At 43.2% G+C, this 144,179-nt stretch overlaps 1 protein-coding gene across 1 annotated transcript; it reads left to right on the forward strand.

Moving 5' to 3' along the window:
* The first annotated feature begins 14,838 nt into the window (after positions 1–14,838).
* On the forward strand, positions 14,839–114,162 carry SH3D21 (SH3 domain containing 21). The gene is made up of 20 exons (XM_044287701.1): positions 14,839–15,166; positions 31,956–32,116; positions 40,126–40,192; positions 41,428–41,540; positions 48,811–48,901; positions 50,736–50,818; positions 51,761–51,800; positions 63,274–63,392; positions 66,800–66,898; positions 70,375–70,420; positions 74,097–74,195; positions 81,116–81,214; positions 82,908–82,994; positions 85,871–85,988; positions 88,162–88,223; positions 89,050–89,165; positions 90,055–90,120; positions 93,179–93,354; positions 104,333–104,396; positions 112,690–114,162. Exons 1-20 carry the CDS (start codon positions 15,154–15,156, stop codon positions 112,726–112,728), a joined length of 1,758 nt encoding a protein of 585 aa, XP_044143636.1. The 5' UTR covers positions 14,839–15,153; the 3' UTR covers positions 112,729–114,162.
* The last annotated feature ends 30,017 nt before the right edge of the window (positions 114,163–144,179 follow it).

The following is a 144,179-nucleotide window of genomic DNA, read 5'->3' on the forward strand; positions in this document are numbered from 1 at the left end:
TGGATCCCGCCTTCCCACACCCTAGCATGCAATCACACCCTCCACCACAACACACACACACACAAAAAAAATCCACCCAGCTCGTAGAGTAGTAAACTTTAACGATGAGTGGCCACTACAGATGTTCCTTGGCAATAATGTAAATACTGCCTTTTTTTCCTGAAAAGGCAGTGTTTACATTAAAAAGCTTGCACAGACATGCTATAGACACCAGGACTGCTACGCTTAGCTGTTGTGGTTCTGGTGACTATAGTGTCCCTTAATATAGAGGGGGGGGAAAGAATCCACAAAAGTATCAAATAAAATAGCTGTATCATTCTTCTAAAAATTAAAAAAGCACAACTTCTGACACAAATATATAGTATTTTGCAGATTTCTTTATTTTTTTTTAAATGTGCAGATAGTACTGTACTACTAACCCTTCCATCCACCCCTACATACAAGGTAATACAGCGCCACATACCTCTAACATCCAGCGATGTCTCTTTGATGTAGATGTTCTCTTTCCTCTTCTCCTTTAAGACCAGACTGCCATTTCTCATCTCTGCAGTTTGACAAACAAAATCTTAGTTTACTACTTTTTCATCATCCTCCCATCTTCTGGACAAAACATCCTACCACCCCTAATACTGTGCCTCTGTGCTCCCCAATACTATACCGCAGAAACAGATAAACCCCCTGATAATAGCAGTACCATGATATAGTGCCCTTCAATAATTATTGGCACACAGTGCCCTAAAATAGCTGTGCCCAACAAATGGTGCCCCTGACACTAATAGTGTAAACATAACGTCCCCCAAAAATAATTGTGGTAAGCTGATACTGCGCCAAGGTTCCCCCACAGTAAGAGTGCTCCCAAAAGTCCCACCAATTGGAATAATTCTCTACTAGAGCACAAATGGTAGTAATAGTGCTTCTACAGCTCCAACATGTCCCCACTGTGCCCCAGAAGTAATGATGCTCCTATAGTGCCCATACTAGTAATCATGTTCCCCATAGTCCCCCAGTAGTAATAAAGCCCATCATAATGCCCCCCCAGTAGTCATAATTCTCCTTATAATGTGCCAGTGCAAAAAATACCCCCTTTTAATGCCCCCAGTTGAGCTAATGTCCCCATAGTGCCCCCATAATGTGCCAATATAAAATACCCCTATATTGTGCCCCCAGTAAATGCCCCATAGTGCTCCTCTCCCCCTTCTTCCTAGTGCCCCCATAAAGTACCAGTATAAAATGCCCCATATATAGTGCCCAGTAGATGCCCTCACTGTCCCCCAAAAGTATTCTTGGTGCAACCCATAGATAAGCCCATAGTACTCCTCTCTCCCCTTCCCCATAGTACCCACCATAATGTGCCCCAGTATAAAATACCCCTATACAGAGCTCCTCCATATAAAATACCCCTTTGTTGCCTCAGTAGAATCCCCCAGAGTGTTCCTCTCTGCCTTTCCCCCATATAAAATACCCCTTCTTTGTGGCCTCAGTAGATGCCCCCAGTAGAATCCCTATTGCAATGGGAAAAAGCATGTAATATGTTTTCCAAAACTTTCTTGGAGATAATCAAGCGCTTCCTTTTCCGGCCTGGCGGTTATGTGACCGCCGAAGCCGGGTGAGTGCAGGAGCTGTCGGGTCTTTCACAGACCTCGATCAGCCCTGCACTGAGGCTGTACAGCGCAGTATACCGCTGTACAGCCTCTCTGGGGGGTGTATTTCCCCTGTAACTGGGGCTACTATGTCAGCCCTAGTTACAGGAGATCTCAATAGTGGGGAAAAAATAAGTAAAGTTAAATGTCCCCCACAGGTCTTTTATGACCTTATGGGGGATGAAAAGTGTAAAATAAAAAAAAAGTGTTAAAAAAATAAAAAATTCCCCGAGTAAGGAATAAAAAAAAAAAAGTTAAAAATAGAAAAAATTAAATAGACATATTTGGTATTGCCGAGTCTTTGACGGTCGGCTCTATAAATATATCACATGATCCACCCAGTCCGATAAACACCATAAAAAAAAAAAAGTGTGTAAAAAGAAAAGCTATTTTTGTCACCTTACATTACAAAAAGTGCAACACCAAGTGATCAAAAAGGCGTATGTCCCACAAAACAGTACCAATAAAACCGTTACCTCATCCCGCAAAAAATGAGCCCCTACATTAGAAAATCAATTAAAGAATTAAAAAAAACTATAGCTCTCAGAACATGGACACATTAAAACATAATTTTTGGTTTAAAAATGATTGTGTAAAACTTAAATAAATAACAAAAAGTATTAGGTATCACCACGTCGGTAAAGATCTGCTCTATAAAAATGTCACATGGCCTAACCTCCCAGGTGAACGCTGTTAAAATAAATAAAAACTGTGCTAAAACAACCAATTTTTTTGCACCATAAATTTTTTGTCACCTTGCCCCATAAAGTGTTATAATGAATGATCAAAAAATCATATGTACCCAAAAATAGTACCAATAAACTGGCACCTTAGTCCCTAGTTTCCAAAATGGGGTCACTTTTTGGGAGTTTCTACTGTAAGGGTGCATCAGGGTGGCTTCAAATGGGACATGGCCTCTAAAAACCAGTTCAGCAAAATCTGCCTTCCAAAAACCATGCGGTGCTCCTTTTCTTCTGCTCCCTGCCGTGCGCCCTTACATCAGTTTACGACCACATGTGGGGTGTTTCTGTAAACCACAGGATCAGGGTAATAAATATTAAGTTTGGCTGTTAACCCTCGATGTGTTAAAGAAAAAAAACTGATTAAAATGGAAAATCTGCCAAAAAAGTGAAATTTTTAAATTTGATCTGCATTTTCCTTTAGTTCTTGTGGAACGCCTAAAGGGTTGACAAAGTTTGTAAAATCTGTTTTAAGTAACTTGAGGGGTGTAGTTTCTACAATGGGGTCATTTATGGAGGTATCCACTATGTAAGCCTCACAAAGTGACTTCAGACCTGAACTGGTCCTTTAAAAAGTGGGTTTTAGCAATTTTCTTAAAATTTTTAATAATCGCTTCTAAAATTCTAAGCCTTCTAACGTCCTAAAAAAATGACATTTCCAAAATGATGCCAACATAAAGTAGACATATGGGGAATGTTAAGTAATAAATATTTTATGAGGTATCACTTTCTGTTTTAAAAGCAGAGAAATTGAAATTTAGAAAATTGATAATATTTCAAAATTTTGGGTAAATTAGTATTTTTTCATAAATAAAGGTGAAATATATTGACTCAAATTTATGACTATCATGAAGTACAATGTGTCACGAGAAAACAATCTCTGAATGGCTTGGATAAGTAAAAGCTTTCCAAAGTTATTACTACATAAAGTGAGATCTGTCAGATTTGCTAAATTAGGCCTGGTCAGGAAGGGGGCAAATGGCCCGGATGTGAAGTGGTTAATAAAAATGAAGAAAGAGATACTTTGGATTCCACACAAGAACAAATAGCAGTGGAAACATTACAAGCACTCCTTGAGGAACAATATACAACATCAAACAGTGAGTATCCATGTTTGCCTCTTCCCAGATACAAAAAGTTCCCACAACTGTCGCAACATCCAAAAATTGATCTTTTCCTTAGACTGGTGTCTGAGGAAGTGGCCAAAATGCCAAAGGGTAAACAGAGGGATAACCTTAGCCATGAACAGAGGATGGCACTTCAGCAATTACAAAGGATGAAGCATTTTTAAACCATCAGATAAAGGTGACAACATGGTAATATGGTCGGTTAAAATGTATGAAAGGGAGGCCTTCTGCCAATTGAGGGACTCTAAATGTTACAAGAGTCTTGCATTCAATCCTCTCTCCAGATTTTAAAGCAGAACTTATGGAGATTCTCATACAGGCAAAGGAAGATGGTGTCCTGAATGAACAACAGGTCTCAGGACTGGTGGTAGAAGAACCCACAATATCTACCCTGTACTTTCTCCAGAAAATACATATACTAGATTGAACAACCCGCCAGGTAAGCCAATTGTATCTGGGGTGGGAAACATATTGGAACCCTTATGTAAACTAATAGATTTTTATCTGAAGCCCCTTGTAGAAACTCTTCCATCTTATACAAGGGATAGCCTTCATCTTCTGGGAAAGATTGATGGAATTCATATCCAATCATATACCTTATTAGTGACATGCGATGTGGAGTCCTTATATACATCTATCAGGCATGAAGTTTTTAGTGACGAGCGACTTGGAGATAGACTTGGAGATGAAACTGAGCTTTTGGTAAGAACTATAAGATTTGTTTTGACTCATAATTTCTTTATATTCAAGGAGACTTTTTATCTCTAATTACAAGGGAACGTGATGTGGGCGGCCTTTGCGCCGTCCTATGCAAATCTGTTTTGGGGGCAGTGGGAGAGAGAAATCTTCATGACTAACCCTGTCAAAGGAATTGAGAAAGTCCATTTTTGGACTAGATACATTGATGATGTTCTGTTTTTTTTTGGCAGGGCTCAGTCCAGGAACTTGAGGGTTTCATCTCTGAACTCAATGCAAACCCGTACACTATAAGACTGACTTACAAATGGTGTAACAAGAAGATTGACTTCTTGGACATTGAATTGGAGAGAGATGAGGACGATCATATTCAGACAGACTTGTTTAGAAAATCCACTGCCACCAGTAGACTACTGCACGAAACTTCATCACATCAGCTACATCTCATCAACAAAATCCCAGTAGGACAATTTTTACGTACAAGACGTATTTGTTCGGAAGAACACACCTTTAAGAAGCGAATAATAGATCTAACATAACAATAGCTGATCTTAGGTAGACCAGCTACAGAAAACACTGTAGAGCCTCATTTAAGTCTCGCCACAGCAATCCAAAATGCAAAGCTCTCTGGGAAACAGTGATATGCAAAATAACCGTGGAGCCCCAGTTATGGTTCTTCAACACAGTGAAAGCTAGATATCCCTCAAAGAAAGGAAAACCAAGCAAAGGGGTGTCCCCAATACAGAGATCACCAAATCCACCTTATTAAGTGGCCCCTATGTCAAGATCCCACTCTTTTACAAGCTTTAAGGATGTGACGGGGAAGACCTAAGCCAGTTATCCATCCACAGACAGCTGTTTTGGGGTGTTGCCCCCTCATCAGTGTGGAGTAGGATTCTGGATAACCGGGAGCAATGCCTTGGAGACTACTCAAACAAAACAATAGCTGATCTTAGGGAGACCAGCTACAGAAAACACTGTGGAGCCTTATTTAAGAGTCTCGACACAGCAATCCAAAGTGCAAAGCTCCCTGGGAAACAATGATATGCAAAATAACCATGGAGCCCCAGTTATGGGTCTTCAACACAGTGAAAGCCAGATATCCCTTAAAGGAAGGAAAACCAAGTACCCCTTTGCTCGGTTTTCCTTCCTTTGAGGGATATCTGGCTTTCAGATCTAGCCACGCGTTTCCGGGAGAGGAGCTATAGTAACAGAACAATAAAAAGTGCCCAGAATCGTGCCATACATACCAATCTTAATGAAATATACGTAAAAACAAACAAACACAACAGGCGGAATTAGTGAGGCTCATCACGAGTTTTAATTATAGATCACAGGAAGTTCGGGAGATCTTGCAGAAATACTGGCCGATTTTACTATCAGATAAGGTTTTGTGAAAATACTTACCCCCACAACTATCTATAGCATAAAGAAGATCTCGGAGCCTGAGGACACATTGGTCCAAAGTTACCATAGGGGTGAGCAACCCAGAAAGGCATTTGGATCAAAGGGTCCGAAATGGGGTTGCTCCCCTTGTGGAAAGTGCGTTGCATGCCCTAGTGTGTTGAAAGGTTATTCTTTCCATGATTCCACAGGACAAAGAACATACAAGATCACTCACACGATAGACTGTACATCTGTGGGAGTAATATATCATGCTACATATCCATGTGGGAAAATTTATATTGGAATGACCACAAGGGAATTCAGAAGGAGAGTACGGGAACATGTCTTGGACATCATATCCGCGAAAGAGGAGGGATTCTGTTTGCATTTAAAACCGATACCAGAACACTTTAAACTCAAACATCAGAGTGATCCAAGTTTATTGAAAGTGATGGCCATTGATCGTGTATATGCAACAATTGCATGGGGGAGACTGGAAGAGGAAACTAGCACAGAAGAAATCCAAGTGGATCTATAAACTAGGTACACTATCCCCTCGGGGTTTAAATGAATTCAATAGCTTTGTATCTTTTTTGTAGAATAGCCTTTTTGTATGGGAATACTGGATTAGCAGGGACTCCTACCTGGTGCAGTTGCTATTATTGAGTTGCAATTTTATGTCTTTTAAGTGTTCTTAACAGTTTCTTTCATTTTTTTTTTCCTGTTTTAGTCTTTTGCGATACGGACATCATGAATTAATTTACAACATCAAAGTTGAGACACCATGGACTGCACATTTATATATCATCATGGACCTTTTGGTTGTTTTCTAGTCCAAAGATGGGTACTTTGGACATTTTATATGCACATGTAGCTGTAGGTCTTAAATATACGGTCAGGTCCATAACTATTTGGACATCAACACATTTCTAACATTTTTGGCTCTATACACCACCATAATGGATTTGAATTGAAACGAACAAGATGTGCTTTAACTGCAGACTGTCAGCTTTAAATTGAGGGTATTTACATCCAATGGTTTGCATATGTGCCTCCCACTTGTTAAGGAACCAAAAGTAATAGGACAATTGGCTTCTCAGCTGCTCCATGGCCAGGTGTGTGTTATTCCCTCATTATCCCAATTACAATGAGCAGATAAAAGGTCCAGAGTTCATTCCAAGTGTGCTATTTGCATTTGGAATCTGTTGCTGTCAACTCTCAAGATGAGATCCAAAGAGCTGTCACTATCAGTGAAGTAAGCCATCATTAGGCTGAAAAAACACAACAATCCATCAGAGAGATAGCAAAAACATTAGGCGTGGCCAAAACAACTGTTTGGAACATTCTTAAAAAGAAGGAACGCACCGGTGAGCTCAGCAACACCAAAAGACCCGGAAGACCACAGAAAACAAATGTGGTGGATGACCGAAGAATTCTTTCCCTGGTGAAGAATACACCCTTCACAACAGTTGGCCAGAGGAAGAAGACTCTCCAGGAGGTAGGTGTATGTGTGTCAAAGTCAACAATCAAGATAATACTTCACCAGAGGGAATACAGAAAGTTCACCACAAGATGTAAAACATTGGTGAAACTCAAAAACAGGAAGGCCAGATTAGAGTTTGCCAAACGACACCTAAAAAAGCTTTCACAATTCTGAAACAACATACTATGGACAGATGAGACCAAGATCAACTTGTAACAGAGTGATGGGAAGAGAAGAGTATGGAGAAGGAAAGGAACTGCTCATGATCCTAAGCATACCACCTCATCAGTGAAGCATGGTGGTGGTAGTGTCATGGCGTGGGCATGTATGGCTGCCAATGGAACTGGTTCTCTTGTATTTATTGATGATGTGACTGCTGACAAAAGCAGCAGGATGAATTCTGAAGTGTTTCGGGCAATATTATCTGCTCATATTCAGCCAAATTCTTCAGAACTCATTGGATGGCGCTTCACAGTGCAGATGGACAATGACCCAAAGCATACTGCAAAAGCAACTAAAGAGTTTTTTAAGGGAAAGAATTGGAATGTTATGCAATTGCCAATTCAATCACCTGACCTGAATCCGATTTGAGCATGCATTTCACTTGCTGAAGACAAAACTGAAGGGAAAATGCCCCAAGAACAAGCATGGACTGAAGACAGTTGCAGTAGAGGCCTGGCAGAGCATCACCAGGGATGAAACCCAGCGTCTGGCGATGTCTATACGTTCCAGACTTCAGGCTGTAATTGACTGCAAAGGATTTGCAACCAAGTATTAAAAAGTGAAAGTTTGATTTATGATTATTATTCTGTCCCATTACTTTTGGTTCCTTAACAAGTGGGAGGCACATATGCAAACTGTTGTAATTCCTACACAGTTCACCTGATTTGGATGTAAATACCCTCAAATTAAAGCTGACAGTCTGCAGTTAAAGCACATCTTGTTTGTTTCATTTCAAGTCCATTGTGATAGTGTATAGAGCCAAAACTTTTAGAATTGTGTTGATGTCCCATTATTTATGGACCTGACTGTATATAGAGTTCTACATTTCTATATATATATAGATATAAGTTAAATTTTTATCCAGCACGCACGCAAAAAGACAATGCAACAGCACCCTGCAAACCAGATAAAGTACAATAATGCCATAGTCACAAAACATATTATAGTGCTAATGCTATGCTTATTTATAAAATGAGATGCTTGGCAAATGAATTTTGCACAAATAAGTGTAGCATTAGCACTATAATATTTTTTGTGACTATTACATTATTGTACTTTATCTGGTATGCAGAGTGCTGTTGCATTATCTTTTTTTTCTCTATGTTTTTAGCCATGGCAGCATGAACCTGCGCATTGGGATGTGCTGACTAACCCCCCTTTCTTTGTATGTATATGTGTATATATATATATATAAACTTCAGTTAGTGTGAGTTTAGGTTTTTGCATGAACGCACCATCTGCGTACGTGCATTTTGCAACCACTGAGCACCGATCAGTAATGTCCGTTACTGATCTCGTCTGCTCAGTTTGCACTGCAAGTTTTTTTTGTTGCAATTACAAGCCCCTTCACGTGTAAAAACACTACATACACACCCCTCACACTAAATAAAGTTTTACACATTAAAATAAAAATGGCCTGTCCATCCCAATGAGTATACTCAGCTGAAGAAGCATATGCCATTTTTGCCTCCGATACTGAGACTGCTAGCGAGGGAGAAGCGGATGCCACTTTCCTCTACCCCCTCATCGTCATCATCATCCGCTGATGAGGGACCCTCTAGAAGGCGCCACAGGGTAGAAGCGGAGGCAGCATCCCCAGAGTGACCCAATATGGACCCCACCCCCTGATGACTATCAGCCTCAATTTCCAGAGTTTGTGGGAAACTCTGGAATCCAAATTGACTGCATGGGCTTCACAGAAATAGATTTTTTCAAAATCTTTTTCAGTGAAGATTTAGTAAATCTGCATATTTTTTAGATTTGTTTATTTTTAAACTTTTTTTGGTGTGAAAAAAGAACTGCAGTTAGTGGTAGTTAGTTAGATATACAGTGCCTTGCAAAAGTATTAACCCCCTTGACTTTTTTCGTATTTTGGTGCCTTACAACCTGGAATTAACATGGATCGTTTGAGGATTTGCATAATTTAATTTACAGAACATGCCCACAACTTTGAAGATTATTTATTTATTTTTTTTATTGTGAAGCAAACAACAAATAGGACAAAATAACAGAAAAAGTCAATGTGCATAACTATTCACCCCCCTAAAGTCAATACTTTGTAGAGCCACCTTTTGCAGCAATCACAGCTCCAAGTCACTTTGGATAAGTCTCTATGAGCTTGCCACATCTTACCACTGGGATTTTCGCCCATTCCTCCTTGCAAAACTGCTCCAGCATCTTCAAGTTGGATGGTTTGTGCTTGTGAACAGCAACACATGCCTTTTCGCAAACTTAAAACATGCCTTTTTGTTTTTAGCTGAAAGTAATGGCTTTCTTCTGGCCACTCTGCCATAAAGCCCAACTCTATGGAGCGTACGGCTTATTGTCTTCCTATGTACAGATGCTCCAGTCTCTGCTGTGGAACTCTGCAACTCCTCCAGGGTTACCTTAGGTCTCTGTGCTGCCTCTCTGATTAATGCCCTCCTTGCCTGGTCCATCAGTTTTGGTGGGTGGCCGTCTCTTGGCAGGTTTGCTGTGCCCTTTTCTTTCCATTTGGTTATGATAGATTTGATGGTGCTCCTGGGGATAATCAAAGATTTGGATATTTTTTTATAACCTAACCCTGACTTGTACTTCTCAACAACATTGTCCCTTACTTGTTTGGAGAGTTCCTTGGTCTTCATGGCAGTGTTTGGTTAGTGATGCCTCTTGCATAGGTGTTGCAGCCTTTGGGGCCTTTCAAAAAAGGTGTGTATATGTAATGACAGATCTTGTGACATTTAGATTGCACACAGGTTGACATAATTTCACTAATTATGTGACTTCTGAAGGTAATTGGTTGCACCAGAGCTTTTTATGGGCTTCCTAACAAAGGGTGTGAATACATACGCACAGGCCAATTTTCTGTTTTCTATTTCTAACCAATAGTTTTATTTATATATTTTCTTATTTCACTTCACAAACTTAGACTATTGTGTTCTGATTCATCACATAACATTCAGATTAACAAAACATTGAATTTAAGGCTGTAATGTAACAAAATACGAAAAAAGGGTGAATACTTTTGCAAGGCACTGTATATATAAATTTCAGTTAGTATTAGTTTAGGTTGGTGGTGCGGATGGTGCGTTTGTGCATTTTGCAACCACTGAGCACCAATCAGTAGTGTTCGTTACTGATTGCATCTGCTCAGTTTGCACTGTTTTTTGTTGTTTAGGAAAATACTTTTTTTTGTGCAGCTAATACTTTTTTTGTGCCCAGCTGTTTATTAACCAGAACCCCACATCACCATTTGCAAGACCCCTTGGTTGGACCCCAGTTACAGCAGCAGAAATAAAAATCTTTTAGGGGCTTCTGCTGCATATGGTGCTTGTTAAAAAAGCTGAAATTAGACAGTATTGGAGTGTGGATGTCTTGTACCACACTCCAATATTCAGTAATTCCATGGCCCCGAATAGATTAGAGTCGATTCTGACGTTTTTGCATTACAACGAATAATGCACAGTGTCCGCCCCAAACTGACCCAACATTTGATCGGCTTTTTATAATTAGGCCCGTCCTTGACTACTTCAGCACCAAGTTTGCTGAAGTGTACACCCTAGAACAAAAATATCTGTATAGATGAGTCCCTGGTACATTTCAAGGGGAGGGTAAGATTCCGCTAGTACCTGCCCAGCAAGCGAGCAAGGTATGGCATAAAAATGTACAAACTCTGTGAGAGTAGCTCCGAGTACACATATAGGTTTCAGGTTTATGAAGGGAAAGACTCCCGGATTGAACCCCCAGAATGCCCCCTCATCCTAGGAGTTAGTGGGAAGATTGTGTGGGACTTACTGCACCCACTGCTGGATAAGGGTTACCACCTCTATGTGGATAACTATTATACCAGCATACCCCTATTCATGTCCCTAACTGCCAGAGGTACTGTGACTTGCGGCACAGTACGTAAAATTCTGAGAGGCCTCCCTAGATCCCTGGTAGGGCAAGGGCTTTCCTCCATGAGTGGTTAAGTACAAGGACAAGAGAGACGTCCTTGTACTGACCACCATTCACAGTAACGCCAGCTCCCTGGCCTCTGTAGGTGGTACCACTACCACTGTCCCCAAACCAGACTGCATTCTGGACTACAACAGGCACATGGGAGGGGTTGATATTTCAGATCAAGTTCTGAAGCCCTACAGTGCCACACGAAAAACTAAAGTGTGGTCCAAAAAGCTGGCCGGACACCTTGTACAGACGGCAATGTACAATGCTTACATGCTATATTAGTCTAGCAGACACACAGGAACATTTCCTCAATTTCAAGAAGTAGTGATCAAGGCCCTAATTCTTCCAAACCAAGTAGAAGAGGGCCCCAGTACTTCTGTAAATCACAGTGGCCGTGTTGTGCCAGGACATTTCCCAGCTGAAGTCCCCCAGACAGCAAGAAAGGGAAGGACCCAAAAAAGATGCAGAGTGTGTTCAAAAAGGGGTTTTAGGAAGGACACCATTTACCACTGCGAAACCTGCCTGAAAAACCTGACCTGTGCATGAAGTAGTGTTTTAAAATATACCACAAATCCATAGAGTATTAATTATATTTAATCCTTTATGGTCCCTGTAATATTTCCACTTTATATCTCTGATTTAGTCCACCTTGCTTGCATATCCACTTTCCAACAATCACTGCGTATTTTTTTCTGTAAGACAACCGTGCCCTTTTGACCCCATAAAATGTTCATACGGGGGTGCACTTTCCAAAAAGGGGTCACTTCTTGTTTTTTTATTTTTATTTCTGGGGACATCAGGAATATTTTAAATGCGACATATCACCTAAAATCCATTTATTCAGGCCTGCAAAAAAAACATTTTTTTTACTTTGCCTCTAGAGCCCTCCTGTGCGCCCATACAGCAGGCTACAAGCACATATGGGGTGTTTGCAAAAAGCAGAGACAATGGGGAACTTATACTGGGGTGCATTTTCTCCTTTAACCCCTTTTGAAAGTTGAAAATTGTGGTCTGCTAGTAATTTATCATTTTTAGAAATGTACAGTATGCTTTGAAATCCTTTCTCTAGTATTTCTATCTTAGGTGAGACACCTGTTTGCTGAAAAGTACCCTTTCTACCACTTAAAATGTTCATACGGGGGTGCTTTTTCTGAAATGGGGTCACTTGTTGGGGTTTTTCATTTCTGGGGCCTCAGTAATTAATTTAAGGTGACATGGCACCTAAAATACATGTCTGCCAATTCAGTCAGCAAAATCCATAATTAGCTGTTTGACTCTAGAGCAATTTGGGGTGCATTTTGCCCTGTTACCTCTTGTGAAAGTGAAAAATGTGGGTGTAAAGCAATTTTTTCCTGAAAAAAATTTAATTTTTCATTTTCACAGCCAAGCGTTCCTAATTCTGTGAAACGCCCGATGGGTTAAAGTGCTCACTACACACCTTGAAATGTTCCTTGAGGAGTGCAGTTTCCGGAATGGGGCCACTTATTGGGGGTTTCCACTGTAGGGCCACCTCAGGGTGTCTTCACATGCGACATAGCTCCCAGTTACCATTCCAACTAAATCCGCTCTCCTAACGCCATATGGTGCTCTTTCCACTCTGAAGCCTGCTGTGCACACATGCATCATTTTTAGAGCACATATGGGGTGTTGGCTTATTCGGGGGGAAATGGGGAACAACATTTGGGGTGCATTTTGTCCTGTCACCCCTCATGAAAGTGAAAAATGTGGGTGTAAAGCAACTTTATTTTCACAGCCAAGCGTTTCCTAATTCTGTGAAACGCCCGATGGGTCAAAGTGCTCACTACACACCTTGAAATATTCCTTGAGGAGTGTAGTTTCTGGAATGGGTTCACTTTTTGAGGGCTTCCACTCTAGGGGGTACCTAAGCGTGTGTTCAATTGCAAGATGGCGCCTGCCAATTATTCCAGTGAAATCTGCCTTCCAGATGCCAGTTGGTGCTCCTTTCCTTCTGACCCCTGTGGTACGCCCATATAGCAGTATACAAGCACATATGGGGTGTTGCTGTAATCAGGAGAAAATGGGCAATAAATTAGAGGGTACATTTTCTCCAGTTCCCCCTTGTTAAAAAGTGAAAAATATGGGCCTAATTTTTCATTTTCACAGCAAATACCATGAATCACTTTTGAGGACAACGTTCTCACTACACATCTTGAAATATTCCTTGAGGGGTGGTTTCCAGAATGGGGTCACTTTTTGGGGGTTTCCTCAGGGTGTCTTCATATGCAACATAACTCCAAAAAGCCAATCCTGCAAAATCTGTCCTCCAAAAGCCCTATGCCGCTACATCCCTATTGAACCCTGCCATGCACCCATACATCATTTTTGAGCACATATTGGGTGTTGGCGTATTCGGGGGGAAATGGCTAACACAATGTGGGGTGAATTTTGTCCTGTTACCACTTGTAAAAGTGAAAAATGTGGGTGTAAAGCAACTTTTTCTGGAAAAAAAATTAATTTTTCATTTTCACAGCCAAGCGTTTCCTAATTCTGTGAATCGCCCGATGGGTCAAAGTGCTCACTACACACCTTGAAATATTCCTTGAGGGGGTGTAGTTTCCAGAATGGGGTCACTTTTTGGGGGTTTCCACTGTAGGGCCACCTCAGGGTGTCTTTATATACATCACAGTTTCCAATTACCATTCCAGCTAAATCCGCCCTCCAAAAGCCATATGGTGCTCCTTCCACGCTGAAGCATGCTGTGCGCCCATACATCAGTTTCTGTAAACTCCAGATTCAGGGTAATAGATTTTGAGTTTTGTTTGGCTGTTAACCCTTGATGTGTTGCAGAAAAAATTTATAAAAATGTAAAAATCTGCAAAAAAAAGTGAAATTTAGAAATATAATTAACATTTTCCTTTAATTCTCGTGGGGCACCTAAAGGGTTAAAACAAAGTTTGTAAAAATCAGTTTTGAATAGCTTGAGGGGTGTAGTTTCTAATATGTAAGCCCCAGAAAGTGACTTCATAACTGAACTGGTCCTGAAAAAATTGGGTTTTGGAAATGTTAAGATTTGCTTCTAAACTTCTAAGCCTTCTAACGTCTCCAAAAAAGAAAATGCCATTTTCAAAATGATCCAAACATGAAGTAGACATATGGGGATTGTAAAGTAATTGCTTGTTTTGGAGTTAATACTATCTATTATAAAAGTAGAGAAATTGAAACTTTGCTAATTTTTCCACATTTTTGGTAAATTAGTTTTTTTTAAATAAATAAAAATGAAAATTTTTGACTCCTTCTTTTTACCACTGTCAGCTCAGCTTAGCTCACATTCACTTTATTAGTATTCTTAAATATAGACATTATAAGTTACGTTCTATTATCTGGGACAAGTGAGGTTATTGGCCGAGCTAGGCTTTAGTTTTTGATGACATCTGAATGACCCTTACAGGGCTGCAATGACTACACCTTACTCACCATACATCCAGGAAGATGTGAGTTGTGACATTTGGATTCCCTGCAGGTCTCGTGGCCTGATACCGGATGTCTCGTGGTAATGCAATGTTACGGAGAGTAGTACTTTACTATTACTGTTTTTTTTCCTCAGCCCTACACATGTTCACCTTAAACACATTCCTGAATTGTTGCAGACACATACCTCCAGCCTGTGCTGTGCTCCTGTAAAACCTGTTCACTCCTCTCCTGCTGTGCTAAACATGTGGCAGGCTCAGTATCTGTCTGCCCTCGCATTCATACCTTCAACTCGCCTTTCCTGTTTTCTATCAACCAATCCTTGTGCTCAAGTTATGGCATGCTTTTTTTTTTCTCGTGAGCTTCAGGATTAAGGAACTGTTTCTTTTAGAAAGTTGTTCTTGATTGTGAAAAGCAGGAAGCTGGGGCCACCGCAAGGCCTTATCGCATATATCTGGATGTAATTGTCCGTAGGCTGCCCCGCCTTGAGAAAGAGACACAACATGAGTGCACTGGGTAAGTGTTGCCGACTTTAGCTTCTAGATATTGTATTCAATTCTAACAATCTATAGGCAACAGGTAAATGAAAATGCAGCCTGGGATACGGTCTAGAGCCACAGATAGCGCTTGCTAAGTGAGATTCTTTGCTGACAGGCGACATGGAAAGGTATCCTAGCAGAATGAATGAATGAATATACTTTCTTGAGCCACAGTTTGCCACATTTCTTTTACATAGTTACCTCTAGGTGTATTATTTTAATATCTATGTTCTGCCTTGTGGGAACGAAGTGCAGAATATAGTAGTGTAATATATTTTCTCTGATGAATTGCTATGGGCAGGGTCCTATTTATTCTCTCTGTATCGCTGTGCAAATACCAGGTAACCTTTATCCCTGTTTTGACAGAGGAAGTCACCTGTGGAAGGTGTTTGGTATTCTGGTGATTTTGTTCAGTGGAATAATCAAAAGCAACATGTACTGTAGAGACAATATCTGCTTCTCTGAAACCTACCATTGGTTGGCATAGTAGGGTGCATTCACTCGACCGTATGTATTTTGTGGATCCGCAAAAAATATGGGTGACGTCCGCCTTGGATTTTATTTTTTTTGCGGATCCATTGTAACAGTGCCTATCCCTATTCGCAAAAGGCCTCTTTCACATGACCGTAGGGCTTTTTCAGTGTTTTGCGGTCCGTTTTTCACGGATCCGTTGTTCAGTTTTTTTTTTTTTTCGTTGTGTTTCTGTTTGTGTTCCGTTTTTCCATATGGCATATACAGTAATTACATAAAAAATTGGGCTGGACATAACATTTTCAATAGATGGTTCCGCAAAAACAGATCGGATACGGAAGACATACGGATGCATTTCCATATATGTTCCTTTTTTTTGCGGACCCATTGGCTTAAATGTAGCCATGGAACGTGATTTGCGGGCAATAATAGGACATGTTCTATCTTTGAACGGAACGGAAAAACGGAAATGGAATGCATACGGAGTACGGAAGCCCGCAAAAAAAACAGCCTGTAAACGGAAAAATAAAGGTTGTGTGAAAGAGGCCAAACAGACAAGAATAGGACATGTTCTATCTATTTTGCGGGGCAACGGAACAGACATACAAATGCAGACAGCACACGATGTGCTATCTGCATTTTTTGAGACCCATTGAGATGAATGGTTCTGCATTCTATCCACAAAAAATGCAGATCGTAACAAAAATACGGTAGTGTAAATGGAGCCTTACCTTAAGGCCTCATGCACATGACTGTTGTTGTGTTCCGTTCCGCAAAATGGGGTTCCGTTGTTCCGTGTCCGTTTTTGTTTCCGTGTGACTTCCTTTTATTTTTGGAGGATCACCAGACATGAAGGTAAGTAAAAAAAAGTCTAAGTCAAGTTTGCCATGCAAATGATAGGAAAAAAAACAGACGCGCGGACACTGATGACAATCTTGTGTGCCTCAGCGTTTTTTCATGGTCCCATTGACTTGAATGGGTCCGCGAACCGTTTTCCGTGAAAAAAATAGGACAGGTTATTTTTTTGGACGGCCTGGAACCACGGATCACGGACGCGGATGACAAACAGTGCATTAGCCGAGTTTTCAACAGACCCATTGAAAGTCAATGGGTCCGCAGAAAATCACGAAAAACTGAACAACGGACACGGAATGAAACAATAGTCGTGTGCATGAGGCCTAAGACAGAATGTTACACCAAAATTGTGGTACGTTTCTGTTGCAAAATAGTACATCTTCAGCCATGCCATGTTTACTGTAAATATCTGTACATATTTTACTTAACTTTTTTTTTTTTTTATCTTGCCCTGTTAATGTGTAATATGATTTATGTATAGATGATCTTCTTTGCCTTACCGGAACTGTAATGCGCTCCCAGGTCTAAAAAGTGGGCAGCATTTCGGGATCCTAGTGCGGTTACCAGGGGCGTAGCTAAAGGCTCATGGACCCTGGTGCAAGAGTTAGGCTTGGGCCCCCCTTCCCTCAGTGCTTTGTGTGTCTTCTTATGCAGCACAAGGGTCTTTGGGCCCCCTCAGGCTCCTGGGCCCGGTAGCGACTGCTACCTCTGCACCCCCTATAGTTACGCCCCTGGCGGTTACTACCTGCAATGTACGCTGCGCATGTGCAACCCCCGTACATTGCAGGTAGTAACCGGGCTAGGATTGCAAGGCGAATGTGCAGCACATAATATCGTAACTGCCGGACACTTATTTAGACAAGGTCCAGGTAAGGCAATGATCATCATCATCTCTACAAACATCATATTACACATCCAAGGGAGCAAATTAAAAAGAAAAATCGGGATAACCCCCTTAGATTTTGCATGGGTCTCTGCTGCAGGCAATCAACGAGTCTGTATGGGGACGAGCGATGGCATTATTGATCATTCCTCTCCATACTGTGGAGGAGATTGCAGCAGTCTCCACCACCTACAAGCAGACAATTGCTGGGAAGGAACGCTTCTTTCCCAACAATCGTCTGTTGTATTGTCTCGTCTAAAGGGACCTTTAGGGTCATGCACATGACCGTGTGCCGGTCGGGCCCGTGCTGCGGACTGCAAATTGCGGTCCACAATGCACAGACACTGACTGTAGGGCAGCCGCATGCGGATCGCGGACCTGTTCACTTGAATGGGGTCCGCGATCCACATCCCATGGTCCGCACCGCAAAAAAGTAGTACATGCACTACTTTTTTGTGGTGCGGAGGCACAGCCAGAAACACCACGGAAGCACTCCGTAGTGCTTCCATGAGGTTCCGATCCGTGCTTCCACACCGCATCTCCGGTTTGCGGACCCATTCAAGTGAATTGGTCTGCATCCGTAATGCGGGGTGCACACAGCCGGTGCCCCGTGTTTTGCGGACCCGCCGTATGCGGGCTTCAATACGGCCTTGGCGGGGCAACGGCCGTGTGCATGAGTCTTTAGGCTGCACTCTGACTATCACTGATGGAAATCACTGACTAAAACACTGCGTGAATGCAGCATAAGGGTCCATTCACACGTCCATAGTGTATTGCGGATCCGCAATACACCCGGCCAGCACCCCCATAGAATGTCTATTCTTGTGTGCTGTCCGCATCCATTCCTGCCCCATAGAGAATGAATGGGTCCGCACCTGTTCTGCAATTTGCGGAACGGATGCGGACCCATTCTGCGGATGTGTGAATGGACCCTAGAGGTCCCTTTAGATAGGACTATACAGCAGGTGATTGTCAGCAATGAAGCATTCTTTCCCGACGAGCGCCTGCTCATCAGTGAAGGAGACATCTTCGCAGTACGGGGAGGAGTGATCACTAATGCCATCACTTGTTCATCGAGTGATCCTGTCGTTCATGCAGGCACCAGCGATCATGGCTTCTGGGCAGCAGATTGTGCTGCCTAAACAGCGATTTGCTGCTCAGAATCCATGATTCTGTATGAGGACGAGGGATCGATTCCTTGTCCTCATATCATTGAATGAGCAGCTGACTGTTGGGAAGAAACACTTCCTTCATGACAATCGGCCACTTAGTCAGCCTGTGTAAATCCAGCTTAACAGGGACAAAATCCACACATGGCATTTAGTACAATGATATGTCTCAAAACAATGATTGTAGTGTGAAGTGGTATTTTACATGAGACAGAGATATTCATGACTCATTTCCTGCAAAAATATATGTAACCTATATATTTAAAGACTCAGAAGGTAATTTACTCGAGATAAATATAGAATAATAACAGTGAATTATAGTTATAATCACAATGATGACAACATACCTGTTCATGTTCAGATAATCCCAGAATCGATTCAGGAGAATTTATTTGGGATGTGAGCATTTGTAGTGCTTCAGTATTTCTTTCTTGTGAAAAAGATATTTGTTAAAGGTATTTCTATAACTTCTGATGCATTCCATGGGATCATTATCCAACTCCTATCTGGCAAGGAGAATATAAGAGACAATATCTATTTAGTACTGGATCTGAAATAAATGTTAAAAGGAAGCGATCATTCCAACAAGTTCAGAAGGATCATGGATATACCAGGCGGATCCCTCACAATTTACTGCCACCGATACTCAATAACACAAGCAGATCCAGAGCCTGATCAGAAGAACCACAATATTGTCCAACATTTTGCTTTTTTCAGATTAGCATCCCCTTGAGCCGCATACTCAATTACGATCTCTTTGAAGACACACATACTGTATGCAGTCATGAGAAAAAAAGATACACCCCCATTGAATTGTATGGTTTTACATCCCAGGACATAATAAAAGTATCTGGTTCTTAGAAGGTCTTAAAATGATACAACTTCAGGTGAACAACACATGACAAATTATAGCGTGTAATTTATTTTGCAAAAACTAGGCCAAAATGAAGACAATGTGTGTAAAAAAATAAGTACACCCTTACTGCTTCCATAGAAATTAAGAGTTCAAGTAGCAGACAGGTGCTGCTAATCAAACACCCCTAATTGATCAACAGGAAGTGTGACCATGACCACCTCTATAAAAGCAGAAGTTTTGGCAGTTTGCTGGTTTGGAGCATTCAAGCATGTGTTAATATAATGCTAAGGAGGAAAATCTTTAGCAATGAACTTACAGAAGCAATTGTTGCTGCCCATCAATCTGGGAAGGGTTATAAGGCCATTCAGAAATTGTAATGGGCAGTGGGTGTGACCCTACTAAATTAACTAAACATTTTGACTGTGGGCTAATCCTAACAGTGTTATCTGGGCAATTGCCTGGTTTCCACCCTTTAACCCCTATACAGGCATCTGGCCTTCGCTAAAGGTGACCCATCAGGCCACTACCCCTTGGAATGGTCCGAGTGTAGTTGGCAGCTCACTTACAGTGATCAGAGACACCAGTGCAAAGCACCAAGTGGTCAGCACCAAGTCAGTAAAAAAAAAAGAAGTCAGGGCAGGCAGGTAGCAAAGGGTAGGATGGTAGGCAGGCAGCAGAGTAACAGAATCTAACCAGAAGTTCAGTACACTGGAAGACAATAGCACACTTTCACTGGTTAACTAGACAGCTAGAAACCTAAAGCTCAGTCACCTTCTTCCAGGAGAAGGTGCCTCATAAACCCACAGGTGTCCAGCCATTGGCTGGCAGAGATTTGAAGCAATTGAACACTGGCCTTGTAAGACTGGATAGATGTGCGTGCATGCACTAAGGCAGACAGGAAGAGGCCTTGCAGCCTCAAATGTGGGACACAGGAGTATTGTGATCATCTCCGCTACAAGAAGGAAGAGAAGAGCTAGCGAGTATCACCCAACAAGCTAGATGAGCGATGCAGTATCTGTACCCACACCAGTTATAGGATGGCATCAAGTATGGAGCGCTGCTGTGACAGTACCCCCTCCTTATAACCTCTCTTCTTTGAACTAAAACCTTTCAAAAACTTCTTCAGGAAGATCTGAGCATGAATGTTCTTCAAAACTTCTCAGAATCTCTCCTGAGGGATAAAACATTTCTAGTCAACTGGTTTAGCCGCTAACCTTCTTCATTTTCAGAATATTCTTCACTTCTTACAAATCTTCAGAACTTGCCAAATAAACAGCTGGAACTGTCTGGAGTACCACAGGTTTGAGAAGTGACTCCAGTAAGGAATTGGGAATCTGAATAAACAACCAGATTCAACGTCTTTAATGCCACGAAAAGTCCAATAAACCAAGGTTCCAGCTTGTAAGCGGGAACATTAAAGGGGTATTCTTCTATCCACAGAACAGGGAAAAACTAGGGTCCCCACCAATCATGAGAACAGGTGTCCTGTGCCCCATTGAGTCCCCCGAAATGAGCAGAGTGGTTAGTCAGACGTGCAAGTGGCCACCCCATTCATTTCTATGGAGATCTGGAGATAAAACAGAAAACGTTGAATAGCCCACAGGCTGATGGGTCGTAGCCAGTTCAGTACTGATGATAATTTCTCAGAATCAATCTGTATGCCACGATCAGATATTATATAAACCATGAATTGGAGGCAGTTTTTTCCCCCTGAAGATACACTTCTCAAACTTTGCATAAAGCCTGTTCTCCTTCAATTTCTGGAGAACTGTATGGACATGTTTGTGATGGGAAAGTGGTCAGATGAGTATATCAAGATGCAGTACAGGTAGAAAACAACACAGGTATCCTGGAAAAATTACTAATTTACATTTACAAATTCTTGGAAGACCACTGGGGCATTGGTGATTCCAAATGACATACCAGGTATTTGTAATGGCCATCATCATGGGGATTGAATGGTCTTCCATTCATCTCCCTCACAGATCCATATCAGGTTGTAAGCACCACGCAAATCCAGTTCAGAGAAAATATTATCACCATATAGCAAAATGGTAAGGAATATCTATTTTTTACAGTAATTTTATTCAAAACATGATAACCCTTGCAGGGTCTGAAGGACCAAAGAAAGAAAAAGCTCCTGTCGCCGATAAGGACTGGCGGATGAAATCCCTCTCCAAGTTTTCTTAAATATACTCAGCTATGGCTTGGGTCTCAGGCTCGGATAGTGGGTAAACTCAACCTCGTGGAAAAGTGGTACCAAGAACCTAGGTCTATAGGTCAATCATAGGGACAATGGGGGGAGAACGTACAAGGTTATTTTGTCTGAGTGGAGTTCGCCCAGATGAAGCTCCAAGGGCAATGTGACATATTTTATGGTCTCAGTAAGAGACCTCTCATTAATTGATATCACCAGTAAGGACTTTTTTGGCTCCCTCATTGTCAAACCGCGGCACTCCCACAGTGATGAGACCGGCTGCGATGCGCATGTCCTGTACATACAACGATGTTGATGACTTTAGCAGAGAGGTGACACCACAGGCAGAGGGACAGGGTTGTGGTGATGTTGCAGGGAGTTTGGAGTGCACAGGTAGGCACTAGGCTCTCTAAATAGGCCGGCTTGGACTCATTGAATAGGCAGATTTGGGCTCTTTGGAAGCTTGGAAACACCCTATGGGGCATTTTGTTCCTTATTTGCATATAGAACAAACATCCTTTTCTGGTGATTGCAAATGCACAATAGAATACCAAAGGAATGTTTTAAACCATGTTCGAGTGCACAATAGCACCGTAGCATTACTTATAAAGGCCAAATATTGGTGACAGATTCTCTTTAATGAACTAAAACAAGGTTGTAAAGAAGGGCGGGCCAAAATTCCTCCAGAAGAGACTAATAAAGTCACACTGAAAATGAGTACTTCAAGTTATTGCTGGTCAAGGTGGTTCTACGAGCTACTGATTCATACAGTGTAGTGTATTTTTCACACATGGCTTCTGCATTCTGGCGTATTAAATAAATAGTGACACTGTATAATTTTACGTGGTGTTGTTCATCTGAGGTTGTATTTACTTAATTTAAGATCTTCTAATGACCAGATTTATTATTATGTTCTGAGATGTAAATGGTATTCAAAGAGGAACATATAAGGGTCTATGGGGGCCCATAGTTGATACCTTCCGTTATAAAAAGCCAACAGAGGCTACTTCCACCTTCACGTTATTGCGCTGAGTTTGGCCGGATCGGTTGGACTACCTCCATGGCAACTTAAACGAGGGTTTGCTCCCCACTACTCTGGAGCCCCCGCGATTGACACTGCTCGCTGATGTCAGTCAGGGGCCCTAGTTTGTGACCCTTATCCACTACTACTGACTACTACTGACTTTGTCTGTACCACCGATTTAAATGGGTGCTTTGCTTTATGCTTGACATCCGCTATTATAGCTTGACACTGTTCAAGTTTTTGACATTTTATTGAATTTTTTATGCTATGTAAACAAGCGTTGCTCCATTATATATGTGTATGTCCATATAGTCATACCCGTCCCCTAGACGGGTCGGTATAAATCAACGTCAGGTTTGCATATAAATTTCATTTCGCTACTATCGATGCGGTTACAAAGCCAGATGCTGAAATAGTGCTGGGATATTTTCGCCATTGGGCGGCGCTGTGACAGCATCTGGTTTTGGAACTGCATATGGTGTACCCTTGCTTGAAAGATTTTGAAAATATGCCCGCTAAATATAACAGGAGATCCGGGGGTACGGGATCCCCTAGGGCGGGTGGCGGTAGTAGTCCACAGGCGAGAATGGATAAATACCTGAAATCGCCCCCACCGAGACAGAGGGGGGGGAAGAAAATACCTGAACTGGTGGAAACACAGATAGATCCATCTACTCAGACTGAGCAACACACGAGATTTGATATTATTGAGAACAAATTAACGGATATATTATCGGTAGTGCAGACCACCAACCAATCAGTCCTAGACGTTTCCATCACCGCACAGACACTGCAGACTGAACTTACTCTTATTAGAGAAGATATGAACCAAATTAGGGTCGGCATCGCACTCGTAGAAACTGGGTTATCTAAGGTTCAAACAGAACAGTTACAGATGGAAAAAAAAATAGAAGAATTGGATAAAGAGAATAAACGTATTAATGCAAGACTAACTGATATGGAGGATAGGGCACGACGTAACAATCTTAGAATAGTGGGCCTCCCTGAGGAGGTAGAGGGGGGTAACCCCGTGGCGTTTATGCAAAAATGGCTGATTGAAACGCTAGGATCCTGTGGAGATACTCCTGCACTATGTGTGGAGAGAGCCCATAGAATCCCCGCAAAAAAGACCCCGCCGGGTGGCCCCCCCCGAGCCATCCTAATTAGGATACTCTCCTCCAGTGATAGAGACTGGGTGCTTCGACGTAAGAGAGATCTAGCTGACACTACACTTGACGGACACTCGATACAGATATACCCTGACTTCTCTAGGGATACCCAAAGCAAGCGCAGGGAATATTTTGATATTAAGAAAAGACTACGCGAGGGGAATATTAAATATTCAATGTTATACCCCGCCAAGTTAAGAGTGGTGTATAGAGACACCGTAATGTTTTTCCATTCTCCTAGAGAAACCTTAGAATGGCTAGATTCTGTCAGGGTTTAGACGCCGGGCCTTGGTTGATGTGGCAGCAATGCCACTCAATCTTGGGTTGGGGTAATAGCAGTGGGTGGCCCATGGATGGATGGGCGAAATGTAAGAGGTTGACAACGATGCTTTGCATCAGTGAACCAGTAAGGGGGTTGCTGGGGGGTGGGGGTCAAAGGGTGTGGGCGGATAATGGGTGGGGGGGGTCCCTGGCTTGGTTGCGGTTGCCTTTGGGGGGTGACGGACGCCTCCTTTACAATTCATGATATGACTAATAATAGAGTCATGATATGGAATGTGCGTGGACTGGCTGATAGAACGAAAAGGGTAGTGGTTTTTGATTTGATCACTCGACATCTCCCTGCAATAGTTGCTTTACTAGAAACGCACGCTACACCTAATATCCCTGAATATTTAATAAAGAGATGGGCAGGACATCAATTTCACTCTGGTTTCTCGGCATATTCCCGAGGGATCAGTGTGTATATACATCATAGCATTGACTTTATCCTGCTAGACCAGTCGATCGATAGAGATGGGAGATATATCTTCCTCTTTGCCCAATGGAATGGCAGTAGGTGCGTCCTTGCTTTCTTGCATATTCCGCCACCGTTTACAATGACAGTTCTAAAGCAGCTGGCGCTGTTTATGCATAATAAAGAGCGATCTCCGATATTAATATGCGGTGATTTTAACTGCGTGCTTGACCCGGCGCTGGATAGATTTTCAATCGCCCGGAAAAGTGCGCAGGGTAAACACGCTCTACTTCGCGGGTTTTGTGAGGAGATAGGTTTAACAGATGTTTGGCGATGGCTCTACGGCAACAAACAGGTGTTTTCTTGCTTTAGTAAAGCGTATAGCGCTATGTCTAGGATTGATATGGCCTTGGCCAATGAGCAGATGCTTGAATCTATCTTAAAAATGACATATGAGATCCACGGCATATCCGACCACTCACCGATTTTACTGGTGATGAAGACCGGACAACAAACCGGGATTAGCAGATCGTTCAGATTGAATGAACACTGGCTAACCATACTAAATGACTCCGCTGGGATAGATAAAGAACTTTCACAATTTTGGCAAGAGAATATCGGTACAGCTCACATCCATTTTGTTTGGGATGCCATGAAGGCATTCATGCGTGGGCTTTATTTTTCCAGAATAAAAAAGAAAAAAAATGAATTTTTTGCTGAACAAAAAAAGCTGGAGGCAAATATTGCATACCTGGAGGGCTGTATCAGAGTACGGAATGATGTGAATACGCGCACCAAGCTAAAATCTATCAAAGATCACTATACTACCTTTATGAAGGAAAAAGCACAGAATCAATTATTTTTTATGGGCTATAAAGACTTCTGCGAGGCTGGTACCCCGAGTAAGCTATTGGTTTCTATCATAGCGAATCAAAAACCCCCTCAAAGAATTAGACAAATACTGACGGGTGATGGGCGTAGATTGGAAAGAGGAATGGAGATGGTAGCAGAGTTTTTTAATCATTTTGATAATTTATATCGATCCGGCGTGGTAGATACAGTGACTAGAATAGACGACTTTCTAGAACAAGTCAAGATCCCGGTGCTGTCGGACTCCGACTCCGCCTCCCTGTGCGCCCCCATCTCTCTGGAGGAACTACAAGTGGCCCTGCATGGGACCCGGGGCTCCTCGGTGCCCGGATCGGATGGACTCCCATTTGGCATTTATAAGCGCCATGCGGAGGTGCTCTTGCCTGGACTGTTGCAGGTCCTAAATGAGTCTAGCAAATGTGGAAAGCTGCCCCCGTCTTTGACCGAAGCAACGGTTACACTGATTCTCAAAAAGGGGAAAAAGGGCAATAAAGTTGAGGATTATCGCCCAATATCACTGCTTAACGCAGATTATAAAATAATCGCAAAAGTTCTTTCCAACCGGCTAAAAAAAGTAATAGCCCGCCTGATCCATGTAGACCAGACAGGGTTCATTCCTGGGCGACAGATACAGACCAATATACGTCGGACCATCCTTAACATTCAGATTGGCGGGGGGGAGGACCGCTCGATCCTATCACTGGACGCCGCTAAGGCGTTCGATCGGGTCGAGTGGCCCTTCCTCTGGCGCGTCATGTATAGGATGAATCTGGGCCAGGAATTTATTGGATGGGTTAAATTGCTATATAGTGAAGCAACTGCTAGAATTAAGGTTAACGGGGTGCTTACCCCTGCCGTCTCCCTAAAGCGGGGAACACGTCAGGGATGCCCCCTTTCTCCACTTCTCTTTTCAATCTTTATGGAACCCCTTGCCTGCAGGATACGGACTGAACCCGGTATAGCCGGTTTCGGGGGGAGAGGGACGGACGATAAGATTTGTTTATACGCAGATGACGTTTTACTCTACCTGAATGATGGTTGGAGAAGCGTCTCCGATGTTATGCGGATAACAGAGGAATTCGGCAGAATTGCCGGGTATGAGATAAATTGGGTAAAGTCTGTACTCTTCCCCCTGAACCGGATGCCCCCCCCTAACGATCTTAGGATCAGAATTATTCTCCCAACAGACCATTTAGATTATCTCGGGATAAAAATTAGCAATAACATTAGGGAATATAATCAGCTAAATATTTCCCCTTTAGTGGGGAGAATAAAAGACAAAATAAGAGTGTGGCAGAAACTCCCGCTTTCGCAGATCAATAGGATTGCGCTGATTAAAATGGTTTTGCTACCTTGGATATTGTACACGGTTAGCTCCTGCCCTGCTTGGATTGAGGATAGTGTCTTCAATCTGATTGATCGCTTGATAAATGATCTGATATGGGGCAGAAAAAGGGTCCGCATTAAATTACAATACTTGCGAATGGCCGTAAGTAATGGGGGCCTAGGCCTGCCCCATTTTCAAATCTATTATCTGTGTGCACAATTACAATGGTGTGTCAATACCGGGGACGGAGTATTACTATCACATATCCTAGGTCAACGCCAACTGCACGCAAATAACATTTTTAGTATATTGGAATCCGGGCTGCTTCAGCGTGCAGATTACTCCTGTCCCATCGGAGCCGCGCTACAGAAAGCTTGGAATAAAATCAAGGTACTGATTCATGCCCCTCAAATTTTGGACTTCTCCCCGCTATGGGATAATCCCGCGCTAACAGAATTCTTGACACTTAACGAAAACGAATACTGGACTCGAAAAGGTATTACATTAGTTTCACATATATACACAAAAGGGAAAAGCAAATCAATAAGGGAACTGATACAACAGGCACCAATAACTGCACTAGAGCACTATAGATATTGTCAACTACAACACGCATTAGCATACACGCTCAAAAAAACACCTCTGACAAGAGTTACTCCGGGGTTTTTATTATTTTGTTATAACATAGTAGGGAACAAAGTTAAGATTTCACTAATATATAGGAGATTTATCGAGGAAATAAGCACTATCACTAAATTCAAAAGTGTTGATAAATGGAAGATAGACATTGGGGAATGTAACCCCTCACAATGGCGGGAAATATACCAAAACATTAAGAAGGCTTCTCTCTCACGACAACACCGATTGATACAATTCAAAATAATACATCGTTTATATGTTACCCCGAGTCTGTTATCTAAAATGTATATCAATAAGGGTCAAGAATTTAGTTGTCTGAAATGCTCTTGTGTAGCCGCAGGGCTTGTACACATGCTGTGGGACTGCCCTGCCATTAGGACCTTTTGGGGCTGCATATTTCAGACAATGGTGGCAAACAGCAGGAATAGTCCCCCCTTGACTATCCAAGTAGTTGTACTTGGACTTTTCCCTCCTGAGTACAAAAACAAAACTACCAAAAATGAACAGGCATACTGGCTAAAGGGGTTTCTATTGGCCAAGGTGATAATCCTGAGACAGTGGGTGAAAGATAGACCCCCAACAATAAATGATTGGCAAAGTTTAATGACGAGAATAACACACTTTGAGGGCATGAAACGACGTGGGTTAAGCGATGCCATAGGAATGGGCGTACAGAGAAGGGAAATAGCTAGCAGCAATATCCCGATTAGAATTGATGATCACTAATCGGTGGAGACTACTGCATAAATATACCCCAACAAACCATTATACATTCTTAAAAGATAAACTCTATCAACACAGCCCACGTTAAGCATGCGTGAAACTGCAAAGGACTGAAGAAAATATCTATGAGGGGGGCAAGAATACTCCGCCGCCCCTCGCGGCGGCCGCACCAAGCCAGGTGGGAATGGGCGGGGGGTGAGGAGTGGGGGGGGGGGATGGGTTTTTGTTTTGGGTTCTGGAATCTATGCCTGAGAATTGTTATTAGAGCTGGACTGTCCTGACTATAGATGTTTTGTTGTATGTGCCTGCTCTATGGCATAGACGTGATATATTGTTTTATATGTGGTTGTTATATGTGATTAGAAATTTGTCTTTGTACTGTTTGTATTGTAAGGGTAAAAAAAAAAAAAAAAGACAATAAAGATATTTAAATTGAAAAGAGGGTTTTTCTCATGACTGGATATAGAAACTGTTTCCTAGAATCTCAGACATCACTTTCTCTCAGAAGGAAATACAAAGTCATAATCTAAATCTAGAGCAAGAGGGCCACACTGTAGGCCTATATATAGGAGGTAACCTTGTCAAAGAAGTGTGATGCATCAAAATAAGCATAAAAATCTGATACATTGATACAAAATGGGAACAAAATACATGAAAGACGTATAAAAAGTTATAATGAGAATAACCAGAACTAACATTCAGATCATATAAACTTAGTGGTGTTGGTTATTCAGTCTATAGAAACCGTAACTTTTCTTGCCGAAGACATAGTCATCTTTTTTTCTGCTGCTTTAAGACTTGTTCAAGGCCTGCAAATATTTACATACTTTATGATTATGAGAAAGTAGTTATGATAAAGTGACCTTACATGTTAGATTTTATGCAATTCATTTTTTATGCTCTATGATACAAAGCAACCATCTGACAACTAAACTGTTAAAGGTGTTCTCTGGTCCTGTACCTAAAAAGCCTTTTTCAGCTAACTGTGGAAAGAGGACACTATGAGCAGTACTTACCCTTCCATCACACCACCAATTCCAGCAATTCTGGCTGGATCACTTGACCGCTTGACTGGCTGCAGGCTCTTCCTTTGCTGTGCTCCTCTTTCTTACTAGTAAGCTACATCTACATTATGTAGTAGAGACTGAGGAACTGGTGCAGCCAAGAAAGGGTAAGTACTGCTCAAAGTGTATGTACTCCACAGATTAGTTGAAAGGAGCCTTTTAAGTACAGGCCCAGAGAGCCCCTTTAACTTTATATAAAAATTACAGGAACACAACAAAACATAACTTGATATCTAGAAGGAAAAAAATTCATAGGGTGCTCCATATTGCAGGATCATCAAGGCAATGAGAGAGGTTATGTGCTTAATATGCCCTTCTTTGTTGGTTGTGCTGAGCAGGCACAACGCTGTGTGCAATTATTTGGTAAGGTCTTTGTAACTACAACCATCTTCCACTAGCAGGAAAGATTTAATAATAACTGGAGTAATAATAAATTAGATCCAGGCAGAGGTATATATTAGGTAAATATATATTTGGATATGTGTTTCAGCGCTGGAATGATGACTTTGTCAGGCCATATCTGATGGAGTCACTATGGCCTGATACATTCCGGTGATGAAACGGGTCGCCAAATAAAAGTGGATGCAGTTCTTTTCCCTTTGGATATACAGACATTGGAGAACATATGTATTAGCACAGTGATAATCGTCATGAGTCCTATAGGAATCTAAAAAAACTGAAGAATTTACAATAGCTTGTTGCATCCTGATTTACTAAAAGCCTTTGGGGGAGATTTATCAAGACAGGCACTGGTCTTGATATCCGTTGTATTGCTGGAGGACGCACCTAGTTTTTGACGAGTCTCAGGCCTGATCATAAATACCATTATCATTACCATTATTTTTATCATTACCATTATACTTATATATTGTGAACTTGGATTTTTATGCAATAAAGTGGATATATTTTTGATTATATTGGGTCTGTCTTTGTTGTTTGTGAGTGAGAAACATTATAGGTATATGTTCTGGTCAATATACATACCCTGATTTGTTGTTGTATTGAGGCATGTTTAGGTTTTATGCTGATCATAAATTAGGCGCATCCTCCAGCTGTCCGTGCGCCTAAACAGAAAACTGGCATAAATGAAGATACATTTTTCAGGGCAGCTGGCAACGTCCCCTTTAGGGAAAATGGCCAAAGGGTTTTAAATCTGAGATGAGACAATTTTTTTTAAAGGTAGGTGTTTAAAACACATATAGGGGAATTTATCATGAGGGGAATATATGAAGTCAGTTTTGCTTGAGTCTGCGTTGGAGTACTTTTTGCCACATTTATCAAATGTCACAGGTTGATAAATTTGGCTTGTACTTAAACCTAACACTTCTGTCTAGAGAAGCTACTGCAGTTTTCCTAATCCACCCTCCTCCTGGAGTGAGATTGTGACTCAATTGCGACTTTTTTAAAAATTCGCAATGATAAATCTGGAGTGAAACTCATTAACATATCTAACTACACCATCTTTCCACCCATATTACAAAACTGGAGTGAGTGGTGTAAAAATCCAAACGTCGCAAAACTTTGCGCAAGTGAGTGTAAAAAGTTGCAAATTTTTGCGCATTCTGGAGTAAAGATATGATAAATTAGGGCCATAATTTGCAACTTTTTAACATTACTTTTCAGGCACAAGGTAGATGATAAATCTTTCCCTATGTATTTACCCTAATAAAGCATAGAATTCTCTATAGCCTTTCCCTCCATTGTATACAGAAATAAGGCAGAATTTTATATTAAATGACATGCCATATCTAAATGAATAACTTATTTATTTGTAACTGTATTGCAAGTAAAATTCACCACTAACCAGAGGTACTTGACATGTCCTTAATGGTTCTTGTAGTAGTAAAATTACCACCAAGCGTTCCTGTTGGCCCACCAAAAATAGCCAAGTGGCGCACTCGGCTATTGTCAGAATCCCCATAGAAATGAATGGGAGAGCGGCTGCTGCTTCCATTCACTTCTATGGGGCTGTCAGAAATAGCAGAGCCAGCACTCGATTATTTTCGAAATGCTAGCTGTGTTTACTAAATAGGTGCAGGTCCCAGAGGTGGGACCCACATCTATCAGACAATGGGGGCATATCCTAGCGATATGCCCCCATTGTCTGAGATGGGAAAACCCCTTTAAGTTTTATCACAGCCTATACCAAAATTCTAACTGTTCATACAACCTTCTTACTCAGAGGCAAAGTTTGTATTCACTCTCATGCTAGTTCTTCACTGCATTGTTTGTTGACACGACAGTGCTTGAGGAGTTGTGAACCGTTGCCCAGGTTAAAGTAGGTTGGGAGCAGTCTGAGATAGGGCCCGATCTCCACAGCATCTTAGGAGTGAAAAAGTCTAAGGCTACTTTCACACTCGCAGCAGGACGAATCCGACAGGCTGTTCACCATGTCGGATCCGTCCTGCCGCTATTTCACTGTGCCGCCGGACCGCCGCTCCGTCCCCATTGACTATAATGGGTACGGGGGCGGAGCTCCGGCGCAGCACAGCGGTGCACGGCGAAAGCCGCCGGACTAAAAAGTCCTCCATGTCCGACTTTTTAGTCCGGCAGCTTTCGCCGTGCACCGCCGTGCTGCGCCGGAGCTTCCCCCGTCCCCATTATAGTCAATTCAATGTGCAAATGACACAAACATAAGCCTGATGGTTCAAAATTTTAAGGACATACTTGTACATTTTTAGGATTGGAAGTTTTAAAATTTGCATTGAGATGTCTGTAGGACTTTGAGTGCATGTGACCTAATATACCACTAATTTGCTTTACTCATGTCTTATTCCTTGCAGGAGAAATGTTGGCCCTTGTGGACTTTCATGGGCAGCTTGAGGATGAGTTAACCATCAAAGCTGGTGAAGTAGTAAGAAATGTTAAACAGACCGGTGAAGCAGGATGGCTAGAAGGAGAAATCAATGGAAAGAGAGGGTTCTTTCCTCAAATGTTTGTCAAGGTTAGTTTCCTCAAATGTTTGTCAAGGTATCATTAGTTCTCATTGACTTCTCTAATCTGGGTCTTTCTGTAGCGCAGAACACCCATGCACAGAAGCCCATTGAGTTGAGAGGAGATATGGCCATCTTTGTACTGGCTTCAGTATGTGCTAACATGATCTTCAGCACACCAAGTTGAAACTTAGTAGATCTGATAATTTTATTGAAGTTTATTCAAGGCAACAAAAATGTGTGATGTTTCGGTCTAAATTACCTTTATCAAACACTACAGATGAAACAGAACATTTGGGGTGTTATACTACCACGTCTCTCAGTTGTTTTACCATTGGTGAACTTTATGTTGGGTGATTAGATCATCTTTATACAAGTATAGATGCGGTGGTTCCCCCTGCTGCCTCCATGGAACCAGGGCTGCTGGGAGGATTCTGCTAATGTCGCAGCCCCAGGCCAATGAGGAGGTGCGCCCGGGCTCCCGGGCATCAGAGTGCCAGCTCCACCCAGCGTGCAGGCATGTCAGCATGAGCTGCCTTTCTTCAGTATAAAATGCCTGCACGTGCAGGTGTTGGTGAATTTCTTGTCCTCTGGCTCCTCCTACTGGTCCCTTGTGTTTATTGAAGACTCCTTTGGCTTGGAATTCTGCATTTGGCTTCTTGGGTTTTGGTATTGTATTCATCTCCTGGTTCTGACTGTTTGGTGTGTTTGATTTTCTTGTTTGCCTCTGGTGTATGTTGTACTGTATTGGCTGACTGGCCTTTTACTTTTTTTTCCGTAAGATGACTCTTAGTGTTTCTCTGTTTGTTTGTCCCTGTTTGTGTGTCACCCCTTCATGTATTGTAGTATAGTGACTGTCATTTAATGTGGGTCACAGAAGTAGATGGCAGAACCTCCAATCCAACAAGATTTTTATTTACACATGGTGCATGAGACAGTACATACAATCTTGGTACAGCAAAGTTTCGGCTACATCTTAGCCCAGTGACGACGATGAAGCTCCTGCCCTCAGTCTCCTGCAGATCGCACTGGCGCAGCCCTCAGTGGGTACTGGGCCTGCGCGAGAGTTCGTTCAGCCGTGAGGGAGGGGGAGGAGAGGGATGAGAGGCTGTGGGCGGTTAGACAGTCGGAAGGAAGGCATTTTGGGCACTGTAAGAGGGGCGTTACTGGGCACACTAAGGGGAACAAAACGCCCCTCTGAGCACCTTCAGGGCTAATTTGCATAATCATAAAGTCGTTTTTCTCATAAACTACTGTACGGATTACAAGATAGAAGAGCACAGCCGATTCAAGGTAAGCTGTGCTGCATGACAGCTTTAAAATCCGATTTTGGGTTAGGGGAGGTGACAGAATCCCTTTAATCACATACCTTTTCCACCTGCACTGTGAATGTTTACATGGTGTGTTCAATAAATACATGGTAACATTTAACCCCTTAATGACTCGGGTCATAAAAAGTGTAATAGCAAGCGATCAAAAAGTCATATGCACCCCATAATAGTGCCAATCAAACCGTCATCTCATCCCGCCCGCAAAAAATGAGACCCTACCTAAGACAATCTCCCAAAAACTGAACAAACTATGGCTCTCAGACTATGGAGACACTAAAACATGATTTTTTTTGTTTCAAAAATGAAATCATTGTGTAAAACTTACATAAATAAAAAAAGTATATATATTAGGTATCGCCGCGTCCGTGACTACCTGCTCTATAAAAATACCACATGATCTAACCTGTCAGATGAATGTTGTAAATAACAAAAAACAGTGCCAAAACAGCTATTTCTTGTTACTTTGCCACACAAAAAGTGTAATATAGAGCAACCAAAAATCATATGTACCCTAAACTAGTACCAACTAGTTTCTAAAATGGGGTCACTTTTTTGAAATTTCTACTCTAGGGGAGCATCAGGGGGGCTTCAAATGGGACATGGTGTCAAAAAAACCAGTCCAGCAAAATCTGCCTTCCAAAAATCGTATGGCATTCCTTTCCTTCTGCGCCCTGCCGTGTGCCTGTACAGCAGTTTACGACCACATATGGGGTGTTTCTGTAAACTACAGAATCAGGGCCATAATTATTGTTTTGTTTGTCTGTTAACCCTTGCTTTGTAACTGGAAAAAAATATATAAAAATTGAAAATCTGTCAAAAAGTGAAATTTTGACATTGTATCTCTATTTTCCATTAATTCTTGTGGAACACCTAAAGGGTTAACGACGTTTGTAAAATCAGTTTTAAATACCTTGAGGTGTGTAGTTTCTTAGATGGGGTGAGATGGAGTTCCTACTCTAGGGGTGCATCAGGGGGGCTTCAAATGGGACATGGTGTAAAAAAAAACCTGTCTAGCAAAATCTGCCTTCCAAAAACCGTATGGCCTTCCTTTCCTTCTGAACCCTGACATGTGCCCGTTCAGCAGTTTACGACCACATATGGGGTGTTTCTGTAAACTGCAGAATCAGGGCCATAAATATTGAGTTTTGTTTGGCTGTTAACCCTTGCTTTGTAACTGGAAAAAAAATATTAAAATGGAAAATCTGCCCAAAAAGTGAAATTTTGAAATTGTATCTCAATTTCCATTAATTCTTGTGGAACACCTAAAGGGTTAACAACGTTTGTAAAAGCAGTTTTGAATACCTTGAGGGGTGTAGTTTTTAGAATGGGGTAATTTTTGGGTGGTTTCTATTATGTAAGCTTCAGAACTGAACTGGTCCTTAAAAAGTTGGTTTTTGAGAATTTCTGAGAAATTTCAAGATTTACTTCTAAACTTCTAAGCCTTGTAACGTCCCCCAAAAATAAAATGTCATTCCCAAAATGTTCCTAACATGAAGTAGACATATGGGAAATGTAAAGTAATAACTGTTTTTGTAGGTATTAATATGTATTATAGAAGTAGAGAAATTGAAACTTGGAAATTTGCTAATTTTTCAAAAATTTTGGCAAATTTGGTATTTTTTATACATAAAAATTCATTTTTTTACTCTATTTTACTAGTGTCATGAAGTACAATATGTGACGAAAAAACAATCTCAGAATGTCCTTGATAAGTCAAAGCGTTTTAAAGTTATCACCACATAAAGTGACACTGGTCAGATTTGCAAAAAATGGCCTGGTCCTGAAGGTGAAAATGAGCCCGGTCCTTAAGGGGTTAAATCTTTGTGTGTTATTAGTTTAAGCAGACTGTGCTTGTCTATTGTTGTGACTTAGATGAAGATCAGATCACATTTTATGACCAATTTGTGCAGAAATCCATATCATTCCAAAGAGTTCACATACTTTTTCTTGCAACTATATATTGAATTCTAAGTTCATTCCATATGGTTGCAACGCTTTTAGGGTAAAAATAAATTTAAATTCTTTTTTCCTGAGTATTGTTTCCCTGTCACCCTGTTAGTGTCAATCGCTTTGAATCTAAGTTGATTGACATTATGCCCACATTCCACAAAATGTTTAGACACTGATTTATCCATGTTCTTTTTTCGAATGGTGCTCTTGTGTTTATTTATTCTTTCCCTGATCGCCATTGTGGTCTCTCTAATGTAGATCAGGCTACATGGACACTGGATGATATATATAACGTATCTCGACCTACAGGTATGATACCCATATATCTTAAATATCTGCCCGGTATAGGGATGTGCAAAGGTATTGCCTTTGATCATGTTGCCACAATGGCAACCTCCCAAACATGGGAAATTGCCTGCCTTCCGTGGGGCTAAGCTTAGTTGTCTGTCTGTTCTCATACTTCCTACGTCTGTTTTAACCAAACCATCACGTAAATTCCATTGCCTTTTATATGCCATCACAGGTTGATTCTGAAGCTCCCATTATTACCTAACCAGATCAGAATATACCTTTCGTTGTAGAGGTCGATGCTTCTGAGATGGAAGTGGGAGCAGTTCTGTCTCAATTTTCATCTACCTTCACCTGATTGAAGCCGTGTGCATATTTCTCTAGAAAATATTCTGCTGCTGAAGCAAACTATGACATAGTTTAGATAGACATTGCAAGCTTTTGGCTATTAAGTGGGCTTTTAAAGGAATGGCCTTATTTTCTAGAGGGAGCTAGACACCAGATAGTAGTCCTTAGTGACTACAAAAATCTGACGTTTCAGGAGTCTGCCAAAAGACTCAACCCTAGGTAGGCATGTTGGGATTTTTACACACTTTGACTTTGTTGTTAGCTATAGGTCGAGTTCAAAAAAAGTCAAGGCTGATGCCTTGTCCAGAAGCTTTTGTGTCTTTAAAGCCCCGAAGTCTGAGCTGTTTCCTATTTGACCTGCAGGGATTGTGGTTTCTGCATTCTTCTGATCTGGCCTCCGAGATCTCTGCTAATCAGATTCAGGTACCTGAAGGTACTCCTGTGAGTAAATTCTTTGTCCCGGAAGAGTTTCAGACCCCTTTATTGTCTTAGTTACATGACTCTGTTTTGAGTAGATATCTAGGTATTGAGGGCACTAGTAGGTTGGTTAGACATTATTGGTGGCCTACTATGTGTAAAGATATTAAGATATATGTTTTGGCGTGTGAAACCTATGCCAGGTCCAAAATCCCCAGATCTTGTCCTGCTGGAGAGCTGTGTCCATTGTCTATTTCCAAGAGGTCTTGGTCACACATCTCCATGGATTTTATCACAGATCTTCCAAGGGAAGACCGTGATCTGGTTGGTGGTGGACAGGTTTTCTAAAATGTCCCATTTCGTTCCTTTAAGCAAATTTCCTTCGGTTAAGGCCTCTTGCACACAAATGTTTTTTTTTCGGTTTCCGTTCCGTTTTTTTGTGTTCCTTATAGGTCCGTATACGGAACCATTAATTTCAATGGGTCTGCAAAATAAACGGAATGTACACTGTCTGACTGGCATTTGACCCTTTTTCCGTACAGTGACTCTATTAGACTACATGCACACAACAGTAGAAAACCGACCTGTGATGGTTGTTTTTTTACATTCCGTTTCCGTTCCGTTCAAAGATAGTACATGTCCTATTATTGTCCGCATAACGGACAAGGATAGTACTGTTCTATCAGGGGCCAGCTGTTCCGTAAAAAACGGAATGCACAGGAACGTTATCCGTATTTTTTGCGGACCGCAAAATACTGAAAAAGCCATACGGTTGTGTGCAATAGGCCTAAGTAATTACCTTAGGTATTTTTAGATCATATTGTTAAGATCCATGGTTTTCCTGACAATGTTGTGTCTGACAGAGGAGTTCAATTTGTTTCTAGGTTCTGGATACTTTTTGTAATCATTCGGGTGTCACTCTCTCATTTTTGTTAGCCTTTCACCCGAAAACTAAAGGGCAGACTGAAAGGCTGAATCAGAGTCTAAAACAATTTCTGAGATGTTGTGTTGTTGACAATCAAAGTGATTGGGTATTGTATCTGTCATTGGCCAAATTGGCCATTAGTCGTCTTAACAGCTCTACAAGAAATTTTTCTGTAATTATGGCTTCCACCTTTGTGTGTGCTTGTTTAGGTCTTTGATTTCTGATAATCTTGAGGTGGAGGTTGTATGTGACAAACTCGACACAATCAGGGCCCATAAGTACCTGAGGAATTCCCAGGAGGTTCAAAAGAGAACCGCTAACAGAAAGAGAGCTCAAGGGGCTAATTTTGCGCTGGATGACAAGGTGTGGGTATCCACCAAACATATTCGTCTTAAGGTTCCAGCTATAAAATTTGTACCGAATTTCATTGGTCTATACAAAATTCTAGAGGTTATCAATCCTGTGTCTTTTTATCTTAAAGGGGTTATACCGTGACTAATGTAAAAAATTAAAATCAGAGATCATATAGTACATGACAACTTCATTCTAACAAAGCTAAAACCAATCCTGTACCTCACATGGATCCAGGAATCTCCTCATTAATTGATCTGGTAGATTTATATCAAGCTGACAGCTCAAGGGGAGTGTTTTTTCTGCTGCAGCTGGGGGGGAAAGGGGGGGGGGGGGTGGCATGCCTTCCCGATCACGGTTTAGGCGGCAGTTGAGGATGAAACTGAGCATGTGCGGCCCTTTCAATGAGCAGGGCAAACAAACAAGATACATTTTATTGAATAACTCAGTGGTTTCACAGAAATCTCCTGGTCCGGTGGAGGTAGAAGGTGAAACAGAATTTGAAGCAGGAAGAATTCTGGATTCCAGAAGGGTCTGTAATAATAATATCTGATCCACTGGAAAGTTTATGGTCCTGAGGAGAGTTCATGGGTGTTAGCTGAAGAGGTCCATGTTGATCAGTTGATTAAGAAATTTCATACCCTAATAAACCTGCTCCTATTGATGGTCCAGTGGCTGCCTCTGGCATGTCTTGTACTGCACTGTCTGACTGGCATTTGACCCTTTTTCCGTACAGTGACTCTATTAGACTACATGCACACAACAGTAAAAAACCGACCTGTGATGGTTGTTTTTTTAACAGCCATTACACGTCCATTTTAGGACCAATGGTAGTCTATGGGGTAATTCACACTGCAGTTTTTTTGAAGGCCAGTGAATAACAGACGTCAAAAAGTAAGACATGTTCTATCTTGTCCATTTTTCACTGATTGACTGCCCACATACAATTGAATAGGTCAGTTTTTAACATCCATTTCTCAGAAAGGCACCAGTGAAAAAAAGTCCATTAAAAATGGACAGTTTATCCGTTTTTTAACTGACTTTTTTTTTCACTGTCATGTGCATGTAGTCTTAGTGTTTCCCTGTTTGTTTGTTCCTGTTTGTGTGTTGCCCCCTTCAAGTATTGCAATATAGGGATTGTCATCCAGTTGTGGGGTCACTGCCTAGGGTGACCGTGCAAGTATGTAGGGATAGTGGGTCCGGGCAGTTTTAGGGCTGCACAATCCCTGTTTCTGTGACTGTAGTCGTTATCCTGACAATCAGCTTCATCAATATTTGTTCAAACCTTTAGTATCCTCCAGACATTTTGCCCTGTGAATTAACACATGATGTTTTTGTTTTTTGTTTCATTTGTAGTGTTTGATAAAGGTAATTTAGACCGAAACGTAAACAATTTTTGTTACCTTGAATTAACTTCAATAAAATTATTGGATCTACTAAGCTCTAACATGGTGTGCTGAAGTTCATGTTACCACATAGTCATATGGGTTGAGACCCTAACCAAAGCACCTGAGTACAGTATTTAATTTGAGTGCCACAAAACCTACTATTAACATATTTGTTTTACAGGTCATTTGCATTTTTACAAGTTTCTCGCTTAACAGGTTGTTAGATTAGGCATGATTTTGAAATTAGTGTTTTCCTAGTTATTAATTTAATGAGGGTTTCTGGCATAGGCAACCCCATTACATATGCTATTTTAGTGCATGTTGAGCTTCTAGACAGAACCAAAAGCCGTGCGAAGTCCTAAGCAATGCTGTTAGATGTTAAACACAGCAGCTCATGGTTGGGCGCCCCGCTTTCAAAGCTGATGATAAAGAATTGAATTATCTGTAGATGGGGATGGGATTTACGGTACTTGATTTGCTACAGATTTGTCTATTGACAAAAATCTATCAATTTTCTTTGTTCCCAGTATGGAAGGGATGTAGACAAATCTTGTGTGACCATGCTGCACAGAAGGTCCGGTGCACACAGTGAATCATCCAATATTCGACTTATTTCCTAACATTCCCTAATAGGATTAAGAGAATCCAGATAAAGTATGGGTATTAATGTCCATGACTAGACAGGTCACACTCATTTGAAGCTTCAAATTATCATAATGTATATGCCAAACTTTGGTTATTTCCCCTAGCTCTACAAAATGCTTATATATGAATATGTTTCTCCTGTTTTATTAGAAACAACTTACTGCTCAGAATCTTGATTTTGGAAATGGCTCTGCCAAAGATCTCTTGAGAGATGCCATTAGCTTTATGAAACAGGAAGAACACATTGTTTTACTACATATAGTTTCTGAAGGAGAAATGAGTCTTATAATAACATTGTAGAATACTCATTGTTATACTGATTGTACATATATAAAATGCTTGCACTCATTCAAAATCTTTTTGTATTTCTGCCACAGGAAATTCCTTCACTTTTTCTTAACGATAATGGTCAGAGGTTTCCAAGATCCATCAGGAAAGTCAATGGTAAGAGCAACATTTGTTTAAATAGAATTTTTTTTTATATATGGTGACCCTTCTCTTCTTGAGTTAGAATCAAATCATTTTAATTCTCCTTAAAAGGAATGGGTCTTTAGAAAGTGAACTATTTTTATATCAAGTTTTTATGTTAAAGATATTTTTTTTAGAATTGTTTTGATTGTGAATTTTTGAATTTTCTATGTTGCTAGCTATATTTTTTAAAGATCCTAAAATGTTGCAGGCCACTAAGCCTGATAAACAAACTTCTGTTCTGTACAGATCACATTTCAATAGTCAGCTCAGGGAGTAGCTATAGTGAAAACGAGGGAAATGGCTGCCACTCTGCCCAAACTCACAAGAGGCCCCCTGGGAGGACTGAAAGATTTTATTGTCTGGTCCCCCTTAACAATGCAATGACATTACATACAGTGACAGTATATACAGTGACATGACATACAGTATATACGTGTAGGAAATGGATGTAGCGGCTATCTGGCCTGGACTGAGAGAACTATCTTGACTAGCTGCAGTGAGGGTAGCATGGCAGGAGTGGGTTGCTGGGGAGGGAGTGCATACATTTTTTTAATGTGGGGCCCAGTCAGTTCAAGTTACATCACTGAGTCAGCTCATTATAATTACATTCAGGATTACAATGACAAGTAACACTTCTGTATAGATAGCAAAGGATCCACCTTTCTCAATAGGCGATGTCACAGCTTATCTCCCCCAACCTCCCTGGGAAGAATCTAGCAGAGCAAAAGGAAGAGTAAATTGGGGGGTGGGGTCTCTAGATGTATGTGAGGCACAGGGCTGGTCATGTACTATATGATGAGTTTATTATGTACGGTCCGCAATGCACGGGCACTGAACATGGGCCAGCCGCATGCGGATTGCGATCCTATTCACTTGAATGGGGTCCGCGATCCGTCTATTTCCCAAAAAGATAGGACAAGTTCTCTCTTTTTGCGGCACGGAAGCACGGAAGAACCCCACGAAAACACTCCGTAGTGCTTCTGTTCTGTGGTTCCGTTCCGCACCACATCTCCCGATTTGCAAACCCATTCAAGTGAATAGGTCCAAATCTGTGATGCGGAATGCACACGGCCGGTTTCCCGTGTATCGCGGACCCGCGGTCGTGTGCAAAAGGCCTAAGTGTGTACACACAGATAGCTGTCATTCCCTGGTAACATATATATGTAATATCATTCTGCCATTTAACAGTAATCATCTTTATTATTTAGTTTGTCCTCAGAAGAAGAAACAGCGTTGGTGTCGGGCAGAGTACTCATACAGCCCCAGTAAGCCAGATGAATTGGAGCTCATATGTGGAGAAGTTCTGGAAGTTCTAGAGGAGGTGACATCATGAAAATGTCTTTTATTTCATTTCATGCTGCTGCATTTAGATTTTAGGGATAAAGTGCTCAGGCTTTGCTGTTTACACAAATTACAGAGGAAACTTGTACAAAATCACAATATCAATCTGTAAAGGTGTGCAGCATGGAAAATATGAAAGATATGTATATGAACTTCCTGACTATGCCACAAGCAATGTATCAGTATCAGGCAAACCGATGACAGACAGATGACTGAGATCATTACAAACAGATATCTAAAATGTACTCACCACAAAATTCAGGAAATGATAGACTTTGAGATATTTGAAATGTCAAACGCAAATAATAATTTGTTAAGGAAGATCTTACAAATTCCCACACACATAATGGGTAGGCTTTGCTACTTTTCACAAACTTTTTATGTCTTGGTAGGATGTCAGCTTTTTCAAAAGGAGAAATGAATGGGCCTTATTGGGTCATTTCCACTCATTTATTTTCCCTTCATTTGCGCTCATCGTCGTACATAGACATTATCATGTTATAGTATACAGTATATACATTAAATAGGTTATTTTGCATTAGATATTGGCCAATATGTAAGATGTCTGACTGTACGTATGGCCCTCTGCTATACAGTTGGTTAGAATGAGTAGATCTTCTGGCCAGAACAGGCCACACACAGTAGCTGTTACTCCTGACACCACTATAAACATGTACCTTAACTTGGTGGAGCATGCATGTTTTTTTAACTGGTGAAGTAGAATAATTTGCTCGCAGAGGGGTATTATCTCTTGCATTAAGAAAGAATCAGTTATATTGAATTCTGACATACCCGACTCTTCCTTCACTCATCATCTGCCCTCAGGGCAAAGTCAAAAATCTCCCATACATATTAGATTTTTATATGGTCCACCAAAATTGGCAGGTTATAATGTCCTTTAATGTGTATGGCCAGATTTGTCACATACGTGTATACATATAGATAGAGCAAGAAACTCTTAGGCTTAAAGAAACACTCCCATAGTCTTTTTTTCTTCTCAAAACCTAAAGTATGTCAAAACAGTTCTGTTGCTTCATCTCGTCTACAAGTCTCCTTTCAGGTTTTCCTGTGCTGGTCCGCCATCTTTATCTGCCTTTTCACTTTACTATAGTCATTATAAATGGCGGCTGCTCTTTCAATTTTCTTTCCCATGTTGCTGCAGTCTTGCCTACAAGTCCCAGAATACTGCTTTCCTCAGGAGGAGAGCGTAAATGTGGGTGGATGTTTCCTCCATCATGTTCTTTCCACCCCTGACAGTCTGTATTCTCATTTTTATTTGATTAAATTATTATGTTTAATTTCCTAATATAAAGGGGCGTATAGAATATCTAACATAGATATATGTATTTGCTAGTTGTTTCATTTATCTGCTAAGTGTAACCTATGTTTGTGTGCGGTGGCACGTTTTTCGTCCACAAAGTGTCGTTGTTCGACAGGTGCCAGGCAGTTAAACATGGCATGGCTCCAGGGGCGTAACTAGACTGTTATGGGCCCCAGTGCAAAACTTGAACCCCCCCCCCCCCCCCCCAATTTTTACAAAGAGGCTGCAATTTTTTTAAACTAAGCCCAATGCAAGGCTACACTCACCCAGTCCTAATAAAATTTGGTCCTACCTCATCCAGGGTGTCACTGGCGTCGGCGTGATGTCCACTGGATCCAAAACAAGGTCCCTGCGGTGATAGAGAAAAAAAAGAATAATCACATAGGAAGGGATGGTGACTGCCCCAGTGAAATCACCAGCAGGGGGCGCTGTGCTGGTCCTGTAAGACTGAGCCATGCCAATGTATAGCAGGGTAATCTAGGACATTTCCCCTAAATGCTGCTACATAGTACTAATGCCCACATTGTGACCACTCAGTACTAATGCCCATCTTGTGGCCCCTTCACAAAAGATATGTCCTTCTTGTGGCCCCTCACAGCAGTTATGCCCACCTTTGTTCCTGTCACAGTAGTTATGCCCACTTTTGAGTCCCCTCACAGTAGTTATGCCCAGATATGTGCCCCCTCACAGTAGTTATGCCCAGATATGTGCCCCTCATAGTAGTTATGCCCAGATATGTGCCCCTCACAGTAGTTATGCCCAGATATGTGTCCCTTCATAGTAGCAATGCCCAGATATGTGCCCCTCACAGTAGTTATGCCCAGATATGTGCCCCTCATAGTAGTTATGCCCAGATATGTGCCCCTCACAGTAGTTATGCCCATATATGTGCCCCCTCACAGTAGTTATGCCCAGATATGTGCCCCCTCACAGTAGTTATGCCCAGATGTGCCCCCTCACAGTAGTTATGCCCAGATGTGTGCCCCCTCACAGTAGTTATGCCCAGATATGTGCCCCCTCACAGTAGTTATGCCCAGATATGTGCCCCCTCACAGTAGTTATGCCCAGATATGTGCTGTGCCCCCTCACAGTAGTTATGCCCAGATATGTGCCCTTCACAGTAGTTATACCAGATATGTGTCCCTTTATAGTAGCGATGCCCAGATATGTGCCCCCTCACAGTAGTTGTAGCCAGATATGTGCCCCCTCACAGTAGTTGTAGCCAGATATGTGCCCCCTCACAGTAGTTGTAGCCAGATATGTGCCCCTCACAGTAGTTATACCAGATATGTGTCCCTTCATAGTAGCGATGCCCAGATATGTGCCCCCTCACAGTAGTTGTAGCCAGATATGTGCCCCCTCACAGTAGTTGTAGCCAGATATGTGCCCCCTCACAGTAGTTGTAGCCAGATATGTGCCCTTCACAGTAGTTATACCAGATATGTGTCCCTTTATAGTAGCGATGCCCAGATATGTGCCCCCTCACAGTAGTTGTAGCCAGATATGTGCCCCCTCACAGTAGTTGTAGCCAGATATGTGCCCCCTCACAGTAGTTATGCCCAGATATGTGCCCCTCACAGTAGTTATGCCAGATTAGAGATGCCCACCATCATCAGTGCCAGAAAGGGAGTCACACACTGCACAGGGGGCACCATCATCATCATCAGTACTAGGGAGGGAACCACACACTGCACAGGGGGCATCATCATCAGTGCCTTCCTTCCCCCCTCCCCCAGTCTGCAGCTTTAGGGGGGAAAAAACAAAAACAAAAAACACATGCTTACCTGAGTCCTTGATGATGTGCTCCCACACTCATTCCCTGTCTTTCAGCGCTCCTCCCACAGCCAGCAGCGCGATGTGTGGCCATCAGGGGGAGCGCTGGAGTCCTGCTTCACTCTGGATACAGCCCGGCTGGCAGTGACAAGAACTGCCGGGTGTCTGTGTGAGTGTGCGCCCCCCCCCCCCCCCTTTGCCTCTGCGCCAACCACCCCTTCCCCCCGCTCATATTATACTGTACTTCATGCCGGGCCCCGTCAGAGCACTCCATGAGTCAGGGCTTTACTCCCTGTGGGCCCCCCTGACTTAGGGGCCCGGTCGCAAGTGCGACCGCTGCGACCCCTATAGCTACGCCACTGCATGGCTCTAACAGCTATCTCTCTTTTCTTCATACAGGTATATGCATATTTTAGTAACCCTGATTGCAGGGGCGGATTAAGTGCATGATAGGCCCGGGGCTGTCTACCCAACTTGGGCCCCCCCCCCTCCATTTTAGTTTAGTTTTTTTTTTTGTATGAAGAGGCTGCGGTGCTTCATAGGCGCCACAGTCTCTTCTTAGGCCATATGACATCTTCAGACTAAAAAAAACTACCCCAAATTGGGTCCTAAACTGAAAAATATGGTCGCCAAATTTAAAATACATATCATTGTAATAAAAAAGACATGGAGGAGAATACAGCACCACATACATCTTACATCCAGTGACATCTCCTGTCATGTAGACCATCTCTTTCCTCTTCTCCTCCATTTGACCCAGACCACCATGGCAAATTCTTTCAGCCGCATCTCGTCTCTACAGTTTGTAACACAGACACGTTAGATTTCTAAATTTCTCCATCAACCTCCTCATCCTGGTGTCCCCACAGTGTCATCCTGCCACCCCCCCCCCCCCCCAATGCTGTGCCCGTTGTGCTCCCCAATGCCCCAGGAACTATACTGCTGAAAAAATAGTGACCCTGATAGATATCATTGGGGTAATTTATCAAACTGGTGTAAAGTAGAACTGGATTTCCAAAAGAGCTGTCAAATATGAAAGGTGGAATCTGATTGGCTGCTATGGGCAACTAAGCCAGTTCTGCATTACACCAGTTTGATAAATTACCCCAAATGTTCCTATAGTGTCCACAGCAGCTATAATGTCCCCTAGAGTGCCCCCAGTAATAATAACACCCTCTATTGTGCTCCAGGTAATAATCCCTGTATAGTGTCCCCAGAAATAATAGAATTGCCCCTACAGTGCCTCCCCAATAGCAACACCCCCATATAGTAATTTCCACCACACTGCCCCCACATAGTTAATCCCCCATAGTAATTTGCCCCCACACAGTAATTTCCCCTAAACTGCCCCATATAGTAGTTTGCCCCACACAGTAATTTGCCCCACACTGCCCCCACATAGTAATTTCCACCACACTGACCCCACATAGTAATTTGCCCCCACACTGCCCCCACATAGCAATTTCCCCACACTGCCCCCACACAATAGTTTTCCCCCACATAGTAATTTGCCCCCACATAGCATTTTTCCCACATAGCAATTACCCCACACTGTCCCCATATAGAAATTACCCCACACTGTCCCCACATAGAAATTTCCCCACACTGTCCCCACATAGAAATTACCCCACACTGTCCCCACATGGCAATTTCCCCCACACTGCCCCCACACAATAGTTTCCCCCACACTGCCCCCATATAGTAATTTGCCACCACACTGCCCCATATAGTAATTTGTCCCCACATAGCAATTTCCCCCACACAATAGTTTCCCCCACACTGCCCCCATATAGAAATTTGCCCCCACATAGTAGTCCCTCACATAATAATTTGCCCCCCTACTGCCCCCACATAGCAATTTGCCCCCACACTGCCCCATCTAGTAATTTGCCCCCACATAGTAGTCCCTCTCATAATAATTTTCCCCCACATAGTAATTTGCCCCCACATAGTATTCCCTCTCATAATAATTTCCCCCCAAACTGCCCCCACATAGCAATTTGCCCCCACACTGCCCCATCTAGTAATTTGCCCCCACATAGTATTCCCTCCCATAATAATTTGGCCCCATACAGCCCCCACATTCCCCCCCCCCATGTACTCAATTTATCTTCCCTAATATGTCCCCCCCCCCCAAGTAGGCACATAAAATAAAAAAATAAAAAATGAACAAAAAATGAAAAGATAAATACTCACCTATGTCTCAGGCGCTTGCTCGCAGAGGAAGGAGGGATGAGTCAGGCGCATCACAGTGCTGCATCCCGGCACAGGCTCGCGATGACGTCATCACGCACGCCTGCGCCGGGATTTCACTACCGCATAGGCCTCAGGCCTACAAGGCCTGAAGCCTATGGCAGTGATCGGCGACGGGACAGGGAGCTATGCGCTCCCATGCCCTGTTGCAGTATGTGGGCGTTCGGGTCAGTGTTGGGCCCCCAGCGGTGCTGGGCCCGGGGCTGCTGACCCGAACGTCCCTATTGTAATCCGCCACTGCCTGATTGCTATACATCTCATCCTGCATAATAACTCTGCTTTCTGTAAATATTATCCTGCATAATTATCACATATGGTATATGCATCTTTTAGCAACTCTGATTGCTGCACATCTCATCCTGCATAATTATGATTTATTGTATATATGACTATAGTATGTGACTTGATTTGGTCATATGACCTTACAGCTTAGTCATTTTAAGCATTCTGTGTTGGGATAGAGGAGGGGGTGGGGGCTGGAGTGGGAGGAATGAAGAGAGGGTGGAACTACAGCAGATGACGATCTTCGTTCAGTATCTGCTTGTAGTTTCTATCTGCACAGGAAGGGCAGAAACTGGAAGACATAAGTATAAGGACAGAATGGTTAGTCCTAAGTCACATGATGCAGTAAATAAAAATGAAGATGTAAATTTCTGTATAACTAAGCATCTAAAAATATAACTTTATTAGTAAAGAAGGTTTAATGTCTATTTAAAATGCATGTCTGAAAATAACCATCGGAGTGGTTCTTTAAATAGGCAATAACAATAGTTTAGGGTCATTCATTTGCCTCAGACTGATGACTGCATACTGCATACAAATCCTAATGCTGAAATGTGTGTTCATTGTTTTCTTTCAATATCCATGAATGATGGATGCGCACTTGTAATACTAAGGCCCCTTTCACACGGGCGAGTTTTCCGTGCGGGTGCGATGCGTGCGGTGAACGCATTGCACCCGCACTGAATCCTGACCCATTCATTTCTATGAGACTGTGCACACGAGCGGTGATTTTCACGCATCACTTGTGCGTTGCGTGAAAATCGCAGCATGCTCCTCTTTGTGCGTTTTTCACGTAACGCAGGCCCTATAGAAATGAATGGGGTTGCGTGAAAATCGCATGCATCCGCAAGCAAGTGCGGATGCGGTGCGATTTTCACGCATGGGTTCTAGGTGACAGTCTATTCACTGTATTATTTTCCCTTATAACATGGTTATAAGGGAAAATAATAGCATTCTGAATACAGAATGCTTTGTATAATAGTGCTGGAGGGGTTAAAAATAATAAAAAAGTTAACTCACCTTCTCCTCTTGTTAGCGCAGATGCCGGTCTGTTCTTTATCTGTGGGCTAAAGGACCTTTGATGACGTCAGATCACATGCTCCATCACCATGGTGATGGACCATGTGATTGGAGCATGTGATTGGAGCATGTGATCTGACGTCACCTCAGGTCATTCAGTCCACAGCTAAAGAACAGAGTGGCATCTGCGCGAACAAGAGGAGAAGGTGAGTTAACTTTTTTATTATTTTTAACCCTTCCAGCACTATTATACAAAGCATTCTGTAGTCAGAATGCTATTATTTTCCCTTATAACCATGTTATAAGGGAAAATAATACAATCTTCAGAACATCAATCCCAAGCCCGAACTTCTGTGAAGAAGTTCGGGTCTGGGTACCAAACATGCGCGATTTTTCTCACGCAAGTGCAAAACGCATGACAATGTTTTGCACTCGCGCAGAAAAATCGCGCATTTTCCCGCAACGCACCCGCCTCTTATCCGGGCAAAAAACATGACGCCCGTGTGAAAGAGGCCTAACTCTAGCTTCTATGGTGCTCACGTATTGAACTGTAAATCACCCTTGAGATAAGCATTATGCAGTTTCTTCTGGATATTTTCAGATTGAAGATGGTTGGTGGCTGGGCAAGAAGGGAGATTTGGTTGGAGCTTTTCCATCCAACTTTGTGCAAGAAACTTTTGAGCCTCCTCCAGGTATGTCTGACGTGGAAAATTTGAAACCGAACAATCTAAAATGTCTTTGGCTCATTGAATACACACTGATCCATAGTTACTAATACTTTCTAAAAGTAAGGCTGTGTAAACTTAAACTGAATTTCAGGTGCCTATTTCACTATGAGAAGAACAAAAATTAAAGTACATTAGTAAAATTAATCACATTTGCAGTACATTTTGATAAAGTTTAGTTATAAATTTTGGTGCACTTTAATAAATGTGTTGCAAGGCATGTGCACCATTTTTAGTGGCAAATTGTACCAGAATTCTGGAGTATTTTGAAGAGTAAATCTGAATTATATAGCTTTAGGCAAAACTTCCTTACTGAATTTTACAATCATATAATTGTCCATTTTGCACAATACCTTTTGTTAGAAGGATCCCTTGAAAATAGGATAATTAGAGGTTGTGCCACAAGCGGGATCACCAGAGGTCGAATATAATCTAAGCGGAACCTATTTAACACTTTACCGACACTCACTGTAGATATATACGGTGGGTGTCGGGTCTTTAACCCCTTCCCGACCTCCGCTTTTCATGTATGGTGGAGGTTGGGTCTTTAAACATGGTGCCCACTCAGAAGCTGAGCGGGCATCATAGATGCTTGGTGCCTGCCATCTTACATAGCAGACACCCAAATGCAATGTCTGTGATTGGCGATAACGCTGATCATGGACATTTAATCCCTCAGATACTGTGATCAATTGTGCTCACAGCATCTGAGAGGGCTTTCACTGAAAATGGCGGAGCTGTTCAGCTGCTGTAGCAGCCTTGGACCCTCTGAATGCTCAGAGGCCTGCCACAGTTATGTTCCTATGAATCTCACATAGGATGCAATGGTAATTTATTTAAGTCTATGAAACAGGCAATCTGACGACTGCATCTGAATGTCCCCTAGGCAAAGTAAAAAAAAAAAAAAAGTTAAAATATATATATTTTTTTAATGATATATGTCCCACAATGGACAAAGTATTAAGAAATAATACTTGCATGGTGAACGCAGTTATAGAAAAAAATCTATATGGAAAAAATATTTGAAATAAAAGTGATCAATTGATCACTAACAACTACAGATTCCCCCCACATAAATGAACCCTCATGCAGCTTCATACATGTAAATATAAAAAAAAAGTATGGGGGTCAGAATATGATGATGCAAAGAAAAAATACATTGTTTCCAAAATTTTTTGTTTTGTTAAGTATTAAAACACAAGAAAAACTATAAAAACATGGTATTGCTGTAATCGTACTGAAGTAGAGAATGAAGGTAGTATGTCAGTTTTACCGTATAGGGAACGTCGTAAAAACAAAACCCATAAAACTGTGGTGGAATTGCATGTTTTTTCCAATTCCACCCAATTGAATTTTTTTTCCAACTTCTCAGTACAAATTATGCAATATTAAATGGTGACATTAGAAAATACTAATTGTTCTGCAAAAAATCAAGCTCCCATACTTGTGAATGGAAAAATACAAAAATTATGGCCTTGGGAAGGCAGGAAGTAAAAAAATTGAAAATCAGGAAGGGTTAATTCTAATCCCACCAAAGGCAAATGAAACATTACATGTTGCCCACTAAAATCCATGTAATGTTCGGGTGTGCTGGGTTCTCCATCGAAAAATAATCCTTTTTTTGGCTGCTTTGTGCTCTGTCAAACTGATGTGGAGGTATCAGGTACTCCGCTCTATTAATTCAGAGTTCTGCAGTAGGGTATTTTAAAGCAGCTTTATTAAACCCAGCAACCCCTTTAATGCTCTCAAACATTTTTTTTCATACCTCACAATTTATTAGGTTCGCTTTCTTCTTGTGCAGATAATGCAGTCATTTTGAAGAAAAATAATAAGCAAAGACCAAAAGTGTTGGACATAAGCTTTGCCCCTACTGAAGACAGCACGGTAAGACGCTGATGATTGTTACTGAAGTTTACTATACTGAAGAGTAGACAGAACAGAATACATTATACACAGATCAGCCATAATATTAAAACCACTGAAGGGAATAACATAATTGATTGTCATGTGACAATATCACCTGTCATAAGAGGGATATATTAGGCAGCAAGTGAACAGTCAGTTCTTGATGTTGATGTTTTGGAAGCTGCAAAAACAGTGACCTGCTCATGGGTGACTGAGGCCCCTTGATGCACTATGGTAATCCCCCAGTGACTTTTTAGCAGGAAAAGGCATTCAGTCAGACCGCACAAATTGTTCACAAATGGTTTGAAAAGCATAACACAGCATTCAAGGTAATGATTTGACCCAAAAATTTCCTAGATCTCAATCTGATCATGTGTGGAGTGTTCTAAAAAAGCAATTCCGACCTACGGAGGCACCAACTCTCAATTTATAGGACTTAAATGAGTTTGCCAAGTCTAAGTTATTCCCTAAGCACAAAATAGGGGTTAACTAGCTGATCGCAGGGGTCCAAACGTTGGGAACCCCGCTAATCCCAAGAATGGGGGTCCTGTTCCCCCATTCTTATTGAACAACAGCCCGAGCATGCGCCCTGCTGCTCCATTTATTCTCTAAGGAACGCTTGGAGATAGCCGACTGCTGCTGGCACAACCCCTTTAAGGACTTAAAGGATCTGCTGCTAACACCTTGCTGCTAGATGCCACAGAGCTCCTAAAGAGGTCTTGTGGAGCCCATACCTTGATGGGTCATTGCTGTTTGAGGACACAGGAGTATCTAGACATTATTAGATAGGTGGTTTTAATGTTACAGCTTATCAGTGTAAGGTGGTGTCATCTTTTTTTCCTTATGTGTACCATAAATGGTATGAGCCATCTCTGTCCATCCATCCATCCATCCATTTTGTATATGTTTTCTTTATTTCAGATGAAGCAGAATGATAAGGCTGCAGTGAAAAATATAAAAGGTAAAACATTAAAATAAAGGAAATATTTGGTGAACAGTGCACCTAATTAGAATATTTACGGTATATTTTTGTTTAAAACGCTGTTCATGAGGGCTCCTGGAGCTCATAAGCTCTCCATGCCCCTATGGCATTTATTTTGACAATCTCAGCATTATAACTGAGCAACTAAGGCTACTTTCACACTAGCGTTTCTATTTTCCGGTATTGAGATCCGTCATAGGGTCTCAATACTGGAAAAAAACGCTTCCGTTTTGTCCCCATTCATTGTCAATGGGGACAAAACTGAACTGAACAGAACGGCATGCTCAAAAATGCATTACGTTCCGTTCTCATACCGGAGAGCAAACCGCAGCATGCCGCAGTTTGCTTTCCGTCCTGGGATGCAGAGCAAAACAGATCCATCATGACCCACAATGCAAGTCAATGGGGACGAATCCGTTTTCTCTGACACAATGTGACACAATAGAAAACGGATCCATTGACTGTCAATGCAGTTCATGACGGATCCGTCTTGGTTATGTTAAAGATAATACAACCGGATTGTTCATAAAGGACGCAGATGGTTGTATTATCAGTAACGGAAGTGTTTTTGCTGAGCCCTGCCGCATCCAACAAAAACGCTAGTGTGAAAGTAGCCTAAAGAATGTATTGTGCCTGCCAAAGCCCATGTATCTTAGTGTTCACAAGGCCCTAGCTCTGAAACTGACTTTTCTCACATTAACCCATTAAGCACATAGCCAATTATGGTGTAAAGGTTTCTTTTATTTTCACTTCACCACGTTCCGACAGCAACTAAAAACTTTAAAAAGTTAGATTTTTTCATGTTACTATTTTAAAGTGATTTAAATGCAACAATTTTAAGGCTGAATAAAATATCAATTCTGTCATTTTTTTGATTATTTATTAAATTTATTTAATAAATTTCGCTTTTATGGACTTTTTATCTACACATCTATTTTTTTTTCCTAACAAGATTCTTTTTCTGCTTATTTGCACTTTCATTCAAAAATGCATTGTATGCTTTGGGTGTTATAAATAGGGTGATGAAGGTAGTCTGCCTTCCTTTTTTTACACTAGTAGGTGCCATGGTCATATTGACCATTGTTGGCCTTCAGAGTTGAGATGTCAGTTGTCAAAACGTAGTTATTAAAGGGAACGTGTCACATTGACAATGATGTCTGAGCTGCAGGCAGCATGTTTTAGAGCAGTAGGAGCTGATCAGATTGAATAGTTTTATGGAAAAATATTCAGTAAAACTTGTATTTCATTCATTTAAATATCTGCGATTGACAGCTATGTGTATGCACAGTCATAAAGGAAGGCTGCCAATCATTCATAGGGCCGCCTCCCTGACTTCAAAGTCCAGAATGAGCAGTAGTTTAAATGAATAAAATACAAGTTATACTGAATCTTTTCCCATAAAACTATATATCAATCTGCTCAGCTCCTCCTGCTCATGGTGCTTGTAGCTTTGCATTTGAACATTGCATTTTCACGATGACAGGTTGCCTTTAAATTCTTCAGAATATTGTAATATCACTCAGGCTGTGGTGAGCTTTTGGCTTAGTAATCTGTTCTGCAATTTGGTATAATAGCTGAGAATACCTCTTTCTATAATACTCTGCTTTTAACCCGTAGGATACTAGTGCTGTGATCAGGCCCGATCAGCTGCAGGGGTCTGGCAGTCACTGATATCTGGACCGCTGCTGTATGCGCCGGCTTAGGTGAAAACACTGATGCTGGCGAATTAACTCTTGCACTCCCGAGCTGACCGCGGTATCGTGCGTGGTGTCCATCGGGTCCCTGCGCTGCTGTGATGGGGACCCGATGGCAGGGAAGGCAGCCCAATGCTTTCCTTAGGCATCGTGGCTGCCTTCCGTAAGAGCCTGTGAGATCCAGCCCCCTGGATCTCACAGGCAGGAAGCTGTAAGTGTATTACAGTGATCCAATGCATTAGAATACAGAAGTATTGTAATGCATTGTAAAGGGGATCAGATACCCAAAAGTTGAAGTCCCAGAGTAGGACAATTTTTATTTTTTTAAAAAGAAGTAAAAACAAATAACGTTTTACAAAAAATCTAAACTTTTCAAGTAAAAAGAAAAAAAGCGTATTTTCCCCAAAATAAAGTAAATTTTATCAGGTATCGCCGCGTCTGTATCGACCGGCTCTATAAAAATATCACATGATCCACCCCGTCAGATGAATACTGTAATAAAATAAAATTAAACAGCGTCAAAAAAGCTATTTTCTGGTCACCTTGCCTCACAAAAAGTGTAATACCAAGTCTTATGTACCCCAAAATGATACAAATCAAACAGTCATCTCATACCACAAAAAATGAGCCTCTACCTAAGACAATCACCAAAAAAATTAAATAAAATAGGGCTCTCAGAAAATGGCAACACAAAAACAAGATTTTATTTCTGTTAAAAAATGATATTACTGTGTAAAACTTAACAAAATAAAAATGATAGACATATTAGGTATCGCCGCGTCCGTTACAACCTGATCTAAAAAAATATCACATTATATGCCCCCTCAGGTGAATTCTGTAAAAATAATTTTTTTAAAACTATGCCAAAACATTTTTTCCCCTTGCCTCACAAAAGTTTGATTCCAAGCGATCAAAAAGTCTTATGTACCCCAAAATGGTACTAATCAGTCATCTCATCCTGAAAAAAAATGAAACCCTACCTAAGACAATCGCCCAAAAAATAAATAAAAAAAGGCTCTCAGAAAATGGCAACACAAAAACAAGATTTTTTTCTGTTCAAAAATGATTTCACTGTGTAAAACTTAACAATTGTTTTTTTTAAACTATGCCAAAACAGCCATTTTTTTTCACCTTGCCTCACAAAAAGTTTAATAAGACAAAAAGTCTTATGTACCCCAACATGGTACCAATTAAACCAGCACCTCATCCTGCAAAAAATGAGCCCCCACATAAGACAATCACTTAAAAAATAAAAGCTAATGGCAGCCATAAACCTATCCATCAAAATCTGCACTGCAAAAGTCATATGGCGCTCCTTCCGTTCTGAGTCCTGTCATGTGCACCCACAGCAGTTTTCCACCACACATTGCCGTATTTAGGAGAAAATGGGTAACAAATTATGGGGTGCTTTTTCTTCTGTTACCCCTTGTGAAAATGAAAGATTTGGGGCTAAAGCAACATTTTATTGCAAGAAACGAAACTTTTCATTTTTACAGCCAAGTTTTTCCAAATTCTGTAAAACGCTTAGGGGGTCAAAGTAGTCAGTACCCCACTTAATATATTCTTTAAGGGGTGCAGTTTCCAAAATGGTGTACAGTTTTTTAGGGTTTCCACTGTAGGGGTACGTCAGGGTCTCTTCAAATACAAAATGGTGCCTAAAAATCTTTCTAGGGAAATCTGCCTCCAAAATTCATATGGTGCTCCTTTCCTTCTGACCACTGCAACGTGCCCATAGAGCGGTTTACTGCCACATATGGGGTATTTGTGTAAACTGCAGAATAAGAGTAATATATATTGATGTTTATTTTGCTGTTAACCCTTGCTGTGTTGCAAGAAAAAATTGACTAACATAAAAAAATCTACCAAAAAAGTGACATTTTGAAATTTCACCTTCATTTTCCTTTAATTTATGTGGAACACCTCAAGGGTTAACAAAGTTTGTAACATCAGTTTTGAATAATTTGAGGGGTGTAGTTTCTAAAATGGGGTCATTTATGGGTGGTTTCCATTACGTAACCCCCTCAAAATCACTTTATAACTGAATTGGTGCTTAAAAAAAGATTTTGGAATTTTTGTTGAAAATTTGAAAAATATCTTCTAAACTTCTAAGTCTTCTTACGCCCTAAATAAAATGACATTTACAAAATTATGCCAACATAAAGAAGACATATGGAGAATGTTGATTGATAACCATTTTATGAGGTATTACTATCTGTCTTAAAAGTAGAGAAATTCAAATTTAGAAAATTGTGAATTTTTCTAAATTTTTGATTATTTTAAAAATAAAGGTGAAATATATCGACTCAAATTTTCCACTGTCATGAAGTACAATGTGTCACGAGAAACAGTCGCTGAATGGCTTGGATAAGTAAGAGTGTTCCAAAGTTATTACCACATAAAGTGACACATGCCAGATTTTCAAAAATCGGCCTGGGATTTAAGGTGAAAAGTGGCCTGATACTGAAAGGGTTTAATAGAATTCACACATAAACTGTAAAACACAGACTTATGATTGTAACATAGTAACATAGTACATAAGGCCGAAAAAAGACATTTGTCCATCCAGTTCGGCCTGTCATCCTGCAAGTTAATCCAGAGGAAGGCAAAAAAAAAACAACCCTGTGAGGTAGAAGCCAATTTTCCCCACTTTAGGGGAATAAAAAATTCCTCCCCGACTCCAATCAGGCAATCAGAATAACTCCCTGGATCAATGACCCCTCTCTAGTAGCTATAGCCTGTAATATTATTACGCTCCAGAAATATATCCAGGCCCCTCTTGAATTCCTTTATTGTACTCACCAACACCACCTCCTCAGGCAGAAAGTTCCATAGTCTCACTGCTCTCACTGTAAAGAATCCTCTTCTATGTTTGTGTACAAACCTTCTTTCCTCCAGACGCAGAGGATGTCCCCTCGTCACAGTCACAGTCCTGGGGATAAATAGCTGATGGGATAGATCTCTGTACTGACCCCTGATATATTTATACATAGTATTAGAGTATTAGATCTCCCCTCAGTCGTCTTTTTTCTAAAGTGAATAACCCTAATTTTGATAATCTTTCAGGGTACTGTAGTTGCCCCATTCCAGTTATTACTTTAGTTGCCCTCCTCTGAAATCTCTCCAGCTCTGCTATGTCTGCCTTGTTCACAGGCGCCCAGGACTGTACACAGTACTCCATGTGTGGTCTGACTAGCGATTTGTAAAGTGTTCTCATCACGGGCATCTATGCCCCTTTTGATGCAACCCATTATCTTATTGGCCTTGGCAGCAGCTTCCTGACACTGGGTTTTGCAGCTTAGTTTGCTGTTTATTAAAATCCCTAGATCCTTTTCCATGTCAGTGTTGTAAAAAAACATTCCTAGGACCACTCGCTGCTGATAATTGATAAAGTGCTACCAATCACACTATGAATGCACAAATGATCCTTCAGCGAGTGAAAGCAGTTAATGCAGTCAGCTAAATCATTGTTTCTGGGCACCAGATCATGCTGTTAAAATAGGGATCTACTCCCCAAAGGCAATGCTTCTCTATTGGGACCAGCAATCACCGTAGCCATCGCTGCTCTCCTTACAGAGGAGATGATTGCTGCACCTTTCACCTCCAAAGATAAGAAGGAAATATGGTTCTTTCCCAATATTTGTCTTCTGAATCAGCCCATGTAAAAGTGCCTTTAGTCCTTATTATGTGTTTGCTTCTGCCAGGTTTTCATAGGGAAGTGCTTGGCTTGTAGTAGGGCCTGGCTTGGGAAGGACTGCTGTAATTTTACAATCACGCTTCTTAGCAAGATCAGACCTGTTCAGACGTGGTCGCTGAAGCTACTCAATGATAAGGAGGCATCACCCATGTCATTTAACAAGCACAATGTTTTGTAGAGCTCAGCCTGCAAGGATGCATACATTTGGGCGTATTTCCTGATCTTTATGTGTCATTTTAATACATGGAGTAGTTACATTACATTCATTAGGTAGTAGAAACAAAAAGAAAAGGAGCTCATAATGCCAAAGGAATAATACATTTTATTAAAGCATGATTAAAATGACATAAATAGAGAAAATCAATAAGTGTGATGCCGTAAACATGATAAAACAAGAGCGGAGGACAGAAAAAGAAAAGCGCCACCCTGGGAGGGAAGCTCACGGATCAAAGAGTGTATACAATATATATATATACAGCATGGGAATAAATGCTGGATAAATAATCTAACCCATGCAGAAATGGTAAAACAAATGAATACCAGGTGAGACTCCCGTCAACACATATCACTCCTATAGGCAGTAAAAGGTATGCAAACAAAAAAGATGGAAATATACTGCAAACCAATCAATTGGAGACCAAGTATAAATGAATAACAAGGTCAAGTAGCCTACAGAGGGCAGCAGGAGGCAGGAGCTCACCTGAGATGAACCGTGTGTGAAGAGACCCAGGGTGGCGCAACCCCAACGCGCGTTTCGGCGTACCGTAGGAAACTTACCATCCCCTCGCCAGGCTCCTTATAATCACACATGCTGCTACTGCGATAATTATGGTGCTGTACTGCTGTGATGACTTAGAACCAGGCCAAGCTAGCCGAAATTTTCAGTTACCCAGAAATATTATATAATTATCTAAAAAAAATGGATCAGTGTATAATACAGACCATCACTGTGTACCTTCTCTTCCCCTGCACAATATTTGTATGGTTTGCTGTGTACTGAACAGGAACTTAAGACACAATTTAAAGACTTTGCACAATTTAAAGTGTTCTGCTTCGTGTTATTGAACTGTTGTATAACACTAGTCAGACAGTCTAACAATAATTCAGAAGTCAAGAAAAGTGAGACATCAGATCTGTATGTATTCTTTTTTCTAAATAACTGTGTAAAACTACAACATAAGCACAAACAAAACATGTGTTAGTACATTAAACATTATACAACAGCTTCATTCCGTCAGTGAGAGTACTCATGGACACTGCCATCATAAGTCCAGGAATAGCTCAGAGCTACACTGAATGCTGCTTGCTAGATCCAGAAGCAGTCATGAAATGGAATATAGAAAGTTCAAGGTTAAAGGTTACTGTCTCTCTCTCTGTGAAAATGATCACTTCCTATCAAGTCCTGGCATAATAATAACTAACTCTGACCACTAGATGGCAGCAACATCAAAATAACATTGCAGTATAATCCATTACAGTACATTGCATACATTTACTTTCAACAATATGGGCAGAACATAAAGTAATAACTACATGTATGTAAACATTTCAGTGTTTATTTTTTATTGATAACCACACCAAATGTGTGCTTATGTCAGACATACTCTCATTTCTGTTTTGTATATACAGTGGATATAACAAGTATACACACCCCTGTTAAAATGTCAGGTTTCTGTGATGTAAAAAAATGAGACAAAGATAAATCATTTCAGAACTTTTTCCACCTTTAATGCGACCTATTAACTCTACAACTCAATTGAAAAACAAACTGAAATCTTTTAGGTAGAGGGAAGAAAAAATATAAACATAAAATAATATATATAACCCCTTGAGGACCGGGCTCATTTTCACCTTAAGGACCAGGCCATTTTTTGCAAATCTGACATGCCACTTTATGTGGTGATAACTTTAAACGCTTTTACTTATCTAGGCCATTCTGAGATTGTTTTCTCGTCACGTATTGTACTTCATGACAGTGGTAAAATTGAGAAAAATAAATACATTTTAATGTATAAAAAAATTCCAAATTTAACAAAAATGTGGAAAAATTTGTTAATTTCCAAATTTTAATTTCTCTACTTTTATAATAGATAATAATACCTCCAAAATTTTTTATTATATGTCTACTTCATGATTGGATCATTTTGTGAATGCCATTTTATTTTTTGGGGATGTTAGAAGGCTTATAAGTTTAGAAGCAAATCAGAAAATTTTTGAAAACCACTTTTTCAGGACCAGTTCAGGTCTGAAGTCACTTTGTGAGGCTAACATAATAGAAACCACTCAAAATTTCACTTTTTTAGCAGATTTTCCATTTGAATCCATTTTTTCCAGTTACAAAGCAAGGGTTAACAGCCAAACAAAACTCTATATTTATGGCTCTGATTCTGTAGTTTACAGAAACACCCCATAAGTGGTTGTAAACTGCTGTACGGGCACACGGCAGGGCGCAGAAGGAAAGGAATGCCATACGGTTTTAAGAAGGCAAATTTTGCTGGACTGGTTTTTTGACACCATGTCCCATTTGAAGCCCCCCTGATGCACCCCTTGAATACTACGGGATAGGGTGACAGTTTTGTTGGTACTATTTTAGGGTACATATGATTTTTGGTTGCTCTATATTACACTTTTTGTGAGGCAAGGTAACAAGAAATAGCTGTTTTGGCACCGTTTTTATTTTTTGTTATTTACAAAATTCAGATCATGTGTTATTTTTTTAGAGCAAGTTGTCACAGACACGACAATACCATGGTTGTTTCAGTTTTACATAGCAAAGCATATTTTTTTACGATTCTTTAGTGTCTCCACATTCTAAAAGCCATAGTTTTATTTATTTTTTTGGGCAACTGTCTTGTGTAGGGGCTCATTTTTTTCGGGATGAGATGACGGTTTGATTGGTGCTATTTTGGGGTGCGTATGACTTTTTGATCGCTTGCTATTACACTTTTTGTGATGTAAGGGGACAAAAGATAGCTTTTTTTTACACATTTTTTTTTTAAATGGTATTCACCTGAGGGGTTAGGTCATGTGATATATTTATAGAGCAGGTTAATACGGACGCGGCGATACCTAATATGTCAGCTTTTCTTTTAAATGTAAGTTTTACACAATTATTTCATTTTTGAAACAAAAAAAAAATCATGTTTTAGTGTCTCCATAGTCTGAGAGCCATAGTTTTTTCAGTTTTTGGCCGATTATCTTGGGTAGGGTATGATTTTTGCTGGATGAGATGACGGTTTGATTGGCTCTATTTTGGGGTGCGTATGACTTTTTGATCGCTTGCTATTACACTTTCTGTAATGTTAGGTGACAAAAAATATTTTTTTAACACAGTTTTTACTTAATTTTGTTTACGGTGTTCATCTGAGGGGTAGGTCATGTGATATTTTTATAGGGCAGGTTCTTACGGACGTGGCAATAGCTAATATGTATTTTTTTTGTTTACTTAAGTATTACACAATAACAGCTTTTTTTAAAACATGGCTCCATATTCTGAGCCATAGATTTTTTTATTTTTTTAACGATTGTCTGAGGTAGGGGCTCATTTTTTGCGGGATGAGGTGACCGTTAGATTGATACTATTTTGGTGGGCATACGCCTTTTTGATCGCTTGCTGTTGTACTTTTAGTGATGTAAGGTGACAAAAAAATTATTTATTTAGCACAGTTTGTTTAGTTTTTTTTCCGGTGTTCATCTGAGGGGGACTTCAATTTTTGAGAGTCCGATCCCCTTTACAATGCATTCCAGTACTTCTGTATTGGAATGCATTGGCTGTATGAGTAATACTACTGCCTGTGAGATCCAGGGGGCTGGATCTCACAGGCTCTTCACTGGAAGGCAGCCCCGATGCCTAAGGAAGGCATCACGCTGCCTTCCATGCCATCGGGTCCCCATTACAGCAGCATGGGGACCCGATGGCAGCGCCGTTCCCCGCCGGAATGACCCGTAAACGCTGCAAACCGCAGGTCTCAATTGACCTGCGGTTTGCAGCTATTGCTGATACGGGAGGGGGGTCACAGGACCCCCCTCGGCATTGTCACAGAGTGCCTGCTCAATGATTTCAGCAGGCACTCTGTTCCGATCACTGCCTGCCGCGCAGCGGTGATTGGAAATACACAGGGCGTACCTGTATGCCCTGTGTCCTTAAGTACCGGGACATCAGGACATACCTGCTCACCATGTGTCCCCAAGAGGTTAAACTAATACTTGGTTGAAGCACCTTTTGATTTTATTACAGCACTCAGTCTTTTTGGGTATCAGTCTATCAGCATGGCACATTTTGACTTGGGTGATTTGCCCACTCTTCTTTGCAAAAACACTCCAAATCTGTCAGATTGCGAGGGCATCTCCTGTGCACAGCCCTCTTCAGATCACCCCACAGCTCTTCAATCGGATTCAGGTCTGGGCTCTGGCTGGGCCATTCCAAAACATTAATCTTCTTCTGGTGAAGCCATTCCTTTGTTGATTTGGATGTATGCCTTGGGTTGTTGTCATGGTGAAAGATGAGGTTCCTCTTCATGTTCAGCTTTCTAGCAGAAGCCTGAAGGTTTTGTGCCAATATTGACTGGTATTTGGAACTGTTCATAATTCCCTCTAGCTTAACTGAGGCCCCAGTTCCAGCTGAAGAAAAACAGCCCCAAAGCACATTATTTTAGTTTTTTTTGTTTTCTTCCGTCCGCCTAAAATATTTCAGTTTGTTTTTCAATTAAATGGTAGAGTTTATAGGTCACATGAAAGGTGGAAAAAGTTTTTAAATGATTTATCTTTGTCTCATTTTTTACATCACAGAAACCTGACATTTTAACAGGGGTGTGTAGACTTTTTATATCCACTGTATATACATCAATAAAAAAACATGTATATGTATACTATCTGTATACTTTTTATATTATCAATATGAAGGATCTATCAAAAAGGGTATGCCGTTGTATACAGCTGGCATCTGATTAAGAGATTAGTTTTTGGTCAAAAAGGATAACATATACAAATGTGTGCCAATATGCTTAGATCTGTCTGCAATTCCATTACAAAAAAAAGTTTAACTTATACTTTATTTGTGGTTTCCTTGTTTCCTGGTTTTTGTGATAAGCATAGCAGCTGAGCCTACACTTTTAAGTACTGTCAAAAAATTATCTGGGCATAAATCTGCCAGCATAGCATTTAAAAATAGTCTACCCTACATTGCAGCACTTACGGTACTATGCAGGTCAAACTGCCTGTTCGCTTCACCTCCTGGAGGCCAAATGGACAAATCTTGTATTGATGGTCCCTAGTTTTGTTGATAAGAGAATACAAATCACTAAATATAGCAATAGGGATAGCTTTGGTGTTCTTCTAGAGAAAGTTCAGAAACATCAAAATAAATTATTTTAGGACCCTTAAAACTTAACTTTTAATAAAGATAACATTAAAATTGCCCAATGTACCTAGGCGAATGATAATAAATATACATGGTCAAAGATGTGGCCCAACTGCCACTGAGCGTGTGTCATTCACTGGATAATCCCAGTGATGGAATGTGTAAATAGCTTAGAAAAAGGCAAAACCTAAGGCGGTAATAGTGGCAGAACTAGGAGGCCTGGGGCAATTATGTAAGTGCCAGGGAGAAGAAAGAAAAAACTTTTCCTGTACATGCCCTAACTAGGCCTCAGCCCAGGGGCAATCCCTAATGGTGGGATTTCCCCATCCTCGTAACTACCCTATTTGACCCTAGGAAGCCCTGAATGATAGAAAATACCCTGGATGGAGGGTAGATAGAAAAGATAATTACAGAGTATCCCTTGAGAGTAATTAGTATTACCAACTCAGTGAGTAATAGGCACACAAACCCCGTTGTACTATCTATACAGACAAAACAGGAAGAATGTGGGTGTCTATAATATGGCTGCTCTAGCAAAGTTTTTATAAACAAAATATAGCAGAAACAAAAAACCTGCAAGTTGTAAGTACAGACTTACAACTAATTAATCAATCCAATATAAAACACAAGAGACATTCCCTGTGAAATGCAACATACCTATTTGGGAATTGATAGAATCATGGTTGTAATTTGCTTCTTCTACAGATTCATCCTCTGGGCCAGTTCCTATCAGTGAATTTGCCAGGGTTATGTTTGACTATGTCTCCACTCTGCCTGATGAGCTAGCCCTGAAAAAGGGGGATGTGGTGGCAGTTATCAGTAAGGTATGTCACCCTTATATGGTTTTTAAATTAGGATTATTTTTTTGAATGCTAGTGAATTTATTGTAACTTCTTGACACTGATCAACACAAAAGAGCTCATAAAGAAACCTTCCTACTGATTGGCCACATTTATCCTCAGCACCTTCCACTGTACCCTAAGTATAAAGCCAGAACTATGCTGAAATAGACATTCATGATAATGTTATGGAATGGCCAAATCAGGTCTGGCTATTTACAATTTACTCCACAATGACCACATGTACAAAGCTGAAAGAAACATGACCGCTCAGTAATTGCTCTAAAAGTACCTTTCCTATCCTAATTACTTACTAAAAGGGGTCTATGATATCACACCAAGAAGAGGCTCCCATTTCAGTGTTCACTGGGTCCCTGTTGGTCTCTTGTTCCTGGTACCAGCTCGACACACAAGAAATGCCTAGAGATGTCTGCTCAGCTAATCACAGGCCGTTGTCATGACCTACCTTAGCCAGTGATTGGATGAATAGACATTTCATGACATTTCCTGTGTATTGAGTTGGAACCAAGAAACAGAGACCAACAGGGATCCGAATGATTTTTTTTATAGCAATCTAAATTTCTGAAGATTTCTTTTCCACCTGGACAACCCCTTTAAAGATAGAAAATGAAGATTTATAGAAGTGATGCAAAAAGGGAAAAAAGGCCCAAATTATTCTGGTTAGCCACCACATTTGTGTCTGCAGTCATCTACAGTGAAAGTATGGATTGTTGTTTACAACAGCTGGAGGGCCGGTTGAGCATCCCTAAGTTATAGGATACCTTCACATTTATGGGTCCACTTTTACAATATAAACATAAGCAGAGAGTCCTGTTTGCAATCTACAAAGAACAAGGGGTTAAATAGGAACAATGTTTTTGTTGTATTACTGCATTTGCACATATCAAAATGTAAGATTAAAGTAAAATGTGTAAAGAAGTGCATAGATATTGTAAAGCAAGGTGTAAGTTATATACAGGATAGCCTTAAGACAGGAAGTGGGGAACAAGTGATGTACTTCATTAGCTAGGTACTGGGGCATGCTCCCTTGAAGAGGTGGCATTTTAGAGACGGGTTAAGTAACCACAATGTACATGGTTTACTTATTTTGCAGCATGTTGATCACGACAGATGAGTATTCATTTCCATGGGGATCACACAAATGCCTAAGTGTATCAGTCTTTATCAGTTCTGTCTTGATCATTTTTTTTATGAGATCTTTCATACCCAGTTGTATATGTCATTGAATTATTGGGTGACGGGCTGAAAAAAACACTGATTGAAACTGAAATCAGCTTATCATTAACGTGGCATTTCTATTATGTGAAGTTATCCCCTATCTACAGGATAGAGGATAATAATTAGATCGGTGGGACATCCTACCACTAGGACTTCAATGATCATGAGAACAGGGACTTAGTAAACCTTGGAGACCTACAAAATTAACTGAGTGGTCGGACAGGCATGTACGCAGCAAATCAATTTTTTTCTATGGGAATTCTGGAGATAGCCATCTCAGCTATCCTGCACATAGGGGATAACTTCACATAACTGGAGTACCCCTTTGACCTTTCATTAAGTTGCTGAGAGAAAAAAAGTACTGTAAAAAATATTCTTCTATTAAAATAAAAATGTAAGAAATGCAGAACTCAATTCCTCACATACGTCCCCTAAAAAGGATTTTATTTCAATATCTGTGAACTGATTTTCTGGAAATAGAGTTTTTAGACCACAGGCCAATTTAGCTTCTTTAGCCACAGTGTGGTCTATGCAAAAGATATCACTCAGTGCATGAATTTTATTTAGGTGTTCTAAGTCCAGTCACAAACCACCACCTTAGGCCCTGCACTAAGTATTACAGGGTGTATCGGTGTTCCTTTAGAACTAGTTCTAGAAAATGTTACTAAACTGGTTCCACATGTATAAACCATAACCATGGTTTAATTTGTTGATTTAAATGACAGGACTTTCTCACTGTAGTTAATAAAGAAAAAAACTTAAATCTCCAATAAAGCTGTGTCGCATAGGTCACGATGTAGTTTAAAAATAAGTGCAGCTAAACCCCAAAGTAATCACATCAGTGCTTAAAGGGGTTCCTCTGGATAGATCATCAGCATCTGATTGGTGGGGGTCCGACACCCGGGACCCCCGCCGATCAGCTGTTTGAGAAGACAGCGGCGCTCCAGGAGTGCTGCGGCCTTCTCACTGTTTACCGCTGGCCGAGTGAAGTCATGACTAGTATCAACTGGCCTGGGCGGGGCTAAGCTAGCTCCAATCAAGTGAACAGAGCTTAGCCCCACCCAGGCCAGTGATACTAGTCACTGGGCCTGCAGTAAACAGTGAGAAGGCCCCTGGAGCGCCGCTGTCTTCTCAAACAGCTGATCGGCGGGGGTCCCGGGTATCGGACTCCCGCCGATCAGATGCTGATGATCCAGAGGATAAATCATCAGCTTATACTAACTGCAGAACCCCTTTAATTTCAGCAACCACAATGATTCCCTACTTGTTCAGTAGAGGCAGCAGTGACCCCCGCTCTTCCCTAGTATTCACAGCAGTGCCGGCCCAAATACTTACAGCAGGGTCTTACTCTTCCACGGTAGTCGTAGCAGAACCTCTTCCATTTCTTCAGTAGTCACATTAGTGTCCACCCTTCTCCCAGTGGTAACAGCAGTCCCATTCCCTAGTAGTCACAACAGTGCTTCATTCTTTTCTATACAGTCACACTTTCTTTAAGGATCACAGCTTGATGTTACTGTGGCAGTGCCTCTCTCCCCTAGTAAAACCAGTGTCTCTCTTCTACCTCCAATATTTCTCCAATTTACTCCACTAATTACAGCAGTATTCCCCATTTAGTTACATGATGTGATTACTTTGGGGTTTAGCTGCACATATTGTTTCAGAATTTTTTAAACTACAATGTGACCTATTCAAATTGTATCTAGTAATCACAGAATCACCCCCTTACCTTACAGCACAGTTGATTTCCTCTAACCCAGTAATTACAGCAGTGCCTGTCTCCCATAGTAATCACAACAGTGCCTCTCTTCTCCAGTAGTCATAGCAGTGTATTCACCTTCTTCCTCCAGTGGCCACAGCAGTGACAAATTCTAACCCCCAGTACCGTGTTGTTTCTCAAACGGGTTGTCCATTTTGGACAATCCCTTTTTGTTCGATGTGTTACCCAGATAACAGAGTGTTTCGCAGCCCGGACCCCCAGTGATTCACTGAAATCTGCATGGGAACTTGGCAGATATGTCTGGTTCTTCAGAGTGCAAAATGCTCTTTCTAGTCAATAACCACTCAGGCTAATAGATGGGAGTCCTCTATTAACCCAGAATGTTCTATTCCAAACCCGATATACGTTTTGTAATATTGTTTGCCTCTCTACACAGGAGACAGAAGATGAAGGCTGGTGGCGAGGGGAACTTAATGGAAAAACTGGGGTGTTTCCAGATAACTTTGTGATACTTATACCTCCAAACTCACAAATTGTAAGTGTAAGCAGCTTTGTTGGCTGTTAAATGTACATCTGATGACAGGTAGCCATGTGCATTGATTTTATTTACCTTGTGGTCATGAATGTTTCACTGACCATGAATGGGGTTGGAAATCTCACTAGTGTATACCACTTTATAGTCTAGTAATTTAGTGATCTTTGTACGATCAGGGATTTTTGGCAATAGCACATTGTTCATCCCCATAAATCAATGACTTTGACACATTTGCTGTAGCATGAGATGTGACACTCACCCTTCTATTGCTGAACTCTGTAGTGCACAACCACTTCCTGTTCTATAATACATTGTGGCAACAATCTATTACACCACAAGACGACTGTTTAGCAGTTTACAGAGATACCATAGTGTGTATTTCTTTCCGCATCATAGTATCAGTATTTCTATACTTCTTTATATCATCAGTATTGCTACTGTGGACTAATATAAAGCTCACACAGGCTGATATTGTAAGGTTGTGCACAGGTGCACACATGCAAACTGTGCTGCAAAAACGAACTTCACTTGATTTTGGCTGTAACATTGTATATGTGTAAAATGATGATCTAGCTGTTGGGAAGTCTCTACGACAATGCTCCTATGATTAAATAAAATTTGCTAAATATCTCTTCTAAAGAGATAAGGAAGTTATCTTTCTAGTGCCTCCTAAGATGGCTTTCCTCTAAATCAGGCCTCATGCACACGACCGTTGTGTGCATCCATGGCCGTTGTGCCGTTTTCAGTTTTTTTTTCGCTGACCCATTGACTTTTAATGGGTCCGTGGAAAAATCGGAAAATGCACCGTTTTGCAGCCAAGACCGTGATCCGTGTATCCTGTCCGTCAAAAAAATAGGACCTGTCCTATTTTTTTGACGGACAACGGTTCACGGATCCATTCAAGTCAATGGGTCAGTGAAAGAACACGGATGCACACAAGATTGGCATCCGTGTCCGTGATCCGTGGCCGTAGGTTACTTTCATACAGACGGATCCGAAGGTCCGTCTGCATAAAAGCTTTTTCAGAGCTGAGTTTTCACTTCATGAAAACTCAGATCCGACAGTATATTCTAACACAGAGGCGTTCCCATAGTGATGGTGACGCTTCTAGTTAGAATATACAACGAACTGTGTACATGACTTCCCCCTGCTGCCTGGCACCAATGTTAATAATGCAATAGAGGGAGGGAGGGGGGGGGGCCAGGGGAGGCCGCACACTGCCACCAATGTTAATAATGCAATAGAGGGAGAGAGGGGGGCCGGGGGAGTCCGCACACTGCCACCAATGTTAATAATGCAATAGAGGGAGGGAGGGGGGGCCGGGGGAGGCCGCACACTGCCACCAATGTTAATAATGCAATAGAGGGAGGGAGGGGGGCCGGGGGAGGCCACACACTGTCACCAATGTTATTAATGCAATAGAGGGAGGGAGGGGGGGCCGGGGGAGGCTGCACACTGGCCACCAATGATATTCAAAACTGGGGAGGGGGGGGGGGTCTGCCCCCTGCTGCCTGGCAGCCCCCTGATCTCTTACAGGGGGCTATGATACGCACAATTAACCCCTTCAGGTGTGGCACCTGAGGGGTTAATTGTGCTGATCACGGCCCCCTGTAAGAGATCAGGTGCTGCCAGGCAGCAGGGGGCAGTCATGTACACAGTTTGTAGTATATTCTAACTAGAAGCGTCCCCATCACCATGGGAACACCTCTGTGTTAGAATATACTGTCGGATATGAGTTTTCACGATGTAACTCATATCTGACAGTATATTCTAACATAGAGGCGTTACCATGGTGATGGGGACGCTTCAAGTTAAAATATACCATCGGATTGGAGAAAACTCTGATCCGATGGTATAAAAGAGACTCCAGACTTTACATTGAAAGTCAATGGGGACGGATCCGTTTGCAATTGCACCATATTATGTCAATGTCAAACGAATCCATCCCCATTGACTTGCATTGTAATTCAGGACGGATCCGTTTGGCTCCGCACGGCTAGGCAGACACCAAAACTACTTTTTTTTCATGTCCGTGGATCCTCCAAAAATCAAGGAAGACCCACGGATGAAAAAACAGTCACGGATCACGGACCTACGGACCCCGTTTTTGCGGACCGTGAAAAAAAACTGTTGTGTGCATGAGGCCTCACTGTCAGAAAACATAGGAACTTTGTTATCAAGACTGGAATGTGCTATGCCAGTCTTGATAGGGCCTGCGCTGCCGGAGGAGGCATGTCATTTATGTTAATCTTATTATCTTTGGTGCTTTTTAAAAAAAATTCTACTAAGCCTAATAATATGCTTATATTTCCTGTTCTGTAGAAATCGCTTTTCAGTAGTCATCCTATTATCATCACAGACAGGATTACAGTGAAAGTTAACCCCTTTATATAGATAACTCAAGATCCTCCATTCACAATAGGTGATTTTACAGCTTATACACCCCCCGCACAATGATCTCTGCACAGTTGATAGAGCATGTCTCGAATACTCAGTGGACATCTGTCTATTTTGCTTATGGTCCATGTGGCTATTGGGAAGCACAGCTCTGAACCCATCCTAATCATGCACTGAAAATAAAATAAAATCATGTACAATCAGAAAATGAAGACAGATTAGAAAAAAGAAAAAAAATTATTTGCAAATCAACCCTTAAAGGGGTATTATCATCTTAATGATCACTGTTAAATTTGTTAATGATTTAACAGTGATCATTTTTCTAAATATATTAATTAACAAATCCCCACCCCTTAGAAAAAAATAAACCTATACTTACCTGACTGTTGTCTTCCGTCTCCCCTGGTTACGGCCACCGCTCTTCTCAGGAATCGCGGTGGCCGCGCGTGCGCAGACGTCTTCTTTTCTTCTCCCGGCCGGCCGCGCGCTGTACTGAACGCGCACGCCGAGTCCGCGCATGCGCCCCGGTGACTTCTTCCTGGCAAGTATACTATACTGGCCAGGAAGAAGTCACCAGGGGGCATGCGCGGACTCGGCGTGCGCGTTCAGTACAGCGCGCGGCCCGGCCGGGAGAAGACATCAATGAATATGGAGCCCGCCCCCTGCCGAAACCAGGAAGTGGAACAGGTAAGTATAAACCTGCGTCTTGAGAAAACCCCTTTAAAGGGAATCAGTCACCATGATCTTGGTCTATCTGCAGTACTACATGGGTAATACTACAAATAAGCAGTCCAGATCAAAAAAATTTACTGTCCCACTGCACTTCAATCCCCCACAATCGGAGCTCTAAGTTGTGCTGACTGAAATTGTCACTGCAGTGCGCATGTACTGGAGTCCTCTCCATTATGTTAGTGCAGCACAGCAGTCCAGGCTGTGAAATCCAGCGTCGGATTAGGCACTGACAGTGGTTGTCTGTTGGTGGGTCTTTGAAGACTGTTACACAGTCAGAGTCTAGTGTCCAAAAGTTGGACAGCAGCACTATTTAGTCATGTCATTTTTTTTATTATTAACATTTGCAGAAATCCAGCAAACCTCCTACACGAACTGCCACACTGAAAGGACCAGGTAAGCTATAAACTTCAATAAAATTTCTCAAGTATGCACTATATGAATAAGAGTATTGGGTCTCCTACTATGACATCCCATTGTAAGTCCCTAGGCATTAATGTAGATTTGGTCTCCCTTCTGCAGCTAAAACAGCTACTCTACTGGGAAACAAGATTTTGGAATGTGTCTGTGAATTTTTGCCTATTCATCTAAAAGAGCATTTGTGAAGTCAGACACTGATTTTGGACAAGTACCTGGCTCACAATCCCCACTCTAGTTCATCTCCAAGGTGTTCGATGAGGTTGAGGACAGGGTTCTGTGCTGGCCAGTCAAGTTCTTCCACACCAAACCATGCCTTTATGGACCTTGCAGGCGGGCCTTCCCCAAACTATTCATACAAAGTTGGAAGCATGCAATTGTGCAAAAATGTCTTGGTATGCTGAAGTGTTAGGATTTCCCTTTATTATTATTATTTATTTAAAATCGCCATTAATTCCATGGCGCTGTACATAAAGTGAGGGTTACACATACATAATATAAAAAACACAAGTACAATAAGCATCAAACTATTAACTAACTGGCACAGAAGGGGAGAGGACCCTGCCCGCGAGAGCTTACAATCTACAAGGGAAGGGGAAGGACACAGTAGGTGAGGGCAGAACCTGCTCATCTTGTTGTATGGTGACAGCATGCTCATTGTAGATGGTAGGCTTTTCTGAGGAGGTGGGTTATCAGGTTGATTTTAAAGGTTTGAATGTTAAGAGAGAATCTGATGTGCTGGGGGAGTGAGTTCCAGAGTATGGGGGATGCACATGAGACATCTTATATAAAATTGTGTGAAGAACAGATGAGAGGAGAACAAAGAAGGTCCTATGAGGATCAAAGATTACTTGTGGGGATCTATCTGGAAAGCAGGTCAGAGATGTAAGGAGGAGACAGGTTGTGGATGGCCTTATATGTAGTTCGCTGGGCAATGAGGAGCCAATGAAGGGATTTGCAGAGGTGAGCAGCAGAGGAGAAATAAGCGGAGAGGTAGATTAACCAGGCAGCAGAGTTGAGGATAGATTGGAGGCCACAGAGGAGGATGTTGCAGTAGTGGGAGGAGAAGGGGTCTAGGGGAACCTCTGAAAAACAATCCCATAGCATTATCCCTCTTCCACTAAACTTCACAGTTGGCACAATGCAGTCAGGCAGGTACCATTCTCCTGGCATCCGTTACACCCAGACTCGTCCATCAGACTGCCAGATTGGGGGGAAGTATAATTTGTCACTCCATAGAACATTTCCACTGCTCCATTGGTGGTGTGCTTTACATCACCCATCTGACATTTGGTATTGCACTTGGTGATATAAGACTCGCATGCAGCTGCTCAGCCACGGAAACTCATGCCATGAAGCTCATAGTGTTTGTGCTGATGTTCATGCAAGCAGAGGATTGGAACTCTGCAGTCAGCAAAGAGTAGTGGTGACTTTTACGCACTCAGTGACCCTGTAACTTTATGTGGTCTCCACTTCATGGCTGAGTTGCTGTGGTTCCTAAACTCTCCCATTTTGCAATAACACCACTCACAATTGGAATATCTAGGAGGGAAGAAATTTCACAAGCTAATTTGTAACATTGGTGACATCCTATTCCAGTACCACGCTGGATTTCAGGGAGCTCTTTAGAACGAGCCATTCTTTCACTAGTGTGTGTAAAGGCAGACTGCATGTCTAGGTGCTGATTTCTATACACCTGTGTCAATGGGACTGAATGAAACAATTATTTATTAAGAAGGCCTGGACTGGACTTGGATTTCAACATGTTTGAGCTTTTGTTTTCAGAGGCGCAGATAAGCCACCGCCAAACGGGTCTGGAAGTAGCTTATTCTCTACTGCCCACTGAAAAAACATGCATGCTTGGCCCAGCGCTTTTTTAGAGTGGCCACTTTTAAAATACAGTTTCAAATATTATTATATGTAAAACTATATTGGGGAATTGCCTAAAACGCAGAATCACCTACTTTAGTTACCTAAGTGACCCATTAATTAATGTTAAATGGATTGTCTGTTACTGACAACCACTGTTCATCTTCCTGAGGCCTCATGCACATGACCGTATCCGTTTTGCAGTCCAGATATCTTGGATCCACAAAATACAAATACCGCCGGTGTTGCATCTGCATTTTTTGTTGACCCATTAAGATTTTCTTTTACTAAAACTAAGGGCCCTAGCCCAACCCCTGAAAAACAATCCCATAGTATTATCCCTCCACCACCAAACTTCACAGTTGGCACAATGCGAATGCTACACAGACGGTATCAGTATTTTGAGGATCCGAGATTTGCAGGCTGACAAACAGATACAATCGTGTGCATGAGATCTCAGGCACATGGACAGTGGTTGTCCGTAAGAGACCATCCATTAAATATTATTGAATGGGTCACTTAAACTAAAGTATGTGATTTTCATTTTTAGCAAATGCACCCAGGCTTTGGTGCCAGAGGGAGCCCAAAGGCTTCTTTGCCACATAAGAAGACATCAGTAATGGTACAGTACTTGGTAGATGTGGAACCCTGTTAGAGATTTTGAGTCCTAGGGCTATGAGTTACGTCTCTGAATACCTTGTTTTAGACTAATTCAGTGACTTGGTTCCTGTATGATCAATGAAGTGGTTAGTGTACAATAATAGGATTATCAGATGGCTCAGTGCTAAGACTTAGATTGATATCTGGTGTTGGTCACCACAGAAATACATAGCAGTAGCAGCATCTTTCAACTCATGCAGAAAAAATAAAAAAATAAAAACCTTATTACATCAAATACACTCGAGCTCCCACATTTCTGAAGTGGAAGTCATACCACCAGGTTGTCTAATTTCACAGTATCTCTACTACAGTGTCCAGTATATACTAAGATTTGATAGATTATACAACTCTGCTTTTATTTCTTTAGTTATGTGTTTTAGTGGTTTTATTCTTATCTATATTTTTTTTTACTCTTTATTTTTGTTACTCTTTTGTTGCTTTTCCCTTTGGTATATTTTGCCAACTGTACTTAACAATTCTCATAGCTCCTAGTGTTGTCACTGTGTCTTGATGGTACAGATAAACAATTGTACAGTATCGGGACAATCAGGGTGCCTGGTATGTAGCCCTTTGCCTAGGTCTAGTGACCACAACCCTGTCTAATTTCTACAGATTAATACATTCTTTGAAAAGGACATAAAAATTTACCAAATATCACTGAAAAGACCACACTCACTGATATCAGGTTCACTGCAGGACACAGCCAGGCCCCAATGGTGTATGATGGAGGTAGCGCATGAGCAAAATACTGATGGACATCCACTTACACACCTATCATCCATAAGGGGGTAGATGTTTAGGATTCTAAAAGCGCATGAATAGAATTTCCATAAAGTGCCAGTTACGTGGTTACATGTGGGTCACCATCCTAGCTAAAAGCTTATTGGTAGCACCCATGCAATTACATCAGGTGGGCTTATCCATCGTCACTGCTACAGCTACTACAAGTACATGCTACAACTACTACACCCCAAACATCACAAGGACTGGCTGTATGCTGCAAAAATTATTAACATGAGGTGTTAGTTGAAATTTGTTCAAAATACATTTTTTTAGGGGTGTGTAAATGCAGTTTTATACTTATCTACCATTTAACATTTTTTTAATTTTTTAAAAATCATTTTAGTAGTGAAAAAGGACACAACTGCCGTGGAGCTCAAGAAACCCGTGAACAGTCCACAGTCACCCAATGCCAATTCCAGTGCCAGTTCCCCAGGGCAGAAAGGTAGTACAGACAAGAGTGGATGTTTTAAAGTTTTTTTTTTCATGCATGGTATAATATACAGGATGACTAGGATGGATTGCCATTGTAGAGCTGCTTAGGGGAGTTGGGGGTCTCACTACACTGCACTCTGTCTTCATTTTATATTGCTGAGATTTACTATCTGGCTGTTTAGTCTGACATATCAGATGCACAACACTCCATTATTATGTATTGTAGAGTAGGCAGTGTGAAGTGAATGTAGCACACTATAGTGAGGTCTTGCTCCCTCACCCACATTCTAGGATGGGTTGCTGGAGGCCTTTAACCACCTCAGCCCCCCTAGCTTAAACCCCCTTAATGACCAGACCACTTTTTACACCTCTGCACTACACTACTTTCACCGTTTATTGCTCGGTCATGCAACTTACCACCCAAATGAATTTTACCTCCTTTTCTTCTCACTAACAGAGCTTTCATTTGGTGGTATTACATTGCTGCTGACATTTTTACTTTTTTTGTTATTAATCGAAATTGACTGAAATTTTTGCAAAAAAATGACATTTTTTATTTTTTGTTGTTAAATTTTTCAAATAAAACTACATTTCTATATAAATTTTTCTCTAAATTTATTGTTCTACATGTCTGATAAAAAAATGCAATAAGTATATATTTATTGGTTTGTGCAAAAGTTATAACGTTTACAAACTATGGTACAAAAATGTGAATTTCCGCATTTTGAAGCAGCTCTGACTTTCTGAGCATCTGTCATGTTTTCTGAGGATCTACAATACCCAGAAAGTAGAAACACCCCACAAATGACCCCATTTCGGAAAGTAGACACCCTAAGGTATTAGCTGATGGGCATAGTGAGTTCATGGAAGCTTTTATTTTTTGTCATAAGTTAGCGGAAAATGATAATTTTTTTTTTTTTTTTTTTTTCTTACAAAGTCTCATATTCCACATGTGTGACACTTTTTTGCAGCCTAGGTGCGCAAAGGGGCCCAAATTCCAATGAGCACTTTTTAGGAGGGCATTTTTAGGCATTTGGATTCCAGACTTCTTCTCACGCTTTAGGGCCACTAAAATGCCAGGGCAGTATAAATATCCCACAAGTGACCCCATTTTGGAAAGAAGACACCCCAAGGTATTCCGTGAGGGGCATGGCGAGTTCCTAGAATTTTTTTTTTTGGGGCTCAAGTTAGCGGAAAATGATTTTGTAAGAGAAAAAAAATAAAATAATATCCGCTAACATGTGCCAAAAAAAAAAATATTCTAGGAACTCGCCATGCCCTCACGGAATACCTTGGGGTGTCTTCTTTCCAAAATGGGTCACTTATGGGGTATTTATACTGCACTGGCATTTTAGGGGCCCTAAAGCGTGAGAAGAAGTCTGGAATATAAATGTCAAAAATTGTTTACGCATTTGGATTCCGTGAGGGGTATGGTGAGTTCATGTGAGATTTTATTTTTTGTCACAAGTTAGTGGAATATGAGACTTTGTAAGAAAAAACAAAAAAAACTATTTCCGCTAACTTGTGCAAAAAAAATAAAAATCTTCTATGAACTCGCCATGCCCCTCAAAAGTGATCTTTATAGCGCCTCAGCGATTACAGTGTTTTTGCAGTGATCAGAAAAAAAAACATTCTGTCACTGCGGTGGGGCGGACTGAGCGCAAGTGTGCGCACAAGATCAGGCTTGATCGGGCGAACACTGCGTTTTTTGTAGAGCCTATAGAACATGTCCTATTCTTGTCCGCAATTGCGGACAAGAAAAGGCATTTTCATTATAGTTCTGGCAATGTGCGGATCCGCAAAATGCGGAAAGCACATTGCCGGTGTCCGTGTTTTGCAGATCCGCGATGTCCGTGTTTTGCACGGACGTCTGAATGGAGCCTTACAGGGGGGTGATCAATGACAGGGGGGTGATCAGGGAGTCTATATGGGGTAATCAGGGGTTAATAAGGGGTTAAAAGAGAGACAGGGGGGGTGTAGTGTAGTGTGGTGCTTGGTGCTACTTACAAAGCTGCCTGTGTCCTCTGGTGGTCGACCCAAGCAAAAGGAACCACCAGAGGACCTGGTAGCAGGTACAGTACAGGCCAAAAGTTTGGACACACCTTCTCATTCAAAGAGTTTTCTTTATATTCATAACTATGAAAATTGTAGATTCATACTGAAGGCATGAAAACTATGAATTAACACATGTGGAATTATATACATAACAAAAAAGTGTGAAACAACTGAAAATATGTAATATTCTAGGTTCTTCAAAGTAGCCACCTTTTACTTTGATTACTGCTTTGCACACTCTTGGCATTCTCTTGATGAGCTTCAAGAGGTAGTCACCTGAAATGGTCTTCCAACAGTCTTGAAGGAGTTCCCAGAGATGCTTAGCACTTGTTGGCCCTTTTGCCTTCACTCTGCGGTCCAGCTCACCCCAAACCATCTCGATTGGGTTCAGGTCCGGTGACTGTGGAGACCAGGTCATTTGGCGCAGCACCCCATCACTCTCCTTCATGGTCAAATAGCCCTTACACAGCCTGGAGGTGTGTTTGGGGGTCATTGTCCTGTTGAAAAATAAATGATGGTCCAACTAAAAGAAAACCGGATGGAACAGCATGCTGCTGCAAGATGCTGTGGTAGCCATGCTGGTTCAGTATGCCTTCAATTTTGAATAAATCCCCAATAGTGTCACCAGCAAAGCACCCCCACACCATCACACCTCCTCCACAATGCTTCACGGTGGGAACCAGGCATGTAGAGTCCATCCGTTCACCTTTTCTGGTCCGCACAAAGACACGGTGGTTGGAACCAAAGATCTCAAATTTGGACTCATCAGGCCAAAGCACAGATTTCCACTGGTCTAATGTCCATTCCTTGTGTTCTTTAGCCCAAACAAGTCTCTTCTGCTTGTTGCCTGTCCTTAGCAGTGGTTTCCCAGCAGATATTCTACCATGAAGGCCTGATTCACACAGTCTCCTCTTAACAGTTGTTCTAGGGATGTGTCTGCTGCTAGTACTCTGTGTGGCATTGACCTGGTCTCTAATCTGAGCTGCTGTTAACCTGCGATTTCTGAGGCTGGTGACTCGGATGAACTTATCCTCCACAGCAGAGGTGACTCTTGGTCTTCCTTTCCTGGGGCGGTCCGCATGTGAGCCAGTTTCTTTGTAGCGCTTAATGGTTTTTGTGACTGCACTTGGGGACACTTTCAAAGTTTTCCCAATTTTTCAGACTGACTGACCTTCATTTCTTAAAGTAATGATGGCCACTCGTTTTTCTTTACTTAGCTGCTTTTTTCTTGCCATAATACAAATTCTAACAGTCTATTCAGTAGGACTATCAGCTGTGTATCCACCTGACTTTTCCACAACGCAACTGATGGTCCCAACCCCATTTATAAGGCAAGAAATTCCACTTATTAAACCTGACAGGGCACACCTGTGAAGTGAAAACCATTTCAGGTGACTACCTCTTGAAGCTCATCAAGAGAATGACAAGAGTGTGCAAAGCAGTAATCAAAGCAAAAGGTGGCTACTTTGAAGAACCTAGAATATGACATATTTTCAGTTGTTTCACACTTTTTTGTTATGTATATAATTCCACATGTGTTAATTCATGGTTTTGATGCCTTCAGTGTAAATCTACAATTCTCATAGTCATGAAAATAAAGAAAACTCTTTGAATAAGAATGTGTGCCCAAACTTTTGGTCTGTACTGTATATCAGAAGCTGTTAACAAAACAGTGTCTGATATACCTTTCAAGGGTTTAAAAAATCGCATCTACAGCCTGCCAGCGAATGATTGCCGCTGGCAGGCTGTAGATCAACTCGTTTACCTTCCGATCCTGTGAACGCGCGCTACTGTGAGCGCGCGTTCACAGGAAATCTCGCATCTCGCGAGATGACGCGCCAGCGCGTCAACAAGGAATAGCCCGGGCGCCCAGGACGCATGCCTGCGTTAGGCGGTCGGGAGCTGGTTAAAGAGTAAGACATTTTGATGTTTTCACTGTTGGTGTAACAACTGTCCCTAATTGTCATAACTACTAGTATTGCCACCAAGTATGTATTGCTACATTTCTTGATGATACAGAATTACGGTAAAGTGTACAGTGTGGCAGTGGAGCTGCCAGAGGGCCACATGACGACCATTGAAAGGGTGTATCTCACCCAGAGGAGCCTGGGTGAGAACAGAAAAGTCCTGGTAAAGCGTGGAAAGGGGGTGTTGTTTGCACCAAGAGTGTGTCACCAAGGGGCCCGGCCTTGGTGGAGTAAAGGCCCTAGATATAGGTGGCCACTAAGCTAGTTTGTGGACACCAAGCTACTTAGCTTAGCTGGCTCCATCTAGTCCAGGGCGGGCTTTTACTGGGAACAGGCAATGTGTTGGGTGGGTGCCTGTTCCCCATGCTCCACTCCGGGATTTAAAAATATGCCCATGTCCAGGGATGCTGTTTAATCCTGTTGCTGGACTTGGGTAGGGCTCTCAGTCTGAGGAAGGAGCAGACTGTGCTAAAGCCTGTGGGAGCTGGGACCCTCTGACCCTGTGTGGGGTAAGCACTGCAGTGTTTTGGGGAGCTGGGTGGTAGACTCGGATCCTGCTAGAGAGGGACTATACTGTTTAGTCAGTGGCCAGATGGCTGAGGATTTGTTTTGATTTATGTTTTAGTTGCTGTTTGTGCATGAAGACTGCCAAATAAATGCACTGTTTGGACACTAAAGCCTTGTCTGGAAGAAGTCTGTGAGAATGACCCCCAAATAAAAAGACGATCCCTTACAACAGTTATGGGACAACCAGGCTGCTCAATGTTGAGCTCCATATCTATAGTGTGCCTAGTGACCAAGAACACATCTGCTTTCTACATATTATATCAGTAGTAACCAGAACTCTCAACCCACACAGGAAAAGATCTTTTGAAATGTGCATCCCAAAATTAAAGGGGTTTCCCAGTCTTCTATAAACCATATAGGGTTTATTCACCTTTTAGATAGTGATGACCTATCCTCCAGATGGGACACTAATATCAGATGACTGGGGTTCCAACACCCTGCACCTCCACCAGTCAGCTTTTTGCAGCAGCCAGCACAAACAACAGCTTGGTAGGGATGCCGGGTGTCAGACCACCATGATCTAGTACTGTCGAACTATTTGAAGGATAGGTCATCAATATCTGAAAGGTGGAAAAACCCTTTAATTACTATATAAAGGCTTGTTATGACTCATCATTCTACTGTACATAGGATATGTCAGTTCTTCTCTGTTTTAGAGATCTTTGCTTGCAGTGAATTAAATTAATACACGTCTTTTACATTTAGAAGCTGAAAAGCTGTCCTAAATATGCAATACTTGTTCCGGGATTTTGTGCATAGAGCTGAGGACATGGGTTGCTAGATGGCCGCTAGCACATCTGCAATACCCAGTCCCCATAGCTTTGTGTGCTTTTATTAGGTAAAAAAAAACGATGACATATGCTGTCCTTGACTCATCTCACATACAGGACTCATGTCAGGTTAATTTACATTTGTATCAAATCGGTTTTTTTTACAAAATAAAAGCACACAGAGCTATGGGGACTAGTTATTGCGGATGTGCTAGCGGCCATCTAGCAACCCATGTCCTCAGCTCAATACACACATCCCGATGACAGGTTCCCTTTAAGCAGTTGCCATTTTGTACAATTTATTAGTGTAGGGACTTGGCCATATTAAGGTAGTATCCTTTTAGTGTAGTGTCATTATAGAGCACCAAAAAGGAGTGCATAAGGCCGTACCGTACCTTCATATGCCTTTGATTTCATTTGGTAGAACACTAAGGTTTTTCTGTCACTCTGTATTAATTCAACATAAAAAGCATTAGATGCAGCATGTACTGAGTTATTATCTCCTAGAAGAAAATAGCTCAGTACATATGGTACATGACACAGCATTGTATGGTGGCACATGGAGTCCTTGCGGCTCCATCGTAAGGAACTGTGCATATCAATGAATGTATATCATTGTCTGGTGTAAATACAATGAAAAATAGGGGATTTGGACTCAGCACCATATGTATGAAGTCACGAGGGCGAGACTTTTCTACTTAGAAATATGTTGGAAAAAGTCTGATCTGGGATTTTTAGCCTAAGCTATATCCATCAACACAGCATGAACAGTGTTGATAAATGTTTTACCCCCGCCACAGGGTAGAGATACAGGCAGTGGGTAAGGGGGGTATGCTAAGTTCTGCTGTCAGTAAATAGAAACATTCTTAGGCCACTTTCACACAGTCTGTGTTTGATCAGTGATTTCCATCGATGATTGTAAACCAAAACCAGGAGTGGAGCCTTCACAGGGATAAGGTATAAGGCAGGCATCCTCAAACTGCGGCCTCCAGCTGTTGTAAAACTACAACTCCCACAATGCCCTGCTGTAGGCTGATACCTGTAGGCTGTTTGGGCATGCTGGGAGTTGTAGTTTTGCAACAGCCGGAGGGCCGCAGTTTGAGGATGCCTGGTATAAGGGAAAGATTTCCTCCAGACCTGGGTTTTTGACCGCACAAGGTTTAGGCTCCCAATCACTGATGGAAACTACTGATCGACCGACTGTGTAAAAGCAGCCTTGCTTAACTGTAAAAATCCAAACAGTGAGAAATTAAAACCTAAAGTGTAATACAAAGCTAAACCACAATTATTTATACAGTGATGAAGCATTATTTATATAGGGTTGAACTACTCCTTTAGAATAAGCATGCCATACCTTACAGATCTCCACTGGTTGGTACTCCCACATGTCCAAACAAGGAGCTGAAGACATACCAGGTTTTGCATCATGGAATAATACATTACTTCTAATTGTATTCTTCAGTCCAGAACAATAAGCTCCGTCAGTTATATCCTGCACCTTGATTATGTTGTTGATTATGTATGTGTATAAACAGGTCTTTACACCATTGCATTTTTACTCTTCAATTTAGTATCAAAAATTAACAATACAACCATGGACCTCAAGCCTCCAATAAACAGCTCCCAGTCTCCCAGTGGCAATCTCTGTGCCGGTTCCACAGTACAAAAAGGTAGAAAATTCTTGTTTTTACTGCTGGTGCATTTTTAGCAACTGTGCAGGTACTCCGACAGTACTCCCTTATGGTACGGCCACATGTTCAGATTTCTGGATGCAGTTTTGGAAGCCAAAATTAATCATAAAATGATATAAAATATAATGGTCAGATATGACTTCTCCTCTTTTCTGAATTCGCAGCTGGTTTTGGCTTCCGAACCTGCATCAAGAAACCTGAGCATGTGGTCGTACCTTTAGATACTGATTCAAAAAGGACCTTTATCGGTTCCTGTGAACATGTAGCACTGTATAGTTCAGTAAAGACTGTATTAATATTCATCTAAAAGTTGTGATCTCTGGAACCAGGGTTGCAGTTATCTATTGAGGCCTTTAGTAATGCAGGTAAAGCTGAAATTTGGAGGTAGGAATTTTTAAAGGTTATATTTCGGGTATGGGACTGAAATGCTACAGAAGATCTATACCATTTCTGCTGGAAACCTACAGAAGAAAAAGAAATGCAGAATGGTGTGTGTTTTTTGTTGCGGATTTTGTTGCCATAGATGTCAATCTTTTGCATTGCATAGCACATGCTCGACTACAAGTCCATTCAAACTACTCCTAGCTGCTGTCTGTTGGTGATTGATGGAGAATCAAGATCCCAGCAGCCAGATCCCGCCAACTTAGTATTTATCACCTATCCATTGGCTTTTAATTAGAGCATAGGGTAGCCATAGCCAAATCCTACATGGTTATGAATTCACTTTGTAGGCCTAGAACCAGGAGAGGCAAGGTCCCCATCTAAAGAGGGCACCTTGTCATTGGCGGATGAGCCCACACAATTTTGAAAAAAAAAAAAGTGCCCATGGAGCATATTTGCTTTTATATGTCAGCCATGGTAGCATGCACCTGTATGTTCATTTTGATCCAGTGGATGCATGACACCATAAATGCTTCAGGCTGGAAACCCCCTTTAAATGGTTCCATTTACTTGAAAGATCTCTTTAAACTTCATTTAGAAAACTGCATATCCTTGAAGGTATAATGTTGACTGTACATTTCTGATTATGGATCCATAATAGAACTATATTCATGTTTCAAATGATCCCTGCTCTCGATTGTGACTTCATATAACCCTATGTTATCACATACATAATTGATAATTTGCACTTTAAACAACCAATCACAATAAAAAAAATTACAGCAAATTACCGGTATTAGCTTTTTTTTTTTTTTTTTTTTTTAAGCTTTTAATATGTTGTCTCAATGAGTTATTTGTAAACTATGCCCTAATATTCTACTGGCACGTGTTTTCTATGTTCTGTGTGATACGGTAAAAATGAGTAATAAGACAGTTTGGTTATTCAGTGCCTAAACCTTGTCATAAGAGTGCATTAGAACAATACATGATGGTGCAGTGATCATAACCACAGACGTACCTCTTATTTCAGTAGTAGCAGCTTTCAGCCCACACAGGAAAAGACGTGTAATATTTTAAACAGCAGGTTAAACTCCTTCAGGTAGCAGCAAGAAGATGAGCTCTTTTCACCAACATTTCTATGTTTAGTGCTATCAGGTATTTCTAATGACCTGAGTGGAAAAATAACTTCTGAAAAACTATCATGTGGCCTCCTTATATTGATTAAAGACATGGTGTTCTATGTACAGTGGGCTCTTCAATATACTCTCTCATTCTCTGCTCTTCATTTTAGTTACCAAAATGGACACACCTACCATGGACCAAAAGTCCCCTGCGAACAGGGCACAGTCACCCGCTTCCAATTCTACAGGTCAAAAAGGTAGGACAAAATCTAAAATTCCTATCAGTGTATACAATGGGTAGTGACTTTTTCTGTTTTCCAAGGCCATTAGTGATGCCACTGAACCAGCATTTGCTTGGTTGCCTGGCCAGAATAGGTGAGGACAATGTTGGTTTGAGGAATCATTCCATTTCAGATGTATTAGAGGCTTGAGGCCCATATGAGGATTTATAGTAATATACAGGATCACGAACCTCAACACTAACCTCTAGGTATAAAATTTGTAAAATTGTGTTCCCATTTTATTAAGGTATTGTTTTAAGTTATGGTTTTGGTAGGTTGATATCAATGGTTCTCGGTGGTCCTTCTGCTTCTTTTTCCTCTTTATTTGCCTCTGTCTCAGTACTTTACATTTACACGTGTGGAAGTTGCAACGTGTTGCTTTATATTGGCTATCAACCCCAAATAGAATGTGTATTTTATAAAATAAATGACTTCAAATAACGTGAACTACTGAATGCTTGAGTGGCATATCTTACATAAAATACAAAAATTGTATTCTTCAAAATGGTGGTTTGTTCCTCAGTGCAGCCAAAGTTTTATATGTGCTAATTAGAGATGAGCAAATTGATTCTAATGAATTGATTCGTCTCTTCAGAAAAAGTTCTTCACTGACGAGGGGCTGTCCCCACAGGTGAAGTGTCCAGCTGCTTCTTGATTTACAAGCCCATGCATCTTGGCCAACCCTGACAATCTTGCTCCTGTGTCGAACCTCTGAGTAGCAGCGCAAGGGCAGAGGCTCAGCTTCTGGTACTGGAGCAGCAACTGTTCATGCGCCGCTGCCTGATGAGACAAATTGTTTTATAATTTCCTATTGACCAGCATGTAATATCTGGTAGAGGCATTTAAAAAACAAGAAAAATCCTGCGTTTTTTAAAACAAAACCCAGATCTAGTGTGAAATCGGCATTAGGGTGCTCACACGCATCAATTATCAGTAAAAAAAAATGAATTACCATAAATAAAAAAAGCCAGAATAACTGCTGACATTTTTTATGCTTTTTGTGATGGTATTTCAGTTTTCTTTTGCAATCAGTGTATCTTACCACTAGTGTTTCCTTTGTGGCATTTTTCACGTATAAAGAAGATGTTGTGAAAAGGGCTCAAAAAACGTAGAGAGCTAAAGCATTCTGCGTTTTTTAAAAGACAACAAGAAAGACAAAAACCACCACTTAATGAACAAAAATGCCTGTTGAGACAACACTTGTGTGTACTGAGTTTCATATCTCCCATATACCTTCAGTTAACATATGTAACTGCCGCCAAAACACTGGAGCAACACCACTAAAAATGATTCCTGAAAGCATTCGAATGCTGTTTCCAGAATAGAAGTAGACCATATTCTAAAATCATATAAACATTTTTACGCTGAATGCCATTTAAAAGGTCTATAGTCCTATAGACAAAGCATAGGCAATGGGGGGAGTGCCCGCTGTGCAACCCATTTTACAGGAAACAGCTTACAGAAAAGGGGTAGCTTTGGTATAAATAATGTGAAAAGCCACTGCTAAGCCATTATGAATTCAAAATCATTACTGTATTTAGCATTTCATAAATAGCAAAAGGAAATGTTTCTTCAGAGGGTGTAGGTCATAAGCAATAGTCATGAAATGATTCATGCAGTCTGCACAGTGTGGAAAAGCTTTTTTGAAGTCTACATAATTATTCTATAAGTGCTGTCACATAGACTAACAGAAATCATATTCAATACTGACTGATGATCAAATTAAATCCAGATATTATGGTTTGCCCGAACTTTCAGATAACTTTTCAGAACCAGATACCACTATATCTGACCATTGCATGATTTGTATCTGGCATTTTTTTTACAATTTTCTCCTTTGCGTTCTCAGTTGTCTCTGAGCTGGTGGGTGGAGCTGCTAATCAGCTACCTATAGAATACACATGGAGATAAAAGATTTGGCTTGCTAACTGGGTCTGACTCACTCAGAATCTTTCATAAGTAGCATATACGACATTATAGAGGAGTACTAAGCAGTATAGATGTGAATAAAACACTTGGGTGACATTAAAGAGTGGTACAGGCATGATATATTGATGACATAACCTCAGGATAGGTCATCAATATCTGATAGGCGTGGGATTGACACCTTGCACCAATCAGTTGTTTGAAGAGGAGGCGGAGCACCATGTGAACGATGCTTCCTCTTCATGATATTGTGCGTCATCTCCCTTGCAGCAGCTATGTAGTGTAATTACAAGTACTCAAGTGAATGGAGCGAGTACTTGTAATTACACTGTGCCGCTGAGACTTCAGAGACAGCAGGCAGTGTAATGAGGAATAAGGAGGAAGTAGTGCTTGCATGGAGCGCCACTTCCTCTTCAAACAGCTGATTGTGGGGGTGCCGGGTGTCGGACCCCGACCAATCAGATATTCATGACCCCTCCTGAGGATAGATCATCAATATATACTGCCTGCACAAATCCTTTAACACTTACTAGTGGCTGATGAATCTGCTGAATCAAGTCGGGTCTTTCTGCACTTTCTCCCTCCTCCTTCCCTCTCACCTCTCCATAAACTTCTATGGGAGGTCTCTGGTCTTAGAGATGAATTTCTTACAATTTCAGAGAGGAAGTTAGTTTACAAAAGGGTAGGGTGAGAAACAACATTTATTTCTCTGCTAACATATATTGCTAACTTTCTTGTAGTCACCTGTACTACTAACAAAGCTGTCTGAAAGTGCAGTGTGGTTTAGTAACAGTTGTCAAATGGCATGTATAGATCTTGGACTAGTATTTGTAGGGTCTGTAAGAAGAAAATGAATGGGTATTTTGTCAACTGATAATAAATTAGAACATGACAAATTACACATAATATTACACTACTTTTTTCAGAGCAAAAAGAAAATAAGTCAGAGTCTGCTCCCAAGGTGGCACATCAACCAGGAAAGAAACCTGCCCCACCTCCACCAATACCAGCCAAGACCAAACCCAGCACTAGCCAAGCCAACAAGTGAGATTTTAAAATCATCAACACATTTTTCCAAGTCCTTTTTTTTAATTTTTTTTTACAAACTCTGAACAGTTGCTATCAAGAAATAGGACATATCTTATTTTATCTGTTTTCATGGCCCGACAGCCCCCATACAAGTCAGGGGGGACATTTTACATAGCCATTTTCAAGAAAGGTATCCATGAAAAAATGGCCACAAAAAATTGACCATTTAACTGTTTTTAATGTTAATGTTTCTTATGTCATGTGACTATAGCCTAACTCCATGGTTATACCGGGAATATGAGAATAACAGAGCTTTGGCCAATGTGAAGATTTATAGTGAGAAACGTACAAAAAGTACACAATGTTGTCCCCAGAAATGTTTAAAGGGGTTGTGTCACTTCAGCAAATGGCATTTATTATGTAGAGAAAGTGAATACAAGCCACTTACTAATGTATTGTGATTGTCCATATTGCTTCCTTTGCTGGCTGGATCACATTATACACTACTCGTTTCCATGGTTACGACCACCCTGCAATACATCAGTGGTGGTCGTGCTGCCATACGCATGGTATGTGTGTTTTGGCATTCTGGTTTTGGGATCCGGCAGAGGATCTCAAAACCGGGCCAAAATGGTTTAGTTTTATCCCCATGCTTTCCCAATGGAAAGAGATCCATTCAGGATGCATCAGGATGCCTCCCATTCCGTCAGCATTCCGTTTTGTGACCGGACAAAAAAACCATTGCAAGCTGCGTTTTTGTGCCTGGTCATCGAAACTGAATAAACCGCTAAAAACAATGTAAGTCAATTGGTGACGGTTCTGGGTTTTTAGGATTCTAAAAAAAATGATCCATCACCCATTGACTTTCATTGTATTTAGTGACAGATCCGGTTTGTTCCATTTCGATTTCACACAACCGCATCCTAACGGAACAGATGCATACTGATGTGTAATCAAAACAGAACTGTTTTGGTCCTCTTTCGGATCTCAAAACCTGAAACCAAAATGCATATGGGAAAGTAGAAACTTTTTTGGGTCCAGCATAAAAATATCCATTTGCAGAGCAGATGGTTTACGCTTAATCATAATCAGGTGTTAAGCTGAAGCATGTAAATCATATCATATATGCTCTCTTTTTATGCTGGACCCAATAAAAGTTATTTATTTTAATTGGATGTGGTGCTGAAATCGCTTTATTATGTTTACTGGTGGACCCTGCTCTAGAACTGGAAAGCGATGAGCTTGACTGTTTGTGGTGAGACCAGGTCCACACAAATTTATTACAGATACGTTATGCATCCATATTGTGGATATAAGGACCGGCCCAACTGCGGGTTTAACTGACCCAAATTCACATTTAGCCTGGTTGCACATCTGAAATATGGAGGCATAATGTGCCTATAATGCACTCATGTAGACCTGGTCTAACACCCCATTCAGATATACTCTAAGGCTACTTTCACATCTGCGTTTTTGCTGTCCGGTTTTGAGATCTGGCATGGGATCTCCAAACCACAGCACAACGTATCTGTTTCAATAATACAACCAGCTGCATGCGTTCAGAACGGATCCAGTTGTATTACATCGAAAATGAACATGATGGCTCCGGCACTAAAACCATTTTAAGTCAATGAGCACCGGATATGTTTTTTGGTGCAGTGATTTTGTGTCCGGTACGGGAACGCAACAAAATGGAACGGAATGTATTCTGGTGCACTCCATTCTGGTTTGTTCAGTTTTTTGTCCAAATTGACAAAACGGAAGTATTTTCCTCCAGTTTTGAGATTCTCAGTAGTCAAATATAGCTTCATAAATATTTGCGAAGAGCATGGCCCAGAGGCAGACATATGATATGTGCAGAGTCTCAGTAGGCAAGGGGACCTCTTCCTCATTCATTACATAACCATTCTTTGATGCAAGAGACTGCCCCAATGATTCCAGTTGCTTACAATTACTGGTGGGTTGGCACACCAGTGTTTTAAAATATCCATGAATGCTGTGTTCTATGACATGCACCTTACTCATATTACATAGGTGGAGAACAAGGGCAGGACAAAACAGGGAAACCTTTAAAAAACAAAGGGTTGTCTGCCTTGAGATTCTGAAATACAAGCTGGCTGAATGTCTTCTCAGTGCATTGTTACAAAATATATAATGGGTATAGACAAAAGTTTGTTTTATTTCCTAGACCCACAATTGAATCACAGACAAAACCAGCAGAAGAGAAAAAGGACAAGAATAAAGAGACAAGTAAGTTTATCCTGCACCATTTACTTCTGAACAAATTTTAGATAAGTGTCTGTCCTATTACATTGGTCAATGCCCGGACAATAACGAACACTGATTGACAATACAATTGTGGCCAAAAGTAAAAGGTGACATGGCAGGGATAGGCACACTCTAGTTTACTTCAGTAACACTTAAATCTTCATGTTTGCAGTGAAACTAGTGATTTTCCCCTTGATTAAATGTTCCACCTATCAACATAAAAGGGGATAAATTGGCGAGGTTCCCTTGGGAGTAAATGTGCTCATCTGTTTCCCATTCTCATGGTCTCATTCTCATGGTCCAGCAATTCTCCCACCAATCAAACATCCGTCACCTATCCTGTAGAAAGGTGATCAGTGTTATTAGTGGGAAACCCTCTAGTTCTAACAGTCATTTTTATCCATTAAAAGTTTCCATACAGGAAAGTTACTAACATCATAAGGGTCCATTCACACATGCGTATGTGTTTTGCAGATTCACGTATCCGCAAAACACGGACACCGGCAATGTGCGTTCCGCATTTTGCGGACTGCACATCGCCGGCACTATAATAGAATATGCCTAATCTTGTCCGCAATTGCGGACAAGAATAGGACATGTTCTATTTTTTTCGGGAACGGAAATGCTGACCCGGAAGTGCGGATCCGCATTTCTGGAACCGGGCCGCACATTGTGCGGCCCTATAGAAATGAAAGGGTCAGCAATTGCGTTTTTTTCCGTGGACGTGTGAATGGATCCTAATACACATTATTTCTCTTTATCTCTGCCTCAAAACTTGTTTCATATTTGTTTTTCCTGTATAATTCAGATAATCCAACTCTGGATGGACTCAAAGCTTCATCAGTAAAGTTGGCGCATCCCACAGCAGACAGACCAAAGATGCAGGGGAAACGTCCACCAAAGAATAAGATTGCCTCCTCAGGAGTGAGCCTTTCATGTTCTTTTACATAGGAAATAACAGTAGTAAACATTTTCCTATCTTGTAGTGGTCCTAAATTACAACATGTTTTATAATCTGCAGCTGCATTCACAATTCTGCCCAATTACTATTGGAAACGGTCAACAAAGTTGTTGGACTGTGCAGTCATGGACTGTATTACAAACTGTAAACAATAAGCACTAAGACTAATTTCTTATGTTGAGTAATTATTTAAACCTAAAAACTATTTACAAAAACTCATATCTGTTTTGTGCTGACCCTTTCCCATGCACATGGAAGATTGACTTAACCCACTGAGAATAAAAAGGTTGGGGATGTTGAAATCCAACTACCTACTCGTTCTTTTCTCTGACCTGAGAGTACATGGAAAGGACAGCTTTTGACATCTGTTCACATGGTGCAGTACTGCGTGGTTGCCATTTTTGCTGTGATGCTGTGCCTGTGGGTTGGTGGGCACAGTGCCAAGGGGGGCCTTGTCTAATACTAGATGTGCTGTTGGACTACTGGGTCACACTATCTGCTGGTGCACTGCTGTAATGTCAGTGGTTGCCAAGTGGTGCCGTGCCAAGTTAGAGTAGGGACCCATTCGTAGAGGCAACCTTGACGTGGTGAGTGGGCTAATGCATTTTGATCAAAACATATACAAATACCTTGTGTACAGTTCGTAGATTATGGCGTTGTATACTAGTACACTGAGAAGGAATGATAGATCAGTGTGTAGCATGTGGACGTCAGAGAGAGTCAATAGGCCCTTATAGAAATTTTAGATGGTCAGCCAGTCACTCTGAAATCAGTGGGTTTGCTTACATTAATCTAAAGTGTATGGCCAGCTTCAGTCAACTTTAGTGATCTTGCTTTTCTTTTTAATCACAGAATGAATCTGTTAGCAATAAAGATGAAGATCATGTGAATTCCCACATAAAAAGTCCAACAACTAAGGTATGCACTTTTATCTTCTGTATCAGTATCTTATGAAGCAAATACAAACAGGTAATGTGTCTCTAAGGTATGTAAGATTACACCTGTCAGGTTCAATTTCTGAAAGGAAACTTTTGTTTTGTTCCCACAATAATAGCAAACATATTGTTAGCATCTTTACAAGGTTTTCTTACATTTTGTTTTATGGCATGTCTACTTAGAGAACACTGCTGATACCAAGAATAGTAAGGAGAGGTCACCACACATGCTAGGTTAAATGTCTTAGAAATGAATATGAGACGCAGAAAAAGCAGAGTGCTTTTTAAATATGCAGTAACATAGTAACATAATTTATAATGCTGATAAAATACATCTGTCCATCCAGTTCAGCCTGTTATCCTGCAAGTTGATCCAGATCCTGTGAGGTAGAAGCCAATTTTCCCCACTTTAGGGGAAAAAAATATCCTTCCTGACTCCAATCAGGCAATCAGAATAACTCCCCGGATCAACAACCTCTCTCTAGTAGCTATAGCCTGTAATATTATTACGCTCCAGAAATACGTCCAGGCCCCTCTTGAATTCCTTTATTGTACTCACCATACCCACCTCCTCAGGCAGAGAGTTCTATAGTCTCACTGCTCTTACCGTAAAGAATCCTTTTCTATGTTTGTGTACAAACCTTCTTTCCTCCAGACGCAGAGGATGTCCCCTCGTCACAGTGACAGTCCTGTGGATAAATAGCTGATGGGATAGATTTCTGTACTGACCCTTGATATATTTATACATAGTAATTCGATCTCCCCTCAGTCGTCTTTTTTCTAAAGTGCAGCTTAGTTTGCTGTCCACTAAAATTCCTAGGTCCTTTTCCATGTCAGTGTTACCCAGTGTTTTATCATTTAGTATGTACGGGTGACTTGTATTTTTCCTTCCCATGTGCATAACCTTACACTTGTCAGTGTTAAACCTCATCTTCCACTTCTCTGCCCAAGCCTCCAATCTATCCAGATCCATCTGTAGCAGTATACTGTCCTCTTCCGTGTTAATTACTTTACACAGTTTAGCGTCATCTGCAAAAATTTATATTTTACTGTGTGACCCCTCTACAAGATCATCAATAAATATATTGAAGAGAATAGGGCCCAATACTGACCCCTGAGGTACTCCACTAGTGACAGTAACCCAATCTGAGTGTGTACCGTTAATAACCACCCTCTGTTTTCTATCACTGAGCCAGTTACTTACCCACATACAGACATTTTCTCCCAGTCCGACCATTCTGATTTTATATACTAACCTTTTATGCGGTACAGTGTCAAATGCTTTAGAGACGTTCAGCTATATGACATCCTTTGATTCGCTGCAGTCAAGTCTAGAACTTACCTCCTCATAGAAACTGATTAAATTGGTTTAACATGACTGATCCCTCATGAAGCCATGCTAATATGGTGTTATTTGCTTGTTTACATTGAGGTACTCGAAGATATCATCTCTTAGAAAACCTTCAAACAGTTTACCCACGACAGATATTAGACTTACCAGTCTATAATTTTCGGGCTCTGCTTTCGGATCTTTTTTGAATAATGGCACCACATTTGCTAAGCGACAATCCTGTGGAACACTCCCTGTCAATATAAAGAACTTAAATATCAGAAATAAGGGTCTGGCTATGACATTACTTAATTCTCTTAGGATACGGGGTTGTATGCCATCTGGTACTGGCGATTTGTCTATTTACATCTTTTTAAGATGCAGCTCCACTTCTTCCTGGGTCAGACAGGGCACTTTTAATGGGGAATTTACTTTTACATTCTGCATTTCATCTGACAGTTTATTTTCCTATTGCAAGGATTTCAATGGATAGTCAGTAACAGGGACTGCATAGGTAGCAGCTTTACTACTTTCCCTTAACCTCATAAAAAAAAACATAGTATTATCAATACTACATAACATGGAGCTTCAAGTCATGCTTCTGGTCACTGTGTATGCATTGACATGGGGCAATTTTTCTCTAACTATTGAGGTCCCTTAGGGATGTCATCCCGAAAAAAAAAGTGGAAGGAACAGCTTTGCTTCTTTGCATCTCTTCAAACATTATTATTTATAATGTTTGAAGAGGAGTAAAGATGTTTGGTTCCCAACTAAGCAATTAAAGGTTGTGGTGAACATATTATCCCAACATTATCTGAATAATACTACCATGCTGTTATTAAATAAAACAAACTATACAAAGTCCAATATTACCAGCCATCATATAGCCAGTAGACCATATGAATGATTATACAGTAGAATAGTTAAATTCAGTAACTCACAGGTGACATCGTCTCTGATTGGAGTTGTTTACTTTCCCTTTTGTTCTCTATCTGACCATGACCACCATGATTACTTCTCCTAATGTTTCACATACCAGTCTTAATAAGACGCTTGCTAGTGTAAGATATGTCAAGTCGATTAGGAATTGCAAGTGTGTTAATAAATTTGGTGTCTCTTTGGCAGTCTGTGCACCAGAAAAGCAAATCGACAACAGCTATAGTGTAAATTATAGTAAACCTGGGCTGTGAGAGCCCACATCTATTTTTTAAAAGGGGTGAGAGCGGTGTAAAATTGAAAAAAAGTGTACAAAATAGATTTTATGTACTAGAAATTGTATAGTCAAATAGCCCAAATATCCCTATGACTACACTGAATTGTCTGTGTACATCAACAAAGGGACAAATAGACGTGTAAACATAGGGCTCGAAACTTTAATCATTGGTGTCTCTGCTCAGGAACAAGCTAGTTAAAAAATAATTTTTTTAATCTGTACCACATGTAAAGTTATATATGGATTGCACTGTGGACACTCTGCAGTGTCTGGTTGAGATTTTTTAAATCTCATCCAATGTGCTGCTACTGTAAATGCTGCAGATTCTCCGCATATAACTCCACAGCATTTACAATACGCCTGAGCATACTCTTAATCCACTTATACATCAGAAATATGCAAACCCATGTTTAACATTTAGTGCTTGTGTATGCAATTATTTACAGTGGTGATGAAAACTTATGTGTATGTCATGAGCATTTTCTATTGTTTTCCTAGAATACTCCAAGGTTTTCTAACCCACCTAGTCAAACAAATTCTCCAAATGCAAAGCATTCTGCTTCCATAACATCCAAGAAGAGCCCTGAACCTGTACAGAATGTTAAAATGGAGGAAATTATGGAAGAAATAAAATCACTTAAACTTATGATGGACATTCTTAAAAATAAGCACTTGTAAGTTAAAAAAGCTGATATTTTACTTTATCCTCTATTTCTTTATTCAAGTTATCATACTGTATCTCTATCTGTCCTATGTTTCATTATGTAAGATGTATTGTTTAGCATTAGTGTTGATCGAGCACCATAGTGCTCGGGGGCTCGGGCTGAACACATTGGGATGCTCGGGTGCTCGGTAGAGTATAATGAAAATCAATGGGAGAACCCGAGCATTAAACCAGGCATCCCCTGCTCTGAAGAGGAAGGTTGCCTGGTTCATAGAAAAGGTCAGAAATTGATGCAAACACCACTGAAATGGTTCGGGAACAGCATGGGGAGGATGTCTGGATGAATCTTGGGCTCCCAGGTCACTGCTGGGAACGATGTTGTCCAAGTAGTAAGCCACTTTTACAGACTGACAATAATACACACAAAACCAAACATAAAATCAATTTTAGAGGATTTTTTTTAAGGAAATCAAGGTTTAGCAAGGCAGGTGAGGGCCTGCTGGTGAGCTGACCCTCTAAAAGATTGTACGTGAGGGCCTGCAGGTGAGCTGACCCTGTAAAAGATTGTAGGTGAGGGCCTGCTGGTGAGCTGACCCTGTAAAACATTATATGCGTGGGCCTGCAGGTGAGATGACCCTGTAAAAGAATTTAGGTGCAGGCATGCTGGTGAGCTGACCCTGTAAACGATTTTAGGTTCAGGCCTGCTGGTAAGCTGACCCTGTAAAAGATTTCAGGTGCGGGCCTGCTGGTGAGCTGATCTTGTAAAAAATTATATGCGAGGGCCTTCTGGTGAGCTGACCCTGTAAAACATTTTAGGTGTGAGCCTGCTGGTGAGCTGACCCTCTAAAAAATTATATGCGAGGGCCTGCTGTTGAGTTGACCCTGTAAAACATTGTAGGTGAGGGCCTGCTGGTGAGCTGACCCTGTAAAAAATTATATGCGAGGGCCTGCAGCTGAGCTGACCCTGTAAAACATTATATTGCGAAGGGCATATATGCGAGGGCATTATATTCGACGAATAAGCATGTTGATATGATGGAAGAGGAGGAGGAGGATGAGAAAAGGAAGATTCAACCATATACCCTAGCTTGTGGTGGAAGGGGTGCGTGGGAATACAGTGTATTCAATACACCATAAAAGCCACATTTAAAGTGCCTTTATGTTCAGCCGTTTTCCTCTGGTGGAGTAGAGAAGTCTTGGTCAATCCAGGCCTTGTTCATTTTTTATAAGAGTCAATCCAGGCCTTGTTCATTTTTTATAATAGTCAATCCAGGCCTTGTTCATTTTTTATAAGAGTCAACCTGTCAGCATTTTCAGTTGACAGGCAGATACCTACACTTATCTGTTATAATGCCACCAGCAGCACTAAATACCCGCTCAGACAAAACGGTGGTGGCGGGGCAAGCCAGCACCTCCAAGGCGTAGAGCGCCAGTTCATGCCACATGTTCAGCTTGGACGTCCAGTAGTTGTAAGGCACTGAGGGATCATTGAGGACGCTGACACGGTCTGCTTTCTACTCCTTCACCATCTTCGAAAATGTTTCCCTCCTTGTGACACTAGGCCGCGCATCAAGTTGAGGGTGCTGGCGAGGTGTCCTGAAACTGTCCCAGGCCTTGGAGAGTGTTGCCCTGCCTCTGTTGAAACTGCTATGTGTTCCCCTATGTGTTGTCAGATGGAAATTTTGGGAGCAATTTTTCAACAAGGATCTTCGTTTTGCTCATCCTCTCACCCAGAGGAATGAGAGATGAGAAGTTCTATTTGTAGCGGGGGTCGAGATGGGTGAACAACCAGTAATCCATGAGTCCCAACAGGCAAGACTTCCCTGTCGTCAACAGGAGGATCACTCTAAATCTCTTCATCCTCTTCCTCCTCTTCTGCCCACCCACGCTGAACAGATGGAATTAAACTTCCATGGGTACTACCCTCTGTAGCGGAGACAACCGTTTCCTGCTCCTCTTCTTCATCGTCCAATTCACACTGAGAAGACGAACTGAGGGTGGTCTGGCTATCTTCCTGTGTAATGTCTTCCCCCATTTCCACCTCTTCCACATGCAAAGTGTTGTCCTTAATTGTGAGCAGCGAGCATTTGAGTAGACACAGAAGTGGGATGGTTACGCTGATAATAACGTTATCGCTGCTCACCAACTGTGTTGATTCCTCAAAGTTTCTTAAAACCTCAGAGAGGTCAGACATCTATACCCACTCCTCGCTTGTGAATAGCGGAAGCTGACTGGAAAGGCGACGACTATGTTGCAGCTGGTATTCCACTACTGCGCTCTGCTGCTCACAAATAGTGATGAGTGGCAGGGACTATATTTGATTTCGCAATATTTCACAAATATTTTGTAGAATATTCGTCATATATTCGCGAATTTCGAGAATTTGAGATTATTATATTGAATGCGTTAAATCGGCAATGTAAAGATTGCATAATGCGATTTCGGAATGCGAAATACAGGCATGGGTCACTTTGGCTACATTTTTCATGCTGGTATAAGTTTCCTGAGACTGGAGAAAATGGTTGGCACGGCAGAACATTAGAATAGCTTTATATGCAGATAGAGTCAAGTGCTCCAATATATTCGCGATTACGTGCAACTTCACATTTTAGCAGGTCTGGCTACAGATTACTGATTGGTGCACTAAGTATTGTTGTGAAATTGACATTGCTTCCTTCTCATTGCTTACAAGCAAGAAGCAGAGAGGAATCATGTGTTCAGATGGAAAAAAATGCCAAATATTCAATATAATGAAGATATAGCACTAGATTCGAAATATTCGCGAATTTTCAAAGTGGCGATATTCGCGATAAAAATCCGCTATTTGAATATTCGTTCTCAACACTACTCACTAAGCCTGGCCAACATGTGGAATGTGGCGTTCCAGCGCATGCTCACGTCGCACAACAGCCGGTGAGCTGGCAATTTCAAGCGCTGCTATAGCGTTGATGGACCGGCTGAAGCTGTCGATGACTTGCGGAAATGTGCACACACGCGGCGCACCTTCACCAGTAGCTCAGGCAAATTGGGGTAGGTTTTGAGAAGCTGCTGTATCATTAAGTTTAAGATGTGGGCTAGGCATGGGATGTGTCTGAGCTTGTCGAGCTCCAAAGCCGCCACCAAGTTACGGCCATTATCAGAGGCAACCATGCCTGGCTTTAAGTTGAGTGGTGAGAGCCACAGCTCAGTCTGGTCTCTGCCACAGCTCTGCGGCGGTGTGCTGTTTGTCCCCTAAGCATATCAGCTTCAGCATGGCCTGGTGCCGCTTCCCCACTGCACTGCTACACTGCTTCCAGCTACTGACTGATGACTGGCTGGTGCTGCACGCAGATAATTCTAATGTGGAAGGTGAGGAGGAGGCGGAGGAGGAGAAGTGAGGGTTGGAGCCACTAACGTAGGTCCTGGCGGAAACCCTGATCGATGTAGAGCCCGCAATCCTTGGCGTCGGTAGCACCTGTGCCATCCCAGAGTACGACTCTCTCCTGGCCTCCACAACATTCACGCAGTGTGCCGTCAGGGAAATGTAGCATCCCTGGCCAAATGCACTTGTCCACGTGTCCGTGGTTAAGTGGACCTTCCCAGTAACTGCGTTGGTCAGGGCACATGTGATGTTACGAGACACATGTTGGTATAAGGCGGGCATGGCGCACCTTGAAAAATAGTGGCGTCTGCGGACTGTGTACCGAGGGACGGCCGCCGACATCAGGCTGCAGAAGGCTTTAGGGTCCACAAGCCTAAATGGCAACATTTCCAGGGCCAGTATTTTGGAAAGCTGTGCATTTAGTGCTATAGCCGGTGGGTGGGTGGCTGGGTATTTGCACTTGCTTTCAAATGCCTTGGGTAAGGACATTTGGATGCTGTGCTGGGACACGGAAGTGGATGTGGTCGCTGATGGTGTTTGCAAAGATCCAGGTGCAGGGTGGGAGGCATCCAAGCCTGCATCTTGGACAGGGGATTGGCCAGCACATAACACTGGGGAAGCGGAGGCAGTGGTGTGACCCGCAGCCACAGATTGTGGACTCAGGCGTTCAGCCCACCTATTAGGGTGCTTTAATGCCATGTGGCGGATTATGCTGGGTGTGGTGAGGTTGCTAGTGTTCAAGCCCCTGCTCATTTTTGTTTGGAGCAGGTTGCAAATTACAATTCTTTTGTCGTCTGCACTTTCTTCAAGAGAGCGGTAGCCTGCAGAACACCAACCCCTTGGCAAGCGAGATTTCCACAAGGGGGTGCTCTGTGACCAGTTGCAGGCCTGTTTGGTGTGGCCCGCCTTCTCCCTTTTGCCTCCCCACTGCCTCTTCCAGCCTGTTGCGGTGCTGCAGACCCCCCCCTCTGTACTGCTGTACTCCAACCTTCCCAGGTTGGGTCAGTCACTTAATCGTCCACCACCTCCTCTTCCACTTCCTCACTCTGCTCATCCTTCTGACTTGTTGACCTAACTACAACCTCAGTGATCGACAACTGTGATCTTATTCTCTTCCTCAACCTCTTGTGACAGTAATTGCTGTTGAGTTATTGGCAACTGTGTCTCATCATCATCCACCTCATTTAAACAGTAATTGCCGTTCCCCACCGTCCTCTTCTTGTGACTGTGAATGCTCAAGTGTTTGGGAATCAGGGCACAAGATCTGTCCCTCTTAAAATGTGCTTGGCAAGAGGGCCAAATCAAGGAATGGCGAGGAAAAGAGGTCCTCGGAATATCCGAGTGTGGGATCACTTGCTTGGCCAGACTCTCCCTGGTGGGAGGAAGGAGTATCAAGACTGGACTTGGTGGAAGACAGTGTGGTGCTTAACTGACTGGAATCATTATCTGCTGCAATCCATCCGACCACCTGGTTACACTGGTCTGACTTCAAGAGTGGTGTCCTGCACCACCCTGCAAACTGGGACATGAAGCTAGGTATCATAGATGACTGTTTTTCTTGTGCTCTGGCAGCAGGCACAGTTTTAATGCGCCCAGGGCCACGGCCTCTGCATGCACCATCAGCATCACGGCCACTTCCCCGTCCCTTACTGCTCCCCTTCTTCATTTTAAATGTGATATATGCTTGAAAGTATGTCACAAGTACAGTAGCATAGGATTTGGAAGTGTATGCACAAAAAAATGTAAAAATGTATTTGGGATGTGGAAACGTCACACAGAAGATATCCCGCAGATAATGTCAATGCTGTCACCAGCAGCTAATAAAAAATTACATGGAATGTCACAGGTATTTGGGATGAGAAAACGTTATATAGGAGAGGTACCACCGGTAATGTCACTGTCCAAAGCGTCTACAGAAAAAGTACACTGTATGTCACAGATAACATTTTTAGGAGCACACTTTACACTGGAGATGTGTACTGTAATGTAACTGTCTGCAGCGGACACCGTCTACTGAAAAAGTACACTGGATGTCACATACTGTATATTTTTTGGATGCGCACACTTTACACTGGAGATGTGGCGCAGCTAATGTCACTGTCCGCAGAGGACACAGTCTAAAAAAAAAGTACACTGGATGTCACAGATATTTTTTTGGATGCGCACACTTTACAAGGAGATGTGGAACGGATAATTTAACTGTCCGCAGCGGACACCGTCTGCGGAAAAAGTACACTGGATTTCACTGATATTCTACGGATGCGCAGACTTTACACAGGAGATGTGGCGCAGATGATTTAACTGTACGCAGCGGACACTGTCTACGGAAAAAGTACACTGGATGTAACTGATATTTTAGGCATGCGCACACTTTACACAGGAGATGTGTCGCGGATAATTTAACTGTCTGTAGCGGCCTATTAGGCGCTATTTAGCGCAGGATGCGCTAAAAATATATATTGCTGCTGTCACACACAATAGTTTTTAAAAGGACTTTTGGGTCTCTGAAAAGTTTTTCTAATAAAAATCTTCCATACTCTGTCCCTTCTTATGCACAGCTCTCCCTAAGACTGAGCAATTTAGCGCAGGATGCGCTACAAACATACTGTATATTGCTGCTGTCACACACAATACTCCTTGAAAGGACTTTTGTGTCTCTGAAAAGTTTTTGTAATTAAAATCTTCCAAAACACAGTCCCTACACTGTCTTTCCCTTCCTATGTTCAGCTCTCCCTGACTAAGGCCTCATGCACACGACAGTTTTTTTTCACGGTCCGAAAAAACGGGGTCCGTGGGTCCGTGATCCGTGACCGTTTTTTCGTCCGTGGGTCTTCCTTGATTTTTGGAGGATCCACGGACATGAAAAAAAAGTCGTTTTGGTGTCCGCCTGGCCGTGCGGAGCCAAACGGATCCGTCCTGAATTACAATGCAAGTCAATGGGGACGGATCCGTTTGACGTTGACACAATATGGTGCAATTGCAAACGGATCCGTCCCCATTGACTTTCAATGTAAAGTCAGGAGTCCCTTTACTTTCACACTTGCGTTCATATAATGCAGATGGTGGCTCCGTTCAGAGCGGATCCGTCTGCATTATATTGTTAAAACGTTTCTAAGTGTGAAAGTAGCCTCAGACAGATCCGTCCAGACTTTACATTGAAAGTCAATGGGGGACAGATCCGTTTGAAAATTGAGCCACAGTGTGTCATCTTCAAACGGATCCGTCCCCATTGACTTACATTGTAAGTCTGGACGGATCCGCTTGCCTCCGCACGGCCAGGCGGACACCCGAACATAACTTGAAGCGTCCCCATCACCATGGGAACGCCTCTATGTTAGAATATACTGTTGGATATGAGCTACATCGTGAAACTCAGATCCGACAGTATATTCTAACACAGAGGCGTTCCCATGGTGATGGGGACGCTTCAGGTTAGAATATACTGAAAAACTGTGTACATGACTGCCCCCTGCTGCCTGGCAGCACCCGATCTCTTACAGGGGGCTGTGATCAGCACAATTAACTCCTCAGGTGCCGCACCTGAAGGGGTTAATTGTACTATCATATCCCCCTGTAAGAGATCAGGGCTGCCAGGCAGCAGGGGGCAGACCCCCCCCTCCAGTTTGAATATCATTGGTGGCCAGTGCGGCCCCCCCTCCCTCCCTCTATTGTAATAAATCGTTGGTGGCACAGTGTGCGCCCACCATCGCCCCCCCTCCCTCCCTCTATTGTAATAAATCGTTGGTGGCACAGTGTGCGCCCACCATTGCCCCCCCTCCCTCCCTCTATTGTAATAAATCGCTGGTGGCACAGTGTGCGCCCACCATCGGCCCCCCCTCCCTCTATAGCAGTAACAACATTGGTGGCAGTGTGCGGCCTCCCATCTCCCCCCCCCCCCCCGATCATTGGTGGCAGCGTAGTTCCGATCGGAGTCCCATTTTAATCACTGGGGCTCCGATCGGTAACCATGGCAACCAGGAAGCTACTGCAGCCCTGGTTGCCATGGTTACTTAGCAATAGTACAATAGTAGAAGATTAATACTTACCTGCTTGCTGCTGCGATGTCTGTGACCGGCCGGGAGCTCCTCCTACTGGTAAGTGACAGTTCATTTAGCAATGCGCAGCACAGACCTGTCACTTACCAGTAGGTGGAGCTCCTGGCCGGACACGAACATCGCAGCAGCAAGCAGGTAACTATGAATCTTCTACTATTGTACTATTGCTAAGTAACAATGTCAACCAGGACTGCAGTAGCGTCCTGATTGCCATGGTTACCGATCGGAGCCCCAGCGATTAAACTGGGACTCCGATCGGAACTCCGCTGCCACCAATGATCGGGGGAGGGGGGGGGGGGATGGGAGGCCGCACACTGGCCACCAATGTTGTTACTGCTATAAAGGGAGGGGGGGCCGATAGGGGCGCACACTGTGCCACCAACGATTTATTACAATAGAGGGAGGGAGGGGGAGGGGGCGATGGTGGGCGTACACTGTGCCACCAATGATTTCTTACAATAGAGGGAGGGAGGGGGGGTGATGGTGGGCGCACACTGTGCCACCAACGATTTATTACAATAGAGGGGGGGGGGCGATGGTGGGCGCACACTGTGCCACCAACGATTTATTAAAATAGAGGGAGGGAGGGGGGATGCCGCACTGGCCACCAATGATATTCAAACTGGGGAGGGGGGGGTCTGCCCCCTGCTGCCTGGCAGCCCTGAGCTCTTACAGGGGGATATGATAGTACAATTAACCCCTTCAGGTGTCGCACCTGAAGGGGTTAATTGTGCTGATCACGGCCCCCTGTAAGAGATCGGGTGCTGCCAGGCAGCAGGGGGCAGTCTTGTACACAGTTTGTAGTGTATTCTAACTAGAAGCGTCCCCATCACCATGGGAATGCTTCTGTGTTAGAATATACTGTCGGATATGAGTTTTCACGAAGTGAAAACTTAGATCTGAAAAAGCTTTTATGCAGACGGATCTTCGGATCCGTCTGTATGAAAGCAACCTACGGCCACGGACACGGATGCCAATCTTGTGTGCATCCGTGTTCTTTCACGGACCCATTGACTTGAATGGGTCCGTGAACCGTTGTCCGTCAAAAAAATAGGACAGGTCATATTTTTTTGACGGACAGGATACACGGATCACGGCCTCGGCTGCAAAATGGTGCATTTCCCGATTTTTCCACGGACCCATTGAAAGTCAATGGGTCCGCGAAAAAAAACGGAAAACGGCACAACGGCCAGGGATGCACACAACGGTCCTGTGCATGAGGCCTAAGACTGAGCCGAACACGTGTCATCGGGTGCTTTATAGCACCCGATGACTCGTTACGGCCAGCCAATCACTGTAATGCCAGTAACCAACATGGCTACAGCATTACAGTGCGTGCCAGTACCTCCCTGCACTTTTATTGGCTGTGTAGCAGCCAAGAAACGTGCGGGGAGGAGACTCGAGGATTGCGCTCGAGCACATGCTGTACTCGGCCGAGTACTGCCATGTGCCGAGCATCGAGATGCTCGAGCCGAACAGGTGTTCGGCCGAGCATGCTGGATCATCACTATTTAGCATTCTCCTTCCGCCATTTATAAATATCCTATTTTTTATGTTACAAATTATACATCCCATAGTATCAAATATTACAAATGTTATTACACTATTAGACCTACAAAAAAATAATTGGCAGTAATTTTCTAAAGAATTTACATTTCAAGTTCCAACATTTTTGTCTGTATCAATCTGCTTTATTCCTAGTTCCAAGATTGAGAAGCGTGTTCAATGAGACATGTACTTTCTTTAAGAAATGGAAATGAATGCCGCAAATTTAAAAGGCAGCTGTGTTAACAGTACCACTGACCAATATTTTCTCCAGTATGCACCTTCAGGGCCAAAACTGGCCATACACTTTAGAATAATGTCATCCAAACCCTCTCATCTTGGCAGAATGTCCAACCATCTAATGTGTATGGAAGCCACCTGACTCTACCCAGTGCCAAATGTTTAGGGAGAAAAGGATTGGGCATGTTGGATTTCAAATGCCTGATGCTTTTGTTCTGAGGTTATTCAGGTGAAACTCGAAAAATTAGAATATTGTGCAAAGTTCATTTATTTCAGTAATGCAACTTAAAAGGTTAAACTAACATATGAGATAGACTCATTACATGCAAAGAGAGATATTTCAAGCCTTTATTTGTTATAATTTGGATGATTATGGCTTACAGCTTAGGCTACTTTCACACTAGCGTTCGATCGGATCCGTTCTGAACGGATCCGATCATAATAATGCAGAAGGAGGCTCCGTTCAGAACGGATCCGTCTGCATTATTTTAGCATATAACAGCTAAGTGTGAAAATAGCCTCGTACGGATCCGTCCAGACTTTCAATGTAAAGTCAATGGGGGACGGATCCGCCTGAAGATTGAGCCATATTGTGGCATCTTCAAACGGATCCGTCCCCATTGACTTACATTGTAAGTCTGGACGGATCCGCACGGATCCGCACGCCTCCGCACGGCCAGGCGGACACCCGAACGCTGCAAGCAGCGTTCAGCTGTCCGCCTGTCCGTGCGGAGGCGAGCGGAGCGGAGGCTGAACGCCGCCAGACTGATGCAGTCTGAGCGGATCCGCTCCATTCAGACTGCATCAGGGCTGGACGGCTGCGTTCGGGTCCGCTCGTGAGCCCCTTCAAACGGAGCTCACGAGCGGACCGACGAACGCTAGTGTGAAAGTAGCCTTATGAAGCCCCAAAGTCACAATCTCAGGTACCCTTTGCTCAGGGGATATGGATTCATTTGCTGACTGGCGTGTGACACTTTGAGCCTAGAATATTGAACCTTTTCACAAAATTCGAATTTTAAGCTGCATTAATGCAATTCCTTTTAACTTGCATTACTGAAATAAATGGTCTTTTGCACGATATTCTAATTTTTCAAGTTTCACCTGTAACCAGAGGTTTCTGGCAATGCCTTATTCCCCTTTCTCTATACAGAACACATGCTCATTTGTCTGAGATAGTTCAGAGACAGCTGTTGGCTGAAAGAGTGGATGGCCACAACTATCCAAAACGTAAGGAGCTGAAATACACTTGTGAAATGAATCTTTGCAGTTAATGACAGTTTGTGGGCAGAGCCTTAGTAGAGTGTCAGTAAATCATTGACGGTTTAGCAGTAGTACATCAAGCGAAGCAGGCAAGAACTGTGCAGAAAAAGCTCACATGGTTTTACTACTTGTTGCCACTTTTTAGTATTAAAGCTCATGCACACAACCTTGTTTTTTTGGTCTGCATCCGATCCCCATTCTTGAGGTTCAGATGTAGACCCATTCACTTCAATGGGGTCGCAAAAGATGGGGACAGCATACAGTGTCCATTCATTGCACCCGCAAAAAATTAGAACATGTCCTATTCTTGTCCACATTAAGGAAAAAGGATAGGACAGTTCTATTATGGGCCAGAAGTTCCGTTCCGCAAAATTCGGAAGGCACGAGGTCGATATCTGTGTTTTGCAGATCTGAAATTTGTGGGTTGGGAAAATGTCCTTAAGAGTAGACATGTATAGGTAGTCTTAGTATCGTTGTATACTTATATACACAATTATGCAATATGATATATATTTTTATTTCTGCAGGACAGATATACAAGAAATTAGATCAGAAATCAGTCAAGAGAGAGTGAAACGCTTAGCACTGGAGGTAAGGGATAAATCAAAGATGAGACATAGTGATTGCTGACACGTTATATGGCACACAGTCAAATCCGATCCTGTATGGTGACACATGGAGTGCTTATGGTTCCTTATCCCAGATACATAGGCACGCCATATGCTACAGTGTGGTACTTGCACGAGGTACTTTATTCCACCTAATAGCAATGATTCTGGAGGAGAATATCTCTGTAATATTGCATGCAATGGTGCATTAAGGTGTCTCAGTGGTTAGCACTGGTACCTTGTAGCACTGGGTCCTGGGCTTAAATCGACTGACAGCAATATCTGAATGGAATTTGTATGTTCTCTCTGTGTTTCTATGGGTTTCTTCCAAGTTCTCTGATTTACTCCCACAAACCAAAGACATAATGATAGGGAATCAAGATTGTGAGCGCCACTGGGGACAATGAGTGATGATAATGTCTGTAAAGTTCTGTGGAATATGTTGGTGGCATATATAGCAAGAAATATTGGTAAATATTAATAATGCATCTCCACATGAAGACACATGGAGATGATCTATGGGCCATAAAAAGCTAAATCCTTGAATGGGTTTTCTGGAATTCAGGATAGGTTTTTAATATTTCATCAGGAGGGGTATGACTCCCAGCATAACTTCCGGTCAGCTGTTTCAACAGGCTGTAGCCTCCTCACAGCTAACCAAGCACAGTTCCATACATTGTATAGTGGCAGTGCTTCGTCTTGCAGCTGAGGACTGTCCCCTTGAATGGGACTAAGCTGCACATAGATCATATGACCGAAGAACGTGATGTCACTGGCCTAGGAAGAGGCCTGAGAGCACACCGGCCACTTCAGACATCTGATCAGCAGGGTGGCCAGGTGTTGGACCCCCCCCATAAGATTTCAAAGACCTATCCCATTCCTGAGGAAAAGTAATACAGGTCCTTCTAAAAAAATTAGCATATTGTGATAAAGTTCATTATTTTCTGTAATGTACTGATAAACATTAGACTTTCATATATTTTAGATTCATTACACACAACTGAAATAGTTCAAGCCTTTTATTGTTTTAATATTGATGATTTGGGCATACAGCTCATGAAAACCCCAAATTCCTATCTAAAAAAATTAGCATATCATGAAAAGGTTCTCTAAACGAGCTATTAACCTAATCATCTGAATCAACTAATTAAATCTAAACACCTGCAAAAGATTCCTGAGGCTTTTAAAAACTCCCAGCCTGGTTCATTACTCAAAACCGCAATCATGGGTAAGACTGCCGACCTGACTGCTGTCCAGAAGGCCATCATTGACACCCTCAAGCAAGAGGGTAAGACACAGAAAGAAATTTCTGAACGAATAGGCTGTTCCCAGAGTGCTGTATCAAGGCACCTCAGTGGGAAGTCTGTGGGAAGGAAAAAGTGTGGCAGAAAACGTGCACAACGAGAAGAGGTGACCGGACCCTGAGGAAGATTGTGGAGAAGGACCGATTCCAGACCTTGGGGGACCTGCGGAAGCAGTGGACTGAGTCTGGAGTAGAAACATCCAGAGCCACCGTGTACAGGCGTGTGCAGGAAATGGGCTACAGGTGCCGCATTCCCCAGGTCAAGCCACTTTTGAACCAGAAACTACGGCAGAAGCACCTGACCTGGGCTACAGAGAAGCAGCACTGGACTGTTGCTCAGTGGTCCAAAGTACTTTTTTCGGATGAAAGCAAATTTTGCATGTCATTCGGAAATCAAGGTGCCAGAGTCTGGAGGAAGACTGGGGAGAGGGAAATGCCAAAATGCCTGAAGTCCAGTGTCAAGTACCCACAGTCAGTGATGGTCTGGGGTGCCATGTCAGCTGCTGGTGTTGGTCCACTGTGTTTTATCAAGGGCAGGGTCAATGCAGCTAGCTATCAGGAGATTTTGGAGCACTTCATGCTTCCATCTGCTGAAAAGCTTTATGGAGATGAAGATTTCATTTTTCAGCACGACCTGGCACCTGCTCACAGTGCCAAAACCACTGGTAAATGGTTTGCTGACCATGGTATTACTGTGCTCAATTGGCCTGCCAACTCTCCTGACCTGAACCCCATAGAGAATCTGTGGGATATTGGGAAGAGAAAGTTGAGAGACGCAAGACCCAACACTCTGGATGAGCTTAAGGCCGCTGTCGAAGCATACTGGGTCTCCATAACACCTCAGCAGTGCCACAGGCTGATTGCCTCCATGCCACGCCGCATTGAAGCAGTCATTTCTGCAAAAGGATTCCCGACCAAGTATTGAGTGCATAACTGCACATAATTATTTGAAGGTTGACTTTTTTTGTATTAAAAACACTTTTCTTTTATTGGTCGGATGAAATATGCTAATTTTTTTAGATAGGAATTTTGGGTTTTCATGAGCTGTATGCCAAAATCATCAATATTAAAACAATAAAAGGCTTGAACTACTTCAGTTGGTGTGTAATGAATCTAAAATATATGAAAGTCTAATGTTTATCAGTACATTACAGAAAATAATGAACTTTATCACAATATGCTAATTTTTTTAGAAGGACCTGTATATGAATCCCAGGAAACCATTTTAATGCAGTTGTTTGTATGAGCCCTAAGTAACCTTTAGCCCTTTGTCTGGCATGGGTTGGAAATCTGGTCTCTCTAGGTACGCAGTGTTGCCACCAATAACCAAACATCAATGTTGTGTTTTTTATTTGACACCTCAAACTCCAATATATTTCTACACCTTTTTTCAAAGGTAATCATCTGAATATATGTGCATACACAGTCTCTCTCACCACTGAAATCAAAGATATCAGTTGACTTCTACCATTCTTAAAATAGAAAAATATAAAAAAAATAAAAGTATTTTAACTAATGATGCCAGTGTCCACGGCGTATTCACCTGTCTTTTTCCCTTCATGTTCAGTGACTCAAGAGGATTTAAGGGGTGAAATGCGTTGCGGATCATGGGAATCATCTGCCAGACTATTTCAAGCACAGAACAGGTGTCCTTAATCTTTTGTGCTCTCAGTGTATCACACAGCACTGAAACCATGAAACCACCCAACCGCATGCCATGATGACTTGCTCTGATTTTTATTATCGCTTACATGTTTTTTTACATTACGGTCTCATTTACACAAGCACATATAGCCTGCTTATATGGAGCATTCTGAATGTGGAGCTAATGTTAGTAAATGGAGTTACTATAACATTGCTATATTCACTCCATAGTATAGAGCCTGAAAATATACTATATATATATTGTGGGGTTTTGCTCTGGTAGACAAGATTAGAGGACACAGTATAGAGGAAACAGTTCTTTGTAACAATTCAGTGTTTTATTCACACTTTAGGCAAGTGACAAAACAAGCAGTCATATTCAAACAAAAAGTCACCTTGCGGTGTTGGTGGTAATTCATACCATGCGGCAATTCTGCCTCAAAGAGTCCTTGACCATAGCAGCACCAACCTGTTTTTACGTGAAACAGGTAGCAAGCCTTTATCCGGACACAAGGCTTCCAGATCCCAACACAGAGACCTGGCTTCTGAGCCCAGCTGCCTATTAAAGGACAGCCATGTGCTGCCAAAACCCGACCAGCACTTAATATCCGGTCCGGTATTTGACCTCAACTGGCTGTAAGTCAGCCCAGCAACATATGCTGGGAGGAAAATACCTGCTTTCACAGACAAAACCTCTCACTGTGTCACATACCCCCCCCCCCCCTTGTTCAACCCTGAGGGGATGAACAGACCCCTGACAGTGTACCCGGGACAGGGCATCCGCATTTCCCTGTAACCGGCGTGCCCTGTGTTCCACCCAAAACGTAAAGTTTTGCAGAGAGAGAAACCATCGGGTGACCCAATAATTTCTGTCCTTGGCCTGGCTCATCCACTTGAGACGGGAGTGGTCGGTCACCAGGCGGAATTTTCTCCCCAATAAATAATAGCAGAGAAATTCTAGTGCCCACTTGATAGCCAGGCCCTCTCTCTCCACTATACTATACTGGGTCTCTGCTGGGGTGAGCTTACGGCTGAGGAAGACAATGGGATGCTCCTTCCCATTGACTTCCTAAGTAGTCCTGTCAATGGCGCGGCCACTGTAGCAAAGTAGGGAACAAACCTTATATAATATCCCACCATTCCCAGGAATGACTTTCTGGCAGGTTGGGCAAGACTTACAAAACTCTTCCAGTTCTTTGAATTTGCTGGACAAGTAAAACTGCTGTAGAATACGATCCTGAGTTTTCAGCAGCCCCAGGTGACCCCCGATAACGTGTTGGTGGGCTAGATCTACCACAAGCTTGCCATAAGCCTTGGGGACCACCAATTGTTCAATAGGCTCACCCCGTAGTTGGTTTACCAGATGCAACATATCCTGATGAACCACAAAACGGGGAAACACGGACTCTGCCCCAGGTAGTTGTGGTTCACCATCTACTATTAACACATTTTCCCAGGCGCGGGATAGGGTTCGGTCCTGTATTAGTCTTGGTAGCCTTGTAGCGCTCCACCAGGTCTACCATTTCTAGGACATTGCCAGGAGACACCTGGCTGATCCAGTGCTGGAGAGGGGGTGGCGTAGCCCTCCAAAACATATCAGCCAATAGTCTATCCACCATAGCCATGGGATTCAGCACATCATGCTGTAGCCACTTTTGCAAGAGGTGGAGTAAATCATAATACTGGGTCCTCGCAGGCTCAGCTAACTTAAACCATCACTGATGTACCCGCTGGGCCAAGACCAACACATTCACCCCCAGTCTTGCCAAAATCTCACCCTTTACTTTTTGGTAGTCGGCCGCTTGATCATCCGGCGAGTCAAAATACACCCGCTGGGAATTGGATGCCTGGAGTGGAGCGATGACCTCAGCCCACTGGTCTCAGGGTAACTTTTTCCCTGATGGCTACTTTCTCATACATTGCCAGGTAGGTTTCGATGTCGTCTGGGGGGATCATCTTAGGAATGGCGGAACGGACTGTTTTCCGGGCATCGTGGACGCTTGGGGTTACTCCTGCTGTCTGCAAAGCCATTAAGTGTTGTAGCAGCAACTGGTTAGTCTTCTGCTGCTGCTTATTAGCCTCGCATTGCTGCAGGTTTGTCTCTCGCTGCTGCAGATTAGCCTCCATGAGGGCCTTCACAACAGCCTCCATTTTGTCATGGGGCACTGGTTGTAATACAGCTGGTTTAATGTACAACATACAACCAAAAAAAATCGACGTTCATGCCGGCCTCACTGATCATGCCCACATCCTCCACCAATTGTGGGGTTTCGCTCTGGTAGACAGGATTAGCGGACGCAGTATAGAGGCAACAACAAGTTCTTTGGATCAAGCAGTCACCTTGCGGTGTTGGTGGTAATTCTAACCATGCAGCAATTCTGCCTCAGAGTCCTTGACCATAACAGCACCAACCTGTTTTCATGCCAAACAGGTAGCAAGCCTTCATCCAGACACAAGGCTCCCAGATCCCAACACAGAGACCTGGCTTATAAGTAGGGTGGCCACTGGCTTTACCCTAGAAAGCCGGACCTCACCGGCCACGCCCGAAACCAAGTCCACAATGCCCAAAACCATGCCCACAACACCCCAAACCACATTAGTGAAGCCACGCCCCCACCACCGCCAGAAAAACACGGGGGAGGAAAGGGAAGAACTTTGTGAATGGAAGGTGCTTTTCTCCTCCTCAGTCAGCCACAGGGAGCCATAGCTGCAGCTCTAGTGACTAATTGGGGGTAAGAGAAGCCTCAGTCTGTTGCTGCAGCTCATGCTCAGACAGCGCAATACTGCTGTCTGAGCGTGAGCTACTTAAAAGGAGGACATCCCTGTGTCCGTCCAGGCACTGTGACGGACGGTGGACAGGGAGCCTAAAAACTGGACAGTCCGGCCTAAAACCAGATCTCTGGCCACCCTACTTCTGAGCCCAGCTGCCTATTTAAGGACAGCCAGGTGCTGCCAAAACCCAGACTGACACTTCAAATCCGGTCCGGTATTTGATCTCACCTGGCTGTAAATCAGCCCAGCAGCACATATGTTTTAGCATAAAAAAGTAATAGTCAGAAGCCAGTAGACAATGATGAGCAGTCTGTTTTAGGGCAATATGTTATTGAAAGAAAAATAGCTAAAATGTAAGTGTAAAAATATTGTTTACCTATTTTATAAGCCTAAGGGCTCATGCACACAACCGTTGTTGTTTTGCGTTGTTCAGTATCTGAGCTTTTTCTTTTTCCTTTGATTTAAGTCCTCTTCCGTTCCATTATTGCACAAAACCTATCCGTATGGTTTTCGTATTTGATCAGTTTTTTGCGGATCGTATACAGAAACAGTAACTTATTAATCATCAAACACATGAGCAATATGGGCTAGGCATAGCATTTCTACAGTATGGATCCGCAAAATACGAAGGAAATACGGATGACATACAGATGCGTTTCGTATTTTTTGCGGGCATTGACTTGAATGGGGCCTCGGACAGTGATTTGCAGACAATAATAGGACATGCACTACTTTTTGCGGAACGGCCATGCGGACAAACGGAAATGGAATGCAGTAACTTCTGTATTTTCTACAGCCCCATTGAAGTGAATGGTTCCGCATAAGGTCCGCAAAAAAAACAGAATGGACACGGAAACAAAATACATTCGTGTGCATGAGCCCTAAAAGCATAAATTGTGGTGGACATTTATCAAACCCTATACACCAGAAAACTGGCATCAAAAAGTCGCAAAGTTTGGAGTGGGACAGGGAGTGGTGGTGTAGATTTAAGTTATGAGGCATGGAGCTGCAGAGATGTACCACAATTGGAGGCATACGTGGGTCATCTGACTTCACTGGGGAATAAATAAAGACAGGTGTGTAAAATGCCATCCTTTGTAAATATCCCCCTATGAATGTACAAATAATTTGAAAATAAACCTGAATTATTCCAGAACAAAAATCATGTTGCTAGGCCAATAAATCAAAAAGTTATAGTCATTAACTCCTTCCGAACATCTGCCGCACATGTATGGTGGATGTCTGGTCATTAAACATGGCACCTGCTCCGGAGTGGGCACCACAGCTACTGGGTGCCTGCTGTTTCACACAGTAGACAATCGGGGCTAATGTCTGCAAACTGCAGTAATGCTGATTGTGGATATGTAACCCCTCAGATGCCGTGGTCAAATGTGACCAAGCCATCCAAAAGGCCGAAAACCCAGAAGCCCAGAATATGGTCCGCCATAATCATACTGACCCAGAGAATAAAGGGAACAGGTAAATTTTACCGCATAGTGAACATCGTAAAAACAAAAAGTGGGGCAGAATAGAATTTTTTTTCCAATTCCACCACTTGAAGAATTGTTTTTAGCTCCCTGCTACATCATATGCAATATTAATTTAGGCCATTATAAACTGTCCTGCAAAAACTTGTCCTGCAAAAAACAAGCCCTCATACAAATATGTGAACAAAAAAGCAAAAAAAAAGTATGACTCTGGGAAGGCAGGGAGTTAAAAAACGAAAAAGCAAAAATGGAAAATCACCATGTCAGGAAGCGATTAAACTATGGTGTGTGATAGTGTCTGGTCCTGATGAGCAAAATCACTCTGATTATCAAGTCCTCAACTTGATAAAGTTTGATACCTGATTTCTGCTTAGACTCAGAAGTCACAGCAGTCCTATACCGATGGCTCATAGGACAGATAACCTTAAGTGTAATACATGATTAGGGTGGCCTCTCGTTTCACCTCAAAAAGCCAGATACTCTAGCTATGTTCCAGACTCTGCTAAGCAATGCCCCCCGCTGCCAGCGAAGAAAGAAAATAAAAGTATTGGTGACCTGCAGGCGGGGAGGAGTGCTTCTCTCACCCTCAGTCAGTAAGAGTGACTGGTCCACTGGCTCTAGTGACTGGGGGTGAGAGAAACCTGTCAGTAAGGCCTCATGCACACAACCATTTTTCAGGTCTGCATCCGAGCTGAAGTTTTTGCGGCTCGGGTGCGGACCCATTCACTTCAATGGGGCCGTAAAAGATGCGGACAGCACTCCATGTGCTTCAGTTTTTTGCGGATCCGCGGTTTGCGGACTGCAAAAAACAGAACGGTCGTGTGCATGAGGCCTAAGTCAGTCAGATTGTACTCGCAGCTCAGGCTTAAATGCTGCTGTCTGAGAGTGAGATACTGAAAACGAGGACATCCCTGTGTCTGTGCAGGCCCTGCACTGGACGGAGGACATGGAGACAGAAAGCCGGACTGTCCGGCCTAAAACTGGATGTCTGGCCATCCTATACATGATAATTGAAATGAATACAGTATAATCTTTAAAAGAAAATCTGAAATGTTTTGTTTATTTTTTAGATGGAAATTGATCATCTCAAGAAGCTATCTTTATCCTAAATACCACTGAAAATTTGGGCTGGTCCCATGAGCACATACAGGAAGCAGAAAACACCAGTTAATAACCATGGAAAGATGGCATCACAAGTCTTCCTGGAGGCTTCACTGGGGATGGACACTGTTTGACATATTCTGAGAAAAAATATGCCTGCCATTGATTTTATTTTATAGGCAAAGAATATTTTTGTCTTGGACAGAGATACCTATAATTTGTGTTGTATAATGCTAATACCTTCTGTAATACAGTCCTCAGCAGAACTGGTATTTAATGATAAATGTTCATATGTTCAAACCATGGACTTGTAAGTTTGGGAAAGTTCAGTGAAGATATTAGGATACTGAACATATAAGCATAAACAGCACTAACCTTACTAATGGTGTCTGACGAAAGCCTAGGGTCTATAGATCCATGTTCCAAAGGATTTTCTCTGTATCCCAGACTAAACTGTATCGAGAAGATAGACTCTCTCCATTGGCACAAATAGTTAATAAAATTGTCCCACAGCAGATAAGACACCATTTTGGAGTATAGTATGCCATAAAAAGGTGCAAATGCATTGATAAATGTGTGCCATGGGTCTTGTATAAAAACGAGTACAAACTAAGGCCAACAATACAGCATATTCCACCAGGTAAAATGGCAATTGTGTCCAAAATGCCAGTAACAGCTTCTAATTGATTTCAGTGGAAAAATGTAACCTAGTGCATGTAGGCCCATTTTTTGTAAGCAGGTGATTTCATTAATTTTTGAGGCTGGTTTACCCATTGAAACCAGTGGGAAAGGGGCAAAACACATTGAGTAGGAGGTACATCGAAGAGTATTAAATATTCTGATCTGCCACTGATTTTTCAGCTAGGTTTTTTGCCTTGTGAACATTGCTTAAGAAGCAATGTTGTTAGAGACTTCCAGGGATCAAAATCTCTGGATATTGGTATTAGTAAAATCATAGGTCATTGCATGGCACCTAGCGAAATAAAAGGTGAACATTAATAGAAATTTCCTGTTACACATAGGGCACAATATGGACCGTGTTTGCATCTGTATTACGGCCACAACACTTGGATCCATAAAGGTTCTACTGAAGCAAAAATTACACGCAAAAAAAATGTTTTAGGAGAAATCAGAACCTATAGCAAAGTAAACAGTTTTCAAGGAAACCATATCACTGTACCCCATTAAAATCTGCAGTTGTATTGTATGAGACATTTAATACTGTGTGATGGTTTTAATAAGAAAAATGACCTTATTACCCATAGAAACCAGTTATGTCTCTTTTTCTAATGTAAAATAAAAACTCTGATGGGTTGCTATGGGTAAGAGACAAATTTCATACATAAGCCCTGAAAGGTTTATACAGTATATCATGTTTTTGGAATGGATTTCTACTGTAAAATGTGCAATATTGTCAATAAATATTGAGATGTATTTATTCACACAGTAGTTTAATGTGGATGCATTAATGGGTACATATTTAATGAGCATACATGGAAAATTTCCATATACTCCTTAAAGTGAATATATCACCTATAAAACCAGGTAGGGCTTCTTCACATCTGCATTAGAGTCTCTGTTCGAGACCTCCGTGGCAGATTCTACCAAAAACAACAGAGAGAACTGCATGCAGGACTTGTTTCTCCACCAGAAAAGAAGGAACCCGAACAGAAACCGATGGATTCCATTATAGATAATTGGATTGGCCATCCAAAACTGTAAGATCCTGTAGTGTTCCCCATCTATGTTGTAACAGCATCAGAGAAGAAAGTAGCTTCTATCTCTGCTGATAATAGAGGCCCTGTCCACCACCCCCTGTAAAGCATGCTGGCAGCTCTGGGCTTGTAAAACTTTCCCTGTGCAGTGTGCCCCGGCTGACATTTCTTTCCTCTCCCAAAGCCCATGCTTGTCTCCTCACCATATTTTAAGCACCAGTGGTATACTATATGCATGGAGGCATCAGTCCTTATTCACTGGCAGGACATGATACAGACTGCACACCCCCTGTCTCTCCTGCCTGTGCTGCAGTAAATTACAACAGCCAAGCTTCTTGCTGGCTGTTGTAACATGCTACAGGCAAGTCAGAGCAGAATAGACAGAACAAGGAGGGAGTGTGCAAAATAAGAGGACAGCCATGGGTGGAGTAAGAGTAGCTTGGATCCTTGGCTGCTCCTAAAGTGGACCTATAATCATGGGTATTCAAGAATGCATTTGTTTACTGCCTTTAAAACTGGAAGAAAAACAAAACAAAATAGGTAAAAAATGTACACACGCAAAAAGTAGGTAGAAAACAGTAGCCCACTACTAATGTGAGTGCACGTAGATACTGGCGTAAACAGCTACAAATTTGGCACATTTTGGCACATCTAGGTTTAGAAAAAAATATCTGTTCCTAGTCTGACAATAGGGTATGACTGGCGGGAAAGGGGAGTGGATTTTCTGAAAAGGTGGGGTGGCCTAACATTAGCACCATTTAGCGCCAAAATTGCACCACAATTGTGTCATAAATGATGTCTCAAACAATGTCAGCGAACAAATAGATATTATAAAGTTAAAGAAAAGTGTCTGGTCACGCACCAAATGTATCATCCAGTCAGTGGCAACTAGAAATGACTGGGCTCCACTGCAAATTTTTTAATGCCCCCCTTCCCAAGCAACTTCTTTGCAACCCCCTCCTCCCGTGCAACCTCCACTCCAGTGGCTAGTCAATATCGCTCTCTCAGACCAGGCCCGGTAGCTGCTCCATTTCTTACAGTGTCTCTGTATATAATGTCATTTTATAATAGTGTTGAGGTGGCCCTGACAATAAAATCTTTCAGTCCTCATCCTGGGTGGGTCCCTTCTGAGCTCCGGCCCTAAACCAGCTCCTTCTCCTTCTCCCCCTATACAGTAGCTATGCCCTTGCATCCGCGGTAAATGTGGTGCCTGTCTAAAGAGCTTCCATCCATGGGATGAGTAAATCTGCCTCCCAAAGTTTTTAGATTCTGTCCACATTGGTTTTGGTTTCCTTTTACATCAGTGTTCCTCAAATCCAGTCCTCATGGCCCACCGGACGGCCATGCTTTAACGATTTCCTTAGTATTGAGCAGGTGATATAATAAGTGTCAGTGCATCAGGACTTATAACAGGTATTCATTATGTGGGATATTCTCAAATCATGACCGGCAGGTGGGTCCTGAGGACTGGAGTTGAGGAACACTGTTTTACAGGATCCATGATGAGTCGGTTATAATCCAATATGATCTATTATGATATGTTATTGGGGTGGTTCACCAAAGAGATATATGGGTACCTGAGAGCACTGTAAAGGGGAACCCTATCCCCCAAAAAACATATAGGATAGTAATTACTAAATGTAACTACTGGCGCCATAGTAATTAAGTATCTGTTAGTACACATAAATTAATTCTATGATATACAATAAATTGACAAATTACGATCAGGGGGAGAAACAGAACTGGATCACACATCCACAATGCTATGCTTTGACCTAACTCGCTTCTCAGCACTATAATAAAGTGTACAGCCCCCCATACTGCATGCTGTACAAGAGGCATTAGTGTACATTTTAATCAAAAGGCATGCCTCTTGTACAGCATGTGGTGCATGCCATAAGACGGGTATCCAGCCATATGGCTGATGAGTATCATGTACCGAAAGTGTAGTAATATTTACATCAAGCATCAGAACAAAGATGGACCACTGAATAAAATGTACAACAGTGGAGACACAGAAAGAAAGAGATAAGAGAGAAGAAAAGAGAAAAGAGTAGGAGGAGTACGGCCAGAGTATGCATACTGAGTGCTGGGTACGCATGTATATACACAGAGGGAAGAGGAGTACCCTCTGAGAGTAAAGTAACAGCACAGACAGAAAGATGAAAATGTTCGCTGGGCTTACCTAGTTGCGTGCATGGATGCATGGAGGGCCGGCATGTCTGAAGTATGTTCAGCAGAGCTTTAAATAGGCAGATTCCCGCCTTGGAGGTGACGCTTGCGATCATGTGATATTGGGGGAGTCATAGCTAAGCGCCGGCCTAGTTGAATGACGTGTTGTCAATCGGCGCATGCGCATAAAAATGCGCGCATGCGCATAATTGTCGGAATATGCGCGCATGCGCACAAGGGCCGAAAGGTGAAGGTGGGCCATCTTGGTTATGGGAATGTCTCGAATCTAGGCATCTGCGTGCGGCAAATAGACGGCACAGCACCAGTCAATATTATATGGGAGAAGTGATGGAAATGTGTGTGTTAGACAAATAACCGATGGCGACTATTAGGATCGGAGGCTGATACATGGTGGAATAAATTGGCATGTACCCCAAATAGGAAAGTGTGATAGCTAATGTGTGTTAAAGGGCACATCTGGTGAGTCCAACCAATGTAAGAGAAACTAATGGGGTAGAACCCTAGTTAGAGGTCAGTAATGTCGTCTATTCGTGGTGGAATGGACACAGTATAATGGCTGGAGCATAAGTTAATATAGATATCACATAAGACATATACCAACGGCTAGGGCGTGCTTCACGGATGTCGCCACCCGTTATTAGACGGCTCTGGCACCAGAGAGTGCCTCAATGAGCTCTCTGCTATAGTTGAGATTGCTCTCAACAATGGGATTATTAACAAAAAAACAGCAAATTATCTTGTTCCAACTTATCCTCGTATTCCGGTCATCTACGTGTTGCCCAAAATTCACAAAAGTATGGATCACCCTCCCGGCAGACCAATAGTCTCTGGTTGTGAGTCGGTTTTCCAACCAGCTGCCAAAATGCTAGACAACCTTTTAAGGACCTATGCACAACAGGGTGCCTCCTTTATCCAGGACACCACTGACTTTCTAAACAAAATCCAATGCCTGAACCTGGAGGGTGATAATATCTTTTTAGCAACAATGGATGTCAGCAGTCTCTATACCAACATCCCCACCGATGCCGGTATAGAATGTGTTATAGAAACCATCCGCCAACAAGCAGAATTCTCTATTTTAGAACAACAATTTATTCTTTCTCTTTTGACATTTGTACTCAAAAGGAATTATTTTCTGTTTGAAGATCAATTCTATTTTCAAATCTCCGGGACAGCCATGGGCTGTAATGTAGCACCAACTTTTGCAGTTTTGTACATGAACCACTTTGAACGCTGCCATGTATATACGAATGAACTCTTTTCTAAACATGTGAAATGTTGGTATAGCTACATTGATGATATCTTTTGCGTTTGGCAGGGTCCAGTGGAAGACCTGCATACATTCCATAAAACAATCGACTCGGCCACAGACTCTATCTCTCTCTCCTTGACCTGCAGTAACACCGAGATTTCGTTTCTGGATGTCCTAGTCATGGTAAGCAATAATACATTGCAAACTGATCTCTATACCAAACCCACAGACAGGAACAGTCTTCTCAGACACAACTCATTTCATCCCCCTGGACTAATCCATTCCTTACCGTACTCACAACTCATGCGAGTTAAACGGATTGTATCTGATCCAGATACAACAAACTTTCGACTTGTAGAAATGTCGAATAAATTTCTCAGCAGAGGTTTTCCTAAACATGTTCTAGATGAACATATTGACAAAACCACCCAGTTGTCCAGGACCGATTTACTCAAATCTACACATTTCAGATCCAACCCTACACAGAAACGCATTCCATGTGTTACTACATTCTCCCATTTAAGTTCAGACATTAAACGGATCATTTACAAACATTGGTCCGTATTATCCAATAATTTCCCCAATATCTTCCCAGATAAACCACTGATGTCATACAAAAGGGCAAAAAATATCAGGGACAATATTGTACGGTCTGACCTTGGTTCCAATAAAACACATAGCATACAAAGCACTATCACTGGCTCTACCATTAAAGGTACATACCCTTGCCTATCCTGCGCCCAATGCGGGAATGTTACGAAAGGTTCGACCTTCACCCACCCATCCACTGGGAAAAAATATAACATCAATGGTCACTACTCTTGTGTTTCCAGCTATGTAGTATACTTAATCAAATGCCCTTGTGGATTGGGATACGTTGGGAAAACCATTCAAAAAATAAAAGAATGTATATCCCAACATAAGTCTAATATACGTACCACTAAACTAGAAGCACCCCTTGTCCAACATTTTACCAAACATGGTCACTCAGTCAGTCAGCTGCGTTTCCAAGTCATCGACTGGATATCACCACCAAGATGAGGAGGTAACCGCGAGCTGCTTTTACAGGAGAGAGAGATGTCTTGGATCCGACGCCTTAACACTCTTGAACCTCATGGTCTTAATAGAGATTATATCTTAGACTGATTAATCATCCTCTTTCTTATGTTTATGTTCTCTATTTCGTTGTATGTTTGTTCCCTTATGTTAATCTTGTCTTTATGTTTCCCTTTTAGGGCCAGAGCCGTCTAATAACGGGTGGCGACATCCGTGAAGCACGCCCTAGCCGTTGGTATATGTCTTACGTGATATCTATATTAACTTATGCTCCAGCCATTATACTGTGTCCATTCCACCACGAATAGACGACATTACTGACCTCTAACTAGGGTTCTACCCCATTAGTTTCTCTTACATTGGTTGGACTCACCAGATGTGCCCTTTAACACACATTAGCTATCACACTTTCCTATTTGGGGTACATGCCAATTTATTCCACCATGTATCAGCCTCCGATCCTAATAGTCGCCATCGGTTATTTGTCTAACACACACATTTCCATCACTTCTCCCATATAATATTGACTGGTGCTGTGCCGTCTATTTGCCGCACGCAGATGCCTAGATTCGAGACATTCCCATAACCAAGATGGCCCACCTTCACCTTTCGGCCCTTGTGCGCATGCGCGCACTTTCCGACAATTATGCGCATGCGCCGATTGACAACACGTCATTCAACTAGGCCAGCGCTTAGCTATGACTCCCCCAATATCACATGATCGCAAGCGTCACCTCCAAGGCGGGAATCTGCCTATTTAAAGCTCTGCTGAACATACTTCAGACATGCCGGCCCTCCATGCATCCATGCACGCAACTAGGTAAGCCCAGCGAACATTTTCATCTTTCTGTCTGTGCTGTTACTTTACTCTCAGAGGGTACTCCTCTTCCCTCTGTGTATATACATGCATACCCAGCACTCAGTATGCACACTCTGGCCGTACTCCTCCTACTCTTTTCTCTTTTCTTCTCTCTTATCTCTTTCTTTCTGTGTCTCCACTGTTGTACATTTTATTCAGTGGTCCATCTTTGTTCTAAAGCTTGATGTAAATATTACTACACTTTCGGTACATGATACTCATCAGCCATATGGCTGGATACCCGTCTTATGGCATGCACTAATCTTTGAATAATAATTATGCACTTCTTCTTTAATCATATTAATATTACGGAATCATGCTTTTTGAACCAATTTTCTTTGAATTATGTCTTTTGAATCATGTTTCTCTGAGTCATGTTACTGATTGTATTGATACCAATTACTTGTTTAAATCATGTGACTTTAAATTTGTAATCATGTTAAATTGCAAATATTATATGTATTTATACATTTTCCCCCCTTTTCCCCTTTCCCTTCTTTACATCAGCCTGATGAAGGGCATGTGTTTTTGCCCGAAACGTTGCCTCAGTTCCTAAAAGGACCCTTATGTCCGGCAAATAAAAAGCATTAACCGCATACTGGAGTGCTGTCTAAATTATTTGAAATATTTACTAGTTCCGAGAGGTGGAGCAAGGAACGCACCTAGACGTGCACCCTAAACCTATCAGTCTCAGATAGAGTGCCGTGATCAACACGTGATTTTTATATCTTGTACAGCATGTAGTATGGGGGGCTGTACACTTTATTATAGCGCTGAGAAGCGAGTTAGATCAAAGCATAGCATTGTGGATGTGCAATCCAGTTCTGTTCTTCTCCCCCAGATAATTATTTTAATCTTTCTTCTTTATTACTGGGATCAGCACTCCTCCCATTCGGCACAGGTGGTTTTAATCACACAAGTCTGCATATAGTGGCCATTGACCTGTAGCTCCTGATAGTAATGGACATGTTGTGTTAGACAACTGTTCACATGATGCAGTACTGCGTGGTGGCCTTTGTTTTTGTGGTGCTGTGCTGGTGGGTTGGTGGGACCCAGTGCCATGGGTGGCATAATCAGACAGCAGAGGTGCTGTTTGACCCTTGGGTCCCGCCACCTACTAGGGCAGTGCCGCCTCGTCACCGCATGGTCGCTGCACCTTTTTCAGAGTAGTTCCCACTCAAAGAGGCGACCTTGGCGTGGTGAGTGGGCTTATACCTTTTGATCAAAATGTACAACTAATGCCTCTTGTACAGCATGCAGTATGGGGGGCTGTGAACTTTAATACAGCGCTGAGAAGCGAGTTAGATCAAAGCATAGCATTGTGGATGTGCGATCCAGTTCTGTTTCTCCCCCTGATCATCAAATTGACAAATTACTACACACACCATACATGAATGCTGTTTGAGTACGGCCACACGGTCAGGTTTCCTGATGCAGTTTTGGAAGCCAAAATCACTCTTGGTTTTGATTTCCAAAACTGCATCAGGAACCTGACAGTGTGGCCGTACACTTTTAGTATGCAAATTGATGAACAAATCAATAGGCAATCCACACATATGTACTACAATGGTAAGTATATGCAATTGGTGTGCTACAGGGCCCCAGTAGCCACACCAGTAACTTAGAGCTCATGAACATGTGCTGTCCGGGCCCATGCTGCAGATGGAAAATTGCAGTCCGCAATGCACGGGCACTAACCCTGTGCCCACTGTCTGCATTCACTTGATGGAGTCCGCGATCTGCATCCAACGTCCTCACTGCAAACAAAGTAGTGCATGAACTGCTTTTTTGTATAGACTATATCCACTAAATAGAACCACACATGTAGTATAGAAAAATATCTTTATTACACATAATCATATCAACTCAATATTATACAAAAAATACAATATAGAATCTGCGGGTAAGAGCTATAGAGCAAAAAATCTCCCCCCCCCCCCCCCACACAAACACTATAAACCTATTTAACATATGCAGGTAATATATGCACACCAACAGGTAACGCATAGTAAAGTGCTAATGCTATAGGGTATGATGCAGTCATCTATGGCCGGTCAGTAGAAAAAGTCCAATACTCATCTCACATAGCCAAAGCACACCCAGGGTCCCATAGAATATGGGACAAACTACATGGCTCCAACTTAGGGAAATCCCAGTATGTGTCAATAACAGCAGTCAGAGTGATATGGACAATCACTACCGAACACAGACAAACAATATACTGACCCTGGTATCCGTGGGGAGGGAGAAGGAGGACGACTCCCTGACGTACATCACGTGACCGGGCGCATAGCGCATGTGCCATGCTGATGTATCATCCAGCACAGCGATCCCTCATCCTAGCACAGGTCTGTGTGATGTTAGAAATCATGTCACCATAAGTAATAACCAATCACATGATCGCAGGTTATCGAGGGGTTCCTCCATCGTGCAAATACCCCAATCTACAACCATAAAATATATATAAATGATTCTTTGTCCATAAATAAATATACATATGAAGCATAAAATATACACAGGTATATGTATTAAATAAATAAATAATTAATACATTTTACATCCATGATTAATCACCATATCTGTTTGTTGTAGGGGATATTAATTATTGGTATTTATGCAAATCTCAATACTTAATATTCATAAATAGGCGTGAATCGTCTAATGATAACCCCACCTATTTATGCCTGAATTAACAACAAATCGCTACTGATTGCCTTACGCTAATCTCTAAACTAGCTGCATGCGCCTTACTAACTAACGTCAGTAACCACACGTTACACCATACGTATAAATAACACAGTATTTATTAATCCTTACAGAACATCACACGTCATATACTAATAATACAATACCGGTAATACTCTACAACTTATTGCTGCTGTGCCTTACTACCTGATTGAGACTATTGGTGAAAACAGTCCCACTGATATTTCAAGATTACCAAAGCTCAAAGTGGCCCACAAGTGAGAAATGTGGGGAAATATCCTTATTTAAAAATTAACTTTTATACGATATACATTAAAATATACACCTAGGATGTATCACAAAAACAAAACATGTAGTAAAGGGGTACTGTGGTGTCAACCCCACTGCTGGCAGGAAGGGAAAAGATACTTCTTGACACTAAAGCGCCTGTATATGCGCTCAAAATGTAACCAACCAACATACACACAAACAACATATATTGGGGTTCATCAATGAATAACCCACTTCTGGTAGAGCAAGGAAAAGATGTCACTGCCGCGCCTGTGTGGACGCAGGCAGTCTTACCTTACCGACCAGGTGACTGGGATCAGCACAGCAGGGGACCAGGCCTGATGAAAAGGAGTATAGACAGGAGTTGTAGTCATGAAAATAGCGGTACTGTGCCCTATATCGCCCTATATTCTTGATAGGAATGGGGCCTATTTTCATGCTACCTGTCTATACAGAGCACTCGCCCTAGAAAGGGCGACCCCGTCCGGATGCCTGTCCCTAGTTAGGACCTGAACCCTAAGATAAAAAAGAACAAAAATAATAATTGCTGTAGTGACTACAAGCCTCCCGACGTGGCACGTTTCTGTCGTGTCGACTCCTCAGGGGGATTTAAAACTAGTAGAGACCAAAAAAGGGGCAGAAAACCGCTCTATAACCGCAGGTAGCAGTCTGGTATACACTGTGGTTAAGCGGCATCTTAGAACACTAGACTCAAACAATAATAAAGTTCAGAATCTAGGGGCAGGCATCCGTGGTGCTGGATCGCCATGCTGCAGAGGAATAGATGCTTCTCCGCTTTTCAGTGTGGGAGGATAAGATGGTCCTCAGTCTGGTGGTGTCCCTATCATTCAGGGGGTTCTTCAACCTATGCCAGCCACCCTGACACATACCTTGGTGAAGTTTAAATACATTCCCAGCGCGCCTCTTGTTGGGAGACCGCCCTGTCAGCACCTGCGCCGGCGTGTGACGTCACGCGCGTGCGCCTCGACGCGCAACACGTCGCCGCATGTACCACATGATTACGGCGGCCAATCAGGTCCGGAGGCGGAGGGGAATAGCGGTTACCCTGGAGACTGTCAACAGGAAGTAACTTCACAGTACATCTCTAGATAGAGGCGTCCGTGGCAACGCTGTGATAAGAAGTAACAGCAACATAGGGCCGATATTTCTTGCAAGATACCAGCAACATGATAATAATACAGGAAACTGGACATATTACCAGGTGTTTAACAAATGTTTGGGATAGATAGATATCGCATACATATACATATTGGCATGAGGAAGGGGATGCCTTCATAATCAGGGGTATGGACTCCAATACCGGAAATGTGAATTATCATTGCCAGTGTAGGCATCATCGCCACTATTGGAGATACTACCCCATTTTATATGAAGCACCCGAAATCCAGCCTTTCATTTAGGCCTAGGGGTGCAGATGTTTTAAGTTGAAAGATCCAGCGAGATTCCTGTTGCAGCAGGCACCTGTCCCAATTACCTCCTCTCACAGGTGGCTTGACCAAATCAAAACCCAGGAATTTCAGGGAAGGTTTTCCATTATGTACAGTGTGTACATGTTTCGAGATAGGGGTATCTCGTTTGTGAGAGATATCCCCTAGGTGCTCACCTATCCGCCTCCTGAATTCACGTATCGTTTTGCCCACATATTCAATCCCACATTCACACTGGATCCGATAGATGACCCCTCTGGATTTACAGTTAATGAAATGTGGGATTGAATATGTTTTCTGGGTGACATTGCTTACAAACGACTTGGTGACGTCTATGCGTTTGCATGCTATACAGTTCCCACATCTATAGCATCCCACACTCCTAGGTCGCAACCAGGTGGTTTTGGTGCGATCAGGTGCATAATGACTGTGCACGAGCTTGTCGCGTATGTTCGGTCCTCTGCGATAGGTAATTTGGGGTTGATCACCCAGGACATCTTTCAAGTCGGGATCCATTTTGAGAATCTGCCAGTGGCGTCCCAAAATCTGCCTCACTTGTTTGGACCCCCTATCAAAATTGGCGATCATTCTCGTGACCCTAGTTGGCGGGAGAGATGGTTGATTAGATGTGAGCAATGGTCCTCTTGGTCTAGACAGGGCTGTCTGGTACGCCGATCTCAAAACATAGTCCGGGTATCCCCTGGACAAGAATCTACTCCTCATATCCGCTGCTTGATTGATAAAATCACGTTTATCAGAGCAATTACGTCTCAAACGTAAATATTGCCCCCTAGGAATTCCTGTCCTGAGTGGGAGAGGGTGATTGCTCTCCCACCTCAGGAGGGAATTCGTAGAGGTGGCCTTCCTATAAATCGATGTATCCAGCTCCCCCCTCCCATTCTTGGAGATTTTTATATCGAGAAAGGGCAAGGTGGTGGGATGGGACTCGCTAGTGAAGCGCATACCGATCTTGTTGTGATTCAGATACTGGACAAAGGCTTCAAAAGTCCCAAGGTCACCATTCCAGAGAATAAAAATGTCGTCGATGTATCGCGCCCACAGACCAATCTCATACGTCTCCAGGGCTTCATCCTCCCTAAATACGATGGTCTCCTCCCACCAGCCCAGGAACAGATTGGCATACGATGGGGCACAGGGGCTCCCCATCGCCGTACCCCTGAGCTGGTGGTAGGTCCTCCCATCAAAGGTGAAAAAGTTACGTGTAAGCGTACTGAACATGTGGGCCGGCGCGGTGATATGACGTCACCGCGCCGGCCCAAGGATCTCGGAGCGCGCTTCCGGGGGGGGGGGGATCCTTTGATCCTCCCGCCTGTGAAGCGGACGCCTACCTCCGGAGGTCAGCCACTCAGAGGGGCATGGGAACTCTTTGTTCCCATGTCTCTGTTAGGTGCACCATTTCCGGCGCGGCCGGAGATGGTGACAAAGGGCAGAGGATCTTATTGATCCTCTGTCCTTTGTAGAGGCTGACGCTGGACATAATTTTCCAACTGTCGGTCTCCTCCTCCCCCCCTTCCCCCCCCAGCAGGCGCATTTGAGCGGGATTCCGGCCATATATGCCCATAGATGCTTGGGGCACATCTATAAGCATATATGAACGGACATTATATACACATAGGGGCAGGAATAAGCCCTCCTATATACTGCATAGGGGTACATATACATCCACAGATGTCTGGGACACATCTATAGATATATATGTACCCATACCCCTAAAACCCACCCCTATAATATACCCTATATACATAGAGATGTATGCTGCCAAGGGGGCACACATACATCTCTATGTATGCATACACATCCTAACTGGATGTGCCCAGAAAAAGGGCCCATATATATGCATATATGTCAGGGCATATATACATATATATACTTGAATATGCCACTTCCCTCAACACTGTTGAACATATATTAGACACACAGACCATGAACAGTCGAAAAGATGACTAGAATTAATATAGACCATATAAATTAGTGTTATACTGGGGTACCTCTACAGTTATTGCGGTCACCCTAAAACCTATGGAACGGGAAGTCCATTAATTTTGCTTAATAGGGCACATTAGTTAGTGATAAAACTGAATAAATGCGACAATCAAAGAATGTATTTATATATATATATATATATATATATATATATTTGTGGTAGGAGCTTAACCGAGGAGCAGAATAGGCATGCCTATGTGCTGCCCTAACCTGACTGCCTGGAGTGTGCCCGGTGCCAGTGACGAGGTAAGGCCTAGAGAAGTGGGCCACCCAGGAGGAAATGACTGAGAAAGGGGATGGGAGGGAGGGGCAACGAACGGGCGCCCTCCTGCTTGTAGCCGGGGGTTTAAATGCAGGAGGGCGCTCCGCCCACAATTACAGGCTGCAAGCAGCCTTAAATATTTGTGGTAGGAGCTTAACCGAGGAGCAGAATAGGCATGCCTATGTGCTGCCCTAACCTGACTGGCTGGAGTGTGCCCGGTGCCAGTGATGAGGTAAGGCCTAGAGAAGTGGGCAAAAAGAGAACTGACCCGGTGTAGGGTACAAGTATTTATTGGAACATGGTGATGCCTATAAAGCCAGTGAACGGAAGGCTCTGGAGATCTCAGCTCGCTGGTTGGGAATATACCTTGCGTAGCAGGATGACCGCCATCGACCCATCCTGCGGATGACGTGCGCCGCAACCTGATGACTGGACGCTGCGGACGCGGCCCCTATGCGAAAAGAGTGTCCGGATATCGTGCTGGGGTTATACCCCAGTCCTGCCGCCAGGGTGCGGATATTGGAGACAAACTGGGTCGAAGATAGGGGCCTACCATTAACTGGGAGCAATGGTTCGTCTGCTGCAGAAGACTGGAGGGAGGCCAGAAGCTCCTGTAGCACCTTGACGGGACGCCAACAGTTGGCCGTAGGGAAAAACTCCACCTCGGTGGGAGGACCTGCCTGGTTGGTCTTGGTAGATGGGATGGACAGTATGAAGTGGCCCGCGTGCCAGGTGAGATGTCGCCTGAGCAGGGTCGCTCGACTGACCGTGCCGCAGGTGAACTCCCCGGGCCTAAGGAACCCATAGAACCCTAGGTACATGGCCGCTTTGGTGATGATGCTTGCCAATTGCCCAAAAGGAAGACCGTCTAGGGCTACCGACAATCTGCGGAAAAGCTCTCCCAACACCGGTTGCCTGCGCACCTGGACCACCGTGCTAGCTTTCTGAATGCCCCTGAGGGTGGCTTTGATGGCCTGATTGGAAAATATGGATTTGGCAGAGGGGTCGCCGAGCATCCGGTGGTGCTGAATGCCGGCCAAATACAGCCTGATGGTGTTGACTGACAGGTTCCCGGTGCGTGTGGCAATAGGCTATGAAAGCCATGATGAACGTGAGCTCGTCCACCTCCCCCCGGGGATGGGTGTCACTGAACTCCCTGAAAACTCTGAACCCGGCGTCATAGTTCCTGGCGGTGTTGGCACTAGCGAGCGCTGGACCAATGACCGTGCAGACGCTATCAGGGGCTCTAGTCCAACAGGAGGGAGTTGAATGGCGGAGCTGGAACACTGACGGGGTCTGCCTCTGGGAGCTCCTGAAAGAAGACATCATAATTAAAACGAGACAGGGCGTCCGCTGCTACGTTCTGCGCCCCTTGGACGATATGAAAATTGAAAGACAAGGACAGCCACACAAGTCTACGCAAAAGGGACATGATCCTGCGGGACTTTGCCCTCCCTTTGGAGATGATCTCTACCAGGACCTGGCTGTCAGTCCGGAAGATAACCGACCTATTTGCCCAGAGAGAACCCCACACCTGGGCTGCCGCCACAATTGGGTACAATTCTAACAGCGGGGAGGATTTCATGGCCTCAGTCTCGGATATGAGCTCCACCGGCCAACCGCCGACCAACCACTGTGGATGGAAGATGGCAGCGAACCCGCAGGAGGCCGCAACATCGGTGAAGACCGTGGGGGACGCTGAATCTGGGGATGGTACAAACAAAGAGATACCATTCCACCCGGCCAGGAAAGCCTGCCAAATCTGGAGATCCGCCATGGCGTGTCTGTCTAGTTGGATGGTGGAGTCCTGATCCGGAGCTGTCGGGAGGAGACTAAGGAGCCGGGAACTGAAGGCCCTGCCCTGGGGCATGATCTTGAAAGCACAGTTGAGGAATCCAAGCAGGGACTGGAGCTCCCGCTTGGACAGGACCCTGGAAGAGGCCGCGGAGGAGACGGCGGACTGGATCTTGGCCAGCTTGGCTGCGGGGAGGCTGGCCTCCATGCGGACCGAATCCAGGGTAATGCCCAAGAAGGGGACTCTGGTGCCCGGACCCTCTGTTTTAGCCGACGCCACAGGGACCTCGAGACTGGCGAATAGCTGAAGCAGGCTTGCCAACCCCGAGGGGGAACCCTGGGGCCTCTCCACGATCAGAAAGTCATCCAAATAATGGATGACCATGTCCAGACCCCCGTGGTGGACCAGGATCCAGTGCAGCGCACAGGCGAACCTGTCAAACAGCCACGGGCTGCTCTTGGACCCAAAGGTGAGCCGGTTGGCAAAATAGTAGCCGTCCTCCCACCGCAACCCGTAATACTGCCACAACTGGGGAAGGATGGGGAGTAGTTTAAAGGCGTCCGCAATGTCAGCCTTGGCCAGCCAAGCCCCTTCCCCGGCCAGCAGGACGTACTGGATGGCCTCATCAATGGACGCATATGACATGGAGAACTCCTCTGACGGGATCAGGGAGTTGAGGCTGGGGACAGTTGACATGTGTGGAGCCGACAAGTCATAAATTAAGCGCTTTTTATTAGAGGCCTGCTTGGAGACCAAACCAATTGGGTTTATCCTCCAAGTGCTGAAGGGAATGGCCTCAAACGGGCCCAGCAAAAAACCCTTCCGGACCTCGTCCTGCAAGAGGGTGGCCACCGCCGCCGGATCTTGACAAGCTGACTGCAGGTTCCTTCCCTCCCAGGAAACTTGGGGGAGGGCAATGAGGCCCGTATGGAAAACCCTTTCGAAACCGGTGAGCAGGAACTGGACGGCTTGGTGATCGGGGTGGTTTTGTAATAGGACACCCAGGAGCTCGACGTTAACATCGGTCAGTCATAGGTTCTTTCGCTGTCTCTTGGGGCAGCTGGGGCGGGGATGGGCCCTGAAACAGAGGGAGCAGATGTGCAATGCGCGACAGCTATTGAAACTGCAACCCCCGCGTTGAAATTATTGCACACCTGACTCTGCCCCAGGTATGTGATGGGCCTGCCCAGTTTATCGGTGGAGCCCTGGAACCGCTGGGTGCCAGAGGGGCCTGGCAAGGAACCCTCCCGGGCCGGGGTGGGGAGGTTGGGACACCAGTCGGCGGTGTGCTGAATTGACTGGCACGCTGCGCAAGTTGGAGCCTGTAACCCCGCAAAATGGCGACAGAACAGCTCCATATCTAGATTGGCCCAGTCCATGCGGAACTGAAATTGGGCGAGGGCTGCGGCTGCCTTGGCCGAGAAAGACCGGTGGTAATCGTAGAAGTTGGTCCCGCCGTACTTGTACCCCAAGTCGGTGACCTGGTACAAGTACGAGTCCATCTCTTCCCGCCTCTGTGGCTGGACGCCACATATGGTGTCCCTATAGAGGCTAAAAGCCAGGACGAACTCTGGAATCGATAGTTTTCGGTTCAGTCGGGCGTCCTTGGCCCTGAGAACTACCGAGACCTCCGCGCAACTGATCACTTTGTTCTCTGACACGTCCTGGGACGCAATGAGAATGGACGCCAGGTTGACGTCCCTCCCTGCCAGAATGTCCCTTTTCAGGTTCTCGGGGATGAAGTGCGAGGGGGCAATCTGGGGGCTGGCACGGACCGTACCTGGAGCTGCGTCCTGAGACGTGGAAGGCAAGGCAGGAGGGGCTGGGGAAGGTGGTGCCGCCGGAGGCCGGGACTCCAATTCCCCCATCCTGGTCTGTATTTCTGCTACCGAACCTGCCAGGCTGCCAAAGGTAGCCTGCAACTGCAGAATGGATAGCTGTATAGACGACAGAGAGGGCTGGTCGTTGGGGCCCTCTGGTTCTGTCATCAGGAGGCGGTACAGCTCTGCCTTCCTCGCGGAAGCGGGATGACGGATTCCCCTCCTGTTGAGCTCTGCGATGAGCTTCGGGATGGTCCAGCTTCGCAGAGAGGGGTTGCTGGCACGCCCTGACACGGAAGTCCCGGGTAAAGATAGGCTATCGTCTGTTTCTGGAGCCTGAGACATCTTTACGCTGCCTGAGGAGGTATGACAACGACAGATGAATAAAAATCCTCCCCCCTACGGACAAGACGACGCCCGTCAGAGGACGGGTTGGTACGGAAATGTGTTTTAATTGATACTTACCCGAATGACTCACGCTACTATTCTCAGAGGTGAGCAGAAACCTATGAACGGAAGCTCGTGAGAAGACATGCTTGACGCCGGGACAAGGTGCAACAGCAACCTCTGGCTGAACCTACCTGCACAAGGAGGAGCCTGGTGACACGATAGAAGCTTGCTTGAAGCTCTGGAGGCCTGGGGCTCTGTTTACGTGGAGAAATAAGTTGTGTTGGAACGAGACCCGGCGATGAGTATGAATGACCGGCCCCTATGGCGCGAAGGGAACCGCGAGACTCAGACTACCCACCTCGGGGGAGACAACCTGTTGAACTTTTTTTTTTTTTTAGAGACAGGGAGCACCTGATACCCGAGTGAACCAGGAACACCACACCTGAGCGAATCAGGGTACACACCAGACCTGAGCGAATCAGGGTACACACCAGACCTGAGCGATTCAGGGAACACACCAGACCTGAGCGATTCAGGGAACACACCAGACCTGAGCGATTCAGGGAACACACCAGACCTGAGCGATTCAGGGAACACACCAGACCTGAGCGATTCAGGGAACACACCAGACCTGAGCGATTCAGGGAACACACCAGACCTGGAACGTTACCCCTAAGTGACTAAGGGGAGGCAGCCGCCGGAGTGATTCAGGGAACCTGAGCCCTGAGCCACCTAGGGAAGACATGGCACAAGCGACTCTTGGGGACATGACACCTGCGATTTGGAGAAAACATAACCTGAGTGATTCAGGGAAGACATGACACCTGCGATTTGGAGAAAACATAACCTGAGCGATTCAGGGAAGACATGGCATGACACCTGCGATTTGGAAAAACATAACCTGAGCGATTCAGGGAAGACATGACACCTGCGATTCTTGGGGACATGACACCTGCGATTTGGAGAAAACAATAACCTGAGAGATTCAGGGAAGACATGGCATGACACCTGCGATTTGGAAAAAACATAACCTGAGCGATTCAGGGAAGACATGACACATGCGACTTTTGGGGGCATGACACCTGCGTTTTGGAGAAAACATAACCTGAGCAATTCAGGGAAGACATGACACAAGCGATTTTTGGGGACATGACAACTGCGTTTTGGAGAAAACATAACCTGAGCGATTCAGGGAAGACATGACGCATGCGATTTGGAACCGTGAAACCTGAGAATCTGAGAACATGACACCTGAGCGAAACAGGGAACCAAACCTGCGCTATTCAGGGAAGCCAGAGCACCAGCGTGCTTCAAGAATACCACAAAAAACAAGCGCCTGTGCGGTTCAGGGGACGTATGGCCCCTGACTGATTCCAGGAATTTGCGTACTGAAGGAACCCTGGAATAAACACAAAACGTACCCTGCGCGATTTGCGACCCCAGTGCCCTGGGGACACTGGGCACCGTTGAGGCCGCCGCAGGCCGGCAGAACCCACCCCCTGATCTGTGGGGAACAGAGGAGCGGCGCCCGCAGCGGGCCGGCTAGCAGAGGATTGTGACACGCCACGCCGCCTGCTAGCCACCCCAAGCTCCCCGGGTACAGCCTGCCCCCCCCCCCATGCTGACCCTGAGTGACAGGGACAGCTGGGGTGCACGTTGGAGGACCCGGCATGGCTAGCAGGAGCGGCGCAAGCCCAGAAAGACAGGAGGTGACCGGGATCCCGCCGCCTGACCGGACAGATGGAGTCCCTCTCTGCAGGGAACCTGTCCCTCACCTGAGGACCGCGGCTCCAACTAGGCCCCAGTGCTGCCGTACCGACCACCGCCCCCGTGCCAGTGAAGCCCGGCACCCGACGGAGGGGGGGGGGGGACGCAGGAGACGCCGACCGGACCTGCTATGACCGTGGGGAAAGACGTGGTGGCGCATGCCCTGATGATAGGGCTCAGCTGCCCAGCCGGGACCACTTACCGGAGGCGCCGAGGTCTGGATTCCTCGACGACGTGTCACAACCGGAAGTGACGTCACGGAAGTTGCTGAAACCGGAAGTGGCGTCACGGACGGGCGGAACTGCAACGAACGGGCGCCCTCCTGCTTGTAGCCGGGGGTTTAAATGCAGGAGGGCGCTCCGCCCACAATTACAGGCTGCAAGCAGCCTTAAATATATATATATATATATATATATATATATACAGTATATGTAATGGAAATAGATTTTTTTAATTCTAGTCATCTTTTCTACTGTTCGTGGTCTGTGTGTCTAATATATGTTCAACAGATATGGTGATTAATCATGGATGTACAATTTATTTTTACCTCTTCCAGACACAGGGCGTACAGAAACGCCCTTATGTCCTCGTACTTAAGGACACAGGGCGTACCAAATCATTGAGCAGGCACCTGGGGCAAATGCGCCGGGGGGTCCTGTGACCCCCCCGTGTAGGCGATCGCAGCAAACCGCAGGTCAATTCAGACCTGCGGTTTGCTGCGTTTCCGGGTTATTCGGGTCTCTGAGGACCCGATAACCCGGAACAGAATGGTGATCGGTGGTGTGATTTTACCCCACCAATCACCATCCTGAGTGGTGATGGTGACATCACCTCTCAGGATCGCCTCTGATTGGTAGGAGCGCGGCCCGGCATGAGATTCAAATGATAGCAGCGCTGCTCTCCTCCTCCTTTTGTGTCCGGCGCCCGAGGAGAGAGAAGGGCTGCCTGCACGTGTCGGATCTGAGCCAGCATCACCCCATCTGTGCCCCAGCACCCATCCTTGCCCCAGGACCTGATCTGTGCCCCAGCACCCCCATCTTATCTGCAGGTAATTAGGGAAAGTCTAGGGAAAGGTTGGGCTAGTCAGGGAAAATAAAGGGAAAGTTAGTGGTAAAAAAAAGTTTTCTTGCATCACCCTAAGGGGTGTGACCCTATCCCCCCCAGGGGTGCTGCCAGGGGTTCTGCCCCACAACTTTTGGCGCGCAGGCATTTTTTTTTTTTTTTTTTTTTTTTTTTTTTTTTGTGCGTACCCTGACTGTGGCCAGCACTCTTAGCGTCCGGCCACTGTTAGCACATTGCACACCCCACCGCTGATCAACTTCGGACGGTTGATCAGCGGTTTAGACTTTTTTTTACTTTTTTTCCCCTTTTTTTAGTTAGTTTTAGGGATAAGTATGCAAACACCCATGCCCCCACACACACGCACACCAAATAAAGATTTACACACACGCACATTCACACGCAGACACACACTCCCCTATGGCAGAGGGGTCGCCGAGCATTCGGTGGTGCTGAATGCCGGCCAAATACAGCCTGATGGTGTTGACTGACAGGTGCCAGTGCGTGTGGCAATAGGCTATGAAAGCCATGATGAACGTGAGCTCGTCCACCTCCCCCCGGGGATGGGTGTCACTGAACTCCCTGAAAACTCTGAACCCGGCGTCATAGTTCCTGGCGGTGTTGGCACTAGCGAGCGCTGGACCAATGACCGTGCAGACGCTATCAGGGGCTCTAGTCCAACAGGAGGGAGTTGAACGGCGGAGCTGGAACACTGACGGGGTCTGCCTCTGGGAGCTCCTGAAAGAAGACATCATAATTAAAATGAGACAGGGCGTCCGCTGCTACGTTCTGTGCCCCTTGGACGATATGAAAATTGAAAGACAAGGACAGCCACACAAGTCTACGCAAAAGGGACATGATCCTGCGGGACTTTGCCCTCCCTTTGGATATGATCTCTACCAGGACCTGGCTGTCAGTCCGGAAGATAACCGACCTATTTGCCCAGAGAGAACCCCACACCTGGGCTGCCGCCACAATTGGGTACAATTCTAACAGCGGGGAGGATTTCATGGCCTCAGTCTCGGATATGAGCTCCACCGGCCAACCGCCGACCAACCACTGTGGATGGAAGATGGCAGCGAACCCGCAGGAGGCCGCGACATCGGTGAAGACAGTGGGGGACGCTGAATCTGGGGATGGTACAAACAAAGAGATACCATTCCACCCGGCCAGGAAAGCCTGCCAAATCTGGACATTTTGGGGCCTCATGCTGCATATGGGCCTAGTCAAGAAACTTAGTGTCAGGCATTACTGGAGTGGGGATGTCCTCTACCAGGCCCCACTTTACAGTACGGCCATGACACACTCCCGGATTGAGGCCATCCGGAAATGTCTGCATTATTCAGATAATGCAGCATGTCCCCCCCAAGGTGATCCTGCCTATGACCATCTGTATAAGATACGGCCGGTCATCGATCACTTTGGGGGCAAATTTGTACAGGCCTATGTGCCTGGAAGGAAGGTCGCGGTTGATGAGTCTCTCATTGCGTTCAAGGGGAGACTCATTTTCTGCCAGTATGTTCCCTCAAAGCGGGCGAGGTATGGCGGGAAGCTGTACAAACGTTGTGAGAGTACCTCAGGGTACACTTACAAGCTTCATGTGTAGGAGGGGCAAGATTCCCGTATTCAACCCCCAGAATGTCCCCCCACTCTGGGTGTTAGCGGGAAACATGTGTTGGACCTTATGCACCCACTGCTAGATAAGGGTTACCACCTTTACGTGGATAACTTTTATACTAGTATCCCCTTGTTCTAGTCCCTCGCCGCCAGATCCATGTCCGCTTATGGGACCGTGCGCAAAAATCAACGCTGCCTCCCTGCCCACCCCCTCCAGGTACCTATCCCCAGGGGTGAGACCCGTGCCCTTACCAGTGAAAACCTGTTGCTGGTCAGATATAAGGACAAGAGGGATGTCCTTGTACTGTCCACAATTCATGGTAACGGCATCCCCCCTGTCCCTGTGCGAGGTACCACAGCAACGGTCCTCAAGCCCGATTGTATCGTCGACTACAATCGGTATATGGGAGGAGTTGATCTCTCTGATCAAGTCCTCAAGCCATATAACGCCATGCGCAAAACCTGGGCATGGTACAAAAAAGTTGCGGTCTACTTGGTGCAGGTTGCCTTGTACAACTCTTTTGTGCTGTCCCGGAGCGATGGCAACACAGGGACATTCCTTCAGTTATATGAGGCAGTCCTCAAGGCCCTGATCTTTTCAGACCGGGAAAGAGCAGGCTGGAGTACCTCGGGAACTGGAGGCGCCCGGATCGTCCCTGGCCAACACTTTCCAGGTGTGGTCTCCCATACTGGAAAGAAGAGATGAACCCAAAAAAAGTGAAGAGTGTGTCGCAGGAGGGGGATACGGAAGGACACCACTACTCAGTGCGACACGTGCCCGGATCATCCGGGCCTCTGCATTGACGGTTGCTTCAGGAAGTATCACAATTCCATGGAGTACTAAATTTATATCCCAATTTAGCCACTGACTATCGGATAAAAAAACTGGTTCTCAAACTTGAGACACCAAAACAAATTGTAAAAACTAAAATAATTTTAAAAAGTATGCAAATTAGGTATCGCTGCGTCGGTAATAATCTCCTCTCTAAAAATGCCCCATGACCTAACCCCCCAGATTAACATGGTCCAAAAAAAAAAACGGTGCAAAAAAATAACTTTTTTTGTCACCTTATATAACAAAAAGTTTAATAGCAAGCGATCAAAAAGTCATATGGCCCCAAAATAGTGCCAATAAAACCATCCTCTCATCCCGCAAAAAATGAGCCCCTACATAATATAATCGGCTAAAAAAAAAAAAAAAAAAAATGACTCAGACTTTAGAGATACAAAAAAAAATTTGTGTCAAAAAGGATAATATAGTCTAAAACTTAAATAATTGTAAAAAAGTAGACTTATTAGGTATCGCCGTGTCCGTAAGAATCTCCTCTATAAAAATACCCCATGACCTAACCCCCCAGATTAACACAGTCAAAAAAAAAAAAAAGTGCCAAAACAGCTATTTCCCTTACGCCCATGACAGCACCCTTGAGAGACCGCCTCCATCCAGGACAGGAAACAGGAACTTTCGTGGAGAGCTTTTAGGAGGAGCATGGCCCCAAGACCACCAGTTCCTGTTTCCTGTTCTAGACAGAGGACGGTCCCGTGGATAGCAGAATATTTAGGCTTCAGGGCCCCTGGGTTTGATCTGGAGAGGGGTTACCTGTCCCGGCGTAAGTCTCCTCTAGGAGCCGCTGGTGGAAAAGTCAGGCGCTCGCTTCTGGGGTCCGGGTTATGCCGTTCTGCCACTACTCTGTAGTGCGTTCCGGAAGTAGGAAGCAAAAATCCTACTAAAGGCCACAGATAGCTCCAGCAAGACCCGACCGGGGGATTTCTCACCCACAGGAGGTACGCGGTCAGAAGCAGCCCAGCCAGCCTACTAAGAAGCCGGATCTTTTTCTGGACTACACTCTATCCTACAGTGCCATGGAGGATGAGAGTGCCCAGTGCGATGAACAGCAGGAGGGTCATGAGAACAGACCGGTACTCCTAGTGGGGTAAGGGGGATCATTCCCCATCCTTTTTTTTCTTTAGTCATGCTAAACGTCCTTTCCCTTTGTCTTGCTTTTTAGACTATAAAAGAGGGGCCTAGAAAGGCGGTCTCAAAAACCAGAGGGAAGGAATGTGCCGTCTGTAAAAAGAAGCTTGCACTCTCTTGGCCAAAATTTTTATGTCAACGTTGTGTTGAGAAAGTAGTGGAAGAAGAGTCCCCATCCCTACTTCAGAATATTAGGGGTATAGTGAAGGTTTCTGATTCCTTGAAAAATTTCAAAAAGAGCCTCCCTTCCGTAGTCTCGGGCAGACCAGGCATGGCTAATAAAACATCTGATTCAGATTCATCAGAAGAAAGTGAACCAGGGCAGATCCTAGATAGCTCAGACTCGTCGCAGAACGAAGAGTCCACTTGCAGACCACTTTTTCCCCCGGATGATACGGAAGCTTTATTAAAAGCAATCTGTTCTACCATGAAGGTAGGTGAATCCAGAGACCCAAAGTCTGTTCAGGATATCATGTTTGGCGACCTAGGTCAGAGAAATTCCTGAGTTTTTCCCGTGAATGAGAATATAAAATTTTTGATACAAAAGGAATGGAAAAAACCTGAAAAAAAAATGTTGTCCCTAAAAATGTAAAAAAGGAAGTATCCTTTTGATGAGGGGGACTCAGTTAATTGGGGCAGGCCTCCTAAGTTGGATGCACCTGTTGCAAAAATTTCAAATCGGCCTTACCGTTTGAGGACTTGGGCACGCTTAAAGACCCTATGGATAAGCGAGCGGAGGTTTACCTCAAAAAGGTCTGGGAGACCTCAGCTCAAGCCCTTAAGCCAAATATTGCCGCCACATCCACTGCTAGGTCTTTAAAGTTATGGCTACAGGAATTAGAATCTCACATTCAGAATAAAACTCAGAGAGATCAATTATTAACCGTCTTTCCCACTATACTTAAAGCGGTAGATTTTATTTCTGACGCCTCAGCGGATGCGTTGAAATTGAACGCTTGCAAAACTTTTGTGAGTGGGGGACATTAATATGGTCATGGATTCACGGAAGGACCGCTTCCATGCTTCCCCGGCCTCGCGGGCTCGTAGCCCCCCTACTTTGCTGGCGGCTTGGGCTGGAGAGGTGGGCTGGCTGGACTTATGGAGGGAGAAGCATCCAGACCTGATAGAATACTCCTGTTTTACTCCTTCCCAGGGAGCTTTGTCCAGAATAGACTACATGTTCGGTTCCCCTGATGCTTACTTGGAGTTATCTGACGTTTTTTATGGCCCTCAAAATGTGTCTGACCATGCGCCCCTGATTGCGCAGTTTAATGCTGCACAGGGAACGACCTCCCGTTTGAAAATGAGAATTCACCCATTTTGGTTGACCCTATTGAAGGAACAGGATAGGATACCGGACCAATTGCAGGTTTTCCTGGGAGTGCATGATGCTGAGACGAATGCCCTCCTTCTATGGGAAACAATGAAGGCATATTTGAGGGGATGTCTTAAATCATCGATTTCATTTATCAAGAGGGACACCAGGAAACAAGAGGACTCCCTCAATGCTTGCGTTAGGGAAGCTGAAGCTTGGTTCCTGTCAGACCCTTCGGAGACACATAGGCAGGATTGGCTGTTGAAAGGCAGGATGTACTTAGTCCATCTGCATGAAAAGAGTAGTCGCAGGCTATTTTTTTATAAGCAGCAGGCCTTTGAGGTAGGAAATAAGGCGGGAAGACTTCTGGCTCAAATAGTGCATAGAAACACCTCTGCACCACCGGTTTTGCGTATTCAGGCTCTGGATGGAGTGATTAAAGACTCTGTGTCAGACATAGTGGCGTGTTTTGCTGACTTCTATCGCGAGTTATATCAATCATGAGTGTCCTACTCTGAGACTGAACTTGAGCATTACCTGGATGAGATTTCTTGTCCGTCACTCTCAATGAAAGACAGCAACCTACTGGAGGAGGACATAACTCTGGAGGAGATTCAAGCCGCAATTGCTGGTTTGGCAAATGGGAAGTCTCCTGGTCCTGACGGGCTGCCTCTGGAGGTATACTCCAGGTATGTTGACATCCTTGGTCCTCAACTGAGAGAGATGTTAAAGGAAGCGTGGCGTCTTAGTACACTTCCGGACTCTCTATATGAAGCATCCATAGTAGTGATTCTCAAACCGGATAAGGAGCCGACGGACTGTGCTTCCTATCGGCCGATATCTTTGCTGAATCTGGATTACAAAATTCTGACAAAGATCTTGGCCAATAGGTTGAACAAAGTGGTATCTAGCATAATACACTGCGATCAGACTGGGTTCATACCCGGGAGGTCCACTTCTAACAACATCCGCAGAGCGCAAATCATAGCCCAACTTGGAGCCTGCCAGGGGAGACAATGGGCGATGGCCTCGCTAGATACAGCCAAGGCCTTCGATTCGCTGGAGTGGCCGTACCTGCTGAGGGTCTTGGGGAGATTTGGCTTCGGTCCTAAGTTCTTACAATGGATTCGGATACTATACAATAATCCGAGAGCTAGTATTTTGGTCAATGGCACGGCCTCCCCTTGCTTCCCACTGCAGAGGGGTACGAGGCAGGGTTGTCTACTTTCTCCCCTCTTATTTGCAATTGCCATTGAACACCTGGCCTTACGTATCCGCCTTGACTCAACATTCAGGGGGGTTGGTTTGGGGGGGAGAGAGGACAGAGTGGGTCTGTATGCAGACGACCTCATACTATATATGAGTGACATGGATACCTCCTTACCTCGAGCTATCACGATTATAGAGCAATTCAGCCATTTCTCTGGGTTGCACATTAATTGGGCTAAGTCTGCCCTGATGCCTTTATGGCGTTCCGATTGGCCTGCAGTTCACCATAACCTGAGGGTAGTGGACCACTTTAAATATCTGGGGATTATCATTACCAGAGTGCCAGGTGACTCTTACTCCAGGAATGTTGTCCCCCTGGAGGCCATATTCACTGAGAAGTTCAAGGTGTGGAAAACCCTCCCGCTGTCTGTTATGGGCAGGATCAATCTGATCAAAATGGTCTTGTTGCCTAAAGGGCTGTATATTCTGGGACATGCGTGCACCCCTATACCACGGAATCTATTGGACCGGCTCCACTCCTCAATGACTCAGTTCCTATGGGGCAGAGCCAGGCACAAACTTGCCTTGAACACATTACAGCGGCCCAGGACACAGGGGGGGGCGTCGCTGCCGAACTTCCATTTGTACTTTTTGGCAGGACAGCTAAAGTTCTTGGCTGGGTGGGTCAATGGGAAGCCCTTGCAAAATATGGATTATTACCTGCAGCAGCACTTGGACATATCTAACTTGTGGCCAGTGCTGGAGAAGGCTAGCTCCTTGTCGAGACGGTTATTACCGGTACACAGGTTGGCACAACAAGTCTGGAGGGATGCTAAATTGAGGCAGTATCAAGACTGGGCCGACACCATACCTTTGTGGGATAACTCCTTATTCCCCCATTTGCAAGGGATTGTAGGTACGCATGCTTGGGCAGAGGCCGGTGTTGTAGCTTTGCGGGATTTGTACAGTGGAGGCGTCCTACGCTCATTCTCTCAAATCCAGGAGCAATATGGTTTGGCACGCACCCAATTCTTTAAATATCTGCAGATTAGGCATGCTCTGCAGGAACAATTTAGAGATAGAAACAGGGCCATATCTTCTTACCCCCTCATAGGAGTTATTAAATCTCAGGGACCCCGGGGCGTAGTATCTGTGCTCTACACCCATCTCCTAGAGAATCACATGTCCGCGCAACCTATACTCGCTGAGGCACGGTGGAAAGGGAATATCCCGCTTCTTTCGGCGGAGGATTGGTCGGAGGCGTTAGAGGCGGTAACTAGGGTATCTCCCTCAATCAATAATTGGTTGATCCAGTTATTTATGCTACACCGCAGCTATTTGACCCCCACTAGATTGCATAGGATGGGGAGACTTCCCCACTCCAACTGTTTGAGGTGCTCTCATAACAACGCGGATTTCTGGCATATGATGTGGGAATGCATTCACATTAAGTCATATTGGCAGGCAGTACTGGGAGTGCTTTCATCTTTGGGCCTAGGTCCTGTTCCGCTATGCCCTAAGGTGTGTCTGTTGGGTATCCTAGACAATGATGGCTGGACTCATTATAACAAGATATTCTTGAGTGAATCCCTGTTCTTGGCCCGTAAGGTTATTGCCCTCAAATGGATGGCGGATGATTTCCCGACTTTGGGGATATGGAAAAGGTTGGTTAATCAGGTGATCCCCTTTGAGAAAGTGATATTTGTTAATAGAAAGTGTCCAGATAAGTTCCAGAAAGTGTGGGGCCTGTGGTGTGACTCGCACTTAACAACCTCAATGGGGTCTGCAGTCTCTGTTGGTCCTGGACAGGATCGGTTTTAATTTTTTTTTCTTTTTCTTTTTCTGTTTTGCCCTACTCGATCTATGGTATCTCTGCTGTGTAAGCCCTGAAATGATGTACCCTCTCTGCGTTTGATTAATTGTGTATGTGTAATCACTGTCTTTACATGTGACCAGACCTGTACTATGTTTTGGTATCCTCTATGCAATTGTACCACTGATGTGCCTTGTTACTCTTGTTTCAATAAAACGAGTTTAAAAAAAAGAAATTGAACGCTAGGTCAGCTGCACTCTCTAATTCAGCCAGGTGAGCTATTTGGCTCAAAGGGTGGTTGGGAGACACTAAAAAATAAACTTTGTGCAATTCCTTGTCAGGGCGATTATCTTTTTGGTTCCGTTTTAGACAATCTTTTAGATAAGGCTTCTGACAATAAAAAAGGATTCCCTGTCTCCAGACCCCCCAAGAAACAGCATTTTTTTCGTAAGAACGAAAAGGATTTTTATAAAGCACAGAGAAAAGACTTCAGAGCAGACAATAAGAATAGGAAAGGCAAGGGTTTCTTGTTTGTCATATCATTTGACAGTTCCCAATCTTCCTCAGCTTCTAAACCCACTCAGCGATGATGGTTTCTCTCCTGTGGGCGGCAGACTTACTCACTTCCTTCACGCTTGGGAGAAAATCTCCTCAAGCCCCTGGATTTTAAGCATCATAAGGGAAGGGTTTTGCCTAGAGTTTGTCTCTCGCCCACCGGACAGATTCAAAATCACAAATTTCCTAGGAAATTTGGAAAAAAACCTAGCTTTACAACAGGGGATTGCATCTTTACTACGAAAAAATGTACTGGTTCCAGTGCCAGAGTCAGAGAAAGGCAGGGGCTTCTACTCTTCCCTTTTTCTGGTTCCAAAACCAGATGGAACATTCAGAACCATCATAAACTTAAAAGATCCAAATCAGTCTCTCTCTTACAAAAAGTTCAGAATGGAGTCGATCCAGTCAGTTTTAAAACATCTTTTCGGGGGCTGTTTCATGGCTACAATAGACATAAGAGATGCATACTATCACATCCCTATTCAGGTAGACTGTCAAACATTTCTCAGTCGCAGTTTCAATAGAAGGTCACATTCATCACCTACAATATACACCCCTTCCTTTTGGAATTTCTCAGGCTCCCAGGCTATTCACGAAAGTCATGGCAGAGGTCATTGCTCATATAAGAGAAAGAGACATTCTGGTAATTCCTTATCTAGACAATCTCTTGGTGGTAGCGGAGTCAAAGAACCTTCTCGAGTTGCATCTCAAAGAAGTAGTGCAGATCCTAGAAGATCTCGGCTGGCAAATAAACTGGGGAAAATCACATCTAATACCCTCCCAAGAACGTGTCTTTCTAGGAATAATCCTGAACTCGCAGAATTTACTCTGTATCCTTCCCCAAGACAAGATTCAGAAATTAACACAGGGAGTTCAGTCTCTGATATCTACAAAAAACCCTACTATCAGGCAAGCAATGGCGGTGTTGGGCAGAATGACTTCCACTATACCAGCGGTCAGTTGGAGCCAACTTCACTCCAGACCCCTTCAGAGGTAAATCCTGAAGGAATGGCAGGGTGCCCTCCGCCCACTAGATACACCTCTGACACTCACCCCACAGGTGATTCAATCTTTTTGCTGGTTGCTAAATCCTGTAAATCTGTCCCAGGGGCTCCCTTGGAACCAACAGAATTTTGTTACCCTTACCACCGACGCAAGTCCTTTCGGCTGGGGGGCCTGTTGCCAGGGGTACCTGCGGCAAGGCATTTGGAAGGAAGAAGAGAGTCTAGACTCTCAAAACATGAGAGAGCTGAGAGCGGTTCTTCTCGCCTTAAAATAATTTCTTCCTCTAGTTCAGGGAAAGGCTATAAAAGTTTTTTTCCGACAACGCCACAGTTGTCTCCTATCTGAACAGACAAAGAGGAACCAAATCAGAAAATCTTATGCAGTTGGCCGCAGACATTTTTTCCCTTATAATTCCTTGTGTTCCGTCCCTTATGGCAGTACCTCTAAAGGGTACGGAAAACAAGGTAACAGATTTCTTAAGCAGAAACACATTAGACCAAGGGGAATGGTGTCTAAATCAAATGGTCTTCAATCAAATAACTCAACTCTGGGTCGTCCACATCTGGACTTATTTGCTACCAGGGAAAACAGAAAATGTCGTCTTTTCGCTCAGAGCAAGAGATTCACCAACGGGGATAGATGCCTTCTCCCTCCATTGACCGAACCAGCTCCTCTACGCCTTTCCTCTGCTAAGACTTCTTCCAAGGTTCCTCCAAAAGTTAAGGCAAGAACGAACGAGAGTGATCCTAATTGCTCCATTTTGGCCCCGAAGAAGCTGGTTCACCTGGTTGAGGAAACTATCCCTGGCAGACCCTTGGATTCTCCCGGAGAGGCAAGATCTTCTGTCTCAAGGACCTGTCATCTATCTGAGCGTGAGGCAGTTACACCTAACAGCATGGCTCTTGAGGGGGAAATCCTAGAAAGTAGAGGCCTCTCCAAGAAAGTAGTTTCCACCTTGCTATCCTGTAGAAAGGAGGTCACCTCTTCCATTCACCTTAGAATTTGGAACACCTTCCAGAAGTTTGCCATGGATCCGGTGAATCCTTTAAACCCTCCGCCTATGTGTAAGATCTTAGATTTCCTGCAAGCCGGTCATGAAAAGAATCTGAGGCCGAGTACTCTCAAGGTACAGGTATCCACTCTAAGTGCCTTTTTTGATTCCCCCATCGCTAACCACCCCTGGGTTAGAAGATTTTTCAAAGCCATCAGCAGACTTAGACCAATACTTGGTCCTTCAGTTCCCCCCTGGGACCTCAACTTAGTCCTCACTAGCCTCATGGAGCCTCCTTTTGAACCATTACAAGAATTGCCCATAAGACTCTTGTCCTTCAAAACTGCCTTCCACATGGCAATCACCTCAGCCAGGAGGGTCGG

This window comes from Bufo gargarizans, chromosome 3 (assembly GCF_014858855.1).
Source record: "Bufo gargarizans isolate SCDJY-AF-19 chromosome 3, ASM1485885v1, whole genome shotgun sequence".
Taxonomy (NCBI): domain Eukaryota; kingdom Metazoa; phylum Chordata; class Amphibia; order Anura; family Bufonidae; genus Bufo; species Bufo gargarizans.

What these genes read in the sequence shown, in the direction of transcription:
- SH3D21 (XM_044287701.1), top strand. An exon ending in TGGTGGCAGTTATCAGTAAG is followed by an intron (nt 63,393 to 66,799) that starts GTATGTCACCCT and finishes CTCTCTACACAG; the next exon opens with GAGACAGAAGATGAAGGCTG. An exon ending in TACCTCCAAACTCACAAATT is followed by an intron (nt 66,899 to 70,374) that starts GTAAGTGTAAGC and finishes TAACATTTGCAG; the next exon opens with AAATCCAGCAAACCTCCTAC.